The 144,179-nt window shown below is 33.2% G+C and overlaps 3 protein-coding genes across 5 annotated transcripts; 1 reads left to right on the top strand and 2 right to left on the bottom strand.

Annotated features, from left to right (window-relative positions):
- The first annotated feature begins 14,880 nt into the window (after positions 1-14,880).
- On the top strand, positions 14,881-16,059 carry LOC114325677 (histidine-rich glycoprotein-like). The gene has a single exon (XM_028273808.2). It carries the CDS (start codon positions 15,202-15,204, stop codon positions 15,946-15,948), a length of 747 nt encoding a protein of 248 aa, XP_028129609.2. The 5' UTR covers positions 14,881-15,201; the 3' UTR covers positions 15,949-16,059.
- Positions 16,060-20,904: 4,845 nt separating this feature from the next.
- On the bottom strand, positions 20,905-21,850 carry LOC114325676 (histidine-rich glycoprotein-like). The gene has a single exon (XM_028273807.2). The coding sequence runs from the start codon at positions 21,751-21,753 to the stop codon at positions 21,010-21,012; it is 744 nt and encodes a 247-aa protein (XP_028129608.2). The 5' UTR covers positions 21,754-21,850; the 3' UTR covers positions 20,905-21,009.
- A 62,322-nt stretch (positions 21,851-84,172) lies between these two features.
- Positions 84,173-138,366, bottom strand: LOC114325675 (histidine-rich glycoprotein-like). 3 transcript variants are annotated; one of them, XM_028273806.2, is made up of 3 exons: positions 138,219-138,366; positions 87,896-88,087; positions 84,173-84,672 (listed from the first exon to the last, which is right to left on the bottom strand). In XM_028273806.2, exons 1-3 carry the CDS (start codon positions 138,349-138,351, stop codon positions 84,368-84,370), a joined length of 630 nt encoding a protein of 209 aa, XP_028129607.1. In that variant the 5' UTR covers positions 138,352-138,366; the 3' UTR covers positions 84,173-84,367. The 3 variants fall into 3 exon arrangements, with proteins under 3 accessions (XP_028129607.1, XP_028129606.2, XP_050502318.1); XM_028273805.2 differs by lacking the exon at positions 138,219-138,366 and adding an exon at positions 111,741-112,058; XM_050646361.1 differs by lacking the exon at positions 138,219-138,366 and adding an exon at positions 109,714-109,815.
- Positions 138,367-144,179: the final 5,813 nt, after the last annotated feature.

Raw genomic sequence — 144,179 nt, 5'->3', positions numbered from 1 at the left:
CGTTCTATAAGCAACTTTCGTTCTATTACGTAAAAAAGTTTTAGTTCTATTACGTAAGCAACTTTCGTTTTTACTTACGTAAAAAAGTTTTTTACGTAAGTCAATACTTTTCGAGTTATTCGCGATTGAAAATGTTGATTTCTCGACAAAGAACTACGTTTTCAGACCGTTTTTCGCACATAATTCAAAAAATAAAGATTTTATCAAAAAAAATTCTTAGCAAAAGTGTAGCTTTAAAAAAAACGAAAAAAATGGTGTATCAGTAAAGTATATAAATTAAGTAAAATCAAAGTTGTAGCTCATGAAAAATACGTTCTTAATCGTCTAATTCCAAATCGAATAATTTAACGCGAAATCATCGAAAAAATTAAGCACTTTTCGGTAAAAGCTTATTAACATTTTTAAAATAACTAAAAAAAGGTTTTTATTTATTTTTTACAAAAGCTTCTAGCATCAAAAATAAAAGAGTTACACTGAAAAAAAGTTGGCCCCTGTCTTTGGTAAACAAATTGTGAAAACCTCCCTCTATTTAGCAAACTAAATTAAATTAATAATACATGTGTATTGTTTATATGATCTGTAAGTTTGATTGGTTTGAAGTGCTTACTTTTAAAAAATTTTGATTTTATATTGAAAAAAATTTTCTAAAAATTTTTGGAAAATTTCCTTTTTTCAAAATAACTAAATAAGTAATAGTGATAACAAAAATCTTAAGAGTAAAAAAATGTAGGTTTTGCTATTATAAATATGCTAGTTTCATATTTTGTTTTTCCGTAAGACAAAAATTGGCTAAGATATGGCTGTTCAAAATTTGCATACACTCGTGATTAGTGACCCGTTCAAGCTTTTTCAACTATATCCCTTTCAAAAATAAGCAATTTAAACCGGTGAGACTGACAGATCGTATAAAAAATAGATAAGTAAGTAAATTGTTTGTAAAGCGGTAGCGATTAATTTCATTTGGGGGCTAAATACGGGGAGATTTTCATGATTTTTGTACCAAAAAAAGAGGGCCAACTTTATTTTGAGCGTAACTTGCTTATTTTTAATGCTAGAAATTTTTATAAACAATTAAAATAAAGCGTTTTATAAACACTTTAAAAAAGTATGAATGGGTTTTTCCCGAAAAGTGTTTAATTTTTCTGTGATTTCACCTTGAAATATTCGATTTGGAATTAGACGAATAAGAACGTATTTTTCATGAGCTACAACTTTGTCTTTACTCGATTAATAGACTTTACTCATACACCTTTTTTTCGGTTTTTTATAAGCTACCCTTTTGCTAAGCATATTTTTTCGACCCAATATTTACTTTTTAAGTTATTTGCGAAAAACACTCTGAAAACATAGTTTTTTTTTATCGAAAAATAAACATTTTCAATCGCAAATAACTCGAAAAGTATTGATTTACATAAAAAACTTTATAGAACAAAATTTACTTAAAACCAGTCAATTTATCCATTTCCGGTATTATCTTGAACGTATGTTTTTTCACCACCAAAAAGGGGTGACTGTCACCCGCCAAGTAAAAGCAACCAACGGCACAATTTCAACTTTGAAGTGGAGGGTAAGTAGAACCTAAATCCAAATTTTCACGCAATTCGGAGTTACCCCGAAAATTACACGGTATCGCCGTATTTCCCGTTCATTTACTGGGCTACTCAAAATTCGTAATAAGCAGCCAAAACTTCATAGAAAAAAACTTGTGTTGACCCATCACAATTGAAAGGGCCACGGCGACCTAGCCTGGCCCATAGACTATTAGAGAGGACAGCAGCTCTGTCCATTATGCAAACGGCTTCAAGCAGCCTCCCTAACAAAAATCACCAGAACAGAAAATATTTCAATTAACGTACGTTAAAAGTCCAATTATGTGAGGTTATGTCCTCTCTTTTAATTGAGGTTTTAAAATGAAACGAACATAGAGAGATATCGTTACTTGTTTGTGGTGCCGATTCCAGTTGGTGGCTGAAAAGGGAAGTAAAGGGAACGCGGTTTTTTTAATTATCCCTTTCAATCCGGATGGTCAAATGAAATCTTCAAAAAATTGTAATTTCACAGAGTTCATGCATTATTAATGAGAAAAAAATAATTATTATTTTTATAAATCAATTGGAATTAAAATTTTAATTTACTAAACGATTTCTATAAAAATTTAATTAATATTTTTTTAATTTCGTCAGAAAGTATCTTACTAATGGTAAGAGCTAAAGAACAAATTAATGAACTATACTAAAATCACAATAAAGAGCCACTAGAAATGAACAAACCAAGGCAGTTTAAATCTTACGCGGAGTACTCGCAAATCATGATTTACAATGTATAGGTATACATACATTGTAAATCCCAAATCATGATTTACAAAGCTTTTATCTAATCTATCTAATCAGCCCTAAACATCCATCCTTGGATATAGGCCTCCTCTTCCTTCTTCCATGCCTCTCTATCTTGGGCAATTTGCATCCATTTTGACCCAGTGTACTTCTTCAGGTCATCTGACCATCGCATTTGTGTCCTTCTTCTTTTTCGTTTGTGGTTCCACGGTCTTCAATGTATTAGTCCATCTTTCATCCTTCTGCCGTAGGGTGTGTCCGGCAAACTTCCATTTAAGCTTTGCTACTTGGGTTGAGACATCTTTCACTTTTGTTTTGTTACGGATCCATTCGTTTCTTTTCCTGTCTGATAGTTTAATGTTCAGCATTTGTCTTTTCATGGATCTTTCTGTCTTTGCTATTTTTTCCATATTTTCTTTTGTAAACGTCCATGTCTGAGAGCCATATATTAGAACAGGGAGTATACATTGATTGAAGACTCTTGTTTTTAGATATTGCGGGTAATTTCTGTTCTTTAGAATATAAGACAGTTTTCCGAATGATGCCCAGGCCAATCTTATTCTTCTCTTTATTTCTTCGGTCTGATTTTCTTTATTTAATCTAGTGATTAGTGATTTGTCCTAGATATAATAATATATACTCTTTTACTTGTTCGATTCTTGTTTGTGCGACTGTAATTATTAGTTCTTCTTGTTGATTGGTCATGGTCTTGGTTTTATTGTAATTCATCTTCAGTCCTATCTTTGTCGATTCTCTATCTAGTTCTTCCATCATTCTTTGTAGTTCTTCACTTCTTTCTGTTATTAATACAATATCATCAGCATATCGTAAGTGATTCAGATATTGCCCGTTTATGTTTATACCCAAGCCATCCCAGTGTAGTTGTTTGAACACATCTTCTAGCGCTTGGTTGAATAGCTTGGGCGAGATTTAATCGGTTTAATTTAATAGGCTCCGTTTGTTTCATTAGCTTAATAGTTGTTGTTGCCTTATTATACAGCGTGCCTACTTAAGTTGGAAACATATGGGAAACTTTTTTATTATTAATTTTACGAAAAAAAGTTATTCTACATAAAAAGTTCTGCATGCTCTAAAACCTAAGATTCAATCATCAGATATTTAATTTTATTAATATTATACGAGGTATGTCAAAAAATATGAATTTCGTTCAAAGGTAAAGTACCTTTATTTCTCTGAATATCGAAAATTATTATTATGAAAAGTTATTTGGAATTAAAAACTAAGATGAAATATGCAATTACATGCTTCTAATTAAAAAAAAATATTTTACAAATTTTTCTCAAAATGAATACCTACCCCACATCGTTTTTCTTTATTATAAATATGATAACTACTCTTTTATTATTCATTTTACGAAAAAAAGCTATTCTTCATAAAAGGATCTGCATGGTCTAGAATCTAAGATACAACCATGACATATAAACTTTTATTAATTTTATACGAGGTGTGTCGAAAAATATGAATTTCGCTCATCAGTATAGTACCTTTATATTTCACAATATTTTAATTAAAATGATGTAATTGCACATCGAAACATAGTTTTTAATTCTAAACAACTTTTTGTAATAACAATTTTCAATATTGTGAAAAATAAAGGTACTTTACTCCTGAGTGAAATTCATATTTGTTGACATACCTCGTATAAAATTAACAAACTGTGATATCTGATGGTTGCATCTTGGGTCTTAGGACATACAGAGTTTTTTATAAAGAATACTTTTTTTTGTAAAGGTAATAATAAAAGAGTTATCATATGTGAAATAAATAAAAACGAAGTCAAGTAAGTAATAAGAATTTTCGATATTGAGAGAAATAAAAGTACTTTACTCTTGAACGAAGTTCACATTTTTTGACATACATCGTATAATATTGATAAAATTTTATATCTGATGATTAAATCATAGGTTCTAAAGTATGCAGAACTTTTTATGAAAAATAACTTTTTTTCGTAAAATTAATAATAAAAAAGTTTCCCATATGTTTCTAACTTAAGTAGACACGCTGTATATATTTGTAATTAAGTCGGTATATCTGTAGTCTATTCTGCTGTTTTGTAGGGAATTCTTTACTGCCCAGTGTTCCACACTATCAAATGCTTTTTCGAAGTAAATAAATGCCATGTATAGTGGGATATGATATTCCTTAGCTTTTTCGATTAATATCTTGATCGTTAAAAGGTGGTCACTTGTACTGAAGTTTTTTCTAAATCCGGCTTGTTCTCTTGCCTGGTATCCATCTAATTTAGTTGTTAATCTGTTTGTTAATATCTTGGTTAATAGTTTGTACATCACATTTAGTAAAGTTATGGGTCTGTAATTCTTTAGATCCTTTTTATCTCCTTTCTTAAATAGTAACAGTGTTACTGCTTCGTTCCAAGTGTTGGGTATTATTTATGTTTTGTATTGTACAGGTTTTTATAATCTCCTTGTCTTACTTCTCGGTTTATTTTAATAGGCTCCGTTTGTTTCATTAGCTTAATAGTTGTTGTTGCCTTCTTTGTTCTTTATACTGTTAATCTGTATACTTCGAAGCTGTGGTTTTAAGCACTTCATATTTTTATTTTGTTCAATGGTTTTTTCTATTTTTTCTTCCTGTACGCTCCTTTGACTTTCCTTAATGTTCCTTCTGATAGCTTTGTTTACCTCTTTGTAATCTGCTATGTTTCTCTTATCTTGGTTTATTAATGTTTTTCTTTTGCTCATGAGGTTTTTTTCCTGGGAAATATAGTTTTCCTTTTTTAACCTTGTTTGTGCTACCACTTTTCCCGCCTTTGCTAATGTATCGGTTAATAGCTGATTTATTTCTTCGATATTTTTGTTTTCCAAATCTCTAGTGACCGGTATACTTTCCATTATTCTTTTTTTATATTCCTCTTTTGCTTTCTTAAGTTTTCCCATATCTAGTTTAGATCTATTTTCCAATTTCTTTTTTGTTTCGAATTGGTTATTAATGCTGAGTTTGGCTCTGCTGAGACAAGTCTATGGTCACTGCTGGTTGAGAAACGGTTCAGTACTGTAAAATCTTTGATGATGGCTTTTTGTGTTGTAAGGATGTAATCTATTTCGTTTTTAGTATTACCGTTGGGACTTATCCATGTCCATTTTCTTTGCGGTTTTTTGTAAAAAAACGAGTTCATAGCAAAAAGTTGTCTCTCCTCCAAGTAGTTCATTAATGTATGTCCTCTATTATTTCTTTCGCCGTATCCATATTGTCCTATTCTGTGTTCGTCTTCATCTATTCTTCCCCCTAATTTGGCATTGGAGTCTCCAATTATTAGCGTCAAGTTAGTTTTCTTTTCTTCCATAGCGAGTGTTATTTCTTCGTAGAAGTTTTCAATATCTTCATCTTTATATGTACTTGTTGATGCGTATACCTGTATAATTTTCAAAGACGTTCTTTTTAATTTAACCATAATGTAGGCCTGTCTGATATACCCTTGGTGGATTGTATGTATCGAACGATTCTCTTGTTTATTATAAAACCAACTCCGTTGTTGGTGTTATCTTCATTGCCTTTGTAGTACAGCACGTTTCCCGAAGTATTTTTTATTCTCCTTTTCTTCTTATCTCTGAGAGACCGATGACATCCCATTGTATATGAGTTAGTTCTTCTTCTAATTCGTTAAGTTTAGTGTCTTCATTCATGGATCTGATGTTATATGTACATACAAAGCTTATACATTGTAAATCATGATTTGGGAGTGCTCCTCGTAACACTAAACGTGTCTTGGTTTGTTTATTGCTAGTGCATCTTTATTGTGATTCTAGTTTAGGTAAAGGATAGAAATTGTGATCTATAGGAAAAAGTAATACTGGAAATGACGAATGGAGGGATGGGACAAGGTTCGGTTGGAGGACAGTAAACTGAGATATGCCGATGGCACATTATAAAACGGTTCAGAGAGCTGAGCCAGACAAAATGATTTTGATGATTCCATCATCATGGAACATCATCCACTATGCACCAAAATGATGATTCCACCATCATCCTAACCTCATCAAGAGGTGTGACGCCACTAATGATGAATCGTATAAACTATTTTCTAAGATTATTTACTGTGTTTCTTTAAATCGGTATTTATTATGGCTCCATATTAATCTATGATTTTCAGTACATCTACGATCTTATAAAAAGATTTTATTAGTGTACGGACTTAAAAGCAAAACAGAAAATCCATGGTCCCTATAAAGCCTCTTTTTCGCATTCACTGCAAAAAAAAACAATAAAACTTGACGAACTTAATTACTTAAGAAAAATTCACAATCAGTCTCTAACCATTCTCATTCTATACAATTTTTTGTTTCTCTTTTATCGCTTCCCAAACTTGAGTGTTACGCTGGATGAACATTTCAGAGGAATGAGTTTCTTGTTTTTGTTCTCGTTAGTCCAGTAAAATAGCCTAAAAATAAGTTGTTTGTTTATTTTGCTCAAAGCAGAAAAGAGAAATTTTAAATTAACTAACTTGGAGATACTCTATTCTATTGTTTAAAGTCAAAGTCAAATTTTTCATCACATGCGACATTATACAAAGTTGTACATGTATGAGGCAAGTCAAAGTTACAGACATATAATGTACATCTTAAAAGTATATAAATTAATAAATACGACAAAACATACTTAAAAGTTATTTTTAGAATATGGCTCTAGCTCACAAATGTATTGATGTACACACCTCCGAAAGTTTGGCTGATGTAAACTCATTCGTATATCTATTGGCAATTTGTTAAAGAAACTTATGGCTGCATAATGTGTGCTACCTTCCAACAAAACAGAACGATGTTGTGGAAGCATAAAGTGATTGTCTCTGAATCGTGTTGAATAAACATGGTTAAATTGAAATTTATTGAATTCATAAATTTTGCAATGTAAATACATTATACACGAAAATATATACAGACCAGGAATTGTAAGAATATTATTTTGTCTGAAGATGCCTCTACAAGAATCTCTAAATTTCATTTAATATATTATCCTAATAGCTCTATTCTGAAGTACGAATATCTGCTCTAATTCAGAGGTACAACCCCAGACTTCAATGCCATATTTGGCTATTGAGTAAAAATGGGCAAAGTATTGCTTATTTCTCCAATATGTGTCATTTAAAAAAGGAAAAGAAGATGATGATACGTTATCATAAAACATAAATTATCGTGCCCTAAATATTCTTTAACGATCTACCGAGAAAACAAGTTAATAATCCACTTGAAGCAAAAGAAAATAAAGTAAAAGGAAGGGAATATTTCTGCTTTCTTCCCAACTTTAGAAAAATTATCTGCTTTCTATGCAAACGCATTTTTCTCCATGCTTAGGCCATTACTTCTATTTCAAGTTCAACATTTTTTTACTTAATGTTGTTCTGAAGCTATTTCCTTGTGGCATTTTTATAATTAAGTATTTTCTATGGGAAATGAGCCACAATTTTACTAAAAAATTAATAAATTGTTAATAAATTCATTTTTTAGTAAAATTGTGGCTTATTTCCCATAGAAAATACTTAATTTTTTTACTTATTCTTACTCCGTGTCCTTTTTCGTTTGGGATTTTATAGCAAAGGGAAATTAGAGAACAACAATAATGATCTAAAAATAATAAAATCATTTAATATAAAGAGATAAAGTCAAAGCAGCCGTTATTTTTTAAATGGTTTTTATTGTAGTGTTTTATACCTTTTTTTCCTCTTTTGTAAAGTCACATACTCAGCTTTAAGAGGAAAAACTATATCGATGTCAAAAATAGAGTATCTAGTAGCTCAGCGCTTCCCAACCGGTGGGTCGCGACCCACTAGTGGGTCGCGCGCGTATTTTAGGTGGGTCGCGGCGTGGCTCTTACAGTAGCCGAATAACGTACATTATATCATCATGGGTGAGGGATGGGTCGCGAATATGAACAACCATGAGAAGGTGGGTCGCCAGACATAAAAGGTTGGGAACCACTGAGTAGCTATATAATATCACCCTCTAATATTTCGGAGCCAGAATGGCTTTTCTTCCGGCAATCATGCCTCTATTGGTGCTATAGAAGGGTACACTACCCCCTATGTCGTCTCTTCACATAGCTAAAATATTCCTTGTTTACTGTTTGAGTTATTTTTGTGTTTATTTTTTCAGTCGGTATAAAACTACTTCATTTCTAATAATATCCATCTCGCTTATTCATTAGATTCTTTGATATATCTACGTTTTAGGAGCCACCAATTGTTTCATTCTTCTTCTTCTTTCCGTGCTATATTATCATTGGACATTGGCGATCCTTCTGGTCCACTTAATTTTCTTTACAGCGGTTCTAAACAGTCCTAAAAATGTGTTATCCATCTACCCAGTCATCATATTTACAATCCAAATGAAGATCTGACGACAGAGATTATGAGTATGGATCTAATTCTTAATTACACTTAGTCTAGGTTCCAAATAGAGGTCACCGTGTCCTTTTCAATTCTGATGGACAAACTCAACGGTTTTCTATGGATTTTTGGCTGCTGATTACGAATTTCGAGGGTGAATTTCGATCCGAGTGGTCAAAAAATTGTTATAAACAATTTAATTATTTATAAGGCTCTGGCTCATAAACTAAAAGAGATAAAAAAAATTTTCAAATGAAATTTCTTCCTTAATAAAAATCGAAGAAAAAAACGTTTACTAAACTTTAATCTAACAATTGGAACTCAAGATATTGTAAAATTAGTGCACAATGCAACATGCAAATTGCAAAATAAGTATTTTTTTAAGCTTTATCGATCGTAACTCGGCTTCTACGCATGCAAATGAGCCTTAGGTTTCATTTTAAAGCTTAGTTAATTGGCTTCCAAACAAAGTTTGTTAAATTACTTTATCTTCATTTGTTTTAAAGTTATACCCGTTTGAAGTTATAATTTTCTTAAAAAAATTGTACATTCATTTGTTTATAAGGGGTTCAAGCAAATTTTAGCTGTAAATATTTAAACTTTAATCAACAATAACGATAGAATAACTCAAAAGGAACACTTTAAGCTTACGAAAATGTTGGTAAGTTTAGTTTTGGCCAAGATATCGATATTTTGGCTACGAATTTCGGCACTTATATTAACTGTGCGCCCATCTTGCGCCTCATAGCGCGCCATTAAAATATCGATGTCTTGACCAAAAATAAATTTACAACATTTTTATGAGCTCAAATGGTTCCTTTTGAGTTCTTATAGCATTATTGTTAATTAAAGTATAAATGTTTATACGCAGGATTGTTAATATTTGTTTCAGAGTTGTGACTGCCTAGCTTCACTGAGGATGCATAGATGCTGAAATAGCTACAATGGAGGTGGTGGTCCCACTCTGAATCAAATAAAAACAAAAACTGCCTTTATATTTTTTACCTTCTCCATAAGAAATCGTTGATTTTGTCCATCAGAAGTGAAAAGGACACGGTGACCCCTCTGGTGCCTAGACTAACTGTAAGATAATATTTATGTTTTCCACCTACCTCTACCGGAAGTATACTTTTCCGGACCTGATTGTAGGGAGCAAAGTTGTACTTTTGCTCCCTAGGGAAAAAGTGACGTCATGGTATTTCATTCATGAAATATAACTTATTGACGCCCTGTACAATATCTATTTTCTATTACGTAAGTATCTAAAGTTTATTTATAAAACACCCTGTATTTTGCAGAATGGTAAAAAACATTAAATTGTTATTTTGATTTAACAATGTTTACATTAATAATTTGACTTATATTTGACAGTTGACAGTTATATTGCACCTACTCGTTAGTTTTAGTTCTAATAAATTTTGTTGGTTAGTTACATAAATAAATTAAGTAAAAATGAAAAAATGATTTGTTATTTGAGAAAGGTAGAAAAACCATATGTATAACATGGCAGTAAAGTGCCTTTTCCTCCCTTGAATGATTATTGCCCTCTGCTACGCGTCGGGCAGTAAACTTCATTCTCGGGAGGAAAAGTAGCACTTTCCTCCCTTGTTATACAAATAGCTATTTCATTATCTCATTAAGAAAAATGTTGCAGGTTATGTTATTATTATTACTTTATTAGTAAATACTTTAATTATATAACAAAATACTCCAAATAACCACAATTTAGGAACAATCGAATTTGTAATTTTTTTCTTTTTTTTTGCACTAATATTTATGTGATAATAATAAGTGAGAAGAATTTCTCTAAATCAATATAAAATAGTTGATAGTTGATGGATTCGACGGTTACTTGATGGAAATTTGAGTGTTTCATTATTATTTTAAAATAGTTCTCCTTCTTTGAGTACTGTGCCCAAATGTTGCAAATTTATTAATCACTGCCTATAGAAAAAAATTAATATATGTATTACTGATTTTTATACCATATAACAAAAGCCGGAGAATTTTCGGATAAAAGATTCGAACGTTTAATTTAGAGGTGTCATGGGCAGAAAAAAAAAGCAATTTCACAGACAAGCCTATTTCAGCATAGCTTAGACTTTTTGTTAGTTTTTTCGATTCGAAGCGTCGGGCGATAAATCTCATTAGATCACACTCTGAAAAATCTATTCAAGATCATTTTCATATCACTTTAATTATGTCTTTAATCGTTAATTAAAATTTGGAGGGCACCACTTCGTTCGTTTCAGATTAAATTATCAATCTGTAACTGGCAGTTGTAATTAGTTTCAGTCAGAAATTAATTGTTTAGAATTGAGCTATTTTCGAGAATAAATAAGGTTTTAATTTTTAGAAGTGTTTTTATTACAAGGTTAATTGCTTTTCTAGAGATTTAATTGTTGTGAGCCGAAGAAATTTTATTATTCGAATGCTAATAATTAAAACAATCGAAAATATCTACCAGAACAAAACAATAAAAGTAAATGTAGAAGAAGAACTGGCCCAATTGAAGCTGGCGATGGGATAGCGGGAATCCCTGAGTCCTTTATTGTTCGGTTTAATCTTGGATGAAATAATAAAAAGCCAGAACTAATACCAAATGGAAGAAAAACAACTCAAAATAATCTGCTTTGTAGACCATACAATTAATATTATTCTTTCAAAGTGAATAAGATTTGCAACGTATCTACCTATAATCAACTATTCTATATATATACAAAAAACCTTGGTATTAATTTCACCCTCCCTCGCTAATACATATCCACCATCAGTAGAATTAGATTTGGACATGCATGTTATCCTGCACATTTATTTAAAATAAGCATATTAGATTTGAATATTTGTCAAGAATGTGAGGTTAAAAGTGACTTGAACCACATATTTTTTGAATGCAAGAAACATAAACACCTAACCAATCACCTAATAATTAAAAGAATTATAGACCAGAACATCACACTCCCTGTAAATATTCTCTGTATTCAGTCACTGAATAAAAAGAAAATTTTTGGCTGTTTGGTATCTTTTTCGTCGGATAGTAAAATATTATTTTTATTACTTAGTTATATTTGTAAAATATGTTTAAAAAAATATTAAAAAATATAAATAAAAAATAAAAAAATGAAACACAAAAAAGTTAAAAAAAATGATTAAATTAAAAAAATCTAGTATCTAAAATAATCTAATAACTAAAAAGTACAAAAAATATAAAAAAAAATTAAAGAAAAAAAAACTAAGAGGATTTAAACCTCCGAGGTGTTGAACCGGGTTGACATCTTATCGTAGTGACAAAAAAAAAAACAAAAAAAAAATACGAAAAAGAATGCAATTATTTTAAATATTAACATTAAGATTTTTATTTGTAAAATGTATGCACTATGTGATTCTTGATAAACATTAAGTATAATATATTTATAGTACTTATTAACATAGTAGGTACCTATGTACGTTAGCTGTAATGAGTAGGTAAAATAAGAAGTAACAAAGTGAAATATTATAATAACCATATTTCACTAATTGGCAATATCTTTAATACATTTAAATAAGCCACAATTTAACTAAAAAAATGATTTTATTAACGTTTCGACGTCCACATTAGATGTCGTTCTTCTTCTTCTTCAGGTGCCATCTCCGCTACGGAGGTTGGCAATCATCATAGCTATTTTAATTTTTGAGGCAGTAGCTCTAAATAGTTGTTTCGAGCTGCATCCAAACCACTCTCTTAGGTTCTTCAACCATGAAATTCGTCTTCTTCCGATGCTTCTTCTGCCATCTATCTTTCCCTGCATTATGAGTCGTAGGATGCCATACTTCTCGCCCCGCATCACATGTCCGAGATACTGTAGCTTCTTTTCTTTAATTGTAAGTTCAACTTCCTTTTCTTTACTTTTAGATGTCGTTGTCAAAATACAAAATATTAATAAATTAAACAAAAATGTTGTTGCTTAGTAAAACATTCTTTTAATAATTTAATTTAATCTGACTCATTTATATCGGCAATTCAGACATATATTATATTATACATTTTAAAGTGGAAGACTTTAAAATAATATTGCCAATATTTTTATGAGTTGCGTTCCTGGAACGACTTTACTGAAAGATAGTTCATTCAATAACATGAAATCAACCCCAACTCAAGAATATCCGTCACAAAAAAATTATAGCATGTGATCTGTCTTTAAAAAAACAACCACATGCAACTGTGACAGTAAAATTCTCGTGTTAGAGATTCCACAGTAAACCACGAGGAAAAACCAGGAAAAAGCCTCGTGATACTATTTAGTATAACCCCCAGAAAATTTAACATGTTAATTTCCCTACACCTGACAAAACGCATGGTTATAACAGCAAATCTATCTAATAAGATGTAAATTAGAGATGAAGGGTCAGATAGTAGAAAAAGTGATGAAGTCATGGATGATATCTAGGCATCACACTATCTAGCTCCGGAAAGCTCGAAGTGGCAGATCAAGTGAAAAGGGCAAATAGAGCCGTAGGTTGTCTGAATGAAACAATATGCAGAAATAAAAATATCTGGAAAGAAATCCAAGGCAGAATTTACAAAACAGTCATCAGCCCAATAATGACATATGCGGCAGTAACACGACCTGACACATACAGAACAAAAATAATGCTAGAAACATCAGATATGAAAACATTTCGAAAAATCGATGGTAAGGCACTACAAGAAAGAGCTAGAAGTACAGATATACGACGGAGATGCAAGGTAAACAACATAACTGCATAAGAAACAGAAGAGTAGAATGGAACGACCACATAAGCCGAATGACAACAAATAGAGTAGTAAGGACGGCGACAGACAGTTCCCCAATAAGAAGACGATCAGTGGGAAGACCACGAAAATGATGGAACGTCAACTTACTGCAGGCTCATTTAAAAATCAGATAGTCATGCCTACACAAAAAGAAGCAGAAGAAGATAGAAGAAACTCTTCCTTATTATCAAGCTTTCGCAAAATTAATTTGCTTTATTAAGATATAAAGATAAGATATAATATATAAAGATATTATACAATAATTTTTTTTCGTAAATACAATGAAATTTAAATGAGAGAACATTCTATAAAAAGAATAATAAATAATAAAAATTTACAATATGAGGGTGAGATCACACTCACACAAAACATTAATAAAATTTTTTAGTCTAAAAATCATTACAATTTTTTTTAGTTTGCCAGGCTTGAACAAGTACAGTTCGTCTAATATACTTACCGTTGCACGTCATTAACTACGTCAGAGGTCTAAGTTGACATAGTTGCCAAAATATAAAAAAATCCTTAATCCATTTTAAATCAAACAGATCACATAATTATTGCAAACGTGGATTATACAACAAAACAAATTAATATTGAATGTAAATAAATAAAAACTCTAGAACTAGAAAACAAGAATTGAGTTATAATCCTACGTTAAAGTAAATAATAAAAACAGTAAATATAATAAAACAAATACCTATAGTAAAGAATAATAACAAATATGAAGTGTCTTCATCGCAACTGTCAAATACATGTTACCAATTTATGCCAAAATGTCACCTTTGTTCGCTCGCAGTTATAGTGTAATCCGAACAAGTGTGCTTTATAAAAACGCTTTATATTCCACTTATACAAATTAAATGAAACAAGTTAGGGTATGTGTCTTTAAATGTACCTACATTAATATAAAAAATATTCCAATATTACTTCTACGCGTATTTAATAAAATATTTCTAGTGGCTGTAATTCCAGTGTACTCGACAAGTGACTCTAAAAAAGAACACACCTACCACCTAAATATTTCGTATTGGTATCATGTGACGTCACGGGCTATGACGCGGATGACGTGCAACGGTAAGTATATTAGACGGAGTATAGGTACATGGTTCAATAATGTATCTTGAAATTCACTTCTTGACAGAAAGCACCCTCTTATGTTTACTATATTTTATGTTGTTGATAACTAAACAAGAGACAATTACTTATCAACAACATGAAATATAGTAAATACGATCGAGAGTCTTTGTGTTATGGAGTGAATTTCAAAAATTATTGAACCATGCAGTTGTTCAACCTTGGCAAATTTAAAATATTGCGATAGTTTTTAGACCATTAAATTTAATTAGTGTTTTGTTTGAGTGTATTTATATTAATATTTTATATAAGATATTTGGCGACATTTCACCGGTTTATCGGTCTGGAATTATTAAAACAATCTAGTGATATTTTTAACAATTTTGGTAGAACAACAGAGTATTTGGAATGTGCATTTAAAGATAGAATTAATACAAATTAAATGATATCTTTGAAATGTGAAATAATAATTGTGAAAAGTAATAGTTTTAAGTGCCTAGGATTGGTATTACAAAGTATTGGGAAAATATACGAAGTTAGTGTCCAGCCAATGGTCCGAGACAATTTCAATACATGAAGCAACACTTTTAACAATATAAATACCGTCTAAACCGGGATCAAGTCAGTACAGTTGTATCAACCATTGAATCAGCATAACAATGAGAAAAGTCGTGGTGTTTTTGGGTGTGTTAGTCCTAGCAGTGCTAGTGCGAGGGCATGCACTTAAGGGTGAAGAAGAGGAACTGCAGTTGGATCAAGCGGTAGCTGCTTCAGGCCATGGCCATCATCACGAGTCAGGGGGTGGTCATGAAGGTCATGAGCATCACCACGAAAGTCACGGCGGTAAAGGAGATAAAGGATATCATTCCCATCATCACCACGACAAAGGAGGCCATGGTAAGCACGGCAAGCACCACTCAGCCGGACATCATGCCGAAAAAGGTGGTCACCATAAGTCGCATCACGAATCTGGAGGTCATCACTCTTCTCACCATGCTCACGGCGGTCATCACAAAGGCGGTAAATTCGGCGAGAAGAAAGGCCACAAGAAGGGACAGAAAACCAAGGGATACCACGTCAAAGCACACAAAGACGAACACCACAAGAAACACAAGTTCTACGATGACGCCCACAAAGGAGGTCACCACTCAAAACACGGTAGCCATCATGGTCATCACGGATCCAAAGCCGGTCATCACAAGAAGGGAGGTTCCCACAAATCTGGTTACCATGACGATCATTTCGGTAAGAAAGGATTCGGTCACAAAGGACACTACGATGAAGACCACAAGGGACACAAGGGTCATGGAGGTCACGAAAGCCATCACTCCCATCACTCAGACTATGGAAAGAAAGGCGGACACGAGGGACATTCTTCACACGGTTTCTCATCAGGCAAACATTAGGTTGTTACTTTTTGGATGTGATTTTGATTTATCTGTGTTAAAGTTGTTGATTTGGTTGTTGTTTTTGAGTGAGAGAGTGATAACAATTTCTTAATAAAATTTTAAAATAAATCTTTTGATTTGTCCTTATTGAATATATAATTAAATAATTTATACTAAATTTACAATCAAGATGCAGTAAAAATAAGCAAACCAAGACCCGTTAAATGCCATTAGGAGCACTCCCGAATCATAATTTACAATGTATCTTGTAACTTTGTAAATCATGATTTGGGATTTAGAATGTATACACATTGTAAATTATGATTCGGGGAGTGCTCCTAGTGGCATTTAACGTGTCTTGGTTTGTTTATTTCTACTGCATCTTGATTGTAAATTCAGTATAGTATCATTACCATACTTGGCTCTACAACCCATAGTTTGTCTTGGCCTGTTCTCTCTAGACCTTTTCTCTTTTCCTCAGTCCATCCGGTCTTTGGTTACAAATGTGTTTCGATGGCTCCATCTCGTTAATTCGCTCTAAGTGGCCCAGCCATCACAGCTTGTTTATTGTAAAAGACCTATCAACACTAGGTTCAAAATTATAGCCTCTGCGCCATACTCCGTTTTCCGGTACGCTTTTATAAATAGGTCTGAGGATTTTACGTTCAAAAACATCCTAAACGTTATTCTTCACTTTTTGTCATTGTCCACGTTTTTGACGCGTAAGTGAGGACGGATTTGATTAGAGTTCTGTATATCTGTATATCAATATTTTTGTCTTTTTGTGACTACGTTTGATGTTAAAACTTTCTTTAATCCATCTATCGTATGCTCTATTTGCTAGATATATAAGTCTGTTAATTTCTGAAGTTATTTCGTTACTTTGATTGATTTTTGATATATGAAATCTCTTATACTCCTTCGAAAGTACATACTCCAACCGTTAGATCTTCGAATTTTATTACCTGATTATTGCTTATTACCTTCATATACTTTGTTTTACTAGTATTACCGTGTAGTCCCATTCTTTTTGCTGCTGCTTCTAATGCTGCGAAGGATTGGACCAAATGCGCCTTTCTTGTTACTACGCTATCGATGTCATCCACATACGCTAATATTTGTACTTGTACACACCTACTAATAATGGTTCCTCTTGTTGTTATTTCAGATTCTCTAATAGCTTTGTCTAAGGCAATGTTGAATAGAAGACACGATAGGCTATTTCTCTGTAGAAGTCCCATTTGTGTCTGGAAAGTTCTTGACACTCTGTTCTAACGTTACACTCGACTGTTGGAAAGGTTGCTTTGACCAACTTCACTAAGTGCATTTGGATATTAAATCGTACCATGGCTTTGTGTAGTGCATTTTTATCTACACTGTCATAGTCACATCTAAAATCCACAAACAAATGATGAGTATCAATTCCATACGTATATATTTTGTTCCAAAGCTTGTCTTAGAAAGGATATTTGATGATAGCTGACCTTTCTTTGTGAAACCCCCACTGGTAATTGCCTACTATGGTTTTAAAATATCCCGATAGCAAATAATTTAGTATACCCTGTATATAAAAAAGGAATAGATAAATAATAATCATTTAAGTGAAATACGTATAAATATAACAAAACTAATAAATTAAACATAAACTAATAATACACACACACACACACAAACACACACACACACACACACACACACACACACACACACACACACACACACACACACACACACACACACACACACACACACACACACACACACACACACACACACACACACACACACACACACACACACACACACACACACACACACACACACACACACACACACACACACACACACACACACACACACACACACACACACACACACACACACACACACACACACACACACACACACACACACACACACACACACACACACACACACACACACACACACACACACACACACACACACACACACACACACACACACACACACACACACACACACACACACACACACACACACACACACACACACACACACACACACACACACACACACACACACACACACACACACACACACACACACACACACACACACACACACACACACACACACACACACACACACACACACACACACACACACACACACACACACACACACACACACACACACACACACACACACACACACACACACACACACACACACACACACACACACACACACACACACACACACACACACACACACACACACACACACACACACACACACACACACACACACACACACACACACACACACACACACACACACACACACACACACACACACACACACACACACACACACACACACACACACACACACACACACACACACACACACACACACACACACACACACACACACACACACACACACACACACACACACACACACACACACACACACACACACACACACACACACACACACACACACACACACACACACACACACACACACACACACACACACACACACACACACACACACACACACACACACACCCACACACACACACACACACACACACACACACACACACACACACACACACACACACACACACACACACACACACCACACTATTTTATTTGGTTTTACCATATTCTCCGGCTAACCCGGATTTTCGATAAGGCGGATCGGCCGCGGTCCCGATTAATCCGACTTATCGAGGTTCCACTGTATTAACTCCATCTTTAAATGGACAATCTTGAACATCCATGGACATTGATTAATATTTGTTTCTTTCAAGTAGTTTATGAGTAATTTAAATATTTCCATTTTAGGACAACTTAGTAGATATTCTATACTAATTGGAAAATGAACTTGTGTTTGTCGTAAATTGTAATATAATTGATTTATATATCTCTCGTTAATTTTGCATTCCAAGAAAATATGGTTTAAATCTCTAATTGGTCTAAACAGACTGATGAATTAATTATTCCTAATTTGTGCAGATGTGCCTAAAATAAAATAAACAAAAAAAAAACAAATAAAATAAACAAATACATATTATAATTGCAAAAACATAAAATACATATTATGCACAGTACATCTAAATTACGTACAGTTGTATACAGTAGTACCTATTGTTTATTTCTTGGTAAAAAACTCAATCAATCTGAAAAAATGTATGTTTTGTCTGATGAAAATCGGTCCGGGTTAGCTGGATTTCCGGGTTATCGGAGGCCGACTTATCGGGGTTCCACTGTACATATAAAGTAAAGGGGGAGGGTGAGAGTAAAATGTTTGTGAAAAGTTTTAGGTAGGTACCTAGGATCGATATTAGACAGTATTGGAAAAATAGATGGAGATGCATGTAGTAGAATTAGGATTGGATGGATGAAGTGGAAGGAAGAGAGTGGTGTGTTGTGTGATAGAAAGATTCCAATGAAGCTGAAGACAAAAGTTCTATAAAACAGCCATAAAACAACAGCCATATCTTTTTGTCAATGGATCTGAGCAACCGTTTATAGCGAGCCAAGTTTATAGCGACAGATTTTTTTTTTCGGTTATGTGATTTTTGGAGATACGGCTACATCCCCCAAAAATGAAACAATGAGTCGGCATAATTTTTATTACTAGATATGCATTGAGCAATCCTTACTTTATTAACAGTCATATTCTAGCTAGGTAAGCTAGACATTTTTAGGATGTTGTTGTTTGCTACTACGTAAGAGTCTCACATTTTTTGACAATCGTGGGAATGGTGCTATAGATTTGGATTTTCTTAATAATAATTACCATGATTACTGCAAAATGTTCCACTTAATATACATAAGAAAGCGGTCTTTATAGGTGCTCCAGTTCATTATACTGTTGTTAATTACACTCATATAAATAATAACTTTCTTGAAAACTGGATAGGCAGAAGTAGATAAACTGTTTGGCTACAAATGTTATGGTTTTTTGTGAAAACCTTAACAAAATTTTGATTATAAATATACGTTGGACACTTCACTAAAGTTAAAAACAGGAAAATGCTTTTGTACAGCTTAAATGCAATAAAAAACAATAAAAAAATTTCACAAAACAACGTTTAAGATAATTAAAAGATTTGTTAAATTTTGAAGTAATTATCGATATAAAAATATATTAGCTTCGATGTTATACCGTATAGGTATCTACAAGGAATTGAAAAAATGATATCAAGGAAGATACTAAACTATAGTATGGGCTATTCCACGAATATACGACTGTCTTGGATTATCGCGACAACGAATATTTTAGTGGGCAACATAAGAAGTGCGAAAGTAAATGGCTCTAATAATTGTTCCAATAAACAACAATGTATTTTGCAATTTACTTTCGTTCTTCATAATTTGCACAGTAAAAAATATTCGTTGTCGAGATAATCCACAACAGTCGTATGTTCGTGGAATGGGGATAAGGAAGTTTTTGTTTTCAAAAAGCAAACTATTGCAGTTAATGTGAAATATTAGTGATATTTAATTCTGTTCAAACTTTAATACTAACTTAAAAGTTTTGGCAGATTAGAAAAATTTTATGAAGTCATAAATGTCTATTTTTTTTACAAATTTAATAATTTTTTTTATAAAAATAGGCATCTATGAGTTCATAAGATTTTTTATTCTCCCCTACTTTTTAAGTTGGCATTAAAGTCTGAACAGAATTAAATATCACTAATATTTCATATGATCTAAATTGCTTTATGAAGACAAAAACTTCAATTTTTTATCATACATTTTCTCAGTTCCTTGTAGGCACCTATACGTTATAACCACAGTTAAATTTTTTAGTCTTTTCAGCAAATTTAAAAAAAATCAAAAAATTGTTATATGGATAATTACTTCACTTCAAAATATAAACAAATTTTTTAAATATTGTAAAATGTATGTAGGCATTAATTTGTAGAGTGTATACTAAATTGTTTAATTGAATTAAATATAAATCAATAGATTAATTTTAAAATTTTATTAAGAAATGAGTTCACAACTCGAAAACAACAACAAAATCAACAACTTTAACACAGATAAATCAAAATCACATTCAAAAATTGATAACTTAATGTTTTTCTGAGAAACCATGTGAAGAATGTCCCTCGTGTCCTCCTTTCTTTCCATAGTCTGAGTGATGGGAGTGATGGCTTTCGTGACCTCCATGACCCTTGTGTCCCTTGTGGTCCTCATCGTAGTGTCCTTTGTGGGCGAATCCTTTCTTACCATGGTGATCGTCATGGTAACCAGATTTGTGGGAACCTCCCTTCTTGTGATGACCGGCTTTGGATCCGTGATGACCATGATGGCTACCGTGTTTCTCGTGGTGACCTCCTTTGTGGGCGTCATCGTAGAACTTGTGTTTCTTGTGGTATTCGTCCTTGTGGGCTTTGACGTGGTATCCCTTGGTTTTCTGTCCCTTTTTATGGCCTTTCTTCTCGCCGAATTTACCTCCTTTGTGATGACCACCGTGAGCATGGTGAGAAGAGTGGTGACCTCCGGATTCATGATGTGACTTATGGTGACCACCTTTTTCGGCATGGTGTCCAGCTGAGTGGTGCTTGCCGTGTTTACCATGGCCTCCTTTGTCGTGGTGATGATGGGAATGATATCCTTTATCTCCTTTACCGCCGTGACTTTCGTGGTGATGCTCATGACCTTCATGACCACCCCCTGACTCGTGATGATGGCCATGGCCTGAAGCAGCTACCGCTTGATCCAATTGCAGTTCCTCTTCTTCGCCCTTAAGTGCATGTCCTTGCACTAGCACTGCTAGGACTAACACCCCCAGAAACACCACCACTTTTCTCATTGTAATGCTGATCGAATGGTTGATACCACTGTACTGATTTGATCCCGGTTTGGATGGTATTTATATTGTTAAAAGTGTTGCTTCACGTATTGAAATTTCTCGGACCATTGGCTGGAAAATGATAGAAATGCAATCAGTAAAGTTTTTTGTTTATAGAGTTTGCATAGTTATGTGCAACTGTACCTACTCACCTACTTTATTTAATTAGGTTTCGGTTTTGGTAAACGCTTCCGAACAACATGGACGTGTTGCTAAATATTCATTGAGTTAATAGGCGCGTAAAACGTGAAAGAATTGTATTGTTTGTCGCGTTTACGTGCATTTTGAATATCTCATTCGTAGTAGTAAGAATTTTTTATTAAATGCCATTGCTTTTATAATAAGAATAATATAAACACGGTTTTAACTTTTCTCATATAGTAAAAATGCCGCTTAAAACGTAGAAAAATGCTTTAAATTGTTTTTCTTTTGTTTAGTGGGGTAGGCGCAAAATTTCGGCTTCAATACTTTTTAAATGAATTCATTTTTTTACAATCCTTAGAAAATAATAAGTATTTCTAGAAAATTTAAACGTAGAATGAAAGACTACATTATTACCGAGGGCTGAAAGTCGCTGAAAACTTCTATAAATTTTATTTTAATAAGTTACAGGGGTGAAAAAAAAGTTTAGTGTGATTTTGAATTTCAAATATGTCACTCAAAAGAAACTTTTTGTTTATTCTAAGGGACTTTCTGCCCTTGGTAATAATGTAATCTTTTATACTGCGTTTAAATTTTTCAAAAATATTTATTTGTTTTCGCAGGATTAAAAAAAATGAATGCATTGAAAAAGCATTTGAGTCGAAATTTTGCGCGTATACAATTAAGTGATTATGATTGTTACTGCTGGATGGTCTGATGAGTAAACTTTGAAATTAAAACCACGTTTTTTAAAAAAATTTTCTTTATTGTATTCTATTTGAAACACGCTCAAAGTCACCCCGTCTAAATATTTGAAATTCCGACTCAGTTTACAGTTGTACACTCTCGCTACGCCCTGTATATCGATCTTCCGCAAAGTGCAGAGTATGGCGTTTTTCAATTCTCACGGGATTTGGATGTTTATTTCGGTTCTTGCGATTCTTTGAAATTTGGTGTACAAAGGTGCCCCAAATTGTTTATACCCTACACAATTGTAAACGGAATATTTTTCAAAGAGGTTCCACGTTAAGTAAAGACTCAAGAGTATAAAGGTTTTTATGGCATTTGTAGACTAGAGTCTTAGGTTTATGCCTTTCTCAGACACAAATTTATTGAGGGTTGTATTAGAGCAGGAAGGATTAGTCGATTGCTTTTAGTAAAGCTCTTAAATATTGGTTCTAAAAACTAACTGAATTGTATGAGTCATCGCATTTCGTGTAAACTCAAGGGATTTTGTTATTGCGAAGTTTAAGTATTTGTAATTGGTTGAAAGTAAAACCATCATGGCGTTCGAGGGATGTCTTGAGAGTTTTTCTGACCATTTGATTGGTAGAGAAATATCTGGTATGATTCCTATTGGTCTAAGTAGGAAGTCACTTTTTTTTGGGAGAAGGAACCCAAGTTTTAGAAGGATCGAGTTAGCGGTCCTAGAAGCAGTTCTCCCAGGGCCATCATCGAGTTAAGTTGAGTTTTGGTTCCCTTAGGGCCATCGTCATGGAGTAGAGTTCAATTGAGTGTAAAGGAATGTAGTTTTCCAGTTTCCCAGCCGGCTAAGTTAATTCCAGCCCGGCGAATGTGATGGTATCGTGAACTCCGGCGATTTTCCCGCTGTTTCTAAGCAAATCGTCGTTATCATTTTATACCAATGTTGGTATCCACTAATTTCTTTTAAGCAGTCAGAACCAGAAGTAGGAGAGAAGAGTTTCAATTTTCTCATTACTATGTTTAACAGTGCAGTTAAAACATGTAGTATGCTCACATACTTTATTTTGGTCAAAGTTAATGAACTTTCAATAATCACGTTCGAGTCTAACTAAATAATTTTTATTCGAGTAAAAGTAAAATTTGATCCAGTTTAACGAACTTTTAAACTATTTATGTTCAAGTGAAAGCTGAATTTTTCTATAATAATGTTTGTTTATAAACAATGTACTGTTTGCTGTTTGCTGTAACTAACGACAGTGAAGTGTTTCGCGAGTGCAATAGCGCCTTGGACTTTCGAATCAAGCTACGAGGAAGAAGCCAGGACACTAATTGTTAAGGTATAATTTTTATATTTGTAAAACTGTTCGTTTCATCTTTGATTAATTGGTAATCTGGTCTCTAATTATAACAGAGAGATCAGAGATTAATTTTTTTTGTTTTTAATAAATAATGTTTGGTTTTCAACATATAATTTATTTTCTTCCCTTCTCTCTCGAATCGTAAGAACATAAAAAAATTGACTGAGTATAGAATTCTGAATAAATAAGGTAAGTTACGTTATAATATTCTGTATATTATGTATATTTTTTTTATTTGACTATTTTCTGTTTTATTTTGATTTAATACCATTTTTCTTTTAATATTTGTTTTTTTTTTGTATAAATTCTGGTTCCTTAGGTAACCAGTGGCGCCCAATATTTTAATTTTTTATTCTTTATGTTTTATTTCACATCCATATTCCGATTTATCTATCTTTCTAATTTATCTAAGCTAATAAGAGTATATCATAACTAGAGACTGGAAAATATGCACTAAAAAATGTCTAAAATATGCATGCAATATGCATTTTAAAACAAGCTGAATATGCACAATTAACATGCAAATATGCATTTATATATGCACTTATTTTTATATGAATAATTTTATGGTTTACGTTAAATACATAAATAAATAAAAAATAATAAAAATAAATAAATAGGTTTGAATTTAAACCAAATTGTATTATTATTTCTTAATATATTTTTTTAACTTCAGGTTTTGTGACAAATAAAACGGCAAAATATTTTATTTTGACCACAAGATAAATAAGAGTACAATAAAATAAATGTACATATTTTTATTGTTACAATATTGATTCATATTTTCTAAACTAATATTATAAAAAGAGTACAATAAAACAAATTTACATATTTTTATTGTTACAATAAATAATCATATATTGATTCATATTTTCTAAACTAATATTATGTCTTCTATCTGTTAATATTTGTTTATAGGCAGAAAAAGATCTCTCAACGTCACAAGATGTAATTGGGGCATATTTAAACTTTGCTATTAGAGACGGATCCATATTAATATTTTCATCGAAGTTTCCAAAATTGATTATATTATTTATTGAACGCAATAAAGTGAAACCCTCATTTTTGTTTAAAACGTCATCAAGTTTATCTTTAATTTTTACTCCAATTTCCCCATTCAGATTTGTTATTTTCTGTTTAACCGAATCAACAATAGACATACTATTGTGAAGACATAAATTTTGAGCCTCTAATTTTGTAATTGAACTTTCAATGATATCGAAATTCGATTTTATATACAACAATTGATTTTTAATAGACTTTTCTTTAAAAATATTTTGACAGTTATCAATAGCGGTACAAGTCGGATCAAAACTTGAAATAACGCTTTTGATGTCGTCGTAGTGTTCAGATAAAAATATAGCACTTTTAAGCCAAGTTCCCCATCTGGTTAATACTGGTTCTGGTGGTAAAGGAATATCGGGAAGCATCTCCCTATATACCTGTACACGTAGTGGTGCTTTCAGAAATACTTTTTTTACATTATTTATTAAGGTGTTTACATTGGGAAATTCAATTCTAACTTTCTCTGCAACTCTGTTTAGGCCGTGCGCCAAACATGTACAGTGAATTAAATTAGGGAAAAAGATTTTAAGATTGGATGCAGCTTTCATCATATATGAGGCGGCATCACTAAGCATTAATAATATTTTTTCAAATGGTACTTGATCAGGTAAAAAAAATTTGTTAGGGATTCGTTAACAAATCTAGCTATTGTAGCATAGTTTGTTTTTTCCAAACATTTTACACTAATTAAGTATGAGTTTTTAAAATCGCCAGAGTCGTTAAGAACTCCAACAATTAGATTCGCAATTTGTCGACCCTTTGTATCCGTTGTTTCGTCGACGGAAATCCAAAGATATTCGGCTTTTAACTGATTTTTAATACTCGTCATCACATCTTTGTAACATGCACTGACATATTTTTTCCGAAGAGTTGAAGAACTTGGTATTTGAGCTGGTTTATCTTTAATCTTGCAATAAGTTTTTAAAAAGTTTTGACACGATTTATGTTCTAACTTGTGCAGAGGGATATTGCAGTTCAAAAAAAAATGGCATAAATCCTTTGCAAAGGTTTCTTGCCCAACTGACGTATTCTGAATCTGCAAACTGTTCTGTAGAATCTGCTGGCGAGGTTTATTATCATTTTTTGATAGCTTAGTTTGGTGAAGTGAAGTTTTTATGTGTTGAACTACTTGGAATTTCTTTTGACATGGAATCTGGAATATAATGATAATGATGTTTTAGATGTTTTCGTAAATAGATACCTACATTAAAATGATCAAACTTTTTAAACCTCCCCCAATTTTTTTTTATTTCTCAAAGTGAAATTGAAATCGTCAAACAATAAAGTACAGTCAGTGTACCGTAGTATACAGGGTGGGCCACTCTCAACACCTCGCTCTGTATAAGCCAAACCGTTGCGAACTTTAAAAAACAGTTTTTGAAGAAATGGGACGGTTTGTCATTTTAGAATAGACAGACACATAGATGTGCAAAGAAGTTTGATAAGTTTAAAAATCTATTGAAGTGGAGAACTTACCTTTTTATCACAAATGGTGCAAAACATACTTTCACTGTCGATAACTTTTAGATGATTGTTACTTCCAATCCAACTTCTGAGAAGACTTGATTTTTCCCTTGCTACTTTAGGCATTTTCACAATAATAATAAAATGATTTTTTTACACAGTATAGTCAATAACTTGCAATCACAAAAGTTGAATAATCGGCGATTGATTTAAGACTAACCATTCATAAAATAAAATAATCTATCCTACCCTTAAAATGCTTAAAATTTCGTTTTGGTTGGTTTTCCCAGAATAATTCATAGTTGGCCGACACCAGCAGAAAGTACAGGTAATATTTGTAATGTTATTCAAAATATAATCGGTATTTACTTAGGTAATTTGTAAATTCTGAGAAGTCTATAAATCTTAAATATCCGGATAATGATACCTGCAGCTATAAATAACGCCCATTATGTTTATGGGTACAACAACAAAGGAGCTTAACAGCAAAATATTTACCTTCACATTTTATTTTAATGGATGTTGATGTTACTAATATATACCTTATTTTTAAATGGGGTAGAGTAAATTCCCATCAAAATATGCATTTATATGCTCTTAAATCTCCAAATATGCAAGGCATATGCATTTATGAAAAACATGAGAAATATGCAGCATATATATGCATATGCATTTTGCATATAATCCAGTCTTTAATCATAACATCTATTAAAGAATCCACTCTCTAAAATCTCTTGATGACTTGAGCAACCGAGGTACTTAATAAATTTTTGTAGCACGAAGTTTGTCAGATCTATATATCTTCATGTTTATCCAATTAATCGTGCTACATATTTAGTCTCCTTTTAGTTTAATACAACGATTTCAGCGATTATTCAGCTCCTTTATGCCATCCTAATAGTGCGATTCTACACTTATTTCTTCGTTCGAGCTATCTCTTCAGATTTTGTAACACATAATAATCAGATCAGGAAAATAAGCCGCATCAGAAATCAGTTCGAAGCAAAACTCAAGCATTTTTGGAAATTATAGCGTCTTGGAGAAACAACTTTTTTCTTCAGCATATATCGTTTCTAACTGAGTTTCTGCTTTAGTTTGTCCAGTAACGCACAATAATATTGGCTGTTCATAGTTATAGTCTAAGAGCTAGTGAACCCTCCGACTAACGGTCTTCCTGTAAGGCTACAAATTTGTATAGTGATAATTCATCGCACACCAAGGCTAAAAACCATGACCTGGCAGGTATCAGCCCTGCACGTCTATCTACCAGGTGAATCAAAAAGTGCATAGTTTAGGGGAAAATAAACTTTCTCCTGTAAAGTTTAAATTTAAGTGTGTGTTTAAGTACCTATGTCATTTAGAAGAAATGTGTACAATGACAGGCGATTCTGAACAGCATAAGACCTTGCCAGGCGAGGGAAAAAATTACAGTTTTTTCCTAAAATTATTTTTTTTGCATCGAACAAAGTTTTTTTGGGTTTTTTGAATCATTTGAAACCGAAAAGGTCTTTAGTGACTTTTCTTTTAGGTTAATAGTTTTTGACATATAAGTGATTAAAAAATTTGACTAGTCAAACCCCGATCAGCTATTAAAATGAAGTAATTTGTTGGATTAGGTTTAATAAAAGGTAATTTTTTAATTTTATTGTTTATTATTTTTATATTCACTCATTTATAACCATACTCCGGTGCAAATATTCCTCTTCGTTTCGTTATGGTTCAATTCAGTCTTCTTGTAAAGCCTCTTTGACAAGGAATAGATTCCGAAACATCATATGTCAGAGGATGGCAAGAGACTCGAATTGAATCAAAACGAAACGATTATTTTCTTTTTGTCATACTTTACTCGGTTTTAGAGTACAAAATGACCAGGTTTCATATAAGTAATCTGCGACGCATTATTGGAGTGTTCTCCTAGCGGCGCCGCTTGGTACTAGTGTATCCCGGTTAACAGATTACTTGGACGTGGCCGAAATTATTTTTCACTCATTTATTTTTATATTGCCGTAATTACAATAAAAAAAATAGTGTTTATTCTCACATGTTGAGGCATTATAGCATTTAGAGTTGCACAATACGTTAGACCTTTTACAATTACATAATTTTGAAGAGCATTTGTTATTGCTGTAGCATTTTATAAAGCCTTGTGCTCCAAATTTAGAATCTTTTGTACTAATTTCTTTTAGAGGCAGCTTAATGTCTGGAACAAAGGAAATGCGATTGAAGATCTTCATGCCCAGGCTAATGCTGTAAAGCAATTAAGTGAAAAAAAAATTCCTCCAATTTCTATCGAAAACAGTGTAACAATACCTATCCCCAGCTTTGATAGAGCCAAAGGAGGTGCTTGAAATATTTTGGGTATCATACAAGATAAAACAATTGACGGTTTAAATAGAGTTGGTACGAAATAAGGAACAATAAACACACTTTTTTCAAGAAATCACATAAGAGAATGCAAAGAGAATTTCCTTAATTTCGAAGATGTTCCAGACGTTAAGCTCTCACTGTCTCTAAGAGAAATTAGTACAAAAGATTCTAAATTTAGAGGACAAGGCTTTATAAAATGCTACAGCATTTTATGTCCAAGTGTAAAAGGTCCAACGTATTGTGCAGCTCTAATTGCCATAATGCCTCAACATGTGAGAATAAACACTAATATTTTTCATTTTAAATATGGCAATATAAAAATAATAAACATTAAAATTAAACAATGACGTTTTATTAAACCTAATCTAACAAATTACGGCATTTTAATAGCTGATCGGGGTTTGACTAGTCAAAGGCCGAAACTGTAATTTATTTCGGGCTTTGACTAAGACCGTCAGTCAGACCTGAGGATTTCCTAGTCAAACCTAGGAGTCGGGCTTTGACTATAACACATACACTGGACACTAACTACACACAATTATTAAAGATATGTTAAAAAGAGATTGAATAGCCTTTATCCTTTAGTTTTGGTCCATAATTAATATACTACTTATCATTCTCATCCCAGTATTCGCTAGATTGCTGAACTATATCAAAAAATAGTTCCATATTTCTTTGTTTATATCAAACGGTTTATATGTACGTACTTGTAACAAGAGTTCAACATTGTATATGGGCGCTAGTATTTGACATACCTCTGAAGCATTTACTGGAAATCCGTTTTATAATTTATGTCCTTTGTTCAATTCGGTGATTGACATGGAAAATATAACTTAAATAGCAATTTTTAGTTGAAATTTAATTGAAGGATTTTAATTTACAAATACTCGTTTGAAAGGTATTTAAAAACACTTTCATTTGCCGGTCTCTACAGTTTTTTCTTCGTTTAGTAAAATTTTGACAATTAGTTAAAAATCATCAAAGTTTTCTTTTCGTTCTTCTTAACCTACCAAACACAACTTACCTTTTGCGGTTTTGTAAATTATTTCTTTAGAAAGCTGTCATTATAACAAGAAAAATGAGATTTTGTGTGCTAAAATCTGTCTACCGGGCTCATATATTTCTTCAAATATAGTGTAAAAAGGGGCATATCTCAGGCCCAGAGGCATCTACAATCTACGGGGCTAAAAAATATCTACAGGCTACTTTTTTAAGGTACAATAATGATCTAAAATTTGATAAAAATCCGCGGAATCCCCCCCTACAAAAATGGCAGAAAAGTAAAAATATTGCACAAATGTAAGCTAAAACTAAGGTTCGTATTATTACAAAAATTAGTATCAAGCTAACCTGGTTTTTATACTTCCAGTCGGTACACAATTACTTTTTAATTCAGAGAAAAATTTTTGGAAATTAAAGATACTATTTGGTTGTTTGTTACTTTGAAATAACACTGTTAATCCCATTTAGAAATATTATGCTGTATCATCAAATTTTAACGAGGATGTTTTGAAAGAGGAAGAGATAAGTACATTAGCAAAACGTGAATATTTTGCCTCATAAAATAGCTATTTGCAATACTAATGTGAAAACTTTTTTCACGTTATTTTTAGATCGAAATACTTCCTGATCGAGTTATACTAAAATCACAATAAAGATGCACTAGAAATAAACAAAGCAAAACACGTTAAATGTTACGAGGAGCACTCCTGCATCATGATTTACAATGTATAAAATTTGTAAATCATAATTTGGGATTTACAATGTATATACATTGTAAATTATGAGTTGGGAGCGTAACATTCAACGTGTTTTGGTTTGTTTATTTCTAGTGCATTTTTAAATTGTGATTGTAGTATAGTTCGAACTAACCTATTGCTTAAAGTTCAATAATGTCAGCGTGATGGATACATAAGAGCACTTGGTATTTTTTCATGTGATTTTTTAAAGAAATATTTGAATACATATTTTAATATGTATCTAATAATTTTTTCAAATATAATGTGCTTATGGCATAAGCTATCGTAACTATTCTTACTTTTATTATTTTATTACGATTTAAACTCTCAGTATGATTAAGTGTCAATTAATAATACTTGTCATGCTAATCATCAGCTCAGCTTCCCTAATTGCATTTATCCATCTTGAGTCATATCAATTTCAATCCTCTTTACCCTCTTGTCCTGTCCAATTGTCTTCCTCCAGGTCTTCTTTGGTCTTCCTCTCCTACATCTTCCATCCTTTTAGGAACTGCCATGGCCAAGCTAATCAATGCCATTTCTGTCACATGCATTTGTTAATCCTCTTTTTATCTGAACACCTTTTTCATCCTAGCTGGTGATCCTAGGCAGTTTTATACAATGTGTCTTCTAAGTTTATTGGAATTTTGTCCTAATTATATTTCATGCAGCACTGCTATTTTTAGTAGTGCTTTTCTTTTGGCTTTCTCCAGCATCCTACTGTATTTTTTGATATTAACCACTTGTTGCCATACCGATGCCGCCTAGAGTACAGTGCCGGTCAAAAAATCTTTATAAAGTGAATAAAACGCATAAGTCAGGATAATCGTTATTTTAATTTTACTAATTCATACTTTACAAGGATATTTAGGGAGAGATAAGAAAAGAGAAGAAATGAAAATAAAGAGAAGAGTCAGGCAAGGCTGCATACTATCACCTCTATTATTTGACGCTTATTCTGAAGAGGTAATTCGATAAACTCTTGGAAGATGAAACCGTCGGCATAAGAGTAAATGGAGTCTTAGTTAACAACATCAGATATGCAGATGATACAGTAATAATAGCCAATAATTTACAAGACCTGAAAAGACTCATGAATAACATAGTAAGGTGTAGTAGGGAGTACGGACTTTCTCTCAACATCAGAAAGACAAAGTTTAAGAAAATTAGTAAAAAGAACCACAATACTAACGAAATCTTGATAGTTGAGAGCCAGCAGATCGAAAGAGAAAAAAGTACACTTATCTAGAAACACTTATAACAGAAAATAATGACTACACTGCAGAAATCAAAGTCAGAATCGAAAAAGCACGTTCTAATTTTATAAAAATGAAAAAGGTCCTATGTAGCAAAGATTTAACATGAGCTTTTAAAGCACGCCTAACAAAATGTTACGTATACAGTGTACTATACTATGGAGTGGAATTATGGACGTTAAATCTAGAGACAATGAGACAACTTAACGCCTTTGAAATGTGGACCTATAGAAGAATTATGAGGGTTTCTTGGGTATATAGAGTTACGAACAATGAAGTACTGAGAAGAATAGGTAAAGAGAAGGAAGTTGAACTAACAATTAAAGAAAGAAAGCTACAGTATCTCGGGCATGTGATGCGGGGCAAGAAGTATGGCATCCTCCGACTCATAATGCAAGGAAAGGTAGTTGTCAGAAGACGAATTTCATGGCTGATAAACCTAAGAGAATGGTTTGGATGCAGCTCAAAACAACTATTTAGAGCTACTGCCTCAAAAATTAAAATAGCTATGATGATTGCCAACCTCCTGTGCGGAGATGGCACCTGAAGAAAAAGATGAAGGATATTTAATTTTGGGTTCTGTGGCAGTTATGGAATGGTTCAACATTACTACACGCCTGATGATGCTGTCAGTCTTGATGGTGTTTTTTAGGAACCAGAACTAGCTTTTGTGTCCGGAACATTCCCATAAGACTACGACGCATCCGACCGTTTCAATTGATCAGTTGAGTCTATTGCAACACCAATATCACGTGTTATGGTAATTAGAGACTCCCCTATTTCAATTAGCGTTGAAGCACGAACTTTCTCTTCATTTGTGAGTTCCTTTCGCATTTATAGATTTTACTTCAATTGTTCAAAAAGTTTCACATTAACTACTTGTATAAAGCCAACTGTATGTACAATACAAACACACAGAATAAACTAAAGAAAATAACTTGGTCAGTAAACTACAGATACCTGCCGACGCAAGGACGTCATCACTTCTCCCCTCAAACGCTAAACAGGCTCTGACAGAACTCATACAATTTTTCTTCGAATTTAGTGATTTATTTGGCAATGTAAATATTTTCTTGCCGGCATTCGTCCCGAGCGTTAACAAAGTGTCAAAGCAAAATCGACCGACCTGCTTGTGGTGGCGGTTGCTTGAATCTTTGTAAGGACGCTTTATTGTATGTTTTTAATGGGACAATTAAAAAAATGCCATATCACGTTATTTGTTTTGTTGTTCACTGTAAAATTACGTGGAAAACTAGTGATGTGAAATACTTTTATTTTCCTCGTTCCCAAAAAAAAAATAGATCAAAGAATAAAATTAATTAACGCTGCCTGTTACAAGGACGAAGTGAGGTTGTCTTTTTCTATATATACAAAGGATGTGGCAATATACACATGATATAATAATAATATTTACGTTTTTATAAGTTTTGTACATATTACATATACTTTTTAGCTCTGATAAATCCTAATTTACTCCAAAAAGTACGGATACGGTATGTCCTATGTCCTATATAACCTCACTATCGTAAATTATGTCAATAAATCTTTATTAACGACAAAAAATATTTTTGTTGAACTATAAATGACATTATAAAAGAATAACTAATGCACTCTAACAATTTTTATTCGTTTATTATCACTAGAAAATAAAATATTCAAGTTTAACAAAATAATCCCATAAGAGTCAATACTAAAACGTCCTTACAAAACTGACCTCGTGTCACGTGACTGTAAATTTCTGTAAATAGATGGGAGACGCACGGAGTCAATTTTGTACAGTAGAATGGACCACTTCCACAAAATTTATCTTTTTGGCAGCCTTTGGTCATCTCTTGTTAGGCATAGTGGCATAATCCTTGTCAGCAGCGCAGTCGTCTCACTGTTATGTAAACTAAAAACTACAATTCTAAATAAACAATAAAAATAACCATTTATAGCAGAGATGCATGCATTATATTTTTTCAACGGCCGTGCTAAAAGAGCCACTTTCACGCATGCACTTCGTTTCCGAAAGTTGCACTTTCCCGCACGGCGTGCGGGAAAGTAAAATACCTTGTAATATGGCATTATAATATATTATAATACATGCAATAAACTAATATTTAGATATTATTTTCTAATTTATTTCAAATTTATCTTATTGTGTTCATGTTTTAATGAAATTAGCGCGATAATAATTCGATGAAATAAAATTATTTTGACAGAATATTTAAAAGTCATATCAGTAGACAATTACAATGGTTTTGAATCGTCGTCATGGAAACCAATATCGTCGTCGTGGTAACCCATTATATTGAAAGTTTGGTTTTGACAACCTTGTCAAAGAATTAATTTGTATATTTTCACTTCTAAATAAAAATTGATATAACTATTTTTTTGTGGTTTTTTCCAAACGTACGGCCTTAGAAAAAATATTGTTCCTAACTCATGCGTAAAGTGTCTTCCCCGCACTCGACTGCTTGCCCAAACTCCGCTCTCACGTTTTTCGGGTCAACTGCAGTATCGTGCGTGAAAATATGACTTTCCGCACTAGTTAGGAAAATAACTATTTTACATTTCCGATCCTTTGTTTTCTCATTCTACTATTTCCATTTATTGTGAAGAAAGGTATACTCTTTTTCATTGTTATTATTCAAATTAAACATAGTTTTGTTTGTTCACACGTTATTACAATCAGAAAATGCAGAAACATATTTCTTAGCAGTTAAGCAGTACCTTCTTTGGCAGTTTTGATGATATTTCAAAAGTAATCGATACGAACATGACGAAAAATCCACACGATTCCTGTTAGAAAAATAAATAATAAAATCGGTCACGTAGTCATAGCGCGAGTTGTGTAAGACGTAATTTTTCTATAAATTGGTTTGTTTCTTGGTTTCTTGGTTTGCCTGATTGTCTCATTTCTTATTTTTTTATTCTTTCTATTTTTTGATAGTAGGTATCTCTTCCAATAACTAATTTATACTTCGTTCAATCACTGTATAAGTAATTCTGACTATTCGTTGGCGTTTTGATACTTCTTTGAAAGGTCATATTTTGCGCTGACGTCCCATATTTTTTCTGCGGATTGGTGATTTATTAGATCTCTTGCTATTTTGACCACACGGGTCTCCTCGATTCTACTTAGGTGGTTATTATATTCTTTGTTCTAAAGCAGTGGTCAGCCAGCATTCTCTGACTTTATTTTCCTTGATATCGTTTTTCTTACTTAAAATATCTTAATATTTTTAGAACATTCTCCATATTCATCACTAACATCTCCAAGATTTTGTGAAAGAAGTCATGTTAAGAGACATGTTGGAGCACAAATCACTGTACACTTTCAGTAGATTGTATGTAGAACAACAAAGTTTCTTTATTATTTTTCAAGAAGTTTTTAACCAAATTTTTGTAACGTATGCATGGCTCTTTTTAAGTGATAGTCGGTTATCGAAATTATTATCTTTTATCAAATCTCGGATATTTGTGGACATAAAAATATTCGTTTCTAGGTCCTTTCTTTTAAGATAACCTTTCTTTTAAGGCCATCGGTACATAATTCGCAAATATTTTACGGCTATCCCTACTTTTTCTGGCTTTACTCGGCTAATTACGTGTAGTAAATTTCACACTGTTATGGAAATGTAAACATTACTAGAATGTCATTCTACTTGAAAATGTCATCATTAACTTAAAGAGAGGGCTTTTGAATGGATAACTGTTATTTGTATAATTGCAAATTATTAATTCAGTTAATAAATGTGATAATTTTTTCACTAACTATGTGTTCAGTGATTGTAATAATTTATATCTACAACAAAAACTAATACGCAATTGAGAAAAGAGGACAAGTGTTAAAGTGATTTTTTAATAATATATTGTTACTATGGAACGCTTACAATTTTGAACATCTTTAACAACAAAATACTTGGATCACAGAATATATTATCTTGATGTATTCTTTGCTTGGATCTTCCACAAATAATACACAATAAATAACTTTTTATTAAGTTCACGTCTTAAATTAATTAATTATCAAATACACTGTATATCAATATTATTTAATCAACAACTCAAAATATCCCCGATGCCATGTTAAATATTTAAAGTTGTCACTGATTGTCACTGTCTGACTGACAATATGCTGATAATATTCTATTCGACTAAGTGCGTTGTCGAATAGACAAAGATAGATTTATAAAATATTACCACGGACATTATGTTCACTTTTTTCGAATCCTGAAAAACCAAAAAATATTTTTGAAAAATTTAAATGCAGAATGAAAGACTAAATTATTACCGAGGGCCGAGAGTCCCTTGGAATAAATAAAAAGTTTATTTTGAATGAGATATTTGAAATTAAAAATCACACTAAATTTTCTCTTAGTTTTTCACCCCTGTAACTTATTAAAATAAACATTATAGAGGTTCACAGGGACTTTCGGCCCTCGCTAATAACGTAGTCTTTCGTTCCGAGTTTAAATTTTTCAAAAATACTTACTAGTTTTTTCAGGGATCGAAAAAAAATGAATCCCCATTTGAATAGCATTGCAGCCGAAAATACGTACCCATCCCCTTAAGTATAAATCACGTTACCTATTCTTGTTTATAGCTTGTGTGACAAGTGTGTCAAGTGACCTACAAGACCCATAAGCATAGTTTCTCACGAAGTGGCAGCATAGAAAATGTCCTTTATACTTTGACAAGTGTATTAAATTTTTAAAATTATTCTGAAATTATTTATAGATACGGAAGAAAACTAAACAAAAATGACTACCTAAACAAAACAAACAATATTTTATTTAACGCTGAAGGAGAAAAAACTAATATACTTAATGAACGCAATACAAATATAACACAACAAAGCCAATCAGGAAACCATCCTACACACACCTACACAAATAGAAATACAACTTCTTCGCGCAAAGTTCTGCTTTATATGAGAGAAAACAAGCATTTCCTCAATATTGCAAGAGTTAAATTGCTAGTAGGAGTAAAAGTGAGATTATTCGTGTTTCGCACGTGAAGGTAAAAAAGACAAAATGAACTAACTAAATAAAAAACCTGGAGTTGTCTGTGTTGTTTCTAATTTTAAATAAGAGTCGCAAAGTCAATAATATTGTGCATTTTTATCAAAGTAAGAATAATGTTTGCTTAATTAAGTTATTTTTTAAATTAATTCGCTGTGACCTGGAATTATTTTTTGCTGACGTTTCGTTTGCCAATAACGTCGTCGGCAGATTTTATCAAATCAAATGTCACGATGCAGTAATGATAGTCTCTCGCTTCAAGTCATTTTTAATTTTGTCAAAATACAAGAGAACTAATCAAATCTAAACCAATCAAATTGGCATAGCGCGGAGCAAATTATAGTCTAAGAGCTAGTGAACCCTCCGACTCACGGTCTCCCTGTAAGGCTACAAATTTGTATAGCCATAATTCATAGCACACCAAGGCTAAAAACCATGACCAGGCAGGCATAAGCCCTGCACGTGTATCTACCAGGTGAATCAAAAAGTGCAGAGTTTTTAGATACCATAAACTTTCTCATGTAAAGTTTAAATTTAAGTATGTGTTTGAGTAAGTCATTTAGAAGAAATGTGTATTTATTTTTTTTTGCATCGAACAAAGTTTTTTTAGGATTTTTGAATCATTCCAAACAGAAAAGGCCTTTAGTGGCTTTTCTCTTAGGTTAATAGTTTTTGACATATAAGTGATTAAAAATTGCGAAATCCGCCATTTTTACTCAAAAACTATGTGAAAAACTAAAAATTTCAATATTGCCAAGGTAGGTAGATATTCTTTAAACATCGATTGATGAAATCCCGAAGAGTTTTTTCCAATAAAATATCGAAAACCCCTTTGTTTTTTAATTGCTAATCAAACGGGCTCTACACTGTAGTATAAGTGAGGACGTTTGAGTTTGCAAAAATTCATTATCTCAAAATGGGCAAAGGACATCGCACACATCTTATGGAAAATATAATGTCACTCAAATTCAATAAAATTTATACGAATAGATTCGTTTTAAATTAACGGTCAAATCTTATCATTGCGCCAACTCTTAATTATGATTAATTACGGCGCAAATTGCAATTAAAGTTTATCGAAATCACATTTTTTGAGTCAGTAAAAGTGTCAGTTACAATTACTATTGCTCTGGGTGCTATTCACAAGAACTTAAACCCCGCTGGGTCTAAGCGGATTAGTGAAACTAATCCGCTGATTTATGGAGTACCGACAATTTGGGTATTTTAAAATATTTTTTCTCTCTCTAACTTATGTACGTACCCATTTGATTTCAGATTTATTTATATCAATTTCTGCTCTTATTATTGAAAATATAGAGTTGGCGCAATGATAAGATTTGACCGTTAATTTAAAACGCATCTATTCGTATAAATTTTATTGTATTTGAGTGACATTATATTTTCCATAAGATGTGTGCGATGTCCTTTGAAGAGAAATCCTCAGACAGGTCGATTTGTATTTTTAAATTAGGACTTTTTGGCGTATATATAATATTAATGACGTCATACATCTGGGCGTGATGACGTAATCAATGATTTTTTTAAATGAGAGTAGGGTAGTGTGGTAGCTCATTTGAAAGGTTATTTAATTCTCTATTCAGCAATATAAACAATAACATAATTATTTATACAGGGTAAACAAAAATAATTTTACACTTACACAAAAAGAAGAAAAAGTTTTTGCACAACTTGTATAAACAATTATGTTAGCGTTTATATTACTGAATAGAGAATTAAATAACCTTTCAAATGAGCAATCACACGATCCCTACTCCTATTCAAAAAAATCATCGATTACGTCATCACGCCCAGATGGATGACGTCACTAGTATTATATATATATATATATATATATATATATATATATATATATATATATATATATATATATATGCCAAAAAGTCCTAATTTAAAAATAAAAATCAACCTGTCTGAGGATTTCTCTTCAAATTTGAATATTCTCGAGATAATGAATTCATGCAAACTCAAACGTCCTCGCTTATACTACAGTGTCCCGCCTGCTTGATTAGCAATTAAAAAACAAAGGGGTTTTCGATATTGTATTGCAAAAAACTCTTCGGGATTTCATCAATCGATGTTTAAAGGATATCTACCTACCTTGGCAACATTGAAATTTTCAGTTTTTCACATAGTTTTTGAGTTAAAAATGGCCGATTTCGCAATTTTTACATTTTTAATCGCTTATATTATGTCAAAAACTATTAACCTAAGAGAAAAGTCACTTTCGGTCCTCGCTAATAACGTAATCTTTCATTCTGCATTTAAATTTTTCAAAAATACTTACTAGTTTTCTCAGGACTCGAAAAAAATGAATCCCCATTTGAATAGGATTCAGTTCAAAATTTTGTAAAATAAAATACATTTGCCATACCTAAGTAAGTGCGTAAAAGTAAGGCCACCCGTTACTATTTCTGATAGTACGCAAACTATTGACTGAATAAAACATCTTTTTTTCTACGAGCGTGCAAAAATGTCTACTTTCGCGCACGCATTTTAGTTTAGAAAGTTTCACTTTTCCTCACGCGTGTTACTTTTCCGCACGCGGTTTTACTTTTCCGCACGCGTGTTAATTTAGATATGTTAATATGGCCTTAAAGTAATTATAATACATGCAATAAACTAATATTTAGATATTATTTACTAATTTATTTCAAATATTATATCTTATTGTGTTCCTGTTTTAATGAAATTAACGCAACAATTCGATGAAATAAAATTATTTTGACATAATATTCGAAAGTCAAATCGGTAGACAATAACAGTCATTTTGAATCATCATCATGGAAACCAAGATCGTCGTCATGCTAACTAATTATATTGAAAGTTTGGTTTTGACAACCTTGTCAAAGAATCAATTTGTGTATGTATTTTCATATTAATTAAATTAATTGATTAAGATTTGGTTATTTTATAAAGACTCTTAGAAAAAATATTGTTCCTAACTCTTGCAGAAAGTCTCTTTTCCGCACTCCACTGCTTGCCAAACTCCCGCTTCGCGTCGTTCGGCAAACTGCAGTAGCGTGCGGAAAAGAATGACTTTCTGCACTTATCTGGAAAATAACTATATTATTACTACTTTCTTCTCAACTGAGGACAGCTTTTTGACTTTATTGTTTTTTAAACAATACAAACGATAAAATAAAAATACTGACAGTTCAAAATATTGCTAACACATATAATAATTTCATTGTGACCGAAGGCAACCTCATACACATTCTTGCACTGTGTGTGGCCTAAATTTGGCAAATAATTTGATAACATTTTTTATATTTTACAAAATTTTGGAATGTGTTTAATTTGTAGAACAATTTTAACAATTGTTTGCAATAAATATTTCAATCCTCTACAAATAGTTTCTCATGTCTTTTGATGTAGAATAATTTGGGAAGCAGGAATTCAACAGTTTAGAATTTTACATTGAGTTTGTTATGGCCCGTTTTCCAATTCACCACCCTGTATGTATTTATTTTATTTTATTTTCTACCTTGTTCCGGCCGTTCGGATAAGAGGAAAAAATTTTAATATTTCGCAAGGTCTCATTTACTTTCCAAAAAGCTCGTCAACAACAAACAGATACATACAAAAGAGTTACCTAAAGTTTCGCAAGTAATATTCGAGGGAGAGAGTTCCACTTCCCCAAAGTAAAGAAAGTGAATTAGACCCGTATGTAATATTACCCTTGTAATCTGCTGTGCGGCATTATGAAAAGGTCAATCAAAAGTTTTGTGAAGCATCTAATTTGGATTTCTGAAGTTGGAGGGCACGCAAGAATGAGATTTGTTTGTGTTTAATTAATGCTAGTAGTAAGGAAAATAAATTATGTTTTGATATCTTGGACATAAGTGAATTCTAGTGTATTACATTTACATAGGTACATTATTATGAAGTTTGCTACGAACGTTATTGATTTCATTTAAAATAAGGTCAGAAGGTGAGGGTTTTTAGTCTTTTGTGATGCTGAACCAGGAAGTTTTTAATAATTTTACACGAAATAAAACAATTGTCGAACAAAAATTTCTAATTAAATTTTCTCCTTATAGTCTGGGAAGCAGGGGGGAGTTGTATATTCATAATGTTCTTGAAGTGGAGTATAGAGCTTCACCCATCGGGCTCTATTTTGAGCTAAAGCCGTCACCTCATTCCAAGACTTTCCATGACCTCTTATCTCGTCCATGATGGATCTTCTCCAAGTTTGGCTGGGCGACCTCTTTTTCTTTTTCCTTGGGGATTCCACTCTAGGGCAGTCTTTGTAATACTTGAACTATCTTTTCGGAGTGTGTGACGGATTCAACCCCATTTTCTGTATTTTCTGTATTTATTTCATTTTCTACTCCTTTTTGTTGGGTCAGGTGTAGTAGATCTTCGTTTCTGATGATGTTTGGCCAGAAAATACCAACAAGTTGGGAACAAGGGGGAGTTGAGTATGCACTTTTATGTCCCCTGGGTACCTTGGCGTTTTTTTTTTTTTTTTACTGCGTAGATTACATTTTTCAAGGGTACCAGGCAGAAAACCCGTAATATAATTAATTATTAACAATTTAATTGTTTAAATTATTGTATCTCCTAAACTATTAAAGATTTTTAATTTTACCAGAATGAAAATTGTTACTTTTGATAAATTGAACAAAATGGCGTTTGGTAAACTTTGAGCCGATTGTTAGAACCGAATTTATAACAAAATTCTTAAAAAACAATTATTTCAAAATACGCATTCCATGAAAATATGCTTAAAAAACTTTGCCTATTTATAAAAAGTTAGAAAAATTAAAAATTCAAAATTTCACTAAAACGTTGCTAATTTATTTGTTTATAAGAGATTTAAACAAAATTAAGCTATATTATTATGTACTTTGAAAATCTGGCTAGTTATTCTTGAAGTGAGTATGTACTATGATAGATTAACTGCTATATGACTCATAACCATATGAAAAAAAAATAAGATCATAGACTAAGCAGGGTCATCACACAAGACATGTGATACGCAGTAACTACAATCGCGTTATCAACAATTAGTCCAGGGTAATAAGGATTTTCTCGGGACACTCAAATATTGAGGTAGCTGACTACTTTTTTAGTTATTGTAGACCTATACTCTGTGAGCTCGTACGTACAGGGGATATTTACAAATTCGCGAGCGCCAGTAGTGACAAGTCTGTAAACCTTTACCGGAAATTGGACATAAATGTCAAAGTGATTAATTTAAAATTAAAATTAAAAACATTAATTATAAAAAATATTAGTTGGTCAAAGCTGTGGTATATATTTTTACCTTAAATATACTTACGTTTTAAATACTGAATTTAAGTTTTTTTACTGTTCCGTAATATGTAATTATAAATTATTCTATTAATCTCAGCGCCATCTACACGATAATTGTGAAAGTATCCGAAGTAAGAAATTCATATTTTATCAATAGAACGTCAAAATGATTAGCAAAATCTTAAAAAAATCGATTACAATTTAATTACTTTTTTGCGTTGTAAATATTAAGCGATAACAATTAAAAAATAAATTTAAAAATTACCGGTGAAATTTGAATTAGTAATCCGCTAGGAGCGCCACCAGCGAAGCTCAGAGCGCATAGGAAAAAAAACCTACCTGTTTCCTGCCTAGAGTTCGTTTCCGTTTTTTACTTGTTAACAATTTAGTGCAAAAATCGCGATTTTTTCGATTTTTTGCACTCCATTCAAAAACTAAATAAGTGACATATAACTACAAAATTTGATTTTTTAGAACATTGAAAAACCTTCAAAATGCCGATTTTTTAAAGTTAAAAAGTTAATTTGTTGCTACGCAAACTGCAAAATAAGCGAAAATCGTTATTTTTTAATAACTTTTACTAAAACTACCCTAGAACTTTAGTGTTTTACCCAAAGTTGGATATTGGGTCACTTAACAAACCCTCAAAATTTGACACTGATCCATTAATTAATTTAAGAGTTATTCTATTTGTTTATCCCAGAGACCTATATTTTGCAATAAGATAAGACAGAAAATAAAGAAGATAGAGCAATTTTAAGTATGCCAAATGAAAGTAGAAGGGTGAAAGTATCAAAATGTATTAAAAAAAGATAAAAAAATTATTAACATAGTCAAATAGTCATCAATAGTCAAAAATCCTGAGGCCAAATTTTTAAAATTTTGTAGTTTATAAAAATTTAGAATAACTTTACAAATGTTGTGCGTAGAAACAATCTTTTTATATATTCGAAAAGATAGTATTTTAACACGAATTTTCAAATAAAAAAATTAGCCTAGGCTCATTTGGGATAATTCACAGCTAATTTGTTTATAATAATTAAGGAATATTATTAATGCCATTTTAAAGAAGGGGATTTGTATTTTTTCTTAAAAAATTTGGACAAACATTATACCACAGCACCCTCTACGATTTTTCAAAAATGTTGTGCAAACGATTACTAGGGAGAACCTACAACTCCAGCGAGTTAAAATACCGAAAAAGCAATTTCAAACGAATATAATTTGCTGTATCTCCGGATCAACTCAATGGATTTTGATCTTTCTTTTTTTAATTTGTATATGATTTTTACGTACATTACAAATATGCAATTTGTTTATAAATTTATTAATTAATAAACAGTCTAATTTGTTTAAACAATTCTTGAAAAAATATTTTTTTACAAAAATCTATTTTTTTAATCATAGTATCATTACTGATCACAGAAAAAGTTAAAGTACACTTTAATAAATAAATGATTTTTATTAGATAATTATTTATCAAAGATAATTTATTTATTAAAGTATATCATGGATTTTTGGGATAAAATTATTTTTTCAAAAATTGTTTAAACAAATCAGACTGTTTATTAATTAATAAATGTCTAGATAAATTACATATTTGTAATGTGCAGAAAAATTACATACAAATTAAAAAAAGAACGATCAAAATATATTCAGTATATTCCGAGATATAGAAAATGATAGTAGTTTTAAGTTGTTTTTTTTTTAGTTTTTGAACTCGTGCAATTGTCGGCTCCCAGCTACCCATTCACTTACCACGACTAGTCACCAGTTAAACTACATTTTTAAAAATTCGTGTAAAATACCAGCTTTTCTAATATGTAAAATGACTTTTTCTACAGACAATATTTTTAAAGTTATTCTAAATGTTTTTAAACTACAAAATTTCACAAATTTGGCATTAGGATTTTTGACTAAGTATATTAGATAATCTTTTTATCGTTTTTTAGTACATTTTGATAGTATCAGTTTTCTACTTTCATTTGGCATACTCAGAATTGCCCTACCTTCATTATTTTCTGTCTTATGTTATTGCAAAATAAAGGTCTCTGGGATAAACAATTAGAATAACTCTTAAACTAATTAATGGATCGGTCTTAAATTTTGAGGGTTTGTTAAGTACTCCAATTCCGAACTTTGGGTGAAACACTAAAGTTCTAAGGTGGTTTAAGTAAAAGTTATTAACAAATAATGATTTTCACTTATTTTGCAGTTTGCGTAGTAACAAATTAACTTTTTAACTTTCAAAAATCGGCATGTTGAAGGTTTTTTAATGTTCTGAAAAATTAAATGTTGTAATTTTATGTCAACTATTTAGCTTTTAAAAGGGGTGCAAAAAATCGAAAAAATCTCGATTTTTGCACTAAACTGTTAATAATTAAAAAACGGACGCAAACTCTAGGCAGGAAACAGGTAGATTTTCTTCCTATAGGTCTACAATAACTAAAAAAGTAGTCAGCTACCTGGATCTTTGAGTGTCCCGAACATGGTCTATTTCTAGCTTATTACCCTGGTCTAAATGTGTTCTGGGAAAAATCAAATCATATGGGAGAAGGTCTGTAGGACGAACTAAAAGATGCAGTTAGAGAACATCTGGAGAAAATGGGAGTGATATAATGAGAAATAATGAAGAATTGGAAATAGACCGAAAAAGTAGATTTCCTTTTTTTGTAATTTTCTTTGTTTATTATTTATTAATACATACTTAGGTATGTATGGGTATGTGGGCATATGTATATAAATATGTGTAATATAATATTTATTATTGTAGCAAACCGTATTATCTATCGTAGCTGAATGGATCAAGCAATCTAAAGCCATTAAAAAAAGTTGAGAGAACTTTGTGTAAACAAAACAATTTTATTCGGGGAAAGTAATTTTGACATATTATAACCTTGAAATTCTCAAGAATCATTTCTTTATCCACTGGAGCTAAACGACTGGTTTGAAAACGGTATAATTTAATGGTTAATGGTTGATTTAATAAATTAAGTAATAGAATTAGGTTACACGTTATTTAAAGTGGATAATTCTTATTACACTATTAACATACACTGATAAACATTTTGCAAATGCCATGAACTTTTAAGTTTAGTTTATATATGGTTGATACAGTGTAAATTCCAATGCACGTCATTATCAACGTCAGAGATATATGTTTACATTGTTGCCAAATTACAAAGAATTCCTAAATTTAATTTAAGTCAAATATACCACATGATGTAAATGTAGCAGAAGGCCTGTAACAAGCAAAATATGAACGAAAAGGGTTCACAGGGAGACACCATATCTCCAAAATTATTTACTCTTGCATTAGAAGATATGTGTTCAAGAAGTTAAATAGGGAATAACGCGGAATTAAAATCGATGACAGATTTTTAAGTCACCTAAGATTTGCCGATGACATAGTTATGAGTACTGATCTGCATGCTGAACCAGCTTAAACGAGAATCTGAGAGAATCGGATTAAAAATGAATTTAAATAAAACAATTCTCGCAGGCTTTTGATAAAGTCTGGCACACTGGCTTGCTATACAAAATAAGAAAAGCCCTTCCTCTCAACTACTTTCTAATCCTCAAGTCCTATCTCTCCGACCGCCATTTCCTTGTAAAAGTTAAAGATCAGTGCACTAACTTATATCCAATCAACGCTGGAGTACCTCAGGGTAGTGTCCTTGGACCAGTTCTCTACCTACTCTACACAGCAGATCTTCCTACAAGCCAAAACATCATCACAGCCACATATGCAGATGATACAGCAATCATTGCAGCTCACTCAAACCCGTACATCGCCTCGCAACTGCTCCAGACAAATCTCGACAGTATAAATATCTGGTTACAAACATGGCGAATTAAAGTAAACGAAAGCAAGTCAGTACATATAACGTTCACTAATCGAAAAGATACGTGCCCAACCGTCTCAATAAATAATCAAGTACTACAACAAAAGGATGACGTAAAATACCTAGGTATGCACTTGGACCGCAGATTAACGTGGAAGAAACACATATTCACGAAAAGAAAACAGTTGGGTCTGAAACTCAATAAAATGTACTGGCTGATAGGAAAAAGGTCACAACTGAGTTTGTACAATAAAATTTTAGTATACAAGGCAGTGATTAAGCCAATATGGAGCTATGGTATCCAACTGTGGGGATCTGCGTCGAGATCCAATATCGACATCCTGGAGAGATTCCAATCGAAAACCTTGCGCATTATCACAAATGCACCGTGGTACATGCCCAATGAACACATCAATCGTGATCTCCAAATGAAGACTGTCAAAGAAGAAATTGCCAGTTACGCCCAAAAATACGACATCCGACTACAAAACCACCCCAACAGGCTAGCGAAGAACCTAATGAGACCCCAGGCAAACAGAAGGCTAAGGCGCCACACTCCAAGCGATCTACGAACAAGATTTTAAATTTTAAATTTTCAAAAATATTTTATTTATTATAGAGTTTTATTTATAGGGTTTTATTTATTAGTCACAAATAATTTTGTTAAGTACTAAAATTATGATTTTATAGGTTATTGTCACTGGACAGTCTCCTGCAAGTCTCTTTTAATTGTTAAACAATTTACTTATTGTAATCATTATTACAGATTGTAAATAAATGGGATGTTAAAAAAAAATAAAACAAAAGTGATGACAAATCAAAATAACACAATCGACTTGGAAGTGAAATCGAAAGTGTTGAAGAGTATATTTTATATACCTTGGTCACACGATCATACTAGGCAAACATAATCAAACGGCAGTGATAACTAGAAGAATCCGAATGACTTGGACAGCAGTAGTGATGTGTTGAAAAACAAAAAGATACCAATAAATCTAAAGAAAAGGGTATTCAACAGTTGTATTCTACCAAATACGACTATGGAATGGAAACCTTGACACTTATGCTGGAGCCAAAGTAACGTCTAATTAACGCATTACTTACATTACAGAGATGGCAAATAATGCGTTAATTAACGGCATTAGACGTTACTGTGGCCCCAGCATTACAGAGTTGTCATCCAATACATTAGGAACAACAGAGGGCAATAGAACGAGCTATGTTGGGAATAGCTCTGAGAGAACATATGTATACGAAACGAGGACGTGTGAAGAAGGACGGAGGTGGAAGATGAAATTGAAAGAATTGCGCAAATTAAATGAAACTGGGTAGGACACGTGGCACGCAAAAACAACGACAAGAGGACGAGAAACACGATGGCTAGACGACATCAAAGCCAAAGTGAGAAACTGGCACCAAATAACACAAAACAGAGAAGAGTGAAGAGCTCAAGGGGAGGGCTTTGTCCAAGAGTGAATGCAAACAGGCTGAATAAGAATACATATGATTATTACAGAAGTAGATTATACAATAAAACAAATTAATAATAATAATAATAGGTTAAGTCCACTGTGGTTCTGTCTAGCTATGAACCCAATATCTCAGCTATTGAACTCCACTGACGCAGGTTTTAGCATAAAAAATAACAACAATGTGGGGGCGAAGCTTAATCATCTGTTGTATATGGATGATTTGAAATTAATGGCTTCCACTAGAAACCAACTAGATGAGATGCTAAGAACTGTAGAATCATTTTCGAATGATATTAGTATGCACTTTGGACTAGACAAGTGCCGTGTTTTAAATGTAGTCAGAGGAAAAGTACAGCCTGGAGGATTCGATATGCAAAATGGCCAGAACATCAAGGCCATGGCTGAAAACGATATGTATAAATATCTTTTAGTAAAGCAAGCGCGGAAAATTGACCATAAGCAAATGAAAACTGAGATAACTACTGAGTTTATACGAAGGGTAAAACAGCTGCTTCGTTCACACCTTAACAGTAGAAATTTGTTTAAGGCACTAAATACTTACGCATGTTCCACGCTTAGCTATTCGTTTGACATTGTTAAGTGGACAAAAACGGACATAGAGAATCTTCAGCGAAAAGTAAGAACACACCTCACAAAAGCACAAAAACACCATCCTAAAAGTGCAGTAGAAAGAACAACATTACCACGGAATTTAGGAGGAAGAGAGAAAAATTAGATAAACAAATTGCTAATTTAAGAACTTATTTTCAAATGCAAGCTGAGACATCTACTCTACATCGCGCTATATGCGCAGTAGATGACACAACACCGATCAAACTCAGGGAATCAGAAATGCGCATAAACCACCTCACTAAAGACGAAAAAATGTGCACCTGGATGGGTAAACCTCTGCAAGGGCGACATCCCAATGAGGTCAGCCAAGACTATATTGACAATACAGCGTCGAACTATTGGTTGAGATCAGAAAAGATGTTCCCTGAAACGGAGGGTTCATTACTGGCCATTCAGGATCAGGTTATATCAACCAAAAATTACCTGAAATATATCATCAAAGACCCTCAGGTCCAAAACGACAAATGCCGATATGGATGTAAAACCCAAGAAACCATCCAACATCTTACAGGGGGCTGCCAGGCATTTGCTGCAACTGAATACAAAAAACGGCATGACGCAGTGGGAAAATCCTTCACCAAGAGATAGCTATCAAGCTGGGACTTCGCTAAACGGACCATCTCCCATATTATCCATACGTCCCTAAGAGTATGCTTGAGGATGGCAACTAAAAGCTATACTGGGACCGTACTGTGCTCACAGACCAAACAGTGGCACATAATAGACCAGATCTTGTACTAGTTAATAAATTAACAAGACAATCAACACTAATTGATGTGGCGATACCTAACAACAATAATCTTCGTAGTAAATTTACTGAAAAGATCGCTAAGTACAGAGATATGGAAATTCAAATAAGAAGACAATGGAGAATGCAAAGTACCCAGACGATACCTATTATTATGTCTACTACTGGAGTCATTCCAAAGAACCTCCTCGAAAGCATAAAAAAGCTGGGTCTAAATGAACATCTTTACAAGACCATGCAGAAAGCTGTACTACTCGCAACGGCCAGATGTGTACGAAAATTTTTGGGAGATACACCTGCATACCAAGCCACCTAGGGCTCAATAACACGGAAAGAGTCCCACCAGAGCTCAATCCTTGTGATACCGTAGGTATCTGGGATGAGTCAATTTTCCCCTTAGAGGGAGTGTGAGCCGCATGGGTAAATCTGGGAATAATAATAGTCTCCCGTTTTATACTGCTAGCACATCTTTCGGATCATAGCAGGGCAGCCTGCTATATCTAGGACCTACGGTATACAAGGAAGGTAACAGGGCCAGTGCTACGCTTCAACCGCCTATTATTACCCCTGGTTTTACCCAAGGTACTCATTTTATTCAAATTAATTAACATAAATAATAAACAAATTAATATTCAGCGTAAATAAATAAAATAAATAGAAAACAAGAATTAAGTAATAATCTTATATTAAAGTAAATAATAAAAACCATAAAATATATTCAAACAAATACTTGTAGTAAATAATAAAAACAAATCTGAAATGTCAACATTGTAACTGTTAAATAAAATAATTGTTTCCTACCAATTTATGTCAAAATGTCACCTTCGTTAAATAGCAGTTAAATTGTGATCAGGACAAGTGTGCTTCACAAAATGCTTTATAATCCACACAAATTAAATGAAACAAGTTGTAATGTATTTCTTTGAGTATAGATTAATAGAAATCTTCAATTATTTCTATATATAAAATAAAATATGTCTAGTGGCTGTAATTCCATCGTACATAGCTAAGATTCTAAGAAGGAACAGACTTACGACTTAAACATTTTGGGTTGGTATCATGTGACGTTACTAGTTATGAAGCGGATGACGTGTATCTGGATTTATAGTGTACCAACCATATAAATATTTTTATGTTTTCCAGATTGCTCCATTACAGCAAATTAAAATGTTGAAATAATAATGAAAACACTTTTAATATTGAAATATTATGTACTTCGATAAAATAATCAGTTTAATTAGGTAGGTATAATCTGGTATGGACCTGACATGCCTTTGATCCATTTTGAAGGGTGACAGAATCGATACACCCACTGGTATGTATTATACAACGATTTTAATCAGTGAACAAAATGTGAATAAAATGTGCAACTTTGTGTGTTATAACAAAAGGTTAATCTCTCTATTATTTTAAACCGAAATAATTGAAATTCACAATGCTCTTATTCATATAGTGAACACGAATATTGTTATATGGTCAGTCAGCTATTATTTCATTAATAGATCCTGTCGTTAATTTCGGTACATTATCTGCTTTATATTATCTGTCAATAAATACTATTTGCATAATATTTAATATATAAAACTCTATTTTGTTCTATATCATCTTATAAGATGATTATTATGAGAGTATTAGCGAAAGTAAAACAATTAGCATAAAGACAGATATAATGTTTGTATCTATATTTAAATGAAAGAAAATTTTAATAAGTAAACAAAAAAAAATGTCATGAATATTACGATACAATTCAAATAATACAAAAAATTTATTCCATAACAAAATTTGAATAATTCCACTTTATATTCTGTACAAGTCCAGATTCCGTCGTTTTTTCATTATTTAAAAAAGCGACTTTCGCCGTTCAAATCAAACAGAAATTCCGAAGCAGCAAAAATTGTCCTAAAAACGCTCTTTTCGTATTCAACTTCCGAACAAAAAGCTTGTGTGCGAATGTGTCGGCATTGCTACACATTCATCATGTTAACAAATTGGAAAATCAACACGTCCTCGAAGAACTCCAACTTTTCAAACTAACTAATGGAGAAACATAAATATTTCTAGCGCAATTGTTTCCGAGCGCCATGCACAAATCAATGAGCAGGCCATGAAGTCTTTCGATGTAGATGGCGCACACTTCCTTTTTTCCTTAAGGATTTTCTTCCGTTACCTTTTTGTTCTTAGTTTTTGTATCCGTGCGCTTTGTGAGGGTGGTTTTTAAGGTATTTAACGACCCTAAAACACTTTCTTTTATTTACTAAGAAACTAGCCGATACTGTTTGAAAAATCTTAAATGGATCTATAATATACATAAACCACTAATATGTCTTATTAATTTGTACGTACTTATTTTGATAAAAATATTCTTGGTATACTCTAATGGTCTAATGTCTAATAGACTAAACCATACAACAACTAATATAGGATGGAGTAGAGAGTAGAGTAGAGTAAATTTTTATTTGCATATATTTTTGTACATAATTAAGCAAACAACGTCATATCACATTATTTTTACAAATTAAAAAAAAAATTATTTACATTTACCTGCTCGGCAACTATTGCCACTAGCACGGGACCGATTAAAAACACCATTACAAGAGATATAATAGGTTATGTCATAATTGTATGAAGCCATGGATGAATTCTACTTCCTCGATAAACTGATAAGATTGGTTAAGGTTGCAATGCGTAAAGTTGTTTGAAAAATCGAAATACAGGGCGAAAATCACAGGCGTTTGGAAAGAATGCTGGGCTGCGACAGGGGATGCGCTGGCGTGTCTCCTTTTCAATATACCTCCGGAAAAGGCGGTCAGAGATGCCCGAATAGACAACAGGGAAATATTTTTAATAAATCATCCAAAAATTTTGCCATATGCAGATGATGTGGACCTAGCTGCCCGCACAACACGCAAGCTAGAATAAAAGTATACCACCTTGTCAAATGCCTCAAAAAAATATGGGCCTGCAAGTAAATGAGGAAAAAACTAAGATGATGGTATCGACACCCAAGAATAGAGCCAGAAACATCGGTCACCAATTCACGGTTACTAACTCTACCTTTCAAGTGGTGGACAAATTCTCATACTTAGGCTCCCTGATTACCAAGGAGAACGTCATGACGGAAGAAATTCTATTTTAAACTGAGTAGACAAAACAAAAATAACCAATACAAAACCCTTATACAACTAGTATTGACATATGGATCGAAGACATGGACCATCTCCAAGGCAGATGAAAATCTTCTGCTACAACTACGAGATATACCACAGATATAAACATATATATTTGGTGATAAAGACTTAGTTTCTTTTATAAAAATAGGAAGACTAAGATGGGCAGGACATCTAGCAAGATTACAGCAGAACAACCCTCCTAGAAGAATCCTTATGTTATAACCTGTGGGCAGTAGAAATAGGGGTAGGCTAAAACTCAGATGGAAGGATAGTAGATGAGGATGATAGAAAAATAGGCGCAGCAAACTGGCAACAGTTGCCAATTGATATAACTGACTTGGGAAGATCGAGGCTCTTTTATAGGGCTTTAGAACCATTAATGATGATGAATAAGTTGTCATACAAAAATATTTTAAAATCACTGAGAATGTTACATAGTTGCAGTTTGAAATGTAGCTGTCGTCCTATTTCACTGAATTGGTGACATTCTGTAAGAATCATTGTAAGGATGTGTTTCACTGTTATGTTGCACTGGCATGATTGACAAATAGGCATCTGATAGACAGATCTGATGGCATCAGGAAGCTGTGTGTTAGTTTGGTGTGGCCGGTACAAGTTCTTCATACAAGGTCGTCCAGAGAGTCCTGTGGGGCCAGTGAAAAGTGACTTATAAAATTAGGGCTGGACTGCACGTAAAGATGTCGTATTTAAGGAGCTCCAGTGGGTTTCTCACAGTCTCGTGGTGTTTTAGATTAAATCTTCTTTTATCATTACCCTCTGTGATCGTTACCCTTTGATCTAAACCAGACCACTTAACTAACTCTGGTTTTTGTTTTTTTGTAGCATTTAATTTTACTTTAACCAGTATCTGAAGATTCTGTGCAAAGTATAGACAGCGAAACCGGTCGTCAGTTGTAAAATAAATTGTTTGTGAGAACGTCTCTCTTTTTCTTTACTACAATAGTATGGACTAACCCATTCATTATTTTATTAAATCTTCTGTTTGTAGATCTTTGCAAATTTGGATGCGAGTTGTTCACGTGTAGCCCAGTAAATGAACAGGAAATACGGCGATACCTTGTAATTTTCAGGGGCAACTCCAAATTGCATGAAAATTTGGATTTAGGTTCTATTACTCTCCACTTCAAAGTTGAAATTATGCCGTTGGTTGCTTTTACTTGGGGGGTGACAGTTACCCCTTCTCGGGGGTGTAAAATCATACGTTCAAGATAAGACAAAATCATACGTTCAAGATAAATTTATCGATTTTAAGCAACTTTTGTTCTATAGAGTTTTTTTAAGGAACTCAATACTTTTCGAGTTATTTGCGATTGAATATGTTTATTTTTCAACAAAAAAACTACGTTTTCAGACGGATTTTCGCAAATAACTCAAAAAGTAAATATTTGATCGAAAAAAATATTCTCAGCAAAAGTGTAGATTAGAAAAAACAAAAAAAAATATGGTGTATCAATAGTAAGTCTATTGATCGAGTAAAAACAAAGTTGTAGCTCATGAAAAATTCGTTCTTATTCGTCTAATTCCAAATCGAATATTTCAAGGTAAAATCACCGAAAAATTAAGCAACTTTCGGGAAAAACCCATTCAAACTTTTTTAAGGTGTTTAATAAAAGCTTTATTTTAATTGTTTATAAAAGTTTCTAGCTTTAAAAATAAGCGAGTTACACTCAAAATAAAGTTGGCCCTCTTTTTTTTTTGGAAAAAAATCATTAAAATCTCCCCGTCTTCAGCTCCCCAAATGAAATTAATCGCTACCGTTTTACAAACAATTTAGTTAATAATCTATTTTTATATGATCTCTCAGTCTCACCGGTTTAAAAGTGCTTATTTTTGAAAGGGTGATATGTAGTTGAAAAAGCTTGAACGGGTCACTAATCACGAGTGTATGCAAATTTTGAACAGCCATATCTTAACCAATTTTTGTCTTACGGAAAAACAAAATGAAACTAACATATTTATAATGGCAAAACCTATATTTTTTTACTCTTTAAGATTTTTATTATCACTAATACTTTTTAAGTTATTTAGAAAAAAGGAAATTTTTCTAAAATTTTTAGAAAATTTTTTCTACTATAAAACTAATTTTTTTTTAAATAAGCACTTCAAACCATTCCAACTTACATATCACATAAACAATACACATACAGTTAAAATAAATGGTAAAGTGGCAAAGATTAATTTTATTTAGTGTGCTAAATAGAGGGAGGTTTTCACGATTTTTTTTTACCAAAAAAAGGGACCATCTTTTTTTTAGTGTAACTCGTTTATTTTTAATGCTAAAGACTTTTGTAAAAAAACAAGTATAAAGATTTTTTTAGACACTTTAAAAATGTTAATAAGCTTTTCCCGAAAAGTGCGTAATGTTTCGGTGATTTCGCCTTGAATTATTCGTTGTGAAATTAGACGAATAAGAACGTATTTTTCATGAGCTACGACTTTGCTTTTACTCAATTTATAGACTTTACTGATACACCATCTTTTTTCGTTTTTTTATATGTTACACTTTTGCTAAGAATATTTTTTTCGATAAAATATTTACTTTTTGAGTTATTTGCGAAAAACTGTCTAAAAACTTCGTTCTTTTATCGAAAAATCAACATTTTCAATCGCTAATAACTCGAAAAGTATTGACTTATTTAAAAAGCTTTATAGAACGAAAGTTGCTTATAATCTGTCAATTTATCCATTTCCAAGCTTATTTTAAACACGCGTTTTTCACCCCCCGAGAAGGGGTGACTATCACCCCCCCCCTAAAAGCAACCAACGGCACAAATTCAACTTTGAAGTGGAGGGTAAGTAGAACCTAAATCCAAATTTTCATGCAATTCGGAGTTGCCCCTGAAAATTACACTACAAAACGGTCATTTATTGGGCTAGTGGTATCTGTTGAAACCGTTTAAGCATGGTAAATAATCAGGGTACGTAATTTTAGCATCGGTGTATAATCACATTCTGTAGCACATTCTGAGTTAATAAAAATTTATTGATTCATTTTAATATAGGCTAAATAAATTAAACAATGAAAATACTGTGTCTATATTATTAACAATATCGTACGGGCATAGATTTTAAAATATTGTAGAAGCCATCATCAGACCAAAAATATTTTAAATTAACCATAGAAAATTGTCCATATTGATTCTGGTCGTATAAAAACAGCATCGCACTGTGTCTGCAATCAACTGAAAACATGTGAAAAATGCGGTTGTATCGGAATTAAAAATGGATGTTCATTAGTTCAATACAATTTTAGAATATCTAACCATCTGTAATATTAATGACTGCATGGAATTTAATTTATTAATATTTATTTACAACTGCTACCACAATGATATTGTTTTGTCGTAATACGTCTAATTAGAAAGATTAATAATTCTGATGTAAAAACATATACGCAATACTATAAATCAATGGGATTATTTAATCTAATTACCAATGCATATTGTCATAATTTGGAGATTAAATAAAAATTAATAATATTTATTGATGACGCACGTCAATATAAAATTAATAACAATTGATTTAAGAGCACTATTTAACCAATTTTATTATTATTATTATTTGTAATACAAACTTTGTACTAAAAATAGATTTGTAATAAATATTTTCATTTATTTACCATCGACAGTTACAACTTTGAGTAGTACCTATTTTTCCAAAGAGTCGTAATTTTCTTGTGAAAAAATTAAATATTATATTCATATTATTAAGTTACAATTTATTATTTTAATTTCAGTTCAGAGATGATCCACCATCCTAATACGTCCGTTTCGGTCTCTTCAGTAGTGATGTTGAAAAAGTAACTATTCGTTACAAAGCACTCGTTACTTACGAATACCTAAAGTAACGATTACTATACAGAGAGGCAAATCGTTACTTTGATTACTCTGATTACTTCGTACCAATCGTATCAGAGCTAGTAACGACTATTGTATCTACTTTGATTACTTTGATTACTCTGATTACGTCGTTACTTCATACCAATCGTATTAGAGCGAGTAACGATTATTGTATCTACTTTTATTACTTTGATTACTCTGATTACTTTGTTACTTCGTACCAATCGTATCAGAGCGAGTAACGACTATTATATCTACTTTGATTACTCTGATTACTTCGTACTTCGTGAAGGTCGTTATTATATCGGAACACCTATACAAAATACCTACCTACTGAGAAATACGATTCTCGATATGACTACCGGTATCCAAATGCAAAAGTAACAAAAGTAATCATAGTAATCAAATCATTTTTATCCCTTAAAAAGATTGATGAAGGTCGTTGTTATTATATCGGAATACCTATACAAACCTACCTACTGAGAAATACGATTCTGGATATGATTACCGGTACTCAAATACAAAAGTAACAAAAGTAATCATAGTAATCAAATTAACGAATACTGTAAATGATTAGTTTACACAAAATACCTACCTACTGAGAAATACGATTCTCGATATGATTACCGGTACTCAAATACAAAAGTAATCATAGTAATCAAAGTAACTAATACTGTAAATGATTACTTTATACAAAAGTAACGATTTGTAACGAATACTCGAAAGTAACTATAATCAACACCACTACTCTTCAGACCTCTTCATGGGGCTACCTGAACACCTCTTTATTCACCTACGACCTACATGAATAAAGAGAAATGGAAGTCCCAGATCTAAACATAGTGTAGGAAACAAAGGTTGAACCTTGCAAAATGGACACAAGTCCGGTTTTATTTTTTTTTCTGGTATATCAAGGGGTGCTTATTATAAGAGTAACTTTTTCTGAAAAAATTTCGCCCCGGAACCCCTCTTTACACCCCTCTAAAGGGGGTAATTTGTGGTTTTTGCGGAACCTGCCCTTTGCCCCTTCCTGTACTTTTTACAAAAAATTTCTTTTATAGAAATATGAAGAGGACTATATTTTCTATGATTTATTTCCCGACCTATCATCCACCGTTTAGCGAGGGTGGCGCCCCAAAGTTGACAAGTTTTTAAAAAAGATGTTTTTAAAAAATATATATTTTTCCCTAACTGTAACGGAAATTAAGAAGAAATCCTGCGGCAATGATTCACAAATAATTGATTGATTTTTTGGTATAGGTTTCACTTAAGGGTAATTGCCTTTTTTTTAATTACAGGGTGTTACATTTTAAAAAAACCCATTTTTATACCATCTGAACCGTTTATGCTAGAGTAAAAAGACTTTCAGCGATTACCCATGTACTGGTGCTATTTACAAATTTGTATAATGCATCCCCACTTTTTCCCCGGAACCACCAAAAAAAAAAGAAGAATTAATAAATAAAGTGATTTTCTTGGAATCTTTCGCACACAATGCACTTTATTAATATGTTTTATATATCATTTTGTGCACGTTATTATTACCCATGCATGGACATCAAAAGTGATTTTCTAGTGCTACCCCTGTAGCCAAAAAAAAAAATTAATAAAATGGGGTGTTGAAATTTTTTTTTGTTTTTTGCTTTTTGATCCATATGGGCATATGCTTCATCAATAGTGCTTTTCAAAAATATATATGGTTATTGCAACATTCCTGCGGAAACTACCCCTATCCTTGAAAATATACTGCAGAAACTACCCCTATCCCATGGCGAGCATGTTTTTACGATTTTCTCATCACCTATGCATTATTTTTAAACAAAACTTATACAAGGTTAAAGACCACTACTTCCTCTAAAAATTAGGTCCTATTCATTTTTTTCGTATAAGCAACCGTTACGGCACAGTGGCGCCGTAAACCTCATATATGCTTTGGCGGGCTCCAGTTTTTGTTTTTTTTTTCGTCATCTGTTCGTTTTATGGATAAAGTACTTATGTAAAATAAAACAACACAGTATAACCTACAAATTATGACTTATGCACATTTTACAATCTTTGCGCCCCAAAGCCACAGTGGTGGCCCAAAATCAATTTTTGAATATTTTCGCCTCCTACACGCATTTTATTGCATTAATGCTACCTTAATCGCACAATATTCACCCTTAAGTGGTCGCTGAGCAGTGACGGATCCAGGGAGGGGTGATGGGTGCGATTGCCCCCCCCCCCTTTTAAACCAAGTGATATTATATTTAAAGATTATAAAAATATTCATTTATTTTTATAGAAATACTTATATTAATATTATATTATTATTTTTATAAGAATGGCTTACTTTTATGCTTTAGCAACAGTGGCGGACCCAGCATCGTTAGGAGGGGGTGCCAATTGGCTAAATTTCTATAAAAATAAATGAATATTTTATAATCTTTAAATATAATATCACTTGGTTTAGAGGGGGGCAATCGCCCCCATCACCCCTCACTATCCGCCACTGCTCAGCGACCACTTAAGGGTGAATATTGTGCTATTAAGATAGCATTAATGCAATAAAATTCGTGTAGGAGGCGAAAATATGCAAAAATTTATTTTGGGCCACCACTGTGGCTTTGGGGCGCAAAGAACGTAAAATCTGCATAGGTCATAATTTGTAGGTTACACTGTGTTGTTTTATTTTACATAAGTACTTTATCAATAAAACGTATAGATGACGAAAAAAAAACAAAAACTGGAGCCCGCCAAAGCATATATGAGGTTTACGGCGCCACTGTGCCGTAACGGTTGCTTATACGAAAAAAATGAATAAGGCCTAATTTTTAGAGTAAATAGTGGTCTTTAGCCTTGTATAAGTTTTGTTTAAAGAGGTATGGGTATGGTATTTTTGTTTAAATGCATAGGTAATGAGAAAATCATAAAAACTTGCTCGCCAAGGGATAGGGGTGGTTTCTGCAGTATATTTTCAAGGATAGGGGTGGTTTCCGCAGGGATATTGCAATAACCATATATATTTTTGAAAAGCACTATTGATAAAGCATATGCCCATATGGATCAAAAAGCAAAAATCAAAAAAAAATTTCAACACCCCTTTTTATTAATTTTATTTTGGCTACAGGGGTTGCACTAGGAAATCGCTTTTGGTGTCCATGCATGGGTAATAATAACGTGCACAAAATGATATATGAAGCATATTAATAAAGGACATTGTGTGTGAAGGATTCCAAGAAAATCACTTTATTTATTAATTCTTCTTTTTTTTGGGGTGGTTCCGGGGAAAAATGGGGATGCATTATACAAATTTGTAAATAGCACCAGTACGTGGGTAATCGCTGAAAGTCTTTTTACTCTAGCATAAACGGTTCAGATGGTATAAAAAGGGGTTTTTTAAAATGTAACACCCTGTAATTAAAAAAAGGGCAATTACCCTTAAGTGAAACCTATACCAAAAAATCAATCAATTATTTGTGAATAAATGCCGCAGGATTTCTTCTTAATTTCCGTTACAGTTAGGGAAAAATATATATTTTTTAAAAACGTATTTTTTAAAAACTTGTCAACTTTGGGGCGCCACCCTCGCTAAACGGTGGATGATAGACAGATGCTGTCAGGAAATAAATCGTAGAAAATATAGTCCTCTCCATATTTCTCTAAAAGACATTTTTTGTAAAGGGTACAGGAAGGGTTACGTTCCGCAAAAACCACAAATTACCCCCTTTAGAGGGGTGAAAAGGGGGTTCCGGGGCGAAATTTTTTCAGAAAAAGTTAGTCTTATAATAAGCACCCCTTGATATACCAGAAAAAAAATAAAACCGGACTTGTGTCCATTTTGCAAGGTTCAACCTCTGTTTCCTACACTAACAATAAATATGAAAATTCTCATGGAACCACTTTCTGTTAACATCCTTAATCTCTACTTTTTACAATTTATAAGGCAAGGGGACGACGAATATAGGAGACGAAAAGGACTCTACAATATAATATTGTTTTATTTAATAAAACTCCCAACAGGAATCTTATGATTATTGCTATCTGATCATTTACTATGATCAATAAGCAAGTTAGTTCTATTTACAAAATATTACAAAAACTTATCTAAGGTCATATTGAAAGTTGGTGTACAGAAGAATTCTGAAAATGTCCTGGACAGAACACGTCACAAAAAAGAGGTTTTCGGAAAGATGAATAAAGAAACAAGAATAAAAACCGCTAAATGCCGTAGAAATGAGTGGCGCATACAATATTCCAGCTACAAAAGAGCTGATATGAGTATTACGTAGCGCGAAAATGTATTTTCATTTTGATGCAAAACAAAATTCTAGTTTTCTTTTAAAAGATTTTTCTATATTTGCTAAATTTGAAGTAAAACGCGCCACAAAAGAGTAACTTTGAAACAGTTTGAATTTTGAAACTCTTCTTGGCGCCTTTACTTCAAATTTAGAAAATATTATCGAAAAATCTTTTAAAATAAAACTAGAATTTTGTTTTGCATCAAAATGAAAATACATTTTCGCGCCACGTAATATTCATATCACATCTTTTGTAGCTGGAATATTGTATGCGCCACTCATTTTTACGGCGTTTAGCGGTTTTTTATTCTTGTATCAGGAGTTTTTCAAAGTTATTTATAAATTAAATGTATGAAATTAAATGCAATGTTTCTTGATTACACGTTAAGCTTTATAAATGGTCGCCTTTCGTCGTAATCACAACTACATAAACCATTTCGGGAATAATCGTTAATTGGATTTTGCTTGTGTAGCTTAATAACTTCTAAACGGCTTAACCGATTTTGATCACTAAACATGAGTTTGAAACATACTAACAAGTAGTATCTGATGCATCTGAGGTCAAGTATGATAACTGAAGCTATTACAGGAATTATTGAGCTTGAAAAACCGTTTTTTCCCATAGAAAATAGATTTGATCATACTTATGAAGCTATAACTTAAAAATTATATGAAGTATACACCGTTAGATTCGTCTAGAGTCCTTCTACAAACGCTCAGTTATTGGCGCAATCCGTAGGCTGAAATTTTGAGTAATTGTCGAAAAACCAAAATTTTCAAAGTTTAGTTTTTCAGTTTTCTGGCTGTACTGAGCCGTGTGTATGTTTGATCCTGACGGCTTAAACACCAATTGAAAGCTTAACTCAACACTATTGATTTGGTGTACTTGTCGTTCTCCTGTCTCTTCTTAAACCGAAGATATACCCCCAAAAATATGCCGTTTTGTACCTACCAAGTCCAATATCTGGCTTATGGGTGGTCAAAAGTCACAAACTACACCGGTTCTGAATCGACCCTCACCCCGTCATCAAACACAGAAAAAAAATTCAAATCGGTGTAACTTTTCCACACACATACATACATACATATCCACAAACATTTTCCCCTTTTTAAATAAAAATTGAGTCATATTTCTGAGCTCGGTAACTTTTGAATGGTATAACCGATTTTGAAAGTTAGACATGAGTTGGAAAGGTAATGATCAGTACTATCAGAAGCCGTAAAGGCTGAACTAAAATTTTCAAAATTTTTGTGAGTTTTGGGGACGAGAACGAAAAACAGACCCTAAATAGGAAGGGCCGTAAAATTCACAGCCTTGGACCAAAATGGATGGTTGACATATGGATGCGTGAGTCTTTTCCTGAAGTTTAAGGTGTGAGTTGGCCCAATTTTCAATTCAGTCAGATTTAGAAAATCGAAAATTTCGTGTATATTTATAGTGTCGCGTGTAGGGGGTTGTGCGCCACTGGCGAGAACTGCCGCTCTCTGGTAATGGAAATCTTAATTACCATTAAAACAAGAAAATTGGAATAACTCGGACATTTAACACGTGGAGAGAGAGAGAGATACAACTTGCTCCAATTCATTATGCAGGGAAAGATTCAAGGAAAAAGAAGCATAGGGAGACGCAGAATATCGTGGCTGCGCAAACCTGAGAGAATAGTACCGATGTACATCAAATGAACTTTTCAGAGCAGCCATCTCTAAAATCCTAATAGCTATGATGATTGCCGACCTCCGTCGATTGCTTATGATTATAAAGAGGAAGAAGAAGATAAATTTGAATATTCGATGTATATATGGAGGTCCTAAGGAGTGTAAGTGCTAAGTTTTGAGAAAACTTTGTTCAAAGTTCTAGACAAATTTAAAAATCTAGGTAGGTACTACCTAGCATGTTTTCAATGACGTCACTTTTGATCATGTTATTGTTTATTTATCTAGAAAGTTTGAAGCCACCATGTTTTCTATGTGTTTGGGCGTCCATTTTTTTATTTAGTCCCATTTTCTAAAAATTGTTACTTACTCCTTATGTTCTAGGGGCCTCATATTATATGGTTTTTGCTAAGAACATATTTATAATGAAGATATAAACTATTATGCCATATATTATATATTATTATAGCGGTCTGCTAAAATGCTTTTAGCAGAACGCATACAGGACGCATAATAGAGTGACAACCTTCCAAAGAGTATCAATCCAACCAATTGACTAGTAGTATTGCTTATGCATGGAAAGAAGAAGAAAAAGATCAATTTGAATGTTTAATGTGTATATAGTTTTTGCCAAACAGAAATATAATCTTGTAGCAGTCCTGACAAAGGGACTGCTACAGGATTATTTTTCTTCCGACAAAGTGACTGCTACAGGGCTGCTCCAAATCCCCTACCCTGTTCAAACTATTGCTGGAAAAAACCTTGAAACCATGGATAGGAAAGTGCGAAGGAATGGGTATTTCAGTAAGAAACGAATACCCATATACTCCAAGTTATGCTGATAACCAAATAGTGATCGCACAAGACAAATATGACCTCAGCTTTATGATGAAAAAACTGGAACAGGAATATACAAAGAATGGAAATAAACTTAAAGCAAACTGAATAACTAACAACGGACAATACAGAAATGAACAAATCAACGGAACAGACAATACAAGTATTTAGGTTTCATAATGTCAAACAAAGAAACAACTAAAGAGGATATTAAAAATAGACTAGTACAAGCAAGAGACTGTATACGAAAGCTGAATTCGTGTGCGATAAGAACATTAGTATAAAAACAAAAAGAAGAATAACGCAATTACAAGAAGTATCCTGACTTATGGGTGTCAAAATTGGATAATAAGTAAGAAAACTAAAAATAAAATAGGAGCAACAGAGATGAAATTCCTAAGGAAAAGCTGCAGAGTAACAAGAACAGATATAATACATAACATAGTATTAAGAAAAGAACAGGAATGAACTCAGATATAAGAGACTACATAGAATATAAGAGATCTGGCACGGATATGTCGGAAGAGCAGACAAAAAACGTTGGATTAACAGAGCGTGGAGCTTGATAGAAAGAAGGAAGAGAGGCAGACCCCTAAGATCTTTTCAGATATGAAGTGGACAAAGCAATGGAAAGAAGAAATCTGCAGGAATGGGATTGACAACTAAGAAAGAAGGGGAGAGAACAGTTGAGTGAAGGAATACAATGAAAACTGTGAAAATCCTTAGTATAGAGATAAATATAATAGAGATATAAATCATTATGCCATATTATATTATAAATTGATCTGCTAAAATGCTTTTAGCAGAACTCATTTCGGAATAAAAATGGCAACCGTCAAATAGTCTAGCATACTACGGTGACCATATGTACTTATTTAAGTAGGACAGTACTTATTTTTAAATATTGTCCTAATGTACTTTAAAACCTTTCTAAGGACACGCGAATGTACTTATTTTTTGTAAAAAATGAATATTTTTATCTTTTACTACTTTTAAACAAATTTCTTTGTATACTGTTCCAGGTATTGCAGCTTTTGTGTCTTGATGGTTTCCAATATTTCCATTCTTTTGTTGACTCTTCTCATGACTTCGTTGTTTGTTACATGCTATCTTCAGGTACCTTCACCCACAGTTCAAATGCTTCCAACTTTTTAGTAGTTGACACGTTAATTGACCATGCTTCTATCCCGTAAAGCAGAGTCGAGAAAATATAACACCTTGCCAGTCTAACTCTCAAGACTTAATTATTTCAGTTCTCTTGCACAAACTACCTTTCTTATTTTATTGAAGTTGGTTCTTGCCTTCTCTATTCGAACTTTGATTTTTTTGGAGTAATCGTTTGTGTGATTAATTATGGCGTTAAGATAGTTGTAGGTCAACTTGTTCTAAAGTTTTACCTTTAATTATCAGGCTTTTATCATTATTTTGGGTTTTTGATATCCTCATAAATTTAGTTTTCTTGATGTTTACGGAGAATCCATATTGTTCTTCATACTCAACTATCTTGTTCATTAGCTTTTGGAGGTCTTAGAGGTTGTCCGCTATTATGATAGTGTCGTCCGCATATCTAATGTTGTTAATTGGCGTTCCATTTAGATACCTTTATTCCTGCTGTTTCTCCCTCAAGAACTTTTTTCATAATTTCTTCAGAGTATGCATTTAATAGTAGTAGTGACAATACACACCCCTGTCGAACTCCTCTTTTAATTTCGAACTCTTCTGATGTGTGTTTGTTAATGCGTATGTGTGCCTGCTGTTTATAATATAGATTTGTTATAATTCAAAGGTCATTGTATTGTAATTGTTTTGCTTTGAGGACGTCCATTAGCTCTTTGTGGCGGACTTGATCGAAAGCCTTGTTGTAATCTATGAAACAGACGTATATATTCTGGTTCACATCCAAGCATCTCTGGGTTAATAGCGTAAATCCAAAGTGAGTTTCTTCAATAGCCATATCAAGTATTTGGTAAATGCGTTTATGAATGATCTATAAAAACATTTTAAGTGTGTGAGACATCAGGCTTATGGTGCGGTGGTCGTACACAAAACTTCACTGCACAAGTTAAACATTTTTACACATAATGTGTAACCTACCTAGAAAACTGAAGTACAAATTTTCATGAATTTAAACTATTCAAAAGAATAGATCTAAAGCGGGCTCCACACTCTGGGCGAAGTTACTTCGCCAAAGTTGACCGAAGTCCGAAGTACCCTCTCTACACACTCGTTCTACTTCGCAAGGAAGTGCAATACCGACAAAGAGCGGTGCGATACCGACAAAGATCCCTTTGACCAGACTGACAGAGAATGGAAGTAGAACGAAGTGAGGCAAAGTTACACAAGGTGGCCGTCTACACTCTCGTAGTTATTGAACCTTGATCGACTTCGGCGATCACTTCTAAGAAGTGAAATAACATGGAACGATGTTTGTTATTATCTCGAAGCTTTTAAATTGTATATCAAGGCAACCATTTTAAACGAAGATCATTTCTTTGACGAACTGGGAATTTTGAAAGACGTGGCTACAAGTGAAAAAATTGCTGAGTGGAACACAGAAGAAAAAAATAGTCAGGATCCATGGCTTAAAGTTTTTTAGTGTGTAGATCAATTCAAACTGAAAAACTTACAAATATTATGCGAATTTATTTTTTGTCTTCCGGGTACTAGTGCGGCTATCGAGCGTTTATTTTCTGTAATAAATAATTATTATTGGACGTCGGAAAAGTCACAAATGTCCATATCCACTCTCAAGGCAGCGATGCTGGTGTATGCAAATTTTGATGAGACTTGTATGAAATGTTTCATTTACTTCATACCTACCTTCTTAAACTAATTTTAAGTTCAGAAAAATATGAATGATGCAAAAAACCGGAAGAAGATGAGGCTATTCCAGGTCCCTCATCTAAAAACTCTTAATTACAGACTTGTAACTTTTTCAAAGTTAATGTAATGTGTTATGTTTAGTTTAATTGATGTAATTTTTTATGTTTAGCTACATAGTTTATTTATTTTTAATGCCAAAAAGTTATATTTGTCCAATAACAAGATACATTTTGAGTTTTTAATACATTTTTGTTTTTTGTACTTTTTTTTCTTTAAAAGAATATGGTCACCGTAAGCATAGCTAACTAGAAAATGACAGTTAAGATAGATGGAATAGCAGCCAATTTATATTTAAACGCACCATTCAACATTAGATATATGCATATTCATAACTTCTAAATAACCTCTGGTTATTAACATTTATGTTGTCTCGCCTCTCTTCGCATAAATGCTCTTTCTAACCAATTTGTAGCCAACATTCCGTAACGCTTGGAATTAGTTTACATAATAGTTGTAAAACAGTAAAACTGAAAGTATTTTAAATAAAGTAACGAGAGAACATAGACAATAAAGTAAGTTCGTTGACACAATGCTTTATTCTTAATTTAATACCGAAACTGATACCATTGCCAAATATAATATTGCATATCAGTTTTGCATTTCAATCGTGCAATCTTTTGTGTAATTTTTATTTCTTTAAAACTGCATTTTAGTTTAATGCATAGTTAAGCTGAAATTAGGAAAAGTTCGTAATAGGTCTGGATCCCGCGTATGAAAAAAAAGTTGATTAATAGCAAGCTGAAAATTTGTTAATAGCTTAAGGGTGTCTAGTCGGATAAACTTTGATATATGGGAACATAACAGAGGCAGTTTTAACTGTGAAACAGGTTAAAAATTTGGAACGGTTAGACCACGAAAACGGCACATTTATTTTGTCCGACAGAACAGACTTAAACTCTCCGAACAGAGATTAAACTCTCATGCAAAAATCAGACTGCTATTTATCACCTGTCATAATTCCTGTCATTTGACATATTCTACATGTTCCATTCATTAAAGCGCCCATTTGGTGATAAATAGCAGTCTGATTTTTGCATGAGAGTTTAATCTCTGTTCGGAGAGTTTAAGTTTGTTCTGTCGGACAAAATACATGTGCCGTTTTCGTGGTCTGACCATTCCAAATTTTTAACCTGTTCCACAATTAAAACTTCCCCTGTTCCAGTGTTCCCATATATCAAAGTTTGTCCGACTAGGTACCCTTAAGCTATTTACAAATTTTCAGCTTTTTATTAATCAACTTTTTTTTCATACGCGGGACCCACACCTATAAGCTAACATAGAAAAAAAAATTTTATACAATTTGATTTTATTATTAAATATAGTTACCTTCGGGGACGATATAACGATTATAGCCGTTATTATCATCATCGTCATCATCATCATTCCTCAACCTCCTGTATCCACTGGTAGATATAGGTATCCTTCATATTCTTCCATTGTTCTCTATATTGTGCCTTCTGTATCCAATTTCCCACTGTTTTTCTCAAGTCATCCATCCATCTTTTTGGTCGTCTACCTCGGTGTCTTTTATTTTCTCTAGATCTCCATTCTATGAGTTTTTAGGCCCACCTATTATCATTTAAACGTGCTATTACATATCCAGATCATCTCCATTTGGCTTCTGCAATTTTTTCTATGACATCTGTCACTTTGGTATCTCTTCTTGTTGATCCCAACAATGCTCTATCCATTTTTCTTTGGGTTATTCTCAATTTATTTGCAAAATGTTTAGTCGATGTTATGGTTTCGGGACCATATGTTATTACCGGCAGTATGCATTCACTCAAAAAAATTTAGTTCGTAATATGGATTAACAGTGATTATTGAATAGTATTTCGTTATAACAAAAATTTAATTTTTTGTTTCAACGAACTTTTAGACATTGATCAATATATTTGGTTATTGTCACAATGATTGAATAATAATTGTAAAAATAACTAGAGTACATTAATCAATAACACTCAATTTATTCAGAAAATAAGTTAGTTTCGTATATTTAATAAATAATGGTAATTCTGACAGCAAAGCACTTTCTTGATTTCGTAGATGATAAGTAATTACCTTGGTTTATCGTGACAACGTACAGATTTCATTAAAACAATGTACAAATGTTGTTAATATAGAGTAATATTTGATTATTCCATATATGTAAACTGATTGTTGTGACAACGAATGCATTAATCAATCTACTACTGCGTTTAATAACCACAATCAATGCGTTCATGGTAACAATAAACGAAGTTGTTGAAACAATAAATGTTTTGCTTGACCGTTTGAAATGTAACGGCTTTTCCTTATCGTTCTTTGTTAAACAATGCTGTTACCTCTGCCGAAGTGCCGAATAATTTCATTTAGTTTCCAAGTGTAGTTTGTACTGGAAGGAAGTTTTCGTTTGTCTATTACCGTATTCATTTTTTTTGAATCCTGAGAACACTAATTAGTATTTTTAAAAAACTTAAACGCAGAATAAAATATGTATTACAGTATTATCGAGGGTCTGAAGTCCCTGAGAACTTCTATAATGATTATTTTAATAAGTCACAGTGGTGAAAAAGAGAAAATTTAGTATGAAGTTAAATTTCAAATATACCATTCAAAAGAAACTTTTTGTACTCGTTTTTGTATATTCTAAGGGACATTTTGAGCCCTCGGTAATAATGTAATCTTTTATTCTGCGTTTAAATTTTTTAAAAATACTCATTAGTTTTCTCAGAATTAAAAAAATTAATGCGTTTAAAAAGAATTCGATCGAAATTTTGCACTTGCGCTCTCCAAAAGGATTAAAGCGTTATACATTTTTGGAATCGCTATTTCAAACGCTTTTAAATGAGCTACATAATGTACTTTCCCATTTAAAAAAACCAAAGTTGTGGTTGTCACCTGAAGAGGGATCGCGTAAAGTTCGAAACATTGATGTTATAATATACTTTGACTATTTTAAAAATCGACCTGTCCGAGCGTTTTGCTTATGTGCTAAAAATAAATAATTTAAATAAGGGGACAACACTTTTTCCAGCGCACTGTATAAGTGAAATCATATGAGAAATCACACAGTGTAAAGTTCATTAGGTTTAGGACAAAAAAGGGGGATTTGCAAAATTATTATTAATCAATTAATATCATACATTGAGCTAATGCATTCATTAATTATCAATATAAAATACGTTCATAGTAGGGATGAATAGAATTGCTTGTAAGAATAACCGTACTTATTGTGAGAATGAACGGAATTAGTTGTAAGAACAAACGGAAATAATTGTAGAAATAAACGAAATACGTTAGGAGAAATAACACTGTTATTGACACAACGAATAGTCTTCGTCGGTCAATTAAAGACGTTGTTGTTTCAATGAATAGTGTTCGTTGCCTCAGTGAACAGTGTTCACAAAGACCCCCGAGTAACAAGTTTATGCCAATTATTTAACAAATTACCATAATAGTCCAGAGGAAGACGTTTATTACACCTGCTGCAGGCACCAGGTTCTCGCCGACCTCATATTCATTTTCAGCGACCCCAAAAACCCCCCGAGTAATGAGTTTAAGCCAATTATATGATAAATTACCACAATACTGCAGAGGAAGACGTTTATTACACCCGCTGCAGGCACCATGTAGTTTACACACTCTCGCCGACCTCATATTCGTTTTCAGCGACCCCAAAAACCCCCGATTAAGAAAATTTACCGAGTTGCAAATTTATAATAATTGCCTATTTCAAAATGCACTTTTGAAATTCATTTTTCTTATGCACAAATGCAATTTCAGATTTCTTATTCATTACATTAGTTCACAAAATTTCCTGACATTCTCACGAATCCAACGCACCAAACTGCATTAAAATCCGTCTTACTGCGCCAAAAATCGACAGTAAGGCCTTTTTTTGTGCTTCAATGCCTCGACTCGATGGTTCAAGATTCATTTTGTCTTTTAACGTTGCAAAAAATTGTTCATATTATTCGCTTTGGAATAAAGAAACTGAATTGTTTAAAAACTAAGTAATGAGTTGTCTTAACATTTTTGTCACGTATTGTTTACTACAAAAGTATTTTTTTAGCATAAAATAAAATTGAGAGTTTTAAAATAATTTCCGTAAAAGGTATTATTAATTCCATTATTATATCCAGGGTATATAATAGAATAATACCTTTGTTCAATTCATAAAAGGTATTAAATGCACCAAAAAAGCTTATTCCACAGCTTATATATATTGAACGTTTTTCAATGAGCAGATTCATTTTTGAGGTTTTAATAAAATATGATGGTTTTAGCTTACAGAAAAAAATTCTAAAATTTAGCAATTTTCATTTAATTTTTTATATTGGGTACATAATATCAGAGTGGAAATCAAAACGACAAATAATAATCATAAAATGTATATTCATTATAATCAATTGTGGCCTAATTCCATATAAACAAAATATTGTAAAACTTATAGATTATTAACCGTATAAGATTTTGCCATACTACTAACTACTCACAAATACCTAATAACAAAAGAACCACTACCGATCATAACAAAATCAACATATTTATATGCTCTATGCACTCACTTTAAATGAAAGTTAATATAATATGAGATAATTATGAGGTGCTACTTAGAAATGAAATTGTATCTGCTCCTGAAAAATAAGTCGGGACCTAATTTTAAAGAGATATGGTTTCAGCAGGACGTAGTTCCAGCTCATTTTGATGAAAATTTTCGGCGTTATTTAGATCAGACATCTTCCGGATGATGTATTGGTAGATTATGTAGTATTGAATACCCTCCTCGTTCACCCGATTTGAATCCTAAAGAATATTTTTATTGGAGATTCTTGAAAAGTAGAATTAATGATAGTGTGGGGCCTCTAAAAATCTACCAGATCTTAAGACAAACCCCCGAGATTCGAAATTAAATAAAAGCCTTTGTACTTCTATCTTCTATAATTAGCTTTAAGTCAAAAGAGTTAATAGCTTGCAAAATATTAAAGCGAAAAATAAACAGTATATCTCTAAAATGGATAATTATAACACACCGCGTATAATTAAAGTGTTTGTATCGTAATCCGGAATTTCGACGTGCATTACAGTATCTTCGGAACTTACTTATATTTTACCGGCCGACGCGGAAATATTTCCGATGCTCTTCGTTCGGTATATTGAAAAGTTCTCTTAAAAATATGTGTTTTTTCTTACGCGGCTCGGAAAATCCGATCACCCGTACCTATATTGTCTGTTCACATACTCATACGACACTAACTTTTCGAAATTCTCGTTACACATTTCAAGGGTAAATTCTTCCCATCATATAAGCGATTCTGCTGATTCAACAAAACAATATGATATGTATCTGACGTAATTATTATCAAAAGAAACCGATAAGTGGAATCATGTTGATGTGACCATATTACGAAAATATTCACTACCCAGCGCTTTTAACAATTCTCACGGTTTTGTATACAGGGTACACACAAAACAAGCAACACTAAACATGATATTTAAAAAGGCTCGAACAGATAGTTTCATTGTAACCGTAATATTGTAATAACCGTAATAGTAACTGTAATATTGCTGCAGATCTAAGGCAAAGAATTATCGATGAACCCATATTGATTTCTAGAGAAACATGGATAAATGTAACATACCTTTCTAAAATCAAAAGTATTTTATGTTTGAACTGGCATTGAAGTAGAAATTTCAAAAAAGTTAAAATATACAAGGTGTTATATTTAAAAACCAAAGTGACTAATGATATCAGAAAAATGGTAAATCTAGCAACATTCGGACCATACATTTAAAAGGTAAAGTCGGTTCGCTAAACTCAGACACAACTGCCTATTGATTTTAGTCTGTGGTACATTCCATGTCAAATCACTCAGGCAAAAAATTTTGGATCTCCGATTTGTCTGAAAATTGGTATATAGCTTCTGCGGGACGTAAAAATAAGATATTTAAGGTCAAAAAATCTTCTTCTTCTTTTTTTCTCAAAATGTGATTTTATGCGATTTTACAGTGATTTGGTGTTTATTTAAACAAATTTGCATTTTCTGTCGTTAAGTATCAATGAAAAACATAATATTTTAATAGAAAGGACTCAAAAATGTGATTATATGGCATTATAACAAGTTATTTTGAATCAAAACAAGTTTTTGATCAAATTTTATAGTGTAAAAAACGTTAAAATACCGTTTTTTACATTTTCCTTCATTCCCAAAATACATCATCATCGATTTGCCTAAAAATTTGCCCACAGGTATCCAAAAGATAGTACTTTAAGTGGTTAGAAGGATTTAAATTATATTACAATACCAAAAAAGTTACATGCAGTAATATCAGACTCAAAAGTATATATTAGTCCAGTCGGGATAGCATTTGACCTTGAATGCCGACCTGCCTAAAATTTTATTTTTCTTATCTTTATGGGAGTCAATAGTAGCCTAAATTTAAAATCACGAATGAATTCCTCCGTTACGTTAGCCGCCATCTTGATTTTAAAGGAGAACCTGTTTGGCTCAATATCTCCGCCATTTTTAACTTTTCGACAAAAATGGTAGGAACTGAAATTGTTCCAAATAAATCGTATTTACAATTATTACAATTTCTTTTTAACAATTTTTGTCGTGAGGTCGATATTTTCGAGTTAATTTTACTTACAGTAGACGCCTATATCTTTGACTATAATATTGCATGTAACTTTTTTGGTATTGTAATATAATTCAAATCCTTCTCACCACTTAAAGTCCTATGTTTTGTCTATCTGTGGGCAAATTGATTATGATGTATTTTGGGAATGGAGAAAAATGTAAAAAACGGTATTTTAACGATTTCTACACTATAAAATTTGATCAAAAGCTTGTTTTGAATCAAAGTAACTTGTTATAATGCCATATAATGACATTTTTGAGTCCTTTCTATTAAAATATTATGTTTTTCATTGATACTTTACGATAGAAAATGCAAATTTGTATAAATAAACACCAAATCACTGTAAAATCGCATAAAATAACATTTTGAGAAAAAAAGAAGAAGATTTTTTGACCTTAAATATCTTATTTGTACGTCCCGCAGAAGCTATATACTAATTTTCAGACAAATCGGAGGTCCAAAATTTTTTTTGCTCCAAAATTGAGTGATTTAAAATGGAATGACCCCTGTAATTTTTTTGTTTTTGGCCAACTTTGCCAAAATTTGCAAAATCACTAACTAATTAGTAATGATTAAATATTTTGTAATATTTTTTTGCACATTTTACTAAATTGGCAAAATTACTTACTAAAATCACTAGTCAGTTGTGTCTGAGTTTAGCGAACTTTAATTAAGTGTTTCCAGACCTTTGGTCAACACTGTATATTACACGACATGTGATTACCAATAAACATTGTTTTATTATTTCTGGCGGATTTATCGACTGCAATTAAAACAACGGGAATGTCAACATAAAAGCATTCTTATCTCAATTTGATTGTGGTATCATGAGAGTAAAGAGCAATACTTCTGTTTATATCAATTACCTACATTTGTTTATATCAATTTCTAGGAAGAATTGTGACACGGATATGGGTAAATGAAACTAGTGATTAATAATAGTTATGGAGGTACGTGATAAAACTGTTTCATATATCACGCGTATCGAAATTCAAGGTAAAACTATGAAACAATCAGAACATCAAATAACAAAATCCTTTGTTCCTACGTCAATCATTTGATTGTAATCAATTATGTTAATTATCATTATCATAATAATTAATATAATTGATTCATTAACTTATTATTAATTAATAAAAAGACTAAGTTTTCACCCTAATGGCATATAAAACAATATAATGCTATTCTACATCCCACCAGAATGAAAACAATGGGAACCTTCTCTGGTTACACCTCCGAGGCTTCTACAATTTGCAAGCCATACAAATACTGAGACTAAGGAAGATGAGGGAATTCTACAGTTTACAATTCACGTCCCATCTGCTCAGCGCGGTAAAGTTCCAACGAGAACGGTTCCCTTCATACTCCACACAGAGTAAATGTAAATCAAAAATGTAAATCAAAAATCATTTTTCATTTTTATTAATTATAAATTAACATAACAATTATTAACATAATTGATTAATTAATAAATTAATCTCATAATTGTAAAACAACGGGAATGTCAACATAAAAGCATTCTTATCTCAATTTGATTGTGGTATCATGAGAGTAAAGAGCAATACTTCTGTTTATATCAATTACCTACATTTGTTTATATCAATTTCTAGGAAGAATTGTGACACGGATATGGGTAAATGAAACTAGTGATTAATAATAGTTATGGAGGTACGTGATAAAACTGTTTCATATATCACGCGTATCGAAATTCAAGGTAAAACTATGAAACAATCAGAACATCAAATAACAAAATCCTTTGTTCCTACGTCAATCATTTGATTGTAATCAATTATGTTAATTATCATTATCATAATAATTAATATAATTGATTCATTAACTTATTATTAATTAATAAAAAGACTAAGTTTTCACCCTAATGGCATATAAAACAATATAATGCTATTCTACATCCCACCAGAATGAAAACAATGGGAACCTTCTCTGGTTACACCTCCGAGGCTTCTACAATTTGCAAGCCATACAAATACTGAGACTAAGGAAGATGAGGGAATTCTACAGTTTACAATTCACGTCCCATCTGCTCAGCGCGGTAAAGTTCCAACGAGAACGGTTCCCTTCATACTCCACACAGAGTAAATGTAAATCAAAAATGTAAATCAAAAATCATTTTTCATTTTTATTAATTATAAATTAACATAACAATTATTAACATAATTGATTAATTAATAAATTAATCTCATAATTGTAATCAATTATGTTTTCAGCAACCCAATCAAAGTTGATATTGACAGTAATTAAATATTTGATAATGATCAGTTGATTCCATTTTTGATTAGCGTTCGAACAACCGGCCCTTAGTGACAATACGTAGAATTTTTAAATAAAAAATACAGGGTGATCAACTTCTGTGACAAAGTCCAATATATCTGTTGTTAGACAATATATGAAAAAAAGTTGTTAATAAAAGTTATAGACACCTTTAATGTACACATTTTAAAATTAGTGAGAAATATACAGGGTCCTCCATAACACGGTGCCAAACCAAAGTTATGTTTTTTTAAATAGAACACCCTGTATTTTATTCAAAATCTGGTTTCTCTACATTTTTCTGATTCTAGAAATATAACACTCGTCTAGGATTATACTAAGTGTTTTAAAGTTACGAGCACTTTTATTAAAAAATCATACTGATTTGATCGCCCTGTATGTTTCTAACGGTGTAATATAAACTTATTTTTTTAATGCTTTTGACTGTCAATATTAAAGTAGTTTTGCAACAATGTACAATTTTTTTTATAACTACACAAATTGTATACAGGGTAAGTCAAAATGTAAATACAAGATTTTCTTTAAAATTTTAAATGGAACACCCTGTATTTTATATTTTTATCGAAAAGTCCCATCACTATACTTACATATCTTTTAAATATTCCCTATACCTAAAGTTATTAGTTTTCGAGATATTTTAGTTTTATTGTTGATAACAACATAATATGTATTACTTAGTTATTAATAACAATACTTTAATTTATCAAAATTTATTAAAAAAACTAAATTAAATAAAAAAAATGTTCATCGTACTTCTTATGTTATAAAAGGTGTTCAAAATGACCTCCCATAACGTCTGCACAAGCCTGGAAACGAGTTTCGAAAGACCTACTGATGTTTGTAAGCATTTGTTGTGTGACACTTTAAAAGGCGTTTTGAATCCTTATTTTCATATCGTGAACTATTGTTGGAGGTGCCCTATAGACTACGTCTTTAATATAACCCCAAAAAAGAAGTCATCTTCGTTTAATTCTGGTGATTTGGGTGGCCAGTGAACTGGCCCATCTCTTCCTATCCATCTTTCAGGAAATAGTTCATCGAGTTCATCGTTGATAAGTGACTTGTGGTGAGCAGGGGCTCATATGTTGGCGGATGTTTAATGGTACATTTTCAAGTAGAATAGGTAAATGATTCACTAGAAAATTTAAATAAACCTCACCATTTACCGATTCCTCAAAGAGAAAAGGACCTATAACGTAATTGCCTATGATTCCACCCCAAACATTTAAGGACCATCTCGTTTGACTATGTGTCTGAGCACAGTACGGATTGGTTGCGGAATAATAATGAAAATTGTGTCTGTTTACACTACCATTTTTGTGGAATGTTGCCTCGTCTCCAAAAAAAAGGACAAACTCAAAAAAATCTCTCTGTATAACTATTTGTTTTTGTGATCATTGACAAAATTGTACTCTTCGTTCGAAACCATCCCCAACAAGTTTCTGATGTAATTGTATATGATATGGATGCATGTTGTTTTTCTTGAGTATGTTCTGGATAGATCCATAACTTATATCTTGCTCTCTTGTAATATTTTGAATACTTGTATAATTGTATAAGGATTTTCTGTAACAGGCAGTAAAACATTTAATTCATTTTCATCCGTAATAATGATTTTTGTTTTTTCCTTTGCTTCATAAACAGAGCCAGTACGACTAAACCTGTCTAATAAGTTGTCAAATGCTCTCTTATTTGGTTGCAGACGCTATGGATAAATTCTTTTGGCAACTAATGAGTTTTTGAAACACCCTCCTAAAATCCATATCATGTCTGTCATTTCTTCACGACTAAAATTCATTGTTAGGTAACAATTATAACAATATGTCAAACAATTATGATCAATAACAAAAGTAAAAACATACAGATAATTAATATCTTACATGTGACAGTTCTTGTGTCAGTTATTTATAATATATTTGTCAGATATAAAATCTTTTATTTGCATTTTGACTTACCCTGTATACAATTTGTGTAGTGATAAAAAAATTGTACGTTGTTGCAAAACTACTTTAATATTGACAGTCAACAGCAGTAAAAAAATAAGTTTATATTATACTGTTAGAATCATACAGGGCGATCAAATCAGTATGATTTTTTGATAAAAGTGCTCATAACTTTGAAACACTCAGTATAACCCTAGACAAGTGTTATATCTTTTTCATCAGAAAAATGTAGAGAAACCAGATTTTGAATAAAATATATGGTGTTCTATTTAAAAAAACATAACTTTAGTTTGGCACCGTGTTATGGAGCACCCTGTATATTTCTCACTAATTTTAAAATGTGTACATTAAAGGTGTCTATAACTTTTATTAACAACTTTTTTTCATATATTTTATAATAACAGATATATTGGACTTTGTCACAGAAGTTGATCACCCTGTATATACTCGATTCGTTTTTTCGTATACAGATCTCCCTAAAGTCCCCCATTCACGTTGAGATCTGTATCGAGACATAATGTATCGTGACAAGTTGCGGTAAACATATCGTGAGATTTGTATCTGTTTCATGACAGTGATGGAGACGCTGATAAAGTTGTAGACAACGAAAATAGAGAGTTGTGGTACTGATAAAGCGATACTGAGATAGCCAAATACACTATGAGATTTGTATCGCGATACTGATACTTGCGACATGTATCGATATGGATCTCAACGTGAATGTGGGCCTTTATTTGTTCGATTGATCTATACTGCCTGTGTCGTGTCCTTTCTACTTTGGTTCTGAAGATCTTTTAATGTTTTCAACTAAATGAACATATGGTTTTCCTCGTGGTCTTTCGCTTCATAAGCTTGCAATTTCTCTAATTCCTTATTCCATCTACCATTATCTAGACGTTAGTTATGTTCGTTAGTTGGATATATACATATTTCTACTAAAATTTGGTTGCCTGCTTGACAGTGTCTTTAATTTTATTGTGTTCTGAATGGCTTCATTACTTTTATCATCCTTGAATAAGATTAATTTGTGTTTACTTGTCTCTTTCAGGCTTTATTAGATAGCTTTTCCATTATGTGCTTTAGTAAATGTTGAAAACTAAACTCCAGCTGTAAGAACATAGAGAATACAAGAATTGAAAAATTTGGTTTTAAGTCGTAAACGTATATTTTATCTTTCAGTATGCATGGTCTAATTTAATTTTAAGTCCTTGTTGTTAAATTATTGTAGTGTTATATGTACACATTATAATGTTATTCAGTGTTTGTTATTTTTCTTTAATTCCCATTAATAACATTGGATATGTGGATGACACTGTCATCTTAGCTGAAAATATTGGGGATCTTCAGAGGCTGGTGACCAGAATAACAGAGTTTGGACAAGAATACGGGCTAACAATGAATGTCATGAAGACAAAGTTTATGAGAATATCGAAAACTAAAAAAAATAACGAAAATCTCTTCATAAACGGATCCAATATCGAACGAGTCGGCCAATATGCATACCTTGGAACAATGATCAACTCCACAGGAGATTACTTACATACTTACAGGAAATCAAAATCAGAATAGAAAAGGCTAGAGCAAATTTTAACAAAATGAGAAAAGTGCTCTGCACAAGAGATTTGAAGTTGGAGCTAAGAGTTAGGTTGGCTAGGTGCTACGTTTTCTCGACTTTGTTTTATGGAATGGAAGCTTGGACCTTGAATGCTGCATCAATGAAAAAACTAGAATCATTCGAGCTGTGGGTGTACAGAAGAATTCTGAAAATATCGTGGACAGAACACGTCACAAACAAAGAGGTTCTGAGAAAGATGAATAAAGAAATGGAAATCCTAAATACCATCAAAACAAGAAAATTGGAATATCTCGGACATATTACACGTGGAAAGAGATACAGCTTGCTCCAATTGATTGTGCAGGGAAAGATTCAAGGAAAGAGAAGCATAGGGCGACGCAGAATATCGTGGCTGCGCAACCTGAGAGAGTGGTACGGATGTACATCAAATGAACTTTTCAGAGCAGCCGTCTCAAAAAATTCTAATAGCTATGATGATTGCCGACCTCCGCCGCGGAGATGGCACTTAGAGAAGAAGAAGATTTTTCTTTAAAAATAATTATTTTATTCCAAAATCTGTTGATTTTATTCATTTGTTAACTTTATGTTTTGTGTTACTGTTCTTATTCTACAAATAGTTGGTGCTCGATTTTTATTTATTTCAGTTCTATTCCCTTTTACTCTCGGTATATCTCCGTATTCATACCCCGTATATTATATTTCAGCTACATACATCTAGCCATATAAAATTCTTTCTGTTGTCAACTCTGACTTACGATTTGTCATGACAGTTTCACTTGAAACTAATGGAAGCGGCAATATGTTTTGTTCATCTTTTACCTTTTTAAAATGGTGTTTTTAGTTCATAAACCATTTATACTGTTCACTCTTGCGGTGATATTTGAAATCGTGAGTTTTTGTTCTATATCTAAATATATCTTGTCCCCCTTTTTGGTGGGACATACAAACCAAGTAGTGCACCACACATAGCAAGATACAATCCAATACAATAGCTGCTTATGATGAAGCTTATATCAACATAAATGCATTAGCACTACTACAACGTCATCTGCACCGAAAAAGTACGTAAGAACACCATACCTATTGCAACTTCAACTTACATCGATAAGTGATAAAAATACAGTATCCACTGCCACAAGTATCATTTTTGTATCCTTATTTGTAAAGTTTTGGGTAAGATTTGCTGTATAAACATGATTATAGGTCTGGATCCCGCGTATGAAAAAAAAGTTGATTAATAGCAAGCTGAAAATTTGTTAATAGCTTAACGGTGTCTAGTCGGACAAACATTGATGCACGGGAACACTGGAACAGGGGAAGTTTTAACGGTGGAGCATGATAAACGTGTCGTCCTGACAAGTTTATGATGGTGAAAAATAGCAAGTTGTTTTTAAGTTTATTCAATAGCCAACGTTATATTTATAATATATAAAAAAATGTTTGTCCGACAAAAAGGTTGGGCATTTTAACGAGTCCGACACGTAGAACATGTCACATCACAGGAACTATGTTGGTGATGAATAGCAGTCTGATTTTTGCAAGAGAGTTTAATGAAAGGTTAAAAAAGCAATTGGAAGTTCTGTCGGACAAAATGAATGGGAAAATTTCCTAGTCGGACATTCAAGCTAATTTTGATTTGTTTAAGTACAAATTATATTTTGTAACGCAAAAAGTTATATGTCGGACAAAAAGTTTGGTCAAATCGAAGGAAATAAATAAAAAACATTTTCTCAGAATGACTTAGTCACATATTGATAAAGCTATTTTAGGTGTATATTATTATTTATATTCACATATTGCATATGCATATATATACATGCACACTCCAAAAACAGTGAGGTAAGTATCAATGCATGTATATATTTCAAAACAATTATTTTTTTGGGTGGAGTTTGTTCTAGATATTCTCAAAATGATAATAAAAAATGTCAAAGAACATATGAAAGCAATCTCTTAGGGTTTTCTAATTAGGCGCATCAGAAAGTACGGAAAATTTCCTACAAAAAACGGGTCTAGGACGTTTCATCGCCGCCGTTTCGATGCCGCCAGTTCGATGCCGATGCCGGCCGATTCATCGCCAGTCAATTAATCGCTATCTGATATATTTCCGAATTTTCGACAGTTGCAATTATTAGTTATTTTTAGTATTAATTAGGAATTCTAGGAAATGCGAGATATGACGGCGATGAAATGGACTGGCGATGAACCGGCGGCATCGAAACGGCCGGCGATGAACCGGCGGCATCGAAACGTCCCATTCCGACAAAAAACGTTGTATACATTTTTTTCCATACTCAAATCTTAACCCTGTAAACGACATTGAAAAATGTGAAGAGTCTAAAACTTCGGTGCTTATAAGCATAGACGTAAATATGACACATTATGCTTAGAAGTATGTATTAGAAGGCTGCATTTGTCAGTGTGACACTTTGTGCTATACAAAGTAGTATTTGAAAGTACATGGTCTCTGAGTTTCTGTTTGCCACGTGTGTTGGAAATTAAAATTTATATTAACTATGGAGTGTTTTTGTGTCTATTTTTGAGTGTCAACAGTTTAAATTTGAAGTCGCCAAATCAAAAGTGAAACCATTCAACGGAACATTTTTGAGTAATTTTCGAACATTTTACAAAGTTAGTAAAATACTTGGTCATCAATTCAATGAGGTTCAGTTGCCAGATAATTGTGAAAATTCTATTGAATATCATTCTTCGTGCTATAATGCTTTGCTTGATTGAAAAAGGGTACCTAAATAAATTATTACTAAAATTGTATAACGTAATTTTTCTCCACTTTCTACAAATGAAATAATAATGTAATTAATATGTCACATGGCTAGAAATAATTTGCTGCCAAAATAAATCGATTAGTTTAAATTTGAAGTTACGATTGCAATTTATTATGAATTATTGTCAAAAGTGACAGTTTTTCTTAAAGGGAAATGTATTCATAGACATAAGGGTAGACAGGGAATACAGTGCAAAAAGTCGATAGGTGGTCTATCTATCTCTTTTAACCAAGCGATGCCGCGCATGTGTCAGACAAAAATAGCTAGACCACTCAATCCATAATATAATTTGCCTGATCTACTATAAATGTATTACAGTGAGGTATCTAAATGATGTTGAGATAAATCGAAAGATATCGATTGTAATTGATTGCAGGTACTTTTGACATAGAATAATCACCCCTTATTGAAATTTCAAAAATTATTTTTTTAAATTGTCCGACTACAAAATCTACCCCTTATTTTTTTCCGACAACAGTCATTCTTGGTAAGGAATAATTTACTTAATTAAATTTCGTCTTTGTCGGAAAGCTATTTATCACCAGCATTATTGTCTATATCTTACCTGTTTAGAATGTCCGACTACGAAAACTTCCCATTAATTTTGTCGGACAGAACTTCCAATTGCTTTTTTAACCTTTCATTAAACTCGCATGCAAAAATCAGACCGCTATTCATCACCAACATAATTCCTGTGATGTGACATGTTCTACTTGTCGGACTCGTTAAAATGCCCAACATTTTTGTCGGACAAACATTTTCTCATATATTACATAACGTTGGCTATCGAATAAATTTAAAAACAACTTGTTATTTTTCACAATCATAAACTTGTCAGGACGACACGTTTATCATGCTCCACCGTTAAAACTTCCCCTGTTCCAGTGTTCCCGTGCATCAAAGTTTGTCCGACTAGACACCGTTAAGCTATTAACAAATTTTCAGCTTGCTATTAATCAACTTTTCTTTCTTACGCGGGATCCAGGTCTATTAGTTAATATAATCTTTTATTTGCCGCTGCCTTTTCTATTTATTCAGATTTGCATTTAAGATAAGAAGTACTTATCACATAAGAGTGTAGGATGCGAAGACGAGATCTGTCATGTCAAAAATACGTCTTGTTCGACCAGCCATATTTCCTATCACCACCTACGCTTCAGGAATAATTACCATAAAAAAATCCGATTCTAAGCGTATAATGGCATTTGAAATGTAGGTTTGCTGTAGAATATCGCTTATGATATGGACCATATTTATATCGCAATAATTCAGTACAAGGAGGACTTAACATAAAAGCTAGACTAACTACAACTATCAATCAAAATATATTTAGATCTTTTGGAAATATTATAACTTGACGAAGAGAAGGAACGGATGATAGTTGAAGGCAATATAGCGGGCAAAATATCCAGAGGAAGATCTCCAGTAATTCACCTGTAAAAGAATATCACCTGTAAAAATATTAGTACATTTGGACGTTGATAAGTAACTCAAATTTTTTTTGCAGAAATTGCTTGAAAATAACTCAAATAATAATATGTGAGTTATCCTCCCTCTCAAAAAGGTCCGGAACATTGTTTAAATAATTAAAATGTCTCAAATTCGATTTTTTTCTTCGTTTTTTTATTATAACTTTAAAAGTATTCATTTCCGAGAAAAGTTGTACTGACATAGAAGTTGTGTAATTAAATTTCCTATAATATAGAATTGGTTAAAAATTTAAAAAATAGTCACCCTTGTTGTAAAATAGCAATAATTGCGAAAAAACTATACAAAAACAAGTATTCGCATTTTAAGTTTTTCAACCATTTATGCTACACTTAGAACTTTCATATTTAAACCAGAAAACCTTTATGATACAGTAAAACAATGCGGTAAATTTCATTAAGATCAGTTCAATGAATTTTGCAAAATAAATTTTGCAATCCAGCTTTCGCAAAAAAAATTCATTTTTTCAAAATGTTACAGGATTGAAAATAAATCAGAGAGCAGGTTGAAATTTTTTTTCGTATAGAAGTTTACTGTAACTTTCATTTGCAATTTGCAAAATTAAAATCGAGTAACTACCACGGCGTCAGGATTTTTTTTTAATTAAACATTAATTATTGGTGCAGGACAGCGGATAGTTTGCCCTGATTGGGCATTCCAATGACCTTTGATAATGATTGATACATTTTAATTTTTATTACATTTTGATATAAATAAATAAATTTGTTTATTGCAAAATAAAAATACATACTCTATATTTTGAAATAACACTTTTTTAGCAAAAATTTTCTTTGTTCATATATTTTAACTTAGAGAATAAAAGTTTATTATTTCTAAACATATGAACTTGTTTAAACAGTATTTCACAAACAATAATAAAATTAGTTTGATTTTTGTGGAATTAAAATATAAAAATACAACAAAATATAGAGTAAGAAAATAATATATTAGATAAAGATTGGAAGAAATTTTGGCGGAAATCAACTTGTGTGAATCGAACACTGCTGTCCTGCGTGTAGCACCAAAAATTAATGTTTATTTCAAAAATTTTCTGACGCCGTGGTAATTAATCGATTTTAATTTTGCAAATCGCAAATGAAAGGTACAGTACACTTCTATAAGCAAAAAATTCAACTTGCTATCTGCTTTATTTTCACTCCTGCAACATTTTAAAAAAAATATTTTTTTTTGCGAAAGCTGGATTGCAATATTTATTTTGCAAAATCTATTAAACCGATCTTAATGAAATATACAGTATGGTTTTACTATATCATAAAGTTTTTCTGAAAATATTAAGGTCCTAAGTGTAGCGTAAATGGTTGAAAAACGTAAAATGTGAATACTTATTTTTGTATGGTTTTTTCGCAATTATTGCTATTTTGCAACTATTTTTTAAATTTTTGGAAGTTTAATTACGCAACTTTTATGTCAGTACAATTTTTCTCAGAAATGAATAGTTTTAAAGTTATAATCAAAAAACCAATAAAAAAATCAAATTTTTCCTTCATATTTTGACATTTTGATTATTTAAACAATGTTTTGGACCATTTTGAGTGGGAGGATAACTCAAATATTATTATTTGAGTTATTTTCAAGCAGTTTCTGAAAAAAAATTTAAGTCAACTCTCAACGTCCATCTCAAAACAGATGCGCCCTGGACTAAATATAGTCAGACCAAATGAGGACATGACTGGTTACTCATCATCCGAAGCAGAAAATAACACGCACAGGAGAGAGATAATTACATTCATAAAATGAGAAAAGGTAGAAGAAGACGTACTTACATCTGAGACGGAGCTGGTCTAAAGTCTAAACCTCAATAGTGGGTACTAGTAACTCCAATATTATAAAATTCTTGTTGTAAAATCTAAGTATTTTTGTGTGTAGTGTTAATAGTAAAATATCAGTCTTTTTATTTTACATTTTTTATTTACATAATTTTAATAACAATAATTAATAAAATCACAACAAATACGATAGATCCTTGTTATATTCAGTCCAACAAAAAACAATCAAACATAAATAAACAACACCAGAGACAATACTTCCACAACGCTTCCCTTCGCAGGAATCCGTTGGGAGATAGTTCTTTCTAATCAGTTCCTTAATGCTTTTTACCACCGCCACCTCCACCACCACCGCCTCCGTGACCGCTGGCGAATCCGTACTCCTTTCCACCCTTGTGAGCCCCTTTCTTTCCATAGTCAGAATGATGAGAGTGATGGCTTTCGTGACCTCCATGTCCCTTATGGCCTTTATGGTCTTCGTCGTAATGACCTTTGTCGGAGTGACCCTTCTTGCCGTGGTGGTCGTCGTGGTGACCACTCTTATGCGAGCCGCCTTTCTTGTGGTGTCCGGCTTTGCCTCCGTGGTGACCGTGGTGATCTCCATGTTTTTCGTGATGACCACCTAGAAAAAAGTAGTTAAATATAACTTTTATTACGGAACGGATTGTTGAAAGTTGAGAATATTGTTCATTAAGGTACAAGTATTGTAAGGAGTCTAAATCAGCCAACAAGAATTACATAATGTATTATCAAAAACACCCGTATATCAACCGAGGTCAAGAAAGTTGCTGCAAAAATGATAGCATCGAACTAAGGGATAAATTAAAAGGAGGAAATTGCTGACTAAGCGATGCCTCAAAAAGGTCAGCTATGGATCAGGGGTCCTTGGAAAACATGCAATTATAATAACTGTTACAGCCTAGGTCCATATCCTATGGCCTAGGTCTCCACCGTCTTAAAATTTTTCGGTCATATTGCAAGAAGAAGTGATGATAATCTTGAGAGACTTATAATTTCGGGAAACGTTGAAGGGCGCAGAAGTAGAGGTCGCTCACCTACTCGATGGACGGATCAAGTACATAAAGCCAGTGGAAAAACATTCTCTGAATCCATGAGGGAAGCTCAGGACAGAAGCCGTAGGAAAGAGTTAGTTGCTCGTATTATAGGGAATCACGACACTCGGCAATGAGGAAACGACTGAGGAGAAGGAGGTGCATATACAATTTTGTTCCAGGCTGAAGTTTTTGCTTTAGTGTCCTGTATTAATGAGATTATAGATGAAGAGCCCAAAGCAAAGAGTCAACATTTAAACAGATTATCAAGGGGCTATTCTGGTAGTAAAAAACGCACTCACCAAATCAAAACTGGTGAGCAACTGCAAAGATCTCCTCAATAACCTGGCAGAAGACAGTAAAGTGTCTTTAATATGAGTGCAAGGTCATCAAAAGGTGTATGGGAATGAACGAGCAGATCTGTTGGCAAAGCAAGGCTCGAGAGAAACCTTTATAGGTACAAAACCTTTCTGTGACATCACTAAAGAAGCAACGAAAAACGAGGTTCAGAAAGGGCTGATAAGGAATCATCAAAAGAAATGGAGAGCCACTCAAGAGCAAATTCAGACATAAAAATAATTAAAAATATTGATATAAACTCTCAAACAATTTGATGAACCTCAAGAAATGAGAGATCAAAACGGTCACTGAACTGGTGACTGAATATTGCCGTTTAAGAAACCACCGATACAAACTAAGTAAGGTAAATATACCATGGTACAGAAAGTGCGAAATGGAAGAACAGACTGCCATACACTTCCTACACTATTACAATATACTTAGTGATCTGGGGTGTATGGTTCTCAGGTCAACTGAGAACCAGAAGGGATCCTAAAACTACACAGCCCAACAAAAAAACATTTTTGTCTTGCTGCCGAAAAAAAATGAACTGATTTTAGTTAATTCATCTGTGCTGGTTCCAAAAATACAAACCTTTTCTTTGTATCAGCTCTAGTTTTCGAGATAATATAACATACTGATCAAATACTTAAATATTCTTACATTTCTGTATATTCCACCACTATAATTGCAATATGTTTATAAACAAACTTAACAAATTCTAAGACAAATGGGCAAATGAACAAAAGGGCCTATTTTGGTGTTCATTTAGGAGATCAAGATAAATCCTGAGCTTCACATGTAGTGTGCAAAATTTGTATTGAAAACTTGCGACAGTGGACGAAAGGACAACGAAAATATTTAAATTTGGTTTTCCAATGGTATGGAGGGAACCAAAAAATCATTTTGACGATTGCTATTTCTGTCTTGTGAATATAAAGGACATTAATCGTAACAATCGACATACGTGAACATATCCTAACTTGGATTCAGCAATAAGACCAATTCCACATCAGCTTGAGCAGATAGCCATTCCAATATTTAGCAGTCTACCTATGTTACCAGAGGATAATGCCGAAACGTTATTTGGCGAACTGCAGACTAATAGATTTGAGGAAGACGACAGTGATTTTAAAGGGGATTCAATACGTCCTGAGCGCTTTACTCAGGAAGAGCTAAGAGATCTTATCAGAAATTTGAACCTTCCAAAGGATTCTTCCGAGTTGCCTACGTCCAGACTAAAAGAAAAGAATGTTCTTCACCCAGACACCAAAATTACATACTACCGTAATAGAGATAAAAGATCTTTTGCCTTTGTTTCTCAGCAAGATGATATGATTTTTTAAAGGACTGTTAGAAAAAATGGGTGTATCGGGGTATATACCAGATCACTGGCGTCTTTTTATCGACAGTTCTAAACGAAGTTTAAAGTGTGTCCTTCTACATAATGGCAACAAATATGGAAGTATACCAATTGGGCATTAGAGTGGAATAAATGCTCAACAATTTTAACAAACACGGTTGTCATATGAGTATTAAAATTCATTACCTCCACAGCCACTTACACCGTTTCCCAGAAAATCTTTACCAAGATATCAAAAAGATGGAAGAGGGGTATCAGGAAGATGGGGCTATCACATGATGGCCGATTACTGCTGGAGTCTTCAAAGGGACCGTCCTTTTAAAGCATTTGCAAGAAAATCATATAAAAGGAAGTTTTTAGGTGACGCCGAACAACACATTTTTGTTGCGACGCTGCCTGTTAGGTTAGATGAAAAGTTAAGTTTTTTTGGCAGATATGTGTGATGATTTTTGTAAGTACATTATTGTACAATAAATATCTTACTTTTTATTCGTATTTGGTTTATTTCATGGGTAGCAGCACTATGTAGGTGGTGCTGCGTTAAATTACCCTATATGTTATAAATGTGATCTGTTGTCGCATTTTCTGAAAACGATCTGATGGAATAAATCTGGTGGCATTTTTGGATTCAGCAGACCCAAATTACCTAGAAACAGTAAAAAAATTTCCGGCAGCAAACTGTGTGTTTACCAGTGCTACCAATAAGAAAACTTTTTGCCTTTTGACAGGCTATGATACAAAGGCCTTACTTACTAAGTGCCAGAGAATAACTTGCCTGATCTAGGAGGAAAAAGAAGAAGGAGGAGGATGCTGAGCTACCGTTCGTGGGGAACCGACCGACACTTTTCAGTTTACAAAATATAGAAATAAAGAGAACAAAATAATTCGGTAGCTTCGGAAGAACCAACTGTTTCTAAACGATGCGATATCGCCTTGATGCTATAGCCTTGAGTAATATCAGATCTGTCGAAGTACTAAGGACTTGTATATTAGCAATTTAAAAACCAATGCAATAAATCACTCGGTAGCAGTACAATCCCTGTCAAACAAATGGTTAAACAATTCACAGAGATAAAAACATAATGAATTACCTTTATGGTAGTCGTCGTAAAATTTGTGTTCTTTATGATAATCGTCTTTGTGTGACTTATGATGGTAACCTGTGGTCTTTTGTCCCTTCTTGTGGCCCTTCTTCTCGCCAAACTTTCCGCCTTTATGACTTTTGCCAGAGGCATGATGCTCACCATGGTGGCCACCTTCATCGTGATGGTGTTTGTGGTGACCTACAAAACATAATTTAACAAATTTAATAAATAAGAAAGTATTAAGAATTTGGATAAAAATTATTCCGGATTAGATAAAATAAGAATTAGTAGGGGTGACAGCAGGGTTTTGTATTATCGCAACATTACATAATGTCTATTCGAAAAAATCTTACTTTTTTTAATTGTACCTAATGATTTCCTGCAATATTTTTTAAGTGGGTTGTTTAAAACACGTGAATTAGGGATGAGAAAAACCTACCGGTTTTTTTACTCAGCAATAATCGGTTTTTCCCGTTGTTTTTTGTCCGGTTATAACCGGTTTTTATTTTTAAAATAATAACCGGTAAAAAACCGAATAAATAAAAAACAAAACGTTTCATTCAGGAAAAAGTGTTGTAAATCAAATTTTTTGGGGGAAACTGTGTTATTTCGAATCACAACGTCGTTTTTTAGTTGTTATTTTCTTTAAACAAAAATTTTCTTATATTACTCTAGCCCAGTTGTAACAGGTAAAATACTGACACACAAATTGAATGTAGGTATACTACCTAAAATAAAAAAATTATTAGAGAATAAACCAAGTAAATAAGTATTTTGTAATTGATGGAATTAAAATACTCTACTGTAAAATATTAATATTTTAACTACGGTTTAGAATAAGATGTGCCATATATTCTTTCGATGGTATCGATATCGATAATATTGATATCGATTCGAATGAAGTATCGCAAGCTAAAGTGCAATGTAAATGTAACATTGTAGAGGGGTAGAGGTAATGGATTATGACAAGAGCTGTGAGTCAGGCCGATATAGTGCACAAGTTTACGCGTTATTTACAAAGTCTTTTGTAATAATCCATTACCTCTAACCTATTGGTTATTAGATATTGATTAGAAAAACCGAACACCAGTTTTTGGAATAACCGGTTTTTTGACCGGTTATAACCGCCAGGTAAAACCGTAAGGAAAAAAACCGGTATAACCGAAAACCGGTGTTTTGTTGTCAAAAACCGCCATCCCTAACGTGAATACAAGTATACACCTGGATCCCGCGTACCAAAAAAAAGTTCATTAATAGTAAGCTGAAAATTTGTTAATAGCTTAACGGTGTCTAGTCGGACAAACTTTGATGTATGGGAACACTGGAACAGGGGAAGTTTTAATCATGGAACAGGTAAAAAATTTGGAATGTCAGACTACGAAAACGTTCCATGTATTTTGTGGGACAGAACTTCCAATTGCTTTGTTACCATTTCATTAAACTCTCATGCAAAAATCCGACTGGTGTTTATCACCAACTGGGCATTTTAATGAGTGGAACATGTCAATTATATTGGTGATAAATAGCAGTCTGATTTTTGCATGAGAGTTTAATGAAACGGTAACAATTCAATTGGAAGTTCTGTCCGACAAAATACATGGAACGTTTTCGTAGTCAGACGTTCCAAACTGTTAACTTGTTCCACGATTAAAATTTTCTTGTTCCAGTGTTCCCGTACATCAAGGTTTGTCCGACTAGATACCGTTAAGCTATAAACAAATTTTCAGCTTGCAATTAATCAACTTTTTTTTGATACGCGGGATCCAGGCCTAGTAGTATAAACTTATAAAACGTAAAAAAATATTTCCCTCTTTCAAATTGTTAGATATAAATGATTCTAACGCCAACGCCATAATAATCGATGCAAAAACTTTCTCCCTTATGCTATTATTATTACAATGCACTCTAAAATCTGATAAAGTGTCAGCTGACGCAAAAGCAGCCAGTGTCGTGTGACCTTAACAGGTCGTGTGCGTTTTATTGTTGTTCACAGTTTAAAATACACACGTTTTTAGATCTACATTTTAGCATTAACTCTAAATTTAATCGGTAGTTATCATTACTGTTGTCAAAGAATCTACAATCAACCACTAAAATAATAAAATGATGTAGAAACATATTTTCATATTACTATTTTTTCTAATAATAGCAAACTTTGATGAAATATTTGTTGAGTTTGATTTTTTAGCTCTCCTGTAGGTATTTAGGTACTCTGGTTTCAAAAATATAATCGGTTTTTCTGTATCAAATCAAATTTTTCTCTGCCCCAAAATCTAGCATGGATCACTTGAAGCACTTCTTCTTCTTCTTCTTCTTATTCAGCCTGTTTGCATCCACTCCTGGACAAAGGCCTCCCCATGAGTTCTTCACTCTTCTCTGTTTTGTGCTATTTGGTGCCAGTTTCTTCCCATTTTTGCCTTGATCTCATCTAGCCGTCGTCTTTAAGCACTATTACTCTCCTATTGCCTGGCCTTAACATTCTCGGATAGATGGAATTTGATCAGCAGGTTTGAATGATTTAGTACAAGATTTAGGGCTATCCAAAAAAGCTTCAGACATCTTAGCATTAAGACTGCGTGAGAGAAACTTGCTTAAAAAGGGACTAATATAACCTATTTTCTATCAAGGAAAAATGTATTTCTACAATCCTTTCGAAGTTATGGTGTATTTGTGTGTTGCCAGAATGTTCGTGGCTTAATCATGGACCTTGAACGCAGCTTGGCTTACTGGAAGAGTTAGTAATTTCAGCCTGTAATGCAAAGGTGTGGTCAATGGTTATCGATAGCTCAAAGTAAAACTTATTTAAGAAATTTATTTAGTTCAGTCCCATAGGAAATTCAGTTCGTTTGAGTGACAAATATAAAGACATAAACAGAGTTGATCTGTTGCAATGTCACATGCATCAATGGGTCATTTGTGTCGACTTTAAAATCAACTGCTTCTTCCTTGGACAGCAAAGCGAAAAGCAAATTACTCATCGGCTGCTAAGATCTGATCTGAAACCTTATTCTTCTTCTTCTTCTTCTTCTTGACGGGCTTTACAACTCGAGCTGAGTCCTCGCCGCATCCGTTACAGTCCTCCAACATCTACGAGCTTCCATTTCCATCATCCATCATCATCATCCTTCCATCGTATTGATAACCGATAAAAAAGAAGAATTATTTGAAATTATGAAAGAACTGGACATGAAGCTGGAAAGATAGGCCTTAATATGAATTACAGCAATACCAAAATCATAACAAATACAGATGAGGACATCACAATGAAGATCGGACAAGATGAAATAGAACAAGTTCACGATTATATATATTTGGGTCAAATTATAAAACTTGACAAGGAAAACCAAACAGCACAGATTAAAAGAGACTGGCATGGGCGGCATTTGGAAAACTAAGCTACATCGTTTAAAACAAAAGATATCCACAACCTAGACCAGGGTATTAAATCAATGCGTTGTTCCCTGTTCTCATTTACGGTTCCCAAACGTGGACGTTTACGAAAGCAAACATGGACAAGATCATAAAAACGCAAGGAGAAATGGAATGGCAAATTTTGCACATAAGACTAATGGATAAAAAGAGAAACGAGTGGATAAGAGAGAAAACCAAAGTTAGGGATGTTAGACAAAAAGTTGCAAAGTTGAAATAGAGACTTGCCGGACACACTATAAGCCAAAAAGAAGACCGATGGAACAAAATTCTCATGACCGATGGAACAAAATTCTCATAAATTGGAGACCATGGAAATATAAATGAAGCAGAGGAAGGCCACAAATGAGATGGGCAGATGATGTTAAGAAGCACGTGGGCTCTAGGTGGATAACTGTAGCGACACACATAGAAGAATGGAAAAGGATTGGGGTGGCCTATGTCCAAAGATGGACCGAAGAAGGCTAATTAGATAGATAGATAGATCATCATCCTTCTATATATTTCTGGGACTAGTAAACCGGTCCAGTAGAGTAAGACTTCTGCCTTCTGGTCTCTCAAAAAACACTGTCTTTAACACTCTGTCATCCTCTGCTCTTACCATATGACCTGCCATCGTATCCACTTAGCTTCTATAAATCTGACGATGTTTTCAGTACCATACAGGGTCACCAATTCAGCATTACGGCGCCTCCTCCACTCTCATGACAATTTACCTCTTTGAGGGCCAAATATCATTCTGAGAACCTTCCTTTGAGTTACTAGCAGGCAAATAAAAAGGGAACATTGGCAGAGTTTCTCAAAACAGATAGAACACGACTTCTACGGAACACAAAAAGAAGTATGGAGAATGATCAGATGGCAAAGAAAGGAGATGAACGAATTAATAAAAGCGAAACACATTCAGAAGGAAACATGGGCAGACTACTTTCGATCTCTACTTGCTAAAGGCGACGATAAGAACCGCCAACACCTGAAGTTACGACAAACGAAGAAATAAACATCGAGGAGGGAGAAGTAAAGGAAGCATTAAGGAAATTAAAAAATAGAAAATCTCCAGGAGAGGACAGAATATCGAACGAACTCCTAAAGTACGGAGGACAAGATATAGCTAAACAACTATTACAACTAATACAAAAAATAATAGAACAAAACAGAATACCACAAGAATGGAGATCAAGCATCCTAATACCTCTCTTCAAAAAAGGAGACAAATCAGACCCGGAGAATTACAGAGGGATTAACTTATTAAACACAACATTAAAATTAACAACAAAAGTGATAACAAACAAATTCAATGAAATTATAACATTACCAGAAGAACAACAAGGTTTTAGGTCGGGAAGGTCATGCACTGACGCTATATTTATAATGAGGCAAGTTCAAGAGAAATCGTTGGAATACAACAAACCGGCATATTTACGTTTCGTGGACCTTAAGAAAGCATTTGACAGAGTCACATTAAAGGACGTTATCCACTTGTTATACTAGAGAGAGGTACCTCTGGAAATAATTAAACCGATAGAAAACATCTACCAGAACAACACAATAGAAGTGGAAGATGAACTAACTGACCCAATTGAAGCCGGCAATGGGATAAGACAGGGGATTCCTTGAGTCCTATATTGTTCAACCTGATCATGGACTAAATAATAAAAAAAGTAAGAACTAAAAAAGGATACCAAATGGGAGAAAAACAACTTAATATAATCTGCTATGCGGACGATGCAATACTAATCTCTCAAAGTGAAGATGATTTACAACGTATGCTGCACCAATTCAACATAATCGCCAGAAAATTTAACATGTTAATTTCCTCAAAAAAGACAAAATGCAGGTTATAACAGCAGATCCAATAAGATGTAAATTGGAGCTGAAAGGTCAGATAATAGAACAAGTGATGGAGTTTAAATACCTAGGCATCACACTATCTAGCTACGGAAGAATAGAACCAGAAGTGGAAGATCAAGTGAATAGAGCAAACAGAGCCACAGGTTGCCTGAATGGTACAATATGGAGAAATAAAACTATCGGAAAAGAAATGAAAGGCAGAATTTACAAAACAGTCATCCGACCAATAATGACATACGCGGCAGAAACACGACCCGACAGAGAGGACAAAAAGATGGCTCGAAACAGCGGAGATGAAAACCCTTCGAAAAATCGATGGTAAGACTCTATGGGACAGAACTAGAAGAACAGGTATACGACGGAGATGCAAGGTGGATAACATTAAGTAAGTAAGAAACAGAAGAATAGAATGGAATGACCACATAATCCGAATGACAACAAATAAGGTAGTCAGGACAGCGAGAGACAATTCCCCAATAGGAAGACGAACAGTGGGAAGACCACGAAAACGATGGAACGACAACTTACTAGAGGCACATTGAAAAAACAGACAGAGTCATGTCTATACAAAAAGAAGAAGAAGAGTTACTAGCAGCTTATTTATTTCCTATAGGGCTTGTCATCGATTGTCATTTGTTTCGAGCTTCTGTCATGTGTCACATAATATTAATATATCTACGTCATACGTCTTTGGTTTATATTATTGTATATACCAATAACGTATGTCGTAGATATATTAATATTATGTGACACATGACAGAAGCTCGAAACAAATGACTGTGAATGAAAAGCCCTATTGATACAGAGTGATCTAAATTCTAAATGATCTGAAAATATCAAAATGATCAAAATTGTACAGAAAATTAAGTTTCCACCTCCAAATTTACAATTGGGAATCATTAAAAAATTCATTCAAATTTTGCCAATCGAAGGAAACTATTTCAAGTACTTCATTTCTGCATTTGCAAAAACCAAGGCTTTCAAAAACACTGTTAAATACTTTCTTACATATATACGAGCACAGAATTTCTTTGAAATTGTCCGGAGAGAAAGAATTGCCTTCCTTCTAAACAAATATCGCACATCCCTTGTAAAATTAGATAGAAAATATAAAATAACTTTTGTTGTGTACTACAAAGCTAACTATTAAAAATTTCATATAGCTGTAGAGACGGTCTCGCATTGTTTTCATTATACTGTAGTTTGTCCACCTTAGAAAAAGTTATTAAAGGAGTTTCTGCTCACAATGTTTTATTTATAAAATACGACGCTTCTCTAAGCTTCGACTTCGAAAAAAATATAAAAGAAATAAACTACGTCAATTCTTTTTGTTGAATGCTCAGGGGTGGTGCGTGACTTTCAGACAATTAAAAATGTATATAACCGTAGGAGAAAATAATGACAATACGAAATTATTTATAAAGTTTATATTAGGTTTGTTCTAGCATCAGTTTCAAACGGTTTGAAATCATCAGCGAATAGTGGACCAGGGCGAGTAGAGGGGATAGCACTGGTGACTGTATTATGTTCTCTCACTGACCAACTGTTTGCTGACGGGTTCTGACTAGTTTGACTGTTTGCTAGAACAAACCTAATATTAATCTGGTTTATAAATACCACGGGCTTTTATATCAGATTAAACAGCTACTACTACTACTACTATTACTATTATACAATCGGTTTACAGCGTTCTTCGATGCCTTCTGACTCCTAACCGCCATTCTTCTCTGTTTAACCATAGATCTGGAGGGATTTCCGTTTCCTCTAGTTCTTGTTCAATTCCCTCCCTCCAGTTACTTCTCGGTCTTCTTCTTTTCCTTCTCCCTTGTGGTGTCCACGTCAAAATCTGTTCAGGGATCCTGTCACCTGACATTCTCTGTAGGTATATGGATGTAACATATTAGTTGTTTTGTTTTTATGTCATCAATTATTGTATGTGTGACTCCCATCATTTTCAAATTAAATATCTTGTAAGAAAAATTCAAATACAGTCGAAAGCAAAAAGAAAACGGAACGTTAAATATAGAATGGAAAATTTCGTTGCTGTTTTCTTTTACTTGCTTTTTCTTTTTGGTTCAGCTACAGACTATGTAGATCATTGGCTATTTCTGACATTGAATACTCTGGCCCTTTTCTGCTTTTCGATTCATTCGTTTATGTGGGATAATAAAAAAGTTAGGTACTTTAACAACTAGCCATGTAATTCATCAATACAGGGTGTTTCTAAATAGGTGCGACAAACTGCATGAAAAAATATTGACCATTTGCTTTATAAACATATGTCCGCAAATGCTTTTTTTCCGAGATACGGGATGTTGAATTTTTTCTTACAAACTAACGATTTATTTATATCTCTAAAACCGGTTGAGATATGCAAATGAAATTTGGTAGGTTTTAAGAGGTAGTTATTGCGCATTTTTTGGCACACAATTAAGAATTTTATATTCACCATTGGGGTGCATACGGGTAATATGACCCGTATACACGCCAATGGTGAATAGAAAATTTTTAATTGTATGTCAAAAAATGCATAATAGCTACGTCTTGAGACCTACTAAATTTTATTTGCCTATCTCAACCGGTTTTATAGCTATAAATAAATAGTCAGTTTATAAGAAAAAATGCAACATCCCGTATCTCGAAAACAAACAATTTGCAGACATATGTTATGAAGCAAATGGTCATTATTTTTTCATGCCCAGTTACCCCTTAAAGTTTGTCGCACTTATTTAGAAACACCCTGTATTGATGAATAACATGGCTAGTTGTTAAAGTACCTAACTTTTTTATTATCCCACATAAACGAATGAATCGAAAATCAAAATTTTAAGAAAGTCTAAGGCTACAATTAAGTTTTAATTTCAATATTTTATATATACTAGAATATTCCACAGGGTGTTCCAAACTTTGAGGAAAAAACAGACTATCATTGTTACACCCGGTATACATTGACACTTACCTATTTAGCAATAATATTATTACATCGATATTCTTGAAGAACAAAGACATAATATATTAAAAAAATCACTCAAATCGGAAAATAGGTTTAGGATATAAGAGACATCAAAAATGTCCCATTTTTAAGGTGGTACGTCAATTTTGATGCTTAGTGTATAATTATGGGAATAAAGACCGGGTAATTTAAAGGGTTTTTTATTTATAATAATTATCATACTTTACCTTCTCGTGGCAAAAAATCTCTATCTGTTATTTAGAGAGTGCTTATCTTAAAATATACAAAAATATGTTTAAACATCGTAGATTTTGAATGGATATAGGTCTGGATTCCGCGTATGAAAAAAAAAAGTTGATAAATAGCAAGCTGAAAATTTGTTAATACCTTAAGGGTGTCTAGTCGGACAAACTTTGATATATGGGAACACTGGAACAAGGGAAGTTTTAATTGCGGAACAGGTTAAAAATTTGGAAGATCACGAAAACGGCACATGTATTTTGTCCGACAGAACAGACTTAAACTCTACGAGCAGAGATTAAACTCTCATGCAAAAATCAGACTGCTATTTATCACCAAATGGGCGTTTTAATGAGTGGAACATGTAGAATATTTCAAATGACAGGAATTATGACAGGTGATAAATAGCAGTCTGATTTTTGCATAGGAGTTTAATCTCTGTTCGGAGAGTTTAAGTCTGTTCTGTCGGACAAAATAAATGTTCCATTCTCGTGGTATGACCGTTCCAAATTTTTAACCTGTTCCACAATTAAAACTGCCCCTGTTCCAGTGTTCCCATATATCAAAGTTTATCCGACTAGACACCCTTAATCAACTTTTTTTTCATACGCGAGATCCAGACCTAATATACTTATCTTATGAATTCAATAAAAAAGGTACAATAAAACCAAGTCCTTAAATAATGTCCACGAAAAGTAACAGTATATATATTTAATCTTACTTTCATTTATATTTCATAGCATTTGCCTTTTTTTTGAGGGCGACTATGCCCAAAAGAAAATCGAGACAAAGAAAATAAAGTGTTCTTTATAAATGATGAATTAACTCAGAACATCACCGCACTGTATAACTCCCAAGATTTCGAGAGGAAGCTGAATTGTGATGTTAAGTACCCGCAAAAAGTTGTAATCTCGTAAAAACGAAATAAATTCTATTCTAGAGACAGTTCTAGAAAATATGCTACTTTTCGTGATCTAGAGATATTTTTTATTTTAAAGTTGGCTTAAGCTAAAAAAATATTTGGCTGTGCCTTTTAGATATAGCATTTGCACTAAATAAAGAAATATAACACGGATTTTTTTATAAAATTGTAATAATAATTTTGAAAATTTGCTTCTGGTTTTGCTGAAGGAGTCATCCGGAGATTAATGCAGCCACAACTGAAATCGGTGTATAACAACTAATGACGTATTCGGACGAGGCTATAAAATTTTTTTATATAGGGATTCCAAAAAAAAACTAGAAAACAAATCACAGCTACTTGTAAACTGTGGTCATCACATTTTCTGTATTGAGTCCAATGCTGAACATAGGCCTCCCGTAAATAATTCCATTGCATCCGATCTTGAACGCCCTGAATCTAGTTGTGCTGGGTGCGCTTGATTGTCGTCCAACCACCTTGTTGGATGACGGCCTCGATTACGATAAGCATCGTGCCTAGGTCTTCATGCTACAGGGTGTACCGAAAAGATTGGTCATAAATTATACCACAGATTCTGGAGTCAAAAATAGGTCGATTGAACCTAACTAACCTTAGTACAAATGTGTACATCAAAAAAGTTACAGCCCTTTGAAGTTACAAAATGAAAATTAATTTTTTTCAATATATCTAAAACTATTAGAGATTTTTTATTGAAAATGCTCATGTGGCATTCTTATGCCAGGAACATCTTAAAAAAATTATACTGAAATTTGTGCACCCCATAAAAATTTTGTGGGGGTTTTGTTCCCTTAGACCCTCCCCCCCAAAACGTTTGGGTACGTTCCAATCCAATTAAATTATTACTGTCCTACCATTAGTTAAACACAATGTTTTTAAAACATTTTTGCCTGTTAGTACATTCTCAAAAAGCCAGTTTTATCGGGATTTTTTGAATATTTGACAAGTCAATCACATATTTGTATATGATACGATTATATGATATTATATGGTATAAAAGTACGATTATAGAGACTTGGTAATATACTAATAATCTGAAAATTTATTTATAATTTACATTTCTAGGTATATTTTGAACCGTATTAAACAAGAAGCCACATCTCGATAAAAGGTGCCTTATCGAAAATATACTAAGAGGCAGAAAAGTTTTAAAACACTGTATTTAACTAATGGTGCCACAATAACAGTTTATTTGGAACGTACACAAACATTTGGGGGGTTTAGGGGAATAAAACCTCCATAAAATTTTTATGTAAACATATTAAAAAAGAAGCCGCATCTCGATAAAAGCCGCTTATCGAAAAAATACTAGGAGGCAAAAAAGTTTTAAAAATATTTTGTTTAACTAATGGTACCACAACAATTGGAACGTACACAAAAGTTTGGGGGGTTTAAGGGAACAAAATCCCATTAAATTATTATAGGGTGTACAAATTTCGCTGTTGTTTTTTTTAAGATGTTCGTGCTATAAGAATGCTAGCATCCAGTTTAATAAATCTGGTCCAAGTACACTTTCGCTCACTTAGGATCATCAGGGGCATTTCGTCAAATTAGGAAAATATCCCAGCAAAGTGCAACAATGGCAAGAAATTTTAAAAATTTGGAACTAATAAATACATATAACATACACAGGACAAAGGACAAACAAATCAAAATTTATTAAATAACTCTTGAACTCTTGAAAACTGCCGAACAAATATTTCGATATCCATATAGTCCATTGAAATGTTCCATTTACCTTGCATTTCTTAGAGGAGTCAATATTATTTTTTTAATGTGTAGGGGGTTCAGTAGAAGCTTAAGTTCAAGTTTTTGGGGTCGCCACCCTTGTCCACCGGCCGCCATATTGGAAAAAGGGGTGCACAGGGCTTTCGCGCTGTATCTCCTAAACTAACAACCCTACAGAAAATTTAATTACACATAAAATGTAGCAAATTAAATTTTATACAATTTTACGTCTATTACTTTTTATCGTCAAGTGACCAACAAAAAAGTTATAAACAAAAGTAAGAGACAATTTTGTAAGAAGTTTCCTTTTGGAGGTTATAACTTTTTTTCCGTTCACTTCACAATAAAATAACATCATAGCGATTTTGTAGAGGATTTTTCAATGAACAATTTTCACTATAAATTTGTTTAATTTTACTTATTATCTAGGTTTTACAGCGCTCCAAACTTCACCAGATTCTGTAATTCTCATAGGAATACAATAAAAACAATACTTTAATTAAAATTACGTTATGCCGACCACGAAAATCAAATTTAAGATAAATGACTACTTTTGGTCATTTTTATGTTTCTGAGGTCGCTGAATCCAAATATTAGGTCTGGATCCCGCGTATGAAAAAAAAGTTGATTAATAGCAAGCTGAAAATTTGTTAATAGCTTAAGGGTGTCTAGTCGGACAAACTTTGATATATGGGAACACTGGAACAGGGGAAGTTTTAATTGTGGAACAGGTTAAAAATTTGGAACGGTCAGACCACGAAAACGGCACGTGTATTTTGTCCGACAGAACAGACTTAAACTCTTCGAACAGAGATTAAACTCTCATGCAAAAATCAGACTGCTATGTATCACCAAATCGGCGTTTTGATGAGTGGAACATGTAGAATATTTCAAATGACAGGAATTATGACAGGTGATAAATAGCAGTCTGATTTTTGCATGAGCGTTTAATCTCTGTTCGGAGAGTTTAAGTCTGTTCTGTCGGACAAAATAAATGTGCCGTTTTCGTGGTCTGACCGTTCCAAATTTTTAACCTGTTCCACAATTAAAACTGCCCCTGTTCCAGTGTTCCCATATATCAAAGTTTATCCGACTAGACACTCTTAAGCTATTAACCAATTTTCAGCTTGTTATTAATCAACTTTTTTTTCATACGCGGGATCCAGACCTATATGAACTTTATTTTTATCTAAGGTTGGTGGAACATGATCAAAAATCAAATTTTATACAAAAATACCAAAAATCAATTTTGATGATTTTTCAAATTTACCTCGCTGTATCTTTGGTCGCTGAAAATATTTCCTTTTGAAAATTTTACTGTGTTATCGTTGAAGGATGTAGATAACAATGAAATTTGTCCAAAATGTTTAAACACATTATAAAAGGAGTCGTTAATTTTTAAACATTTTGTCATCATATTCCGTTAGTTTCATGTTTACTTAAAAAAGTTGAGTGACAAACTTTTTAATTTAAAATTTTAACCAACAACAATAAAATATAATTCATGAAGAAGTTTTTTGGAAAATTTTAAGTCAAAATATATAATAGGAAAAAAGTTATCTTACTTCATAGACAAGCGACACACCCCAAAAAACGCTTATATCTCGAGATCCTGGTCACGGTGTGGTGGATGGCTAATTTTGATCATGCATTATGACTTTGATATCAAAAATCGTTTTTTCGCTCTTCTTAAGAATTTTGCATTTTGCGGTTGCATCATTCTTCTTCTGGACGGGCGAATTTGTCCTCAAACAACTTCTTGGGCCTTTTCTATATACAGGGTGTTAGTAAATAAGTATGAAAAATTTTAAGGGCTAATTCTACATGAAAAATTAATGCCAGTTTGCTTTATAAACATATGTCCGCAAATGCTTATTTTCGGAGATACGGGGTGTTGAAATTTTTATTTCAAACTGCCAATTTATTTATTGCTCTAAGACCAACTAAGCTATGAAAATGAAATTTGGTGAGTTTTAGGAGGTAGTTATTACGAATTTTATGACATACAATTAAGAATTTTGTATTCATCATTGGCGCGCCTACGGGCAATGGCCTGAATTATTTTAAAGAACAAAATAGTACGTCACTGAGATATTTCGAATTAGAAATTATTTTTAAATTCCACGTCTAATTTATGATAAAAAACCTTTCTTGGGATATGATAAAAAAAATATTACAAATACCATTTCAACTAGGTGCACAGCTGCAAGAAATGTTTAAAATGATCTCCTTTACAGGTAACAAAAGAATTTTATATTCATCATTGGCGCGCGTACGGGTAATGGTCTGAATTTTTTGAAGAAAAAAATAGTACGCCACTGAGATATGTCAAACTAAAAATCATTTTTGAATTCCTCGTTCAATTGACTACAAAAAATCTTTCCTACCTTTTTTTCATATGCGGCGCCGTTTCTATGCAAAAAAATTAAACATCTTAACGTTTACAAAGTATTTGAACTAAGTTTCTATATGGAAACTACCTCAAATACTTGGTAAGCGTTAAGATGTTTTATTTTTTTGTATAAAAACGGCGCCTCGTATGACAAAAAGAAAAGAAAGATCTTTTGTCGTAAATTAAACGAGGAATTCAAAAATGATTTTTAGTTTGACATATCTCAGTGGCGTATTATTTTTTTCTTCAAAAAATTCAGACCATTACCCGTACGCGCGCCAATGATGAATATAAAATTCTTCTGTTATCTGTAAAGGAGATAATTTTAAACATTTCTTGCAGCTTTGCATCTAGTTGAAATCTTATTAGTAATATTTTCTGTTATTGTTCTAGTTTAGTATTATTATATTGGATAATTCTTGATGACGTATTAAGAAATGAAAAATACGCGCCAAGATGTTTTATTTTTCTGCATAAAAACGGTGTATCATATGAAAAAATGGCAAGAAAGGTTTTTTATCATAAATTAGACGTGAAATTTAAAAATAATTTTTAATTCGAAATACCTCAGTGACGTACTATTTTTTTCTTTAAAAAAATTCAGACCATTGCCCGTAGGCGCGCCAATGATAAATACAAAATTCTAAATTGTATATCAAAAAATTTGTAATAACTACCTCCTAAAACTCACCAAATTTCATTTTCATAGCTCAACTGGTCTTAGAGCAATAAATAAATTGGCAGTTTGAAATAAAAATTTCAACACCCCGTATCTCCGAAACTTAGCATTTGCGGACATATGTTTATAGAGCAAAATGGTATTAATTTTTCATGTAGAATTAGCCCTTAAAATTTTTCATACTTATTTACTAACACCCTGTATGCTTAGGGTTATAAGTTTTATAGTGGGGATAAAGATCAAAAATAGATTAATAATAGCATATAAATGTTAAATCATAATAAATTGTATGAATAAGAAATATATATAGATAGAAAAGTAAGCCTAACGTTTTGTTTTTATTGCATTCCTATGAGCATTCGAGCATCTGGTCACGTTTGGAGCGCTGTAAAACCTATATAAATAAATAAATAGAATTAAACAACCTTATAGTGGAAATTGTTCACTGAAAAACCCTCTACACAATTGATATACTGTTGTTTTATTTTAAAATGAACTGATAAAAAATTATAACCTCCAAAGGAAGCTTGTTAAAAAATTTGTACTTATTTTTGTTTATATCTTTTTTGTTGGTCACTTCACGATAGAAAGTAATAGAAACAATATTGTAGAACATTTAATTTGCTACATTTTATGTTTAATTAGATTTTCCGTAGGGTCTGTAGTTTACGAGATATAGCGCGAAACCACTTTGCACCCCATTTCCAAGATGGCGGCCGGGGGACAAGGGTGGCAACCCCAAAAACTTAAACTTAAGCTTCTACTGATATGCCCTACACATTAAAGAAATAAAATTGACTCCTCTAACAAATGCAAGGTATGGCCTAAAAAATGTAACATTTTAACCTTTAACTACACGCGCTGGCGTACTTTGTACGCCAGATATAAGAATTCTACTGGAAATATATTTAAAAATTTAATTTTTGACCTTGCTTATTTTTCTAACCTATCACTGGAATGTGCTTTACAATTTGGTTTTAGTTTCGTTATAATCGGCGTTCTGGAAAGATCGTAATTTACATTTTATTATTTGTTGTTTCCGGTGGTGGACAATATACCCCAGGATTATATTACTATAAGTCGTAATATAAGTACATATTTTAATTGTTTTTTAGTCATTATGGCAAAAAATATATTTTTCTTTGTAAACAATACTTTTTCTCCTGTAAAAAATCACATTTAAAAAATTTTTTTATTAGTAATTTTATTTATCATGGAATCCAGTTATTCCATGATTCCAGTTATAAATCCCAATTGGCTTACTGAAAAGGAACTCCAAGTATTCACTGATGCCGAATAAGGTTTATAACAAACAACTAAGTGTATTTTTTCAAAAAAAATTAAACAAATCCGATGTTTTTAAGTGTATTTTCTTGTGGCGTTCAAAGTACGCCACGCGTGTAGTTATGTTATAACTTGATGCGCGGGTAGTTAAAGGTTAATGGCCTAATAAACTTTTGTAAAAATTAATGTTGTTGTTATTGTGATTATTGATCTACCAAAAACATTGTAGAGTATTATCTATTCATTTGAGGCAATCAATTATAAGAATAGCTATACAAGGACAAACCTGGGAGACAAATATATGTTATTAGGAGAGAGGCATATTATCATCATAAAGACAGATAATAAATAGGTATAGTATTTTCGATAATATTCAAATATATAGGAACAAGGAAAAATATACTAGGGTTGAGACATGTATGGTATTTATATTTTTCCATATTCTAATTTTTTTCTCAGTTTCAATATTTTTTGCTATTTCTAAATTAATACTATTTCCCTATACAAGTTCTATTTATAAATATAGAAAAATCATGTATGTACGTATATGTTAATCTTAGAAGTATGGAATCTTCACCATGAAAAGTCTTATATAGTCGGTTCGCTAAACTCAGACAAAACTGGCTAGTGATTTTAGTCTGTATTTATTTGTTTTTTGCCAATTTTAATTGGCACAATTACTAGTGTAACCAACTCCAATTCAGTCGAATTCGGGACAAGGCTGAAAAAAAATGGCTGAAATCCGGGACTTCAATCAATGAAAATCGGGCCATTTTTTTTGAATGTAGAACTTTAATATTATCATTTTATTGATTATTTAACATTTTTGTGTTGACAATGATACTTTTGATGGGATGTAGTAAGCCACAATTGGTTGCAATGATAATTACATTTTTGTTAATTTTTGACGTTTCGACTCTCAATCCGGAAATCGTTCTCAAAAAAGGAAAAATTAGAAAATCAACTGATGTTAGGTAAATATAACCTTAGGTTAGTATATCATTTTTTTTATTTTTGTTTTTAAATACAATCTGTTACACCATAAAAAAAGTAACACTAAGCATTTTTGTTTAACGAACAAATGTGAGAGGAGTTTTAGTCCAATGACTATCAACTCCCAGTAGGTTTGTTACTAATAACTACACTAAGTCACTTATTTTCACTTAAAACCTTAAAACACTTTAAAACACTTATGTTCTAAATGGCAAGTCACTTGGAGTTCTAATTTTCAGTCTATTTAGTTGTGTACAGTTGTCCAATAAATTCACTGCTAATTCGTTGGAGTGCTTTTCCAGTCGTTTGAAATATTTATCACTGCATTTGATGATCATCTGCTTCACTGTCTCGATCTTCAAGTCACTGTAAATGGAATGAACTGCATTTGGAATGGTGCTTTTGTGATAGCACGAAGAATCTTGGATTGAAACCGCTCCAGTATTGCTAGGTTGCTGTCTGCTGCACTTCCCCACAGTTCAATCCTGTATGTCCAGATGTGCCGGATGATTGCTTTATACACTAATACAGTAAAACCTGTCAATAACGGTCACTAAAAATGACAGAACTATTGGCCGATATAAAAAGGTGGCCGCTAATACCAGGTTTTGTAGTCCACAAATTTTGGTTTGGGGAACTTTGAAACTGGCCGGCTAGTTCAGGTGGCCGGTTTTGACAGGTGGCCGTTAACACAGGTTTTACTGTATTTTGTTAAATAGAGGTAAGGTCGATTTTCGGCCGAGTAACCAGTAGTGTTTTTTGTATTTTATTCCTAATTGCTTCCTCTTTGTCCAGATGTGTGTTCTCCATGTTAGCCCCTTGTCAAGGTGTAATCCGAGATATTTTACAGTATCATTTTTAGGAATATTCTTGTTATGCATTAGGGTATTCGGTGTTTCTTTGTGACATTTAGTGAATACTACGTTAACTGATTTTGCTTCGTTGATCTTTATCTTCCATTTCTTAGCCCATGTTTCAACTAGATGTATGTTTTGTTGCAATATTTCAGCTGCCTGTATGGGATCTGGGTTTTTTACCAGAATTGCAGTGTCATCTGAGAATGTTGCGATTGCAGATTCTTCTTCAGTTGGGAAATCAGCTGTAAATATTGTGTATAGAATTGGTCCCAAGACGCTACCTTGCGGGACCTCAGCCTTTATGTTGTGAATTTCAGACACACTTTCTTCGTATCTTGTGTAAAATAGCCTTTCTTCGAGATATGATTTTAGTATTGTATATAGCGGCTGAGAGATTTCTTTCTTCAGTTTGAATAACAATCCTGGATGCCAGACCTTGTCAAATGCTTGACTTACCTCCAGGAAAATGGCATTGTAATAGCTCTTTTCCTGGAAGGCTGTTTGTATCACAACCAGGTATTACAACCAATTGTGGCTTAATTCCATCAAAAATATAATTATTATAATAATTATAATATTAATTTAAGTTTGCCACCAAAATGATCTATAATAATTAAATGACATTCGAGGATACCTTCTTTTTATTGACGAAATGCCCCTGAGGATGCTCTTGTGAGCGAAAGTATACTTGGGCAAGATTTAATTAAATTCAGTGCTCGATATCTGCCTTTTGACTTTAAAAAATTAAAAATATAATTGTAAAACATGCTGCAATGCAAGAAAATAGCTTCAGAACAGTTTTATGTTGATTACTTCTTACTATCATATTTCTGGGATGATTGAATTTTCTTAAAAATAAGAAGATCTTTAAAAATCCAGTATAAAATGAATGCGGTATTAGTATTACTCTAGAAAATGTCGACTTTTTTCGTCCCACTAACTCAATTTGAAGTTAATTCTTAGAAGAATAACGTATTCAAAATTTAAAAATAGAATTTTACCAAAACGTTGAAAATTCGGATCGCCCAGAAGCCTTGTCCGGGACGCCGGGACACGACTTCGTAATTCAGAGCATGTCCCGGATTTTTTGGAGTAGTTGGTCACACTAACAATTATTACTAACTGTTATTAGTAATAAGTTATAAGTAATTATTAACTATTTAGTAATTATTTTTTGCCAATTTTACCAAATTGGCAAAATTATTTACTAAAATCACTAGCCAGTGGTATCTGAGTTTAGCGAACCGACTATATCAGAAAAGTTGGAACCGAAATACCAGTGACAGCCTAAATCCGTACCTTCTAAAATTTGCAATTAAAACGAAGAACAAATGAAGAAGACTAGGAGGCGTCTAATATTGCATTCCTCAATCCGTCAATTTAACTATCTAAAATTCCTTGTAATCAAAATATGAGCAAAACTAAGAGAAAATTAAAGACAGTAATTAATATTCCATTCTTCTCTTACGTATGTTTCGCCCTGTTGGGATCTTCAGAGAGGCTTGTGATCTGATCGGAATCAAAACTAAAACCAACTGTCTTAGTAAACAAAATTCTACAAAATATTAGCTGGTGAACGCTCTAGCGACATCTATTTAACACAATGAGAAGTTCTAGATCCGACAATCTAAAACTTATATCGTTGGAACTAAAATTCTGGTGACAACCTAAATCCGTGTCTTCTAACATTTGCAAGGCAAACGAATGTTTTTGAAATTATACTTCTTAGGCGCATTTGGGAGTAAATATACCTATATGTGCGCGAATTCATCAAAAGTCTTGGTTCTGCGCGCATCTGAAGTGTTATACGTGCTCTGATTGGGTAATTACAATGACCTGTCAATAATTGTTTAATATGTCGGTTATGGGTAAACAAATGTTGTGTATATTAGTTTTTATTGTTGTAAGGACAGAAACAAAAGCAAGTTTATAATTGTAGTGACTTTTTAATTAGGTACTTAATTGTAAATGTTTCAGTATTGTAATAAAAAATTACAAAGGTACCTACCTATTTGGAAAATGTAAAATGTAAGTACCTACCTTCTAGGTAATGCTTTGATTTACATTTTCTTTCTTATTTTCTTACTCAATGTTTTGTTGTATTTTAATTTTTTTAATTCCACAAAAATCAAAATAATTTGGCGCTTTGATTTCAAACCAAATCACTCTAATATACGCGGGTTGGATCCCCGATGCAAATTTTTATTTTTTTATTTTTTTATACATTTTATGAGTCTAATATTCAAATAAAATATAAATAAACTGTTTAAAGTATATTAATTTCGTTGAAATCATATAATAGAAGCATAACTTCTTACGTGCGTACAAAATACACACACATTCTTTTTATTCTAATTTTACTTTATTATAAAAATAATATATTATTAAATAAAGTTTTTAAACTAAAAAGTACTCATTAATTTGAATAGAACTGATAAATATTTATTTACCCCCTTTTTCTTCGTGGTGTCCGGCCGAGTGATGTTTGCCATGTTTGCCGTGTTCTCATTTATCGTGGTGGTGATCACTTTTATAACCTTTATCCCCCTTTTCCCCGTGACTCTCGTGGTGTTTAGCGTGATGCTCGTGTCCACCACCTCCTTCATGATGATGTCCGTGCTTCGACTTCGAAACGTCTAAATCTGCGATCACTAACGATTTATCATCTTCCTGGATAATCCTAGCGGTACCGAAATTTGCGAGACACAGGCAGAGCCCGGCAATACTTAAGAATAACAGGGCCTCGATTTTTGACCCTTAGCTTCGTTATCGAACGTATGCGCTACGTATACTAAACAGATACGAAGCGAATACGTTCGATAACGAAGCGAAGGGTCAAAAATCGAGGCCCTGACGCATCGTCTGATTGAACGATATGTGATACTGGACTATTGATTGTTCTTCGATCGCATTTATAGGAATTGGCATTTCCTTACCGTTACATCGTTTGTTGCATTACCTGTGCATTACCTGGGCGCGCGACGCATTTCCTGTGCACCTGCAACTCGACAGTTGCTTTTTAAAAAAGTTTTTAATTTAGTAAATTTCCCCCAAAAACAAAGTTTGGGGAAGATATGCGGTAGAGATAATCTCCTGGATAAGAGTCTGTGCCTTTAAGGAAGGACCTAAAATCAACCACACAATAACGGATCTTATGGGAATAGAAATTTGAGAAATAGCAACGGGTTTTTCGGAAAATATCGACGTAGCTCGTATTGCTCGAGCCAATAGAAGGATCAGCGAGACGTCAAAGGAAGGTGTGAACAAAAAACGGTTTCACCGACCATTTACAGTTTTTACTAGATAATATGGACACCCAATATGCACCAGAAATTGTTGATTAGATATAAAAAAAAAGAAATATGACCATTTTATTCCGTATAATTACGGTAAATAGTTATTTTCCTAACTAGTGCGGAAAGTCATAATTTTCCGCGCGCGAATACAGATTCGATTGCAGATTGGAGTTCGACAAGCAGTCGAGTGCGGAAAAGAGACTTTCCGCAAGAGTTAGAAACAATATTTTTTCTACGAGCGTTTAAAAAATGATCAAATTTTAATCAATTATTTGAATTAAAAATAACACTACTAAGTTATAATAATCCCGAATTAAAGTCAATGCGGTACCTAAATACCTGTTATGCAGTAATGAATGGTGTATATCAATACAGGTGAGGGAGCACGCCAAATAGAATTCTATTTTAGTGGCGTCACGTTGCCCAGCAACCGTCGATTCTCCTATTATGAAGTTTTATTTTGTGACGTCAGCAAAATACAATTCTATTTGGCGTGATCTGGGCCTAGGTTTTAATATTTTAAAGTCATAGCAACGATGTCAAACAAAGCAATTATTGTCAAAAAGCACGTCACACACTTTAAAATTTCCACGCATCTTTATTTACGAATTTTAAAATAATTCAGTGATTTAGATGGCATCAAGTGACGAATAACTACCCCATCTGTTCTCGACGTTGTCAATAATCTTAATTTGTTACTGGAAAAATCAGCAAGCAGCAAAATTATACGCCTTTTTCTCGAAATTTTTAAATACTGGAAAACGATTTTCTCAAAATCTACTACATCACTATCAATAAATCAGTTTTTTTCGATACTTTAGATATACGACTACTAAATAAAATACTGACTGAACTTTTTAAAAAATCACCCCACCTTAGTACAGTGATAAATTCACTCTCAAAACAGACGTTTTTTGAACGTTTTTTTACAAAATCCCGTATAGAAGCCATACAAATTAAAAATGACAATTTAAAGATTTTAAGTCTCACCAATTAAATCCCGTTGAAACAAAAAATTGTTGCAAAGAGGCAGAAAAGTATCTCCCAAATTAAAAGGCATCTTTTGGAATCTGTGACCCTCTGCAGTGATTAAAAACAGCTAAAACTGCCAAAGATTTTTTTGTATACCTTAATTGTTTAAACCAGATAGTGCTGGTTACCTTGAGCAGAATATTTATTTACCTCCTTTTTCTTCGTGGTGTCCGGCCGAGTGATGTTTGCCATGTTTGCCGTGTTCTCCTTTATCGTGGTGGTGATCACTTTTATACCCTTTATCCCCCTTTTCCCCGTAACTCTCGTGGTGTTTAGCGTGATGCTCGTGTCCGCCACCTTCTTCATGATGATGTCCGTGCTTCGACTCCGAAACGTCTAAATCTGCGATCACTAACGATTTATCATCTTCTTGGATAATCCTAGCGGTACCGGAATTTGCGAGACACAGGCAGAGCCCGGCAATACTTAAGAATAACAGGGCCTCGATTTTTGACCCTTCGCTTCGTTATCGAACGTATGCGCTTCGTATACTAAACAGATACGAAGCGAATACGTTCGATAACGAAGCGAAGGGTCAAAAATCGAGGCCCTGACGCATCGTCTGATTGAACGATATGTGATACTGGATTATTGATTGTTCTTCGATCGCATTTATAGGAATTGGCATTTCCTTACCGTTACATCGTTTGTTGCATTACCTGTGCATTACCTGGGCGCGCGACGCATTACCTGTGCACCTGCAACTCGATAGTTGCTTTTTAAAAAAGTTTTTAATTTAGTAAATTTCCCCAAAAAACAAAGTTTAGGGAAAATATGCGGTAGAGATAATCTCCTGGATAACAGTCTGCCTTTAAGGAAGGACCTAAAATCAACCACACAATAACGGATCTTATGGGAATAGAAATTTGAGAAATAGCAACGGGTTTTTCGGAAAATATCGACATAGCTCGTATTGCTCAAGCCAATAGAAGGATCAGCGAGACGTCAAAGAAAGGTGTGAACAAAAAACGGTTTCACCGACCATTTACAGTTTTTACTAGATAATATGGACACCCAATATGCACCAGAAATTGTTGATTAGATATAAAAAAAAAAGAAATATGACCATTTTATTCCGTATAATTACGGTAAATAGTTATTTTCCTAACTAGTGCGGAAAGTCATAATTTTCCGCGCGCGAATACAGATTCGATTGCAGATTGGAGTTCGACAAGCAGTCGAGTGCGGAAAAGAGACTTTCCGCAAGAGTTAGAAACAATATTTTTTCTACGAGCGTTTAAAAAATGATCAAATCTTAATCAATTATTTCAATTAAAAATAACGCTAATAAGTTATAATAATCCCGAATTAAAGTCAATGCGGTGCCTAAATACCTGTTATGCAGTAATGCATGGTGTATATCAATACAGGTGAGGGAGCACGCCAAATAGAATTCTATTTTAGTGACGTCACGTTGCCCAGCAACCGTCGATTCTCCCATTATGAAGTTCTATTTTGTGACGTCAGCAAAATACAATTCTAGTTGGCGTGCTCTGTGCCTAGGTTTTAATATTTTAAAGTCATAGCAACGATGTCAAACAAAGCAATTATTGTCAAAAAGCACGTCACATACTTTAAAATTTCCACTCATCTTTATTTACGAATTTTAAAATAATTCAGTGATTTAGATGGCATCAAGTGACGAATAACTACCCCATCTGTTCTCGACGTTGTCAATAATCTTAATTTGTTACTGGAAAAATCAGCAAGCAGCAAAATTATACGCCTTTTTCTCGAAATTTTTAAATACTGGAAAACGATTTTCTCAAAATCTACTACATCACTATCAATAAATCAGTTTTTTTCGATACTTTAGATATACGACTACTAAATAAAATACTGACTGAACTTTTTAAAAAATCACCCCACCTTAGTACAGTGATAAATTCACTCTCAAAACAGACGTTTTTTGAACGTTTTTTACAAAATCCCGTATAGAGGCCATACAAATAAAAAAATGACAATTTAAAGGTTTTAAGTCTCACCAATTAAATCCCGTTGAAACAAAAAATTGTTGCAAAGAGGCAGAAAAGTATCACCCAAATTAAAATGCATCTTTTGGAATCTGTGACCCTCTGCAGTGATTAAAAACAGCTAAAACTGCCAAAGATTTTTTTGTATACCTTAATTGTTTAAACCAAATAGTGCTGGTTACCTTGAGCAGAATATTTATTTACCTCCTTTTTCTTCGTGGTGTCCGGCCGAGTGATGTTTGCCATGTTTGCCGTGTTCTCCTTTATCGTGGTGGTGATCACTTTTATACCCTTTATCCCCCTTTTCCCCGTGACTCTCGTGGTGTTTAGCGTGATGCTCGTGTCCGCCACCTTCTTCATGATGATGTCCGTGCTTCGACTCCGAAACGTCTAAATCTGCGATCACTAACGATTTATCATCTTCCTGGATAATCCTAGCGGTACCGGAATTTGCGAGACACAGGCAGAGCCCGGCAATACTTAAGAATAACAGACCCATCGTCTGATGGAACGAGATGTGGTACTGAATTAGTAATTGTTGTTCGATCGCATTTATAGGAATTTGTATTTCCTTAACGTTATATCATTTTGTGCATTGAGTTTTATGCTAGATTGAACATCATAAGATTTTTTGGTAAGAATTTGATGTTTTTGTGGTTGTTTCGATTTTTATGTAATCTGCTTTCTCCTCATAGTGTTTCTGTTGCGATTTTGAGGTTGACTGCGCTATACAGGGTTAACCGTAAGGTCCTTGCATTTAACGTAGTACCTATACTAAAATAATACGTCTTGGTTATTCAGGTTATTGAGTACTTATTTATTTATCATATGGCAATTACAACACATTTAGAACAAATGTTGTTCTGAAGCTATTTTCTTGTGGCATTTTTACAATTTTAACTATTTAGAATGGGAAATAAGCCACAATATTATTAAAAAATGATTTTTATTAACGTTTCGACGCCCAAATCGGGTGCCGTTGTCAAAATAAAAAATACTATTAATATAAACAAAAATGTTGTTGCTTAGTAAAAAAATTCTTCTAATAATTTATTTAATTTGACTCATTTATATCGGCAATTCAGATACATATGATACATTTTAAAGTAGAAGACTTTAAAATGATATTGCCAATATTTATGAGTTGCGTTCCTGGGACGACTTTACTGAAAGATAGTTCATTCGATTACATGAAATCAACCCCAACTCAAGAATATCCGTCACAAAAAAATTATAGCATGTGATCTGTCTTTAAAAAGACAACCACATGCAACGGTGACATTAAAATTCTCGCGTTAGAGATCTCGTAGTAAATCACGAGGGAAAACCAGGAAAAACCTCGTGATACTATCCCGACATCGTAAGTATTTGGTCTTACATTTAATTTACTCTCAAAATTAATACCAAATTCTGACTTTACTATAATTTTGTTTAAATTATAAATAATATCAATAATACATGGGTATATAAGTAATACTAAAATATAAAATATGTACTAACTCGACTATTGACTTACTAATTGTGGTATTTTCTTTCTATTGACTTCCTCTTTCAGTATGGGTATCTATTTTATATAGGTGAAACATCAAGACCATTAAACGTTAGAATAAGTGAACATCAATCTTATATTAAAAATAGAGAATTTGATAGATCTCAAATATGTCAACACGCATGGGATAATGAACATAGAGTTCAGTGGAGAGATTCAAGTATAGTCCTGAAAGAAACAGATAGTAAAAAGAGAAAAATCAAAGAAGCGGCTCTAATTATGCTAAACGAAACCAATTGTGTCGCAAATTCCTCGGTGGAATGCAGTAGGATGTGGATACCCATACTGAAAGAGGAAGTCAATAGAAAGAAAATACCACAATTAGTAAGTCAATAGTCAAGTTAGTACATATTTTATATTTTAGTATTACTTATATACCCATGTATTATTGATATTATTTATAATTTAAACAAAATTATAGTAAAGTCAGAATTTGGTATTAATTTTGAGAGTAAATTAAATGTAAGACCAAATACTTACGATGTCGGGATAGTATCACGAGGTTTTTCCTGGTTTTCCCTCGTGATTTACTATGAGATCTCTAACGCGAGAATTTTAATGTCACCGTTGCATGTGGTTGTCTTTTTAAAGACAGATCACATGCTATAATTTTTTTGTGACGGATATTCTTGAGTTGGGGTTGATTTCATGTAATCGAATGAACTATCTTTCAGTAAAGTCGTCCCAGGAACGCAACTCATAAATATTGGCAATATCATTTTAAAGTCTTCTACTTTAAAATGTATCATATGTATCTGAATTGCCGATATAAATGAGTCAAATTAAATAAATTATTAGAAGAATTTTTTTACTAAGCAACAACATTTTTGTTTATATTAATAGTATTTTGTATTTTGACAACGGTACCCGATTTGGGCGTCGAAACGTTAATAAAAATCATTTTTTAATAATATTGTGGCTTATTTCCCATTCTAAATAGTTAAAATTTAGAACAAAATTACAAACACTAGTAATATAGGTATATGACAAACTTTAAATAGTTACAAACAAGCATCAAGTGTATTAATATAATCAATTAACTGAAGTTGCAAACAGGAAGTCTTCAGGACTACCATTGTAGGATCTTGAGGGACACTCTTCAATAATGTGGTCAATGGTTTGGTTCTCTCCACAGTCACATTGATGAGACTGGTTCTTTCCCCATTTATGTAGCATGTATGCACATCTGCCATGTCTGGTTCGGATCCTATTTAGAGTGGACCATGTTTTACGTGGAAGATCAAAACCTGGTGGCTTGTGGGTAATGCAGAGCATGTTATTTTACCATGCGTTCCATTCTTGGGACCATGCATTCGTGATGTTGAACACCTCATGCATCATTCTTGCCGTTTTTATTGGTGGTTTTCTAGAGCGGAGACGGGTATTTCGTGCATCCTCGGTATCTTGGGGGATCGGCAGATTTATATTGTTCATGATCTTTTTGTATTCACGTGTAAGTGCTTTAACTCGTCGTAAGTGTGGAGGTGGGATGTGGCTTAATACTGGAAGCCATTGGGTGGGAGTTGATTTAATTGTACCAGCTATCATCCTCATAGTACTGTGCAGCTGAGTGTCGACCTTTTTTACGTCTGGGCTGTGTAGCCAAACTGGAGCACAATATTCAGAGGTCAAGAAAACAAGGGCTAAGGCAGTAAAGCGGAGAGTGGAAGCCGATGCTCCCCAGGTGGTACCGCAGAGCTTCTGTATGATGTTATTTCTTGTACTCAACTTTTGGACAGTTTTTGTTAAATGCTCTTTAAATGATAGCGTTCTGTCTAGTGTTACGCCCAGGTACTTCGGTGTTTTGTTGTGGGTAAGTGTGGTATTTTCAAACCGTATGTTGAGTTCCTTTCCAGCAAGTTTATTGTTCAGGTGAAAGCAACTAACTTCCACTGGCGAAACGTCCATGTAACCATTGTTACCATTGGTAACAGTTAAAACTTGCAAATAAATATTTTATGACTACTATTAAATAATTCCATTTATATTTTTTAAAAATAGAAATCTTTGTTAATAGTATCTACCTAATTCAGTAAAATAGCCAACTAGAAGCACGAAAATATCAGCGAGTTTATGTAAAATCGGTTGCACGTTATAATACGCCCTTACCACAGTATATAGAGGTTCCCTCTTTATACTGTGCCCTTACTTACCGTGCGCCGCGCCGTTATTTACCACTTCTGTGAGTGGCAACGATTGTAGGATCTTTGTATCGGTCAGAGGACTAGAGGACTGGATCGTCTCTGAAAATTTTGCGGGCGCGATGGCTCTTAAGCCGCTGTGGATTATTATTCGTGTTACCAAATTTTAATTTGGTGACACGGCTAGCTAAGGGTCGGTAGGTACTTTATGTCTCGGTTAGCTAATCGGGACAGAAAATACTGACCGTAAGAATATCAGACTTAATAAATGCAATTTTAATTATTATTGTAATTATAGGTAATAATTATAATTCCATTTATGAAGTCTGTTATTCTTAGGGCCGGTATTTTCTCGATTAAACTCCGGTTAGTTAACCGTACCGGCCCTTTGGATTCGATTATTGCATAATATGCATTATTAATTATTAGTTTATAACTTGTAACTGTACTTGCTTACTATACAGATAACATATCTATACCTTTTTATCCTATATAAATCATATTAATCGATTTTAATTACTTGTCGAAATATATTAATTAACAACAACATTATTATATGACATATAATAATATTGATTATACAGTACATTGTAGTGTATAATCAATAAAATAAAAATTATTTAATATTTTAGGCTAAAAATGACAAATTAATGTACTGATTAGTATACTAATTATACAATTTGGATTTTTTAATAAAGTATAAAGGTGATATAATACATATTTTACCTAAAAACAACAAATATGTTTTTAGTTTGTAGATACTTTATATAGTTTCTTAAATTTTTAATTTTTTAATTTTATTTCTGTGTTTCATCTATTTTTATAATAGACCTGGATCGCGCGTACCAAAAAAAGTTGATTAATAGCAAGCTGAAAATTCACGGTGTCTAGTCGGACAAACTTTGATGTATGGGAGCACTGTATATATAAAAATATTTATAAAATACTTCTGGTTTTGGTAACACTTTAGAAAAAGTCACGCGTCGCCACTGCTAACTTCTGTTTTGGATGCGTTTGGTTGAAGTCGCCACTTGCGAAAATATTTTCCCAATATATTACAAGTCTGCCGTCAGAACTTCTTCAGACGTTTCTAGTGTTCTGCATCGTGTAGTGAGGGCCCAGTCATCGGCGTATCCGAACTTTCTTGATTGTGTTTCCGGCATATCTGCTAAGTATAAACTAAATAGTAGTGGAGAGAGCACTGACCCCTGTGGTAGGTCATTCTTAAGTTTCTTTGGTGGGCTGATATCTGTGCCCATCACTACTTGAAACATTCGGTCGTTGAGCATGCTATCTATTAGGCGTGCTATTTGTTTACAGGTTGTTGGTCTATAGTTTTTTAGGTTGTCGGCGGGTTTGCCTGGCTTTACTATGGCTATTATCTTAGAGCGCTTTAGTTCTTGTGGAATATTTCCAGTTTCCATGATGTCTATGAAAAATCGAGCCAGCCAAACTTTTGTATACTTGCCACAATTTATTAGGAATTCAGGGTGAATATTATCAAATCCTGGTGGTTTTGCTGGCTTAACGTCTTTAAGAGCCTCTGATATGTCTTCGCTGGTGAAGGGGAAGGAATGCTCCATTTCTGTGGCTACATGTTTTAAAGTTTTAAGTTCTCTGTTTACGTAGATGGTGTGTGCTTTATCCTTTGGTGCCCTGGATGTTTTTACTATATGTGATGCTATGGCATCTGGCTTTACGGCTGCCTCTCGTCGTTTCGTATGGACACCACTCCCTAATTTTCTTAATGATGAGTACTTCTCTCTCCCTTCATTATTGAGTACTTAAACAGTTAATCCAAATGTAAAAGAAGGTTTTATTTGAGAAATAATTAAAAATGGTATTCATCACAGGCTTTATTAAGAAATATAACTTCTATATAAATACAAAGACAATCCGATAGTGGTTATTGTAGATACAAGACACCAATCGGATATAATAAACGTCCCCTCTAGAAGTATAAGGGTGTTGGTGAGTATTTTAAGAACCTACGGAAAGAGGTTCTTACCGTGAACGATAAAATGTAGAATTAGTTAAAGATTCGAACAAAAATAGAGGCTATTATAAGAAAAATATCAAAATCAAACTATAAATCAGGCAAAAGCGTGCAGACATAAAATGAGGAGTGAAAATAGTGCAGAAACATCCTAAAAAATCAGCTGAAGAAGTAATAGTTATGGAGGTAAATACAAAAGAATCAGAATGAATGACTGGTTTAACGGAGAATGGCAAATTATAAGAGAAAGAAAAAACAGAACTTATTTAGCGATACGACAGGAGCACTGAACCCGACAAGTACAAGAGGAATTAAAACAAACTACGTATATAAGAAAAAAAATCCACCGAAGAAAGAAGAGAGAAAATATGGACAAAAAACTTTAAGAACTAGAATAACTAAGTACGCCAAAAGGGACAAGAAAGTTTACCAATAACTGAACAATAATTAGTCTGTCGCCAGGGGGCGTACAACGGCCTCCTTTATTCAGATGGACTTACCCAAGTTTTATGTTATGTGTTATGTATTTTGACCCGTAGAACACGCATTTTTTGGGTCATTCTAGGCAAAAAATGTTCTTACAGTTTTTTTCGTAGAATACATAGTTTTCAAGATAAACTTGACATTTATAGTGTTTATAGCTTTGTTTAACAATAAAAAAAATAATTTTGGCAATGCAAATAATCAAAGCCGGTATAATTTGACTTGAACTTTCAAATGCAGTAAGCAGAATTGCTATTTTATTTTTTAATCAAAAGTTATTCGGGTTCAAAAGTTCAACCGCGTTTATCTCGAAAACTATGCATCATAACAAAAAACTTGTAACATTATTTGCTTATAATGACGACCCAAAAAATACAAAATAATGTTTTGTTTTGCGAAGAATCGCTGTTATATAATTCCTCAAGTTCTTTGTCTATAACAAGCTTATCGACATCCGGATCAACTGTTAACCAAAAAATTCGGTGTTCTACGGGTCAAAATACATAAAAAAAATTGGGTAAGTCCATGTGAATAAAGGAGGCCATTGTACCCCCTGGCGACAGGACTAATAGGGTCATATCTATGTATAAGATGTTATTGTAAATCTTATTGAGAAAAGTAGGTATTTTTTTTATTTATTTTTTTCCTTTTTTATTTAATTTTTTTTTAATTCTCTTTTATTTTTTTTTATTTTACGTTTTTTATATTCTGCCAATTTTCAGAGCCTTCACCTGTTTTGTGGTTCTGCCCGTTCTAGAGCCGCTCTACGTTTTACGATGACTGTAACGATGTCAATAATAAATTCAAAATTTAGTTTGTTCTCGATCGCGACGTTAATTATATTAGGTTTCAAGCATCAGTTTCAAACGGTTTGAAACAATCAGCGAATAGTGGATCAGCGCGAGTAGAGGGGATAGCACTGGTGACTGTATTATGTTCTCTCACTGACCAACTGTTTGCTGACGGTTTCTGACTAGTTTGACTGTTTGCTAGAATAAACTTATTATTATCTGGGTCTACCTCACCGAATCTATTCCTGAGCTTGGCCTATTCACGAGCGAAGACGCTACACCGGAAGAGACAGTATTCTGCGTCTTCCCTCATATGACAGGTCTGGCACATGTCGTCGTTAGTTTTGCCGATTCTGTGCGTGAACGCTCGAAAGGACCGTGTCCAGTTAAAAATTGAATAATGTAAAAATTAACCCTCTTAAACTTGCAAGCGTACCACGTCTCTACATTCAGGATGAGTTTTCTTTGTCCATTGGGCTTTGTTGTGTTCCACCTCTCCTTCTGCCTGCCAGTCCGTGAGAAGCTGCTCTCTGGCAGCCGCTCTCACCTTCGGAAGGTGACCGTTTTGTTGTTCTTATAAGGTTTTCCTTTTCCTGGCTAGCAGGTAGATAGGAGGGGCGCCCGCTATGACCTGTAAGGCCGTGGTAGATGTAGTCTTGTATGCGCTGACTACGTTTAACAGAGGTTTCCTCTGCGCCTTGTTTAGCAAGTCTCTGTATTTCTTATAGCGTAGAACCTCGATCCAGACTGGAGCTCCGTAGAGAAGGGTGGACTGTATAGTGTGGAGGTACAGTCTCCTTTTAGCGCTACCTGGCCCTCCAATATTTCGTGTTATTCTTCAGAGGGTCGCGGTTTGTGCCTCCGCGTTACCTACCACCCTCGTTAGGTGCTTGGTGAACCTCACTCCTCGTTCGAGGTTTATGCCCAGGTATTTGGCTCAAGAGGATTTCAAATCTAGGACTTCTCATTGTGTTAATATACAAAACTGTACCTTAATACCAAATAAAGTTTACAATAGGTATTATCAATTTCTTGTTAAACTTAAGAACGTCATACCTTCCATAGGAATGAAATCAATAACTAAGTCGTGTTTGACATCGAGCAGGTATTATTAAAAAAACCTCTTTCGGGTCTGTCACGCATTTCATTCTAAACAAATCTGTAATTTATATCGATATATAATATCCAAACAAGTAAATTGCGTGAGGGAAAAGATTACCATAAAACTAGAGAATATTTTGTGTTTCATGTTTTGCTCTGGTTTTATGTGGTATTGACATGGACATTACTCCACATATTTGAGTAAGATGAAACATGATAGGAAAGTAGAACAGATCAGTTTTCATCGGTGAATTTTACTTGATAGTTGAAATACCTTTGTCGAACTGTTATTGACATTTTCTGATATGTCTCCCTCTACGAATAATAAGTTAAGATGATATATTAATATTTTATGCATCTTACTTTGTGAAGGAGAGCTCTACTAGATGCCAGGTTGGGTAAAACCACAAGTTTTTTAAATAAATAACAAAAATAAAATTAACTTTTATATTAAATTTATAATATGTAAAATAAAAATAAAAGACGAATCATTGTAAATAAAATCGACGAGGCTGCAGTCCGGTATTGATACCGATGAAAAATAAATATTGGCGGAACTCTGATGGGTGAAGTAAAGGACGATCTTCGGTCAGTACCCAAAAATTGGGAAACCACTAATCGTTACTTAGTCTAGGTCTAGGTTCGAGATGGGTCGGACTTAGTAGATCGTTACTCGATACAGACGGGGTGTGGAACGTGGAAGTGCTCTACCCACACTCGATGAAGACGGAGAATAGAAGCATGGTGTCGGCAGCAGGGTATAGGAAAGGACGATAGCCTTTTATCAATACTCAAATACCCGGGGTAGGAGCTCTCACCAGTTCAATTCTACGGATCGAACTCGGTTCTCTAGCGTGAGTTACGGAGTTTTATATTTTTGCTGGTGTTCGTTCTCCAGTACGTATAGATGGTAGTTGCAGGTTGATAGTGAGAGTGCAGACATATAGAGAGAGGGTCAACTGTTAATAAGTGCTGACCACAATGCGCTACGTTGTTATAACTTTACTATATGGCGTAAAGGCATAGACTTCTTCTTCTTAACGTGCTCTATCAAGACGTTGGCTATTAACATGGCAAAACTGTTTCTGTCTCGAGCTATTCTAAATAGTTGTTCTGCTTTCTTTATTCCTGTCCACTCCCGGATATTTTTCAACCAAGAGGCCTGCTTTCTACCAATTCCTCTGCGTCCTTCCATTTTACCCATCATAATAAGTTGAAGAATAGTATACCGGTCTTCCATTACTAAGTGTTCCAAATAGGCAATATTTCTATATTTGATGTTATCAAGCAGCTCGCGGGCAGCATTTGCTCTCTTAAGGACTGCCACATTTGTCAGCATAGCCGTCCATGGTATTTTCAGTGTACGTCTGTGCAGCCACATTTCAAAGGCCTCCAAACGATTAAGGATGGATATTTTTAATGTCAATGCTTCGACATCATACAAGAGGACTGACCAAATGTAACATTTAATCATGCGCTTTCAAAGTTGAAGTTGCAAGTTATCATTACAGAAGAATGACCTCATTTTTAAAAATATCGTGCGGGCTATCTCGATTCTACATTTTATCTCTTTATCTGGATCTAGTTGTTCAGTAATATGGCAACCAAGAAATTTAAAACTAGGTAGGTACCCTTTGAATTATATGACGATCAACATACAACCGTGAATCTTGATGGGCCAAACGGCTAAATACCATGTATTTTGTTTTTGAACAGTTTATGTTTAGGCCAAACTCTCTTCCCACTGTATCAATGGTAGTGCGGCAGATTCGTGCAAATATTATAAGAATTGCACATTTAATGATACAAGCATATAATTTGGTCCACATATACTGCACATATAAAGGTTCAAATTTAGATATGAGGCCATCTCAGATTTTGCCTTTTACAAAAATGGCGGCCATTCAAAATGGGCGACTATACATATGTGACTAATAGAACGATATCTTTTGAATGAAAAGTACGATTTCAACCAAATTTGGTATATAGGTTCTTTTTGTGATTTACAAGATCGATGTCGTGAACTGGAAGAATCGATTTACCAAAAGTTGTGTTTTTCCTGTTTTTTATGTAAAACTATTTTATATTATGTAAATAATTCTTTCACCCTGTATATATTAATTTTTCAAAATGATAATACCACCACTGAAAAGAGCGTAAGAATATGTTTTAGGAAATGTTTTGAACTTTTTAGTTATGTTAATTACCATTTAATAAATGCGTAACGTATCTTCACATGTACCTATGTGTGGCAGATTCGTGCAAATATTATAAGAATTATTGTGCATTTAATCGTAGAAGCATATAATTCGGACCACATATACTATACATAAAAGAGTTCAAATATAGATATGAGGCCATCTTAAATTTTGCCCTTTACAAAAATTGCGAGCATTCAAAATGGCGGCTTTAGGTACATATGTGACTAATAGCACGATAACTTTTGAACGGAAAGTCCGATTTCAGCCAAATTTGGCATCGAGGTTCATTTTTGATGCATAAGATCGAGGTCATGAACCGGAAGACTCGGTTTACCAGAAGTTGTGTTTTTACTGTTTTTTATGTAAAAATAGTTGTTTTTTTTTCAATTCTTCCACCCTGTATATATTAATTTTTCAAAAAGGTAATACCGTCATTGAAAAGAGTGTAAAAATATTTTTTAGGAAAGATTTTGAACTTTTTAGTTATGTTAATTACCATTTAATAAATGCATAACTTATCTTCACATGTACCTATGTGCGGCAGATTCATTTTGAATGCCCGCCATTTTTGTAAAAGAAAAAATCTGAGATGGCCTCATATCTAAATTTGAATATTTGTTTGTGTAGTGTGTGTGGTCCAAATTATTTGCTTTTACCATTAAGTGCACAATAATTCTTATATTATTGCACGAATCTGCCGCACATTGGTTCATTGGTACATGTGAAGATACGTTGTGCATTTATTAATTGGTAATTAACATAACTATAGAGTTGAAAATATTTCCTAAAAATATTTTAATGCTCTTTTCAACGCTGCTATTATTTTTTTGAAAAATTAATATATACAGGGTGAAAGAATTGGTAAAAAACAACATGTTTTTACATAAAAATTAAGAAAAGCATAACTTCTGGTAAATCGATTCTTCCAGTTAAACACCTTGGTCTTACACATCCAAAAAAGAACCTATATACCAAATTTGGTTGAAATCAGACATTTTGTTCAAAAGTTATCGTGCTATTAGTCACATATGCATAGTCGCCATTTTGAATGCCCGCAATTTTTGTATAAGGTAAAATATGAGATGGCCTTATATCTAAATTTGAACCTTTATGTGTGTAGTATATGTGGTCCAAATTATATGCTTCTACCAGTAAATTCACAATAAGTCTTATAATATTTGCACGAATCTGCCACACATAGGTACATGTGAAGATACGTTATGCATTAATTATATGGTAATTAATATATCTAAAAAGTTCAAAATATTTTTTACAATATATTTTTACGCTCTTTTCAATTGCGGTATTACCTTTTTGAAAAATTAATATATGCAGAGGGAAAAAATTTACAAAAAAAATATATTTTTACATAAACAACCAGTAAAAACACAACTTCTCGTAAACCGATTCTTCTGGTTCAATACATCCATCTTGTAAATAAACAAAAAAAGAACCTATTTAGTAAATTTAGTTGAAATCGGACTTTTCGTTCAAGAGTTATGGTACTATTAAACACATATGTATAGCCTCCATTTTGAATGCCCGCCATTTTTGTATGGCCTCATATCTAAATTTGAACCTTTATATGTTTAGTATATGTGGTCCAAATTATATGCTTGTATCGTTAAATGTGCAATTGTTTCACATATCGGCCGCACTATGGCATTTAAAAGGTGTTGTAATCCATTTATATCATCACTTAAAATAGCTGTATCGTGTGCATATGTGATTGTATTGATCAGAATTCCATTAACTTTCACACCCCATTCCAAATTATGCAGCGCTTCCTTAATTTATATATAATTCCAAATTACGCATAGACTACGAATCAAAACAATGATAAAAATTGTTTTTAGGTAATGCATTGTATCTATATTTTAAATCTACGGTTTAGATACAAAAGACATTTATTAATACTTACCTTAGATTGCTTATTACAATATCTTTTGCAAAAAGCTCAGTCAGGCTTAGATAACCTTAACTTTAGATAACTTAGATAAGACATAATGTGTATGCACTACTTACTTTTTTTCTGGTCGCATGGTCTAATCCTCAAGCCAATAAAAAAATATTTTGCAAAAATATTATAATACTCCTTGTGTAAAATTCTTTTTATAAAATTAATTTTTGGCTTTGATTTACTTATAATGTCATGGTAGGGGAGCCCAAGAGGGAATTTTTGCAGTTACTCGAGCGCGTCAGATTATCACATGGGGAGGAACCTCGTACCCTGTAAATGTACCTCTAGCATAATATATTGGCTCTTAATACAGAGGAGTTCGTTAAGGGGAGCCCGAAAAAAAATCTATCCTTAGAAAAACTCGCAATCGTCATATTAAGATAAGGTACGTTAAGTACATGCAGAACAGACCAGTGTATATTTCAAAAATCTGACGGTTTGAGCGGGGCGTAAGAAAATGGGTGAGTCACAAGGTTTTACAAGAAAAAAGCGAATATTTCGAGAAATAAGCGTCCGATCGAAAAACTAAAAAATAAGTGTTCAATATTTTTAAAAAATCTATCAAATGATACCAAACACGATCACCCACGGAGAGGAGTGGGGGGTAAATTTTAGAATTTTAAATAGGATTCCCGCGATATTTCGCGAAATGAACATCAGATCGAAAAACTGTAACATACACCTATTCAATATTTTTGCAAAATCTATCGAATAACACCAAACACGACCCCCACACGGAGTTGGGGGAGGGGGTACTTTAAAATCTTAAATATAAACCTCCAGTTTCTGTCGCAGATTTGGATTCCTTACGTAAAAATAAGTAACCTTTATTTAAGACATTTTTTCGAATTATGGATAGATGGCGCTATAATCGGAAAAAGCGATTGTTGGAAATGGGAAATTATATTAAAAAATAGAAAGTCCCCACTTAAATGGTGAACTTAACTTTTTTTGGTTTTAGGACCTAATTTTCACAGCCCAATAGGTCCCCATAACGCCCGAGTAATTACAAATTTAGCATAATTTCCTCCCCTACTATTAGATACACTTGTAATTTAGATCACGTTCATATGTATAATTCGAATTATAAAATTGGATTTATTTGTTGCAGGTGAGGTTCAACTAAAATAATCAAAAGACAGAATGAGTATAAAGACATTAACCGTAGGTATGTAATAAAATATAACGGTTTCGAACAAAACTATTTAAACGTTTTTGCATACTTCTTGAAAGAAAATATATATAATATTGTTACCACTTAAGTAGACCCATATCTTAAAAAACTATTTGTTTCCATTCTTGCTTATCGTTAGCTTTTCTTATTCCATTCGTCTTCATTATTCATTGTCAGTGATTCTTCTTCTGACAAAAGATTTGCGCAGTGCTTGTCGTTCCCAAATCAGTAGCACCTTGTGCTGATTTGCTGTGGGCCATGTCCAATACTTCGATTATATAATGAGCAGACCTAATTATCGCTTCGTTCGGTTGATCATTTAGAGCAAAATCGAAGGAAAACGATGGGTCAGAAAAAAAACAACAGTCCTAACTGTATAACATGGAAATTTTGCTGTTATTGAATCCTGAAAAAAAAAGGAATAGAGACAGAGTACCAAGAAATAGAAGAAGAAGGCTTCCGGACATGACTGTCTATTCTGGATAATATTTTTACTTTATAACAGTATAGAAGAAGAAGAATAGTATGGTATAACTAAACCCAAACCCAGACATCCAAAGTGAAAGTTATCCTTCAACACCAAATTGTTCTGTATGGTCCACATATTGTTCAGTCAAAAGTTCAGCTTTTTGATCGTCGGCTTTTGGGGTGAGGTGGGGGAGAAGTCGGCAAATTAGTAGTTTTTTACGATTTTCGTCAATATTTCTAAAACTATGCGGTTTAGCGTGAACAATGTTATATATAAAAATAGTCTACATTAAATTTTAAACAAAAAAGGCCCCCGGGTCGATGACCCCGTCATCGAAAATAAAAGTTGTCCTCCAACACCAAATTATTCTATGTGGACCACATATTGTTCAGTAAAAAGTTACACCATTTTAATTATCGGGTTTGGGGGTAGGGGGAGGGAGAAGTCGGTTAATTAGTAGTTTTTTACGTTTTTCGTCAATATTTCTAAACCTAAGCGGTTTAGCGTGAACAATATTTTATACAAAAATATTCTACATTAAATTTGAAACGAAAATTTTACTATTGGAAAGATATTCATGTGATATTGTCCATAGAAAGGTCAGAGTGGGTTTCTTCGTACCAGAGATTTATGTGGCCTAGGCCTGTAAAAGCCTCTTGAAGGTAGTGAGGTTGACGTTCCTTCAAGGGCTTATCAGTAACATACTACCGGCCATTGAAATAGCAAATTATTTTTAGAAAACACAATCCTGCTAAAAAAATTAGTTTCCTCAGTAATAATATTATATGTTGTTCTGAAGCTATTTCCTTGTGGCATTTTTATGATTAATTATTTATATGGGAAATAAGCCACAATTAAAATGAAAAAAATAATTTTATTAACGTTTCGACGCCCAAATCGGGTGCCGTTGTCAAAATACAAAATATTACTAAAATAAACAAAAGTGTTGTTGCTAAGCAAAAAGATTCTTCTAATAATTTATTTAATCTCACCCATTTATATTGGCAATTCAGACATATATTTTACATTTTAAAGTAGAAAACTTTAAAATGATATTGCCAATATTTATGAGTTGCGTTCCTGGGACGACTTACTGAAAGATAGTTCATTCGATTACATGAAATTAACCCTAACTCAAGAATATCCGTCATAAAAAATTATAGCATGTGATATGTCTTTAAAAAGACAACCAAATGCAACGACAGTAAAATTCTCGAGTTAGAGATTTCATAGTAAATCACAAGGGAAAACCAGGAAAAACCCTGTGATACTATCCCGACATCGTAAGTATTTGGTCTTACATTAATTTACTCTCAAAAAATAATACCAAATTCTGACTTGTAACATGTTTAAATTATAAATAATATTAATAATACTAGATATATAAGTAATACTAAAATATAAAATATGTACTAGCTCGATATTATTGACTTACTAATCTTGGTATTTTCTTTCTATTGACTTCCTCTTTCAGTATGGGTAACCACATCCTACTGCATTCTACCGAGGAATTTGCGACACAATTGGTTTCATTTAGCATAATTAGAGCCGCTTCTTTGATTTTTCTCTTTTTATTATCTGATTCTTTCAGGACTATACTTGAATCTCTCCACTGAACTCTATGTTCATTATCCCATGCGTGTTGACATATTTGAGATCTCTCAAATTCTCTATTTTTAATATAAGATTGATGTTCACTTATTCTAACGTCTAATGGTCTTGATGTCTCACCTAAATAAAATTGTTCGCATTCACAAGGTATTTTATAAATGCAATTCTTTGTTCTTTCTTGATCATTGTTAGGTTTAGCTTTAGATAGAATAGATCTCAATGTGTTTGTTGTTTTGAATGTTGTTGAAATGTTGAATTTATTTCCTATTGTTTTAAGTTTCTCGGATAGTCCTTTATAATCCAGGAACGCAACTCATAAATATTGGCAATATCATTTTAAAGTTTTCTACTTTAAAATGTATAATATATGTCTGAATTGCCAATATAAATGGGTGAGATTAAATAAATTATTAGAAGAATTTTTTTGCTTAGCAACAACACTTTTGTTTATTTTAGTAATATTTTGTATTTTGACAACGGCACCCGATTTGGGCGTCGAAACGTTAATAAAATTATTTTTTTCATTTTAATTGCGGCTTATTTCCCATATAAATAATTAATAATAATATTATAATTTCCCAAAAAATGTAAAAAATATGGAAAACCTCCACTTTATACCCACCGTACCTCTGAAACCGTTGATTTTAGAACAATAATTATGCATCGGACGTTTTTCGTTTCAAATTTAATGTAGAGCATTTTTGTATCTAATATTGTTTACGCTAAACCGCTTACGTTTAGAAATATTGACGAAAAACGTAAAAAACTACTAATTTACCGACTTATCACCTCCCGTCCCCCCAAACCCGACGTTCAAAATGGTCTAACTTTTTACTGAACAATATGTGGACCATACACATATAGAACAATTTGGTGTTGGAGAAAAACTTTTATTTTGGATGACGGGGTTAGGTCTTTTTTTTGGACCAATTATACTTTACTACCTTCGTAACTTTGGAACTGTTCGTTTTAGAAGGATTATGCATTTTAGCTTTTTTGTTTAAAATTCAATGTAGAACATTTTTGTATAAAACATTGTTCACGAAAAACTGCATTGTTTTAGAAATATTGGCGAAAATCTCAAAAAATACTAATTTACCGACTTCTCCCCCACTTCCCCTCACACCCAACGTTCAAAATGGTGTAACTTTTTACTGAACATTATGCGGACCATATTATAGAACAATCTGGTGTTGGAGGAAAACTTTCACTTTGAATGTCTGCGTTATGCCTTCTTTTGGATCAATTTCATCATACTATAACGAGTAATATACTAACGTATTGCTAGCAGTCTTGCTACTCATCTTGTCTTCATCGATTACAGATCTCGAAAAAGCCTATACACTACAATATAACATCTCTATTGAAATTTTTGACAAGAACGTACCTAAAGAAAACGATATCTACATAACATCTACATATAAGAATCCACTGAGATTAGCAATAAATGACAGAATTATTTTAAGAAAGAAACATGTAACCTACATCGCAGAAATAAGTAAATAAATGACTAGATGTAGATATTCAACAGTGCTCCAAATATTCTTTCTCGTTGCAGTTTCCTTATCGTAATGAAATAAATGAAAAACACATAACAGAAGAAACAGCACTCTTATAAAACCTCGCCACCTGATTATTTTTCGTTTAACTACTCCTACATACCTGTTTATACCGAGAAAAAGTAACTCCCAGGTAGGTAATAAGTAGGTAATTTGGAGTCGGAGAGCAAATTCCTACAGTTACTACCTTGTAACAAAACATTGCGACGAGGGAATAGAAAATTTCTCTACAGCAAGATTTTACTGATAATCACATTATCGTGTAGAATGGGAACGGGAGTGAAAAAGAGACAGAGAGAAATGTACCGGAGGCTTTCTGCTACGGACTGGAACTCAGACAATCAAGCCGAATAAAGAGATGAATGCAATTTTTTGAATTTTATTACGGGAAAATGAATGTGCCCTCATTGATTATAATACGATGTGCTTTGTTATTGTTTTGTGGACATATAATAGAACTCCATATGTTACTGGGTAGTTACCCTGAGGAGAGGGTTGATTTGGTAAAACACTATTTACTTATACTATATTTATTGATCACTTCTAAATATCTGTAACGAGTTGGTGGGCTTGAGGTCTAACTATCTAATTATCATGTATCTGAATCACGAATGATAATTGATTAAAGAATGAAATGGAATGATCCGCGATGCTTTGCTGTAACTATAAATAAACTAGAAAAGTGTTGATGTTTTTAATGCTGAAACGGGCTGGCCATGAATTAAGAATAATATTGAATAGCTGACACAGCGTTTTTGAAAACTGGGTTGCACTTGTGTTGAGCAGTCGGTGTCACCTCAATATTTAACAACAAACGTGATGTTTATTTTGTAAGACATTTAAAAATTAAACGAATATGTGTTGCTCTTATTTTGGATGCTGATAATCCTGTACAGACACACTAGATTACAAGGACTTTGTCTACTCTTTACAGTCCTAGTAGCCGTCATGTATCTACTGTCGTTTTTATATGATTTTAATTTAAATTCAATAACTGTATTGTATGTTGTCTAAAGTTATCCTTCGATCTGTTATTGAGTTCTATTTAGCTCTAATATAAAATACATGCCCGAAAACGTATCAAAGAATGTCAGGTATGCAGACGATTAAGCGCTTACTACGAGTCATAGAATTGAAGACTACTGAGCAAATATTAACAAACGATCTGGTTACCCTCGGGAGATATTTCCATCGCTAAATGCTTTGGAAGTATCATGCTTTCATTTAAACAACATACTTGCCAATTACCAATTAACAATCCACTTTGAAAACAGACTCCTCAGCCATTATAAAAACCCAAAATATCTAGGGGTGACACTCGATAGAACGTTGAGCTTTAGGGATAAGCTTACAAAGATTACAAATAGTGCAAAACTTAGAACGCGACATAATATTCTGCAAAAGTTATGCTGTTACGTGGGTTCCTCGGCGACTACACTTAAGCGTCCACTATACTACTCGTGAAGTTGATCGAAGTTCAGCGAGCACGAGAGTGTAGAGAGGTACTTCATGCGACTTCGCTTCGCCTCAGCATCAGCATTTTCAATCCTTGGTTGACTAAAAATCTTTTTCCTGGATTTTCTATCTTTACATACTTATATACCTTAGTCATTTTAATGCTTTTATTTATAATAATATAAAATTTAGTACTTTTTAATTATTGTTGTTGCTGATTGTTATGCCATTTTATTCCTTCAATATAAACCATCAACAGTAAATATCACATTATACAAACTTACGAAAAAAGAATGTTTTATTATATCACAAACGTTGATAATTACCAGAGAACTGTAGTTCTCGCCAGTGGCGCACACCCACAGCCCCCTACACGTGACACTATACAGTGCTAGTCAAAAGTCCGTACCCCCCTCTTATCTTTTGAACGGTTATACCTATAATAGTGAAATTTGGAGGGAGGAAATAAACGGACGTAAGCTTCTTAACTAGTCATGAGAAGTGACGTAATAGTGACAGATGACGTTACAGAGCCACTGTGACCGATAATTTTAAATAGGACCTTATGGCAAGTGATACCTCGTTTGAAAGGTATTCGAAATACCTATTCAGTCATACTAATTTTTTTGGGTTTAAGTTGATTTTTATTTTGGTGAATAAATTAAATAAATATAATATTGTAGTTTCGCATTTAATTAATAAAAATTCAAATGTCCGCCTATGGTTTTTTTGTCAAAAAAGTTGACGTTTTTCAATTCTCTAGTAGTTTTTAAGTCAACGTCAACCTTTTTGACAAGTATTCATAGGCGGAATTTTGAATTTTTATTAATTAAATGCGAAACTACAATTTTATATTTTTTTCATTTATTCATCAAAATTAGCTTAAACTCAAACAAAATTAGTATGACTGAATAGGTATTTTCAATACCTTTCAGACGAGGTGTCACTTGCCATAAGGTTCCATTTAAAATTATCTGGCACAGTGGCGCTGTAAAGTCATCTGTCATAATTACGTCACCTGTCATGACTAGTTAAGAAGCTTACGTCCGTTTATTTCCTCCCTCCAAATTTCACTATTATAGGGATAACTGTACAAAAGATACGGGGGAGTACGGACTTTTGACTAGCACTGTATATACAGACGAAATTTTCGATTTTCTAAATCTGACTGAATTGAAAATTGGGCTAACTCCCATCTTAAAGTTTAGGAAATTACTCACCCATTCCTATATCAACCATCCATTTTGGTCCAAGGGTGTGGATTTTACGGCCCTTCCTATTTAGGGTCTGTTTTTCGTTCTCGTCCCCAAAACTTCCAAAAACTTCGAAAATTTAAGTCCGACCTTTACGGCTTCTAATAGGACTGATCATTACCTTTCCAACGCATGTCTAATTTTGAAAATCGGTTATACCATTCAAACGTTACCGAGCTCAGAAATATGACTAAATTTCTATTTAAAAAAGGGAAAATGTTTGTGGATATTATGTATGTGACTGGAAAAGTTAAACCGATCTGAATTTTTTTTCTGTGTTTGAAGAGGGAGTCAGGGTCGATTCAGAACCGGTGTAGTTTGTGAGTTTTGACCACCCATAAGCCAGCTATAGGACTTGGTAGGTACAAAACGGCATATTTTTTGGGGGTATATATCTTCGGTTCAAGAAGAGACAGGAAAACCGCAAATAGACTAAATCAGTATTGTTGAGTTAAGCTTTCAAATGGTGTGTAAGACGTTACGATCAGACATACACACAGCTCAGTACAGCCGAAAAACTGAAAAACTAAACTTTGACAATTTTGGTTTTTCGACAATTACTTAAAATTTCAACCTACGAATTGCGCCAATAACTAAACGTTTGTAGAAGGACTCTAGACGAATATAACGGTGTATACCTCATATTCGGGAAAATTCTAATTTTTAAGTTATAGGCTTCATAAATATGATCAAATCTATTATCTATGGAAAAAAACTGTTTTTCAACCTCAATAATTCCTGTAATAGCTTCAGTTATCATACTTGACCTTAGATGCATCAGATACTACTTGTCCATACGTTTCAAACTCATGTTTAGTGATCAAAATCGGTTAAGCCGTTTAGAAGGTATTAAGCTACAAAAGTATAATTTAATTAACGATTGTTCCCGAAATGGTTTGTGTAGTTGTAGTGGTTACCGCTAAATTTGATCTGGCAACGGGCAATCCGAGTTTATTTACCACCCATCCCAATATTTTTTTTTCAATCTATTTCGAATAGAAAAAAATCTAGTGTACATTCGATGAACACCAGATCATTTGGGAGGTAATGCGACAATTTATAAAGCTTAACGTGTAATCGAGAAACATTGCATTCAACTTCATACATTTAATTTATATATAACTTTGAAAAACTCCTGATACAAGAATAAAAAACCGCTAAGCGCCGTAAAAATGAGTGGCGCATACAATATTCCAGCTACAAAAGATCTGATATGAATATTACGTGGCGCGAAAATGTATTTTCATTTTGAAGCAAAACAAAATTCTAGTTTTATTTTAAAGGATTTTTCCATAATATTTGCTAAATTTGAAGTACAGTTGAGTCCGCGAGTCTTTACCCGTGCGTCATCATTTAAAACGTACGAAATAAGTCGGAAATTTACTGAACGCCACGGCAAATGGATATTATTCCGATCACGGGTTATTATAAAATTTGACGTTATCAAATAAATAGAATGTCAAATTTAAGTTTTCCTTTAAAATTTTGGTGCATCATTACAGCTACATTTGAAGTAGCTTAATAAATTATTTTATTATCATTGATTAATAAATAAATAAACAATTTATAAAAATATTCAATAACATATTTTCTTTTTGATATTTTATTCACTTTCGCGGAACCTTAAACACAAGCATTCAACTGTGTCAACAATGAAGTTAGCTTTGTACGTCGTCAAAATTTATCTTAAAATAACATAAACTTATCACAAAATTTCTAACTCCAATATAAAATTAGTTGTGAAAACAACTGTTTGTATACTATAAAAAACTTCAAAATGCAAAAACTCGACAGAATAACAGCAAAAAATTCAACAAACTGACAGCCACAAAAGTAAACAAACCAAAACGTCAGAAATTGTACTTAAAATATGTGAAGACATCCCCAATCGTCTTTATTTGTACCTATCTCTTTTCAATACACTGAGTCTTAATCGTTTATAAAAATAACATGTGTTTTTTACTTAAATAACAGGCGGCAGCTGGTTTGTCATTAATTTCATGCGTGCAAGAGAATGATGCTAAATAAAAAGTATGTGTTTTATCTCACCAGGTATTAATGACGCACGGGTAAAGACTCGCGGACTCAACTGTAAACGCGCCACAAAAGAGTTTCAAAATTCAAACTGTATCAAAGTTACTCTTTTGTGGCGCGTTTCACTTCAATTCCACGCCACGTAATATTTATATCAGATCTTTTGTAGCTGGAATATTGTATGCGCCACTTATTTTTACGGCGTTTAGCGGTTTTTTATTCTTGTATATTATACAATAAAAAACTCAGTTGCTGCCGTCAATAAATTCAAAGTATAAACATTAAAATATGCATTATCTTACGGAAGTTTTCCTCTTTTATTCTCAATCTTCTTTCTACACCATTTTACTATTATGACATAAATTCGATTATTCAAACTAAAACCGAAGATATCTCCCACTGAATAAATTTTAGCAAAAGAGTTTATTTGTCACATTTTCTCCGCTTTTGGTAAAAGCGTAATCTAAGAGATAACATATATTTTATACTGGGCTTTATGCTTGGGAGAACTGGCATCATTCCAAATTAAGAAACTTATTATCGTTAGTCCAAGTAAATAATTCTTTTATAGCCTAGGTGGAAAAGGTTAAAAATGAATTTGGTTGGGAAGTTTCGGGAGTAACTTTCTTTGCAAGTCAACTAAAGAAAATATTTTAATTATAAAAGAAGGTAATTAGATTGTAGTACTAAAAAGAATGTGTGTATTTTGTACGCAGGTAAGAAGTTATACTTATATTAAATGATTTCAACGAAATCAATATACTTTAAACAGTTTATTTATATTTTATGTAAATATTAAACTAATTTTAATACTTACTACTTTCCGAAATTTTTTATTAAAACACTACCAAAAATTAACAAAATTAAAGAATAAAACACACGCAAACACATTGAAAAATGAAACAAAGAAATGATTTCTGAACAATAATTGTTGACAAAAATTTTAACTAAATACGTATTTTCTGAAGAAAAAATATAATACATATAATATTTATTATATTAAGTAACTTACAATCATAAAATGTATAAAAAAAATAAAACTTTGCCTTGGGGATTGAACCTGCGTCTATCAGGTTGTTAGATTTCGAACTCACCACATGCAGAATTTAGCTACCGAGACATATGAATGATGTGGGAAGATATAGCAACTAAACGTTTTAAACTTTTTTGACAGTTGCTTGTTCTCTTAGTTTAGTCAAATAAGTTTGATTCTTGTGGAATTAAAATATTAAAATACAACAAAATATAGACTATAAAAGCAATATATTAGATGAATATTGGTAGAAATTTTGTTGATAATCAAATTATGTAAATCAAAGCATTACCTACTAGCTAGGTACATTTTCCAAATAGGTATGTAATTTTTTATTAAAATACTGAAACATTTACAATTACCTAGGTATCTGTTGCTTTTAAACACTATTTAAAAAGTCACTACAATTATAAACTTGCTTTTGTCTCTGTCTTCACAACAATAAAAACTAATATACACACAATTTGTTTACACAAAACCATTGACGTATTAATAAAATAACCGACATATTGAACAATTATTGACAGTTCATTGTAATTACCCAATCAGAGCACGTGTAACGTTTAAGCTACGCCCAGAACCAAGACTTTTGATGAATTCGCACACATATAAATTTACTTCCAACGAAAGATTCTAAAGAAGTATAACTTCAAAAAACCCTCAGGCTGTGAAACGTGCTGGGTGCGTAGTGCTAGTAGACTTTAATACAAAAAGCCGCAGAGTAGGGATCTCCTATTACCTACAATCGCGGCAGGAACTGACCGACTGGGTGAGTACTCTGGATCTGGTAGTATTGAATACAGGTCTGGAGCCTATGTTTGTTAGGAGAGGTACGGGTACGTACATCGACGTGACTATAGCGACACAAGGAATAGCGGCGAAAGCAAGACGCTGGAAGGTTTTGCTAGACTACACCAGAATGAAATCAGTACATCGGATTCTCGATAGCCGGGGCGTCTAGTACGTCGGGGGGCGGATGCGGCGATGGGAATGACTGGAAAGTATACGAGGAGCTCATTAAATTCGTGGCTAGTGAGCATGATGCAGGGTTAATCACCGACGGTCGAAAACCTGAAGAGAGTAATTATAGAAGCGATGGAGGGAAGCAGGATGGGTCGCCAAGATGTAAACAGGATGCCCTATTGGTGAAATGTGGACATCGAGGTCGAGGCACAAAGAGATGACTGTATAGTCATGAAAAGAAGGTTAACGAGAGCAAGTTGCAGAGCAGGAGTTGACTCTGATGTCATCGTAGAGATTGAGGAGGAGTACCGCGTACGGAAGAGGTAACTTTACAGGAAAATTCTTGAAGAAAAAGAAGGCACTGGAGAGAACTGTGTGAAAGACTGGATGAGGACATCTGGTGTCAGGGATATAGGATCGCCATGAAGAAGTTCCATGCGTACCCCTCGTATGAAATGCCTATGGATAAGAAGCTCGAGGTAACACGAGAGCTCTTTCCCACCTGCAGATGGCATGGAGTACGGAGAGACGAGAAAGCTGAGCTGGCCATATCCTTTACCATGGATGAACTTGTCGAGGCATTGGGCGCGCTCAAGACGCGCAGGTCCCCCGGTCTGGATCAGATATCACCTGAGGAAGTGAGGAGCACATAAATGCACTGCTGCAAGATCAGACCTTTCCTGAACCTTGGAGGACATCGAAGTCGGTACTGCTTCCTAAAACTGGGGAAAAGTATCGACCCATCTGCCTTCTTCCGTGCGTCGGTAAGCTGTATGAAAGAATGTTGTGGGGACGTATTGATTGCATGATTGAGATGTAGGGAGGCTTATCCCCGAGGCAAAGTATTCGTCTCATTGCACAATAGAAGAGACGAACACCGTTGGGTGGCCCTGTTGTTGTTCGATCTTAGGAAAGCATTCAATACGCTGCAATGGAACGAAATAATGAAGGCAATGGAGAAGAGATAATGTCCTGGATACCTGATGAACGTGGTCGCGGAATATCTGTCTGAGGGAAGAATTATGATAGAAAAAGGCACGATCGTCGGATGTTATGGCAGGTGTTCCCCAGGGATCTGTCTTGGGCACGGCCCTATGGAACCTGGCATATGACGGGATTATGAACTGTAAATATAGAGAGGGTACAGCTCCCTTCGCATTCCCGGACGACCTCGCTGTGCTGGTAGTGGCGCGGTACGAGCCAGATCTTAAATACCGGGTACGGAATGCAGGAGGCGTCGTAAAGAAATGGAAGACACAGCACGGACTGTAACTCGCAAGGGAGAAGACCGAAGGCCGTCATTCTGAAGGGGAAAAGGAACAGGCAAAGTGTGGAACTACAATGAGCAAGGGCGTGTCTAATACCCAAGAAACACGTAAAGTACATAAAAGTGACGTTTCACCAGAATGGAAAGTGGGGGAAAAGGTGTGAGTGGTGACCCGAAATACCGCAAACAGTGCGGCTGCGTTCAGGAGGGTGATATCCAACATGGGGACCCAAATCCGAAACGCTGTTGTGCAGTCGATCGTCCTTTACGCGGCACCAATCTGGAGTGCGGCAGTACAGATACAGGCCTACAGAGGGCTCATGACGCAAGTGGACAGAACAAGTGTGCTTTGAGTGGAATAAGCCTACAGAACTTTGTCTGCCGCAATCTTGTTGGATGAGTTCATCACTGGATGAGTTCCACTGTATGTATTAGTAGTGGAAAGAAAAGAACTATATAAGAGAAGAGACCTAGAGCTTACTATGGTCGAGAGAAGATAAGAAAGAGAAAGGTCAATTGACAGATGGCAAGAAGAACGGAGACAACACGGAGGATGTGGCACAGTTGAGAGTAGACAAAGATGCTACTCCTGAACCTAAAGGATTGAGTGGATTGTAGTCACAGGCCACCATTCGTTGTCGCGGCATTAACCCAAATAAAAAAAAAACAGATTAAAGGGTGGAAGGCATCCGTAAATACGTATTTTTGATTAAGTAAAAGTTATACAAGTAAAAAGACAGTCTTCATTAGGTACAATTACACATTTTTCAATTACGATCAATACACATTTTCTTTTGTAGGTCAGGACAAAAATGTATTTAATAGTTGTTATAGTGTATTCTCTGCGAAATTTTGTAATTTTGTAATATTACTAGTAATTAAGAGAGGTAGGAGAATACTTAAATCTGAGAATGACAGACGGAAATTATTGTGGAGAAGTCAGATCTACTATCAATTAAGCTATATCTAATAATCTAATGTTGTGGTCTATGTTGCCAAAAGAAAAATGAAAACACAACTTTTAATCGAGCTATGTTTATACATTTCCAAATTTATTTCCTTCCTTGTTCGTTGTTCTCCGAATGAGTCACAGCTGATAGAAATATGATCGTTTTGCGTGACGCAGTAAATCACTTACATCAACTTTTCCTTAAGTGACAAGAAAAAATGGATAGCTATTGTTTTTTTCCGACATTACCATATTCGAAGTTATGCAAATGGCTGTAATCACCGAGAAATTTAATGATTTGTTACGCTTTGTTTTATCGTGAGATACATGCGCCTAATGAACTGGGGCCTTAGTTTATTATTTCCCAAGTATTGTTAGACTTAATGACGCAGTTTTCTTTTTTACTTAAATAAAGTGAAAAAATCATAATTTTTACTAACTACAACACTAATGTGTAACAATTATGTAGTATAGTAACTTCATTATTTCCAAACAAAACTAAGCATGCTTCACAAAATAATCCGTATTTATGGGAAAGTGGCATAGCACGCAACAGTAGACAAAAATGAACATCCATTCTTAAAAATTCCACTCTTTATTTACATGTATTACAATATTATTTGGTTTTTACTGGGGTTTATTAGTCAGTAGAAGACCAAAAACCGAATCGAGAGTGAAAAAGTATTAACTTACCTAGTAACGGAAATTCACGATGAATTTGAACGCCTTCCGCTACGATCTTAACTGAATTTTCTACACCATTTGCGAACATTTTAATAGTCAATAAGTCAATAGTGAGTGTCAATAGGTCAAATCCATTTTGCATTAAAAAAAATAATAGTATGAAGTTTCCATTGGCGGTAACATCGACAGAGCTGCTAGGCGGCTAGGCTGACACTGAGCATTGCAGCGAGGCGAAACTGGTGGGTAAGAGAGAGGAAGAGTTTATGTGTGAGGCAGTATTGCCATATTTATCTCAGAACATCGCACTCTTTCTCAGAAGCACAGGGAATCGTATTTTACGAATGACCCTTGTATAAATGAATATTTTTATTTAGTGTCCAATTGTCTAAACACTGTACGTTACATTTTCTTCACTCCTCTTTCCCCACTCATCCCTGCTATTTCCAGTAGTTTTGTGGCTGCGTCGGGTCTTTTTTATGCATATTGTCATTACTGTTCTTATACTGGCTTTATAAATTATCGATTTCTTTATGTAGGTATCTTTGTGCAGTCTACAAAGTAGGGCAGTTACCTATAGCACCATGGCCAAGTATATCAACCTCTATTATACTCTAGTGATTTCTCAGTAATTTACTTTACGACGAGTATTGCATCTGTACATGATCTTCCAGTATGAAAACCCTGTTGTTCATCTGCTAAACTTATCCTGTGATTCATTAGTTCTTATTATTTTAGTTGTAAGTGTTTGGGTAGTATTTAACAAATTTATACCTGTGTAGTTTTCTGAGTTTTTATCTCCTTTTTTTATATTAGAATTAGTTCGCTCGTCCCCATTCTTCAGGTATTTTACTGTGTTTAACTAAAATAATAAGAACTAATGAATCACAGGATAAGTTTAGCAGATGAACAACAGGGTTTTCATACTGGAAGATCATGTACAGATGCAATACTCGTCGTAAAGTAAATTACGGAGAAATCACTACAGTATAATAGAGGTTGATATACTTGGCCATGGTGCTATAGGTAACTGCCCTACTTTGTAGACTACACAAAAATACCTACATAAAGAAATCGATAATTTATAAAGCCAGTATAAGAACAGTAATGACAATATGCATAAAAAAGACCCGACGCAGCCACAAAACTACTGGAAATAGCAGGGATGAGTGTGGAAAGAGGAGTGAAGAAAATGTAACGTACAGTGTTTAGACAATTGGATACTAAATAAAAATATTGGAATAACCAGGCGCGGATAAAGGGGATCTATGGACCGGTGGAACCATAAACAACGGAAATATTTTTCTCAATTCAAAGAATAAAAAAAAATGATATTTTAAAATACAAATACATTACACTGGGTATAAACCTTATCTCATAAAAAGTCACGTTTCAAATTTGCGATGCAATAAAGATATAAAAATTTGTATTTTATTAGATAATCCATGCGTACCTACCCATTGATGGTAGAAAGATTAATCTTTATGGTAAAGAACGACCAGTGAGATTAATAGTCGTGAATTGTCTATCAATCTTTTTGATACCTTAGGTACCTGCGATTAGATAGTGTATTTTATCCTTAGAGTAAGTGTGAGTCGTATGGCTTAATCTGGAAAATATTATATTTAGTCACAAGCTAGTAAAAGCAATTCAAGAATTCTTAAAAATTGACTAATCTCTGTTGCCAAATCTATCCGCTAAAAAAATTTTCTAATAATTTTGATTTTTCGGTAAAAAAATCGGCGGATTAATTTGAAAATTAAGAATTTTGATTTTTTGGTAGAAAAAAAGGAGAATTAGGTTGATCGGTAGATTTGACAGGTATTTGGTAGATCTACCGAAAAATCGGTAGCTGTGGCATCACTGTATTTAAGGTAAGTCTGGCCCCCCCTATTATGAATTTCTAGATCCGCGCCTGGGAATAACCGCATAAGCAAAATGGAGAAGATCCGGCTAGTTTAAATGGCAAGAGGTAAATCACCAATCGGCAGAATAACTATCGGCCCACCGTGTAAAAGATGGAGTGACAACCTTCCATAAACCTATCAATACCCCAATGAAAAAGCAGAATTGTTTATAAAGGGAAAGAAGAAGAAGAAGTATAAAATTAAAAAAAAATAAACTAACTGTTAAAAATTGATTGGTGACGCACTTATTAGTCCATTCTTTAACTGTAAAATATTGCAAAACCTCTAAATTTTAAAGAACCGCTTGGATTGACATTAAATTTGGCATACACATAGCTAACAAGTCAAAGAAAAAAAGTGATATTGAGCCGATATGTGCTTTTACACTGGGGGTGCTTTTCACCCCCTTTTGGGGGTGAAAAAATATTCGTCCAAAGAAAGTCAGGAAATGGATAAACTGGCTAATTTTAAGTAACTTTTGTTCTATAGAGTTTTTCACTAAGTCAATACTTTTCGAGTTATTTAGCAGTGAATATGTTCATTTTTTTAACAAAATAACCACGCTTTTAGACGGTTTCTCGCAAATAACTCAAATAGTATGTATTTTTTCGAAAAAACATTCTTAGCAAAAATATATCCTCTAAAAAATTTAAAAAAAATGGTGTATATATCACGTCTCTACACCTAGCAGAAGCAGAGTTATAGCTAATGAAAAATAGGTTCATATTCGTCAAAATTCCAAATGGAATATTTTACCGTGAAATAACCAAAAATGAAGCACATTTCGGGGAAAACTCATTACAACTTATTTAAAGTATTTAAAAAAAGCTTCATTTTTGTTTTATAAAAAAAATTTCTAGCATCAAAATTAAACAAGTTACGCTCAAAATAAAGTTAGTCCCTTTTGGTTTTGGTTAGAAAATCGAGAAAATCACCCCCTAATTAATATCTTAAATAAACTTAATCGTTACGACTTCACAAGTTTCTTGACTCGTGTATATATTGTTTATATGATCTGTAAGTTTCATCGGTTCAAAGTCCTTATTATTGAAAGGGCTGTAGTTAAAAGGGGTTGAACGAGTCAATGATCACGAATGTATGCAAATTTTGAAACACCAAATCTTAATCAATTTTTGTCTAACAGAAAAACAAAAAAAAATACATAATATTCAAAAAAGCAAATCTGACTTTTTTTATTTTTAGAGATTTTTGGTATCTCCAACAATTTTTAAGTTATTTTGAAAAAAAGCATATTTTTCAAAATTTAAATTTTCAAAAATTTTACTTTGAAACCAAATTTTTTCAAAAATAAGCACTTTGAATCGATCAAACTTACAGATCATATAAACACAACATAAGTAAAATAATTTGTGGAGCAGTAACTATTAATTTAATTTAAGTTGCTAATTAGGGGGTGGTTTTCCCGATTTTTTTTTGCAAAAACAAAAGGGACCAACTTAATTTTGAGCGTAACTTGCTTAAATTTAATGCTAGAAACTTTTTGTAAAAACAAAAATAAAGCCTTTTTTAAACACTTTAAAAAATATTAAACAGGTTTTCCCCAAAAAGTGCTTAATCTTTTGGATATTTCACGTCGAAATATTTTATTTGAAATTTGGTGAATATGAATCTATTTTTCATTGACTATAACTCTGGTTCTACGAGATCCAGAGACCTAGCGTGTACACCATTTTTTTTACTTTTTTATAGGCTATATTCTTGCTAAGTACATTTTTTTCGACAAAGTACTTACTTTTTGAGTTATTTGCGAAAAACCGTCTAAGAATGTGGTTATTTTGTTGGAAAATGAACATATTCACTGGCAAATAAGTCGAAAAGTGTTGACTTGGCGAAAAAGCTCTATAGAACAAAAGTTACTTAAAACTAGTCAGTTTACCCATTTCCGGACTTAGTTTGGACATATATTTCTTCACCCCCAAGAGGGGGTGAAAGTCACCCCCAGGGCAAAAGCACACATCGGCACAATATCACTTTTTTTCTTTGACATGTAAGGTATATGTATGCCAAATTTCATGTCAATCCAAGCGGTTCTTTAAAATTTAGAGCAAAAACCGTGAAAGAATGGACTATATAATAAATAATTAACACCAATAAAGAGTTGTGTAAAAAATTGAGCTTCGCACCATATGTAACGTTGCTTTGATCTTCTGCTCGTGAGTTATCCGATGGAAATATCTGCGAACAATCCAATTAACTTCCACACCAAATGGGTAATACATCCATCCGTTAGCGCCGGCAGCTAGCTCGCGGTTTATATAAACGTTCTTCGCGGACGACATACGAAGAGGCTCGCAAACCAACAATGCAACATTCGTATAATATTTAACGCCATTAATTAAAACGTTGCATTTCGGACTGAAGCGACTCGGTTAAAACTCTAATTGAAGTTAATCTGATATGGAGTTACTTGCGGAGAAGTATTAATTCGAAATAGATGAGCTCGGGCTAAGTTGAACGGTCGGGGCGCAAAAAGAGCACGAGTGGTCATCGGTGTGTTCTGCTAACGGTAAAAGATTAATTAGGCCCTTTTAACATGCAAACCGCATTACTCTTTCACCCTCTTATTGTAGCCCCTTCATGTTTCAGTGGGTTTCTGTCTGACTCCATATTTTAATAGTTTTTAGCCCGTTAAAACCCATTTTTTTTTTCAAATTTCAAAATTTTGATAATAATATTAGGTACATTCCATGTCAAATCACTCAGGCAAAAAATTTTGGATCTCCGATTTGTCTGAAAATTGATATATAGCTTCTGCGGGACGTAAAAATAAGATATTTAAGGTCAGAAAATCTTCTTCTTCTTTTTTTCTCAAAATGTTATTTTATGCGATTTTACAGTGATTTGGTGTTTATTTAAATAATTTGCATTTTCTGTCGTAAAGTATCAATGAAAAACATAATATTTTACTAGAAAGGACTCAAAAATGTCATTATATGGCATTATAACAAGTTATTTTGAATTAAAACAAGTTTTTTATCAAATTTTATAGTGTAAAAAACTTTAAAATACCGTTTTTTACATTTTCCTCCATTCCCAAAATACATCATCATAGATTTGGCTGAAAATTTGCCCACAGATAGTCAAAAGATAGGACTGTAAGTGGTTAGAATGATTTGAATTATATTACAATACCAAAAAAGTTACATGTAGTAATATCAGACTCGAAAGTATATATTAGTCCAGTCGGGATAGCATTTGACCTTGAATGCCGAGCTGCCCAAAATTTTATTTTTCTGATCTTTAGGGGAGTCAATAGTAGCCTGAATTTAAAATCACGAATGAATTCCTCCGTTACGTTAGCCGCCATCTTGATTTTAAAGGAGAACCTGTTTTGCTCAATATCTCCGCCATTTTAACTTTTCGACAAAAATGGTAGGAACTGAAATTATTCCAAATAAATCTTATTTACAATTATCATAATTTATTTTTAACAATTTTTGTCGTGAGGTCGATATTTTCGAGTTAATTGTACTTACAGTAGACGCCTATATATTTGACTATAATATTGCATGTAACTTTTTTGGTATTGTAATATAATTCAAATCCTTCTCAGCACTTAAAGTCCTATATTTTTTCTATCTGTGGGCAAATTTTTAGCCAAATCATTTATGATGTATTTTGGGAATGGAGAAAAATGTAAAAAACGGTATTTTAACGTTTTCTACACTATAAAATTTGATCAAAAGCTTGTTTTGAATCAAAGTAACTTGTTATAATGCCATATAATTACAATTTTGAGTCCTTTCTATTAAAATATTATGTTTTTCATTGATACTTTACGACAGAAAATGCAAATTTGTTTAAATAAACACCAAATCACTGTAAAATCGCATAAAATAACATTTTGAGAAAAAAAGAAGAAGATTTTTTGACCTTAAATATCTTATTTTTACGTCCCGCAGAAGCTATATACCAATTTTCAGACAAATCGGCGGTCCAAAATTTTTTTTGCTCCAAAATTGAGTGATTTGAAAGACCCATTAATATTATGACTTCTATATGTAATAAAATTATGACTTCTAATCAAGCATGTTGTTCTGAAGCT

This window comes from Diabrotica virgifera, chromosome 3 (genome assembly GCF_917563875.1).
Source record: "Diabrotica virgifera virgifera chromosome 3, PGI_DIABVI_V3a".
Classification (NCBI taxonomy): Eukaryota; Metazoa; Arthropoda; class Insecta; order Coleoptera; family Chrysomelidae; genus Diabrotica; species Diabrotica virgifera.
This window is presented reverse-complemented; position numbering and strand designations above follow the sequence as displayed.

Bases quoted from the DNA above. Each gene is read 5' to 3' on its own strand.
- LOC114325677 (XM_028273808.2), top strand. From the start codon at position 15,202: ATGAGAAAAGTCGTGGTGTTTTTGGGTGTGTTAGTCCTAGCAGTGCTA.
- LOC114325675 (XM_028273805.2), bottom strand. From the start codon at position 112,035: ATGGGTCTGTTATTCTTAAGTATTGCCGGGCTCTGCCTGTGTCTCGCA. The intron at 88,088-111,740 runs GTAAATAAATAT...TATGTTTTGTAG, and splicing joins ACACCACGAAGAAAAAGGAG to GTCACCACAAACACCATCAC. The intron at 84,673-87,895 runs GTAATTCATTAT...ACTTTTTTCTAG, and splicing joins TTACGACGACTACCATAAAG to GTGGTCATCACGAAAAACAT.
- LOC114325676 (XM_028273807.2), bottom strand. From the start codon at position 21,753: ATGAGAAAAGTGGTGGTGTTTCTGGGGGTGTTAGTCCTAGCAGTGCTA.